This window comes from Panicum virgatum, chromosome 1K (assembly GCF_016808335.1).
Source record: "Panicum virgatum strain AP13 chromosome 1K, P.virgatum_v5, whole genome shotgun sequence".
NCBI classification, from domain to species: domain Eukaryota; kingdom Viridiplantae; phylum Streptophyta; class Magnoliopsida; order Poales; family Poaceae; genus Panicum; species Panicum virgatum.
In genome coordinates, this window is record NC_053136.1 from 46,788,990 (window position 1) to 46,926,939 (window position 137,950).

At 48.8% G+C, this 137,950-nt stretch overlaps 13 protein-coding genes and 2 long non-coding RNA genes across 33 annotated transcripts; 8 read left to right on the top strand and 7 right to left on the bottom strand.

Moving 5' to 3' along the window:
* Nucleotides 1–7,702: 7,702 nt before the first annotated feature.
* LOC120713113 (protein NRT1/ PTR FAMILY 7.2-like) lies at nucleotides 7,703–11,283 on the bottom strand. Of its 2 annotated transcripts, XM_039999114.1 has the most exons (5): nucleotides 11,111–11,283; nucleotides 10,747–10,936; nucleotides 9,696–9,913; nucleotides 8,782–9,435; nucleotides 7,703–8,688 (listed from the first exon to the last, which is right to left on the bottom strand). In XM_039999114.1, exons 1-5 carry the CDS (start codon nucleotides 11,111–11,113, stop codon nucleotides 7,987–7,989), a joined length of 1,767 nt encoding a protein of 588 aa, XP_039855048.1. In that variant the 5' UTR covers nucleotides 11,114–11,283; the 3' UTR covers nucleotides 7,703–7,986. The 2 variants fall into 2 exon arrangements, with proteins under 2 accessions (XP_039855048.1, XP_039855040.1); XM_039999106.1 differs by having other exon boundaries at nucleotides 7,703–9,435.
* Nucleotides 11,284–28,322: 17,039 nt separating this feature from the next.
* On the top strand, nucleotides 28,323–30,350 carry LOC120713133. The gene is made up of 2 exons (XR_005691201.1): nucleotides 28,323–28,980; nucleotides 29,868–30,350. It is a non-coding gene; the product is annotated as an uncharacterized LOC120713133 (long non-coding RNA).
* A 1,465-nt stretch (nucleotides 30,351–31,815) lies between these two features.
* LOC120713137 lies at nucleotides 31,816–39,532 on the top strand. 2 transcript variants are annotated; one of them, XR_005691203.1, is made up of 3 exons: nucleotides 31,816–31,950; nucleotides 39,041–39,139; nucleotides 39,302–39,532. It is a non-coding gene; the product is annotated as an uncharacterized LOC120713137 (long non-coding RNA). The 2 variants fall into 2 exon arrangements; XR_005691202.1 differs by having other exon boundaries at nucleotides 39,041–39,532.
* A 3,262-nt stretch (nucleotides 39,533–42,794) lies between these two features.
* Nucleotides 42,795–47,329, top strand: LOC120713126 (probable protein phosphatase 2C 26). Its single transcript, XM_039999124.1, has 4 exons — nucleotides 42,795–44,492; nucleotides 44,913–45,026; nucleotides 45,111–45,375; nucleotides 46,590–47,329. Exons 1-4 carry the CDS (start codon nucleotides 43,191–43,193, stop codon nucleotides 46,712–46,714), a joined length of 1,806 nt encoding a protein of 601 aa, XP_039855058.1. The 5' UTR covers nucleotides 42,795–43,190; the 3' UTR covers nucleotides 46,715–47,329.
* Nucleotides 47,330–49,934: 2,605 nt separating this feature from the next.
* On the bottom strand, nucleotides 49,935–53,752 carry LOC120713146 (wiskott-Aldrich syndrome protein homolog 1-like). 12 transcript variants are annotated; one of them, XM_039999190.1, is made up of 5 exons: nucleotides 53,142–53,752; nucleotides 52,231–52,289; nucleotides 51,419–51,600; nucleotides 51,081–51,142; nucleotides 49,935–50,444 (listed from the first exon to the last, which is right to left on the bottom strand). In XM_039999190.1, the coding sequence occupies exons 1-5, from the start codon at nucleotides 53,697–53,699 to the stop codon at nucleotides 50,424–50,426; spliced, it is 882 nt and encodes a 293-aa protein (XP_039855124.1). In that variant the 5' UTR covers nucleotides 53,700–53,752; the 3' UTR covers nucleotides 49,935–50,423. The 12 variants fall into 12 exon arrangements, 9 of the variants coding, with proteins under 9 accessions (XP_039855124.1, XP_039855120.1, XP_039855102.1 ...); XM_039999186.1 differs by having other exon boundaries at nucleotides 49,935–50,969; XM_039999168.1 differs by having other exon boundaries at nucleotides 51,419–51,613.
* Nucleotides 53,753–55,779: 2,027 nt separating this feature from the next.
* LOC120657570 (E3 ubiquitin-protein ligase PUB22-like) lies at nucleotides 55,780–57,187 on the top strand. The gene has a single exon (XM_039935919.1). The coding sequence runs from the start codon at nucleotides 55,819–55,821 to the stop codon at nucleotides 57,097–57,099; it is 1,281 nt and encodes a 426-aa protein (XP_039791853.1). The 5' UTR covers nucleotides 55,780–55,818; the 3' UTR covers nucleotides 57,100–57,187.
* A 778-nt stretch (nucleotides 57,188–57,965) lies between these two features.
* On the top strand, nucleotides 57,966–62,768 carry LOC120713212 (AP-2 complex subunit mu-like). Of its 2 annotated transcripts, XM_039999217.1 has the most exons (14): nucleotides 57,995–58,119; nucleotides 58,179–58,271; nucleotides 59,132–59,309; nucleotides 59,951–60,041; nucleotides 60,125–60,219; nucleotides 60,342–60,431; nucleotides 60,669–60,717; nucleotides 60,812–60,950; nucleotides 61,090–61,206; nucleotides 61,309–61,399; nucleotides 61,468–61,610; nucleotides 61,736–61,850; nucleotides 62,178–62,222; nucleotides 62,298–62,746. In XM_039999217.1, exons 2-14 carry the CDS (start codon nucleotides 58,189–58,191, stop codon nucleotides 62,376–62,378), a joined length of 1,317 nt encoding a protein of 438 aa, XP_039855151.1. In that variant the 5' UTR covers nucleotides 57,995–58,119; nucleotides 58,179–58,188; the 3' UTR covers nucleotides 62,379–62,746. The 2 variants fall into 2 exon arrangements, with proteins under 2 accessions (XP_039855156.1, XP_039855151.1); XM_039999222.1 differs by having other exon boundaries at nucleotides 57,966–58,271; nucleotides 62,298–62,768.
* A 2,179-nt stretch (nucleotides 62,769–64,947) lies between these two features.
* On the top strand, nucleotides 64,948–69,025 carry LOC120713227 (acetylornithine deacetylase-like). The gene is made up of 10 exons (XM_039999226.1): nucleotides 64,948–65,599; nucleotides 66,387–66,640; nucleotides 66,719–66,827; nucleotides 67,354–67,492; nucleotides 67,580–67,637; nucleotides 68,006–68,023; nucleotides 68,111–68,236; nucleotides 68,338–68,494; nucleotides 68,579–68,612; nucleotides 68,790–69,025. Exons 1-10 carry the CDS (start codon nucleotides 65,270–65,272, stop codon nucleotides 68,897–68,899), a joined length of 1,335 nt encoding a protein of 444 aa, XP_039855160.1. The 5' UTR covers nucleotides 64,948–65,269; the 3' UTR covers nucleotides 68,900–69,025.
* A 6,575-nt stretch (nucleotides 69,026–75,600) lies between these two features.
* On the top strand, nucleotides 75,601–79,731 carry LOC120713238 (transcription factor bHLH94-like). Its single transcript, XM_039999235.1, has 3 exons — nucleotides 75,601–76,107; nucleotides 76,547–77,104; nucleotides 79,182–79,731. The coding sequence occupies exons 1-3, from the start codon at nucleotides 75,718–75,720 to the stop codon at nucleotides 79,305–79,307; spliced, it is 1,074 nt and encodes a 357-aa protein (XP_039855169.1). The 5' UTR covers nucleotides 75,601–75,717; the 3' UTR covers nucleotides 79,308–79,731.
* A 2,208-nt stretch (nucleotides 79,732–81,939) lies between these two features.
* LOC120713247 (E3 ubiquitin-protein ligase Os04g0590900-like) lies at nucleotides 81,940–88,472 on the bottom strand. Of its 3 annotated transcripts, XM_039999249.1 has the most exons (4): nucleotides 88,110–88,472; nucleotides 86,406–86,505; nucleotides 85,931–86,315; nucleotides 81,940–84,736 (listed from the first exon to the last, which is right to left on the bottom strand). In XM_039999249.1, exon 4 carries the CDS (start codon nucleotides 83,288–83,290, stop codon nucleotides 82,106–82,108), a length of 1,185 nt encoding a protein of 394 aa, XP_039855183.1. In that variant the 5' UTR covers nucleotides 83,291–84,736; nucleotides 85,931–86,315; nucleotides 86,406–86,505; nucleotides 88,110–88,472; the 3' UTR covers nucleotides 81,940–82,105. The 3 variants fall into 3 exon arrangements, with proteins under 3 accessions (XP_039855183.1, XP_039855176.1, XP_039855188.1); XM_039999242.1 differs by having other exon boundaries at nucleotides 85,931–86,505; XM_039999254.1 differs by having other exon boundaries at nucleotides 81,940–84,758; nucleotides 85,931–86,505.
* A 2,959-nt stretch (nucleotides 88,473–91,431) lies between these two features.
* On the bottom strand, nucleotides 91,432–94,582 carry LOC120713268. 2 transcript variants are annotated; one of them, XM_039999268.1, is made up of 5 exons: nucleotides 93,917–94,582; nucleotides 93,763–93,841; nucleotides 93,583–93,654; nucleotides 93,399–93,470; nucleotides 91,432–93,051 (listed from the first exon to the last, which is right to left on the bottom strand). In XM_039999268.1, exon 5 carries the CDS (start codon nucleotides 92,694–92,696, stop codon nucleotides 91,953–91,955), a length of 744 nt encoding a protein of 247 aa, XP_039855202.1. In that variant the 5' UTR covers nucleotides 92,697–93,051; nucleotides 93,399–93,470; nucleotides 93,583–93,654; nucleotides 93,763–93,841; nucleotides 93,917–94,582; the 3' UTR covers nucleotides 91,432–91,952. The 2 variants fall into 2 exon arrangements, with proteins under 2 accessions (XP_039855202.1, XP_039855196.1); XM_039999262.1 differs by having other exon boundaries at nucleotides 93,545–93,654.
* An 18,960-nt stretch (nucleotides 94,583–113,542) lies between these two features.
* LOC120713317 (protein RGF1 INDUCIBLE TRANSCRIPTION FACTOR 1-like) lies at nucleotides 113,543–115,348 on the bottom strand. The gene is made up of 4 exons (XM_039999304.1): nucleotides 115,148–115,348; nucleotides 114,836–115,039; nucleotides 114,288–114,503; nucleotides 113,543–114,188 (listed from the first exon to the last, which is right to left on the bottom strand). Exons 1-4 carry the CDS (start codon nucleotides 115,196–115,198, stop codon nucleotides 113,901–113,903), a joined length of 759 nt encoding a protein of 252 aa, XP_039855238.1. The 5' UTR covers nucleotides 115,199–115,348; the 3' UTR covers nucleotides 113,543–113,900.
* An 8,462-nt stretch (nucleotides 115,349–123,810) lies between these two features.
* On the top strand, nucleotides 123,811–124,926 carry LOC120713324. The gene has a single exon (XM_039999311.1). It carries the CDS (start codon nucleotides 123,957–123,959, stop codon nucleotides 124,563–124,565), a length of 609 nt encoding a protein of 202 aa, XP_039855245.1. The 5' UTR covers nucleotides 123,811–123,956; the 3' UTR covers nucleotides 124,566–124,926.
* A 4,776-nt stretch (nucleotides 124,927–129,702) lies between these two features.
* Nucleotides 129,703–132,765, bottom strand: LOC120713342 (chaperone protein DnaJ-like). Its single transcript, XM_039999325.1, has 6 exons — nucleotides 132,483–132,765; nucleotides 130,646–130,723; nucleotides 130,468–130,543; nucleotides 130,241–130,314; nucleotides 130,076–130,146; nucleotides 129,703–129,953 (listed from the first exon to the last, which is right to left on the bottom strand). The coding sequence occupies exons 1-6, from the start codon at nucleotides 132,513–132,515 to the stop codon at nucleotides 129,920–129,922; spliced, it is 366 nt and encodes a 121-aa protein (XP_039855259.1). The 5' UTR covers nucleotides 132,516–132,765; the 3' UTR covers nucleotides 129,703–129,919.
* Nucleotides 132,766–135,024: 2,259 nt separating this feature from the next.
* On the bottom strand, nucleotides 135,025–137,799 carry LOC120713334 (UDP-N-acetylglucosamine transferase subunit ALG14 homolog). 2 transcript variants are annotated; one of them, XM_039999324.1, is made up of 5 exons: nucleotides 137,263–137,799; nucleotides 135,929–136,065; nucleotides 135,700–135,807; nucleotides 135,563–135,622; nucleotides 135,025–135,360 (listed from the first exon to the last, which is right to left on the bottom strand). In XM_039999324.1, the coding sequence occupies exons 1-5, from the start codon at nucleotides 137,420–137,422 to the stop codon at nucleotides 135,184–135,186; spliced, it is 642 nt and encodes a 213-aa protein (XP_039855258.1). In that variant the 5' UTR covers nucleotides 137,423–137,799; the 3' UTR covers nucleotides 135,025–135,183. The 2 variants fall into 2 exon arrangements, with proteins under 2 accessions (XP_039855258.1, XP_039855252.1); XM_039999318.1 differs by having other exon boundaries at nucleotides 135,700–135,849; nucleotides 137,263–137,790.
* Nucleotides 137,800–137,950: the final 151 nt, after the last annotated feature.

The window sequence follows — 137,950 nt, forward strand, 5'->3', positions numbered from 1 at the left end:
CCTAGTCTATTATTTTAATACAACAGTGTTAAAAGAAGCAACCACATTCGCTGAGAGGGTCTAGAAATTCTCACGTTAATCCTAAAATAAAAAGAATATGTACCGTTGGATTTTATGAAGATCTAAAGGTCTAGATTTAATCTAAAGAGTCCAAGTTCATATCACATAAAAATGTATTTCCTATTGGACTTGGGCTCAAAAAAGGAAGAAATTAATAGGGGCAAACTCGGTTTCCACACGCGTGTGCATGTGAATGCATGCCTGCATAAGCTAGCTAGGGCCACTAAACATGTTTGGTATCCTCCACGAAGCGGAAAAAAAATTCGGTGCAGGCGGGCTGCAAACTGCATTCGCTGCAGCCCTGCCCTCGATGCCGTACACGTGGAAGCTCCGGATATCGAACGACGGAGGGCTTAACGCGGGGGGCTATTCATCGCGCGCGCGGCTGCCAGCCGATGCGTCGCAGAAGAATAGCCCCGCCCTTTTCATCTTCCTCCCCGAACCAGGGGAGGGTGAAGTGGCCGGCGAGCCAGATGAGAGGGAGGGGTGGGGGAGGGGGTGGCCGGCGAGGGGTGGGAGGTGGGCGGGGCGGCCGCCGGCGAGGTCGTCGGCGGCCGGGGTGGCGGCGGGAGGCGGCGGAGCTTATTATTCCGGGTTGCCGGAGGGCTCCATGGCCTCCGGATCTAGAGGAGGGCCCGGCGGCGGCGGCAGCCCGGCGGTGGAGGCGGCTCGGCCGGCGGAGGGCGCAGCGGCGCGGGAGCGCCGCCGGCCGGGCGGGGCCGGACCTCCGGTGGGCGGTGCCGGCGGCGGGGGCGAAGAGAAGATGACGAGGCGGTGGCTAGACGGCGCGGCGGCGGGCTCGGTTAGCGTGGCGGCGATGGAGGGCGGCAGCGGAGGCGGCGGAGGCCGCCAGAGCCGGGGGCGGCGGCGGCGGCGGGGGCGCAGCTCGCTTCTGCGATTGGACGAGTTCCAATAGCAGAAAGCGATAAATAGACGCCCCCGCTTAACGGCTCCCAGCGCACCCCGCGATGGACGCGCTGCTCGGCTCCCGGCTCCTAGGCTCCTAGGCTCTCGGCTCGCGCGTGCTGTTTTCATCGCGCGATCGATTCCATCGGTTCCTAGCTAGGCTGCCATCGCAGGGGGAGGATTCTGGGAGGACAACACCGTAGCTGGGCACGATGTAGCGGCCATGGCAGGAAGAGTTTCTCAAAGTATTGTGTCCTGTGTAACAAACATCAATCATGTCTAAATTAAAGGTACAAGCAGTATTTGGTCGAAAATTAGAAACAAGTTCATCTCTGAGTCTCAAATACTTGACCGCAGGGCAGTGGGTGCTGAACCTCAAATACTACTAGCAATACATGTAGGATCATGAAAACCTGAATATGTTGGCTCTTGCTCTGTTTTTTTTTAACTGGCTCTTGCTCTGAACTTTGAATAGCAACTAAGCTCTGAATTCGGAACTGCCCCTCCTATTTCCATTTGCTGTCCATCCTATCTGATGGAACAAACTGCTCCTTTGGACGGGACACTGACTCTTCAGCAATCTGCGCTGATCAATCAACGACCGGCTATTAGAATGATCGATTACTCATGGCAACGAACAACCAGTGGGCGTTGGAGATGTTGAGGCGATGCTGGCCCAAGGTCTGGGGGGAGAGGCAACAGGTAGCGGCGGCGATTCTGGACGTGAGACCCCATGGTGGCGGGCCAACCGTGTTGGGGAGGAAAGAGGAAAGAGGCGCTGCACCACGCAGATCGGACGAGGAAGACGCCACTGGAGCCGAGCGAGCCGAGCTCTGCATCGCGTCTGAAGCCGATCGGCGCGAGATCATGTTGGCAAGCTGTGGAGCGCCTCGCACGTTCGATCTCCTGCGACGTCCACGTGTTGGCAATCGGATTGGGGCTGCAGAGGACGTGGTTTGCAGCCCGCCTACAACAACAATAACAACAACATAGTCTTTTTTTTCAAGCAAGTTGGGGTAGATTAGAGATGAAACCCGAAAAAAATAAGTTCAAGGTTCAGGCACACTGATAGCTAGTCTCCAAGCGCTCCTATCCAAAGCTATCTCTTTAGAGATATTCCAATCCTTAAGGTCTCTCTTAACCAACTCATCCCACGTCAGTTTTAGGTCTACTTCTACCCCTCTTTACATTATCGATCCGCTCAAGAACCCCATTACGCACCGGCGCCTCAGGAGGCCTTCGTTGGACATGTCCAAACCATCTCAGCTGATGCTGAGTAAGTTTCTCCTCAATTGCAGCCCGCCTGCATTGAATTTTTTTCCCATGAAGCATTCCTCACAATTTAAAAAAGGCAGCGATGCAGAGGACGGACACAGCATCGCAAGGAGGCAGAGCTTGGATAGCTACGGCAACGCGGCTGTGGGGCACAAAGACGTGCGATCCAGAAGCTGAGAAAGGATGCGTGATGCGAATGGGAACATAAATGCCGGACTTTGCGGCTGTGTGAGACTTTGCAGGAGTGCGGAGCGGTAAACACACACACATATATATATATATAACATAAATACATTTGGTATAATTAATTTTCTCTTGCTCAGATTTTTCTAGCTGAAAGGATTTCTCCATCTTCTTCCGGCTAGATTGCTCAAAAAACTTTGGCTAGGGAATTGTTAACTGAATCAGAAGTATTTGGAGAGTTCTCTTACTCAAACAACTTGGCCCGGGACTAAATTTGGAGATCTCAATCAATTAACACATAAAAAATAAGAATATACAATTATTAGATTTTATAAAGATCTAACAATCTAAACTAGCCTAAAGAGTCCAAATCATATGACTAATAAATAAATATGTATAATTAAAAAGATAAAATTATCAACATGGAGAATTTCCTGTAACAAGATATATACCACTTTATAATTTAATTTCTTTCCATATGAACGTGTAGACAAAAAATCGACATGTAACAAGAGGTATAACTCTAGGATCTATTTTCTGTTAATGACAACAAGACTATTTCTTTTTCTTCACTAAGACATGATAGGAATTGAAAGTTTCGATGGCGCCAAACAAAGCTTGACAAAAGAATTCATCGAGACACTTAGGGGCAGAGCTACGTTGTGAGTTCTGGGTATGGCCGCATCTAGAAAAGAAATGCATAATCGCTTATCACCTCAAAATTTTCATCATATTTTCTTCAATATCATTCATATACTATGAAGTGTTACCCCTCTATTCTTCTCTAACTCTGCCCTTGGAGACACCCACCGTATCGATAAAAATACAGAGTATTAGTGACCGAAATAAAAGCCCCCTACTGACTGATTCTTACTCGCTCAAATTGAGTTACCATGGAATTGGCACACACATTGCAAAAGAAATCAAAGACTCAGAGTCTCAGAAAAGTACAAACCAAAATGTGGCATTGGACTTTACATCGATAGATGGAGATTCAAGCATGGCAGGAGAAAAAATTGAAACTCCGATGCACTGGGCTGGTTGCTTGCTGACATAATCTATGTGGAGCTCTGTCAATTGACCCAATCCATCCATACCCACAAAAATCGACAATCAAGTGCAGATCAAAGCACTGATTTTTTTATGACCAGCTCTGTAGTGTATGCATCAAAAGCGAGTTGCCACACGCCTAAAATTGCAACGAGCACAAGATGCCACGGTACTCTGCCCACATGGCCACATCTACGTTGGTGCCGAGACATGCAACTGCTGAGTATGTGGAGTTATGTATCATGTTGGTCGTTATTGATGTGAGGTTAGTGTAAGTCGGGCATGATGCAATCTGTATCCAGTTCATCATTGATGCGAGGCCGACCAACATGAGTCGCCAAGCAACATGAAGGGCCATGAAGTCTAAGAATAAATTTTTGCAGAACATTCTATATATTCTCTTCTTATTGATGACACCAAGCTTTTCAAAGTTAACCATATTTGCCCAGTTGTCCGACCACATACCAAGAAGAGTGGTCGTCATCAATGTATAGATCATTAGCTCACATCATACCTAGAGTGCAGTGACAGCTTGAAGATGTGTGTATATTGCATCTTGCAGCAATGAGGTCAGGTCAATTGTTTCGGTAGATGCTTAGGTGTTGACAATAGTGACCAATGCTCATCAACACAATCTTGAGTGTGCAATAGATAGCTCCGCACAATTTTGGAGTTATGTATTATGACAATTCAAAACACCTACAATTCAAGATTGTCAAATTTCATAGGTAGAGAGGAGGGGGCATGACATGGCTAGCACAATGGTTATAGAGCTGCTAGCCTATCAATTGACTATTAATTTGATCAAACATATATCTAACCCACACAATGTGTTTTATTGAACACTAAGCAGCAACAAATTGGTTTTCTGTCTGCTTCCTATCATCTTTATGTGTAAACTCCGTCGTTTTATATAGAGTTATTGAAGGCGTGTGTCAGCCACATTAGTGAGCGATCAATGCATAAACTAATAGAGTTCCAAACAAATTCAACATATCTTCTGACTTCTTTTATTATAGATAAATCTATGTCCACGGCGACAAGATGGACGGTAGTGGTGTTCACTGGCATGGTGAGCAATAAATCTTAGAAGGCATGACTTGGCGTTGAGATGACATCTTGATCTGGGCACTCAAATGATGGTTGGCAATTGGCGTGGCCAGTTCCCGTGCAGCGTGGGCGCTATAGGCTGGGTTGATGCTGAGGCAACATGCTAAGGCAGCCAAAACTCAAATTGAGATGATATCTGATATAAACGTCTGTCTATAGCAAGCTACATGTAGTTCTTGGTGAGATAAGATAACACATACCGTCGAAGATGCATTCTCGATGACCGTCGTGTAGCGGGCATAGCTTCTTGGAACTAGAAGTTCGGAGCAGTACAGATGGGCACAAAATAGAAGCTATAACTTGCTTGCATAATATCGAATTTATTAACCCTTAAGAAAAGATATAGCAGCCATCAGATAATAGGCGCATGCATGAAAAATGAAGCAATTGGAGATTGTAGAGGAAAAAAAGGAAAGGAGATTTGGGTTCAAAACTAAAGGGCACGCAACCACTACCCACTAAGATTTGGATTCAAACTTCAAAGCTTAATTCCAATAATCTATGGTTGAACACATTAAGTCACTCACTTGGATTTTCTTCAAAAAAAATCCAAGGATATATATTTGTCAAAACAAAAACCATTAAAAAATTTTAAAGTTGAATATATTTACTCATCATGTGAAAAGTTTGAATTTTTATATTATTTTTAATAAATAATAAAAATATGTTTATATATAAAATAATATTTTTTTCTCATGAATTTATATTTTACATGCATACGTTATAAAATATAATATGATGGATAAAATATGAACGTTGGTCGGACATATTAGGATAAAAATTACAACTACACTACTCAACAAACTTTTTGCATAATTTTATTCTGAAGTAAAAAAATATTAATATAGAAAATCTAGCTCCCCGCGCTATTTGCGCGGGCCATCCTGCTAGTACTTTTCACAATAAAGATGAGAGAAGGTATGAGTTGTGTAGGTAAACCATACTTCCAAGACTATGTGCACTTGCATGGGACCATTCTGATACTTTTCTGCTCATGATTAAATGGTACGACTTAAACAGCTCAACCACATCATGTACGTTTTCACTTAGATTAATTTGCAAGGTCCTTTCATCATACTACACCCAATTCTATTAGGGAAATTTGTGTACAGGACACTCTGAAAGACTGGTTTTGTGTGAAGCACACCGTAAAAGCTGAATTTATCTCCAACACATCGTAAAATTGCAATTTTGTCTCCAACACACCATGCTGAGTATAATAATCAATTTTAACTTAGAGATGGTGTAAAAAGACCATTTTGCCCCTGGGCCCACTTGTCATCTTCTTCCCCTTCTCTTATTCTCTCTTTCCCCTCCGTCTCACCCCTGCCGCGCCCATCGCGGCCTCCGCGGCCGCCCCACCTCGCGTCCTACGGCGGCGGCCCACGCCTCGCCGTGGCCACTCGACGCCGGTCCGCGCCACCTCTGGCCCGCGCCGCCGTGGACTCTCGACGCCAATCCACACCTTGTCGCCGGTCCGCACCGCTGCTGGGCCGCGACTCGCTGCCGGTCCGCGCCGCCTCGGCCCCTCGACGCCGGTCCGCGCCTCGCCATCTCCTCGCCGCCCATCCTGCTGCCGGTCCCGGCGAGCGCTCCCCCCGTGGGCGTGGAGCGAGGCCGTGTAGCGGGAGGCAGAGCTCAAGAGGAGGGAGACGGTTGCCACGACGACGAGCGTGAAGCCGAGGGAGAGCAGGAGCGCGCTTCCTCGGCGCTGGAGCTGCGCGGCCTCCCTTGGCGGCGGCGGGGGCGCGCGCGGGCGGCGCGTGGCCGCGGCCTTCCCTCCCTCCCCCTCTCTCTCCACGCCACTGCGCCCCTTGTCCGGTCGGCCCCGAGACGAGTAGCAGCAGCCGGCCGCGGAGTGGCCATGGCCGCGCTCGCACCAGCCGCGTGGCGTGCAACGGCTGGGCTCGGCGCGACGGAGGCTCGGCGCGGCGGAGGCGAGGCCGCGAGGCGGCGTGTGGCGAGGCGGGCCGTGGCGGAGCGAGGCCCCTCCTTCCTCCCCTGCAGCAGCGGCGGGCCACGGAGGCAAGGCGCGCGCGCGGCGGTGAGGCGGAAGCGCGCGCGGCGGTGAGGCGAGGCGCGCCCTTCCTGCTCCCGGCGGCGCCCCTCCCTCGTCCCTGCGCCGTCCGCCGGCCGTGCTGCGCGGGCATAGCCGCCGGCGCCATGGGGTGCGTGCACGCGGCCTTGACGTCGTGGTTCTGGCCGGCGGCCATGGCGGTGGAGGCCTCGGCTTCCCGACGGCGGCAGCAGCAACAGTCGAGGTGGGCCCGCGCCGGTGAGGGAAGGACATGTGGGCTTGAGACGGCGTCCTCTCTGTCCTCCATGTCGATTGGCTCGCGGCGGTCGGCGGTGGCGGAAGGGAGCTCAGGCAGCAGCAGCTCAGTGGGGAAGAAAATGAGACAGAGGACGGCAGAGGCGAAGGAGAGGAAGATGATAGGTGGGGCCGAGGGCAAATAAGACTTTTTGCCTCTTCTCCCAGCCAAAAATGATTAGTTTATCTGTAGTGGTGTGTTGCAGACCAAAGAACTCTTTTGCAATGTGCTGCACACAAATTCAACTTTGACCATGTGCTGCGTACAAAATCCAACTTTCGCAATGTCCCACGGACAAATTTCCCATTCTATTATGATCTAGAATTTCAAGTACAACTACCATCACGAACAAATAGACGACACAATGTCAAGATATTTGGCCACGCCCTTGAAGGTTTTCCTTTTCTCCTCTCCACGCACTACAACATGGCCCCGATTGTCTCCTCGAGTGGACTCTGGAAATGACAAGGTGTTCGGGTTAGGGTTAGAGTCAAGGGGGTTAAGGTTCCAGCTCAGCACTAGAGGTGATTGATGATGGGTAAGGCGTCCCGGGTGCTCCTGCCCGGCAAAGAGTGGTGAAGGACGCCCAATCAGTAGAGGCAGGTCATCAAAATGAGGCTGAGCCGCTGAAGTGTTTGGCAGTGTCGTAGTGGTCGGGTTGTACTGTCAAATATGTGCAGAATCAATTGGATAGATTCATTATTAATTTATTATATTTTCAGTCAGTCATTCTTTTCAGTAAGTAGGTAAGAGGCGGCGTGCCAGTCGACTAAGTCAACTTGCATATTGCGCGGTAGATGAAGCAATGGTGGAAATAACAGAACTGGTCAGTAACAGTCGTGGTTTCTTGTTACATTAACAAAAAAAAAATGCGAACAACAATGAAGGCATACGTTATACACGACGACACAACAATGCATGCATGTATCTAAACTGCTGCTGGTTCTTATTCTTTAGTCATATCAGCACCCCTTCCCCATGCTTGTCCTATCATCAATGAAAGACTCGTCTTGCTTAAACCAGTCCCCCCTCAAGAGTTGCGGTCTCCATCTCAAGAACGACGCGCGACACGCGCCCAACAAGGCAGTCATCATGTCATGCGTTCGCCGCCGGGGGATGCCACCTGACCAGCCGTTCCCTCCTCCTCGTCGTCGTCGCTGCTGCTCCTCCCGGCGTCCACCTTGCCGCTCCCGTAGCGGCTCGCGCACAGGAGGTACACCGCAAAGTCCGCGACGGCCAGCACGGCGAGCAGGAAGTAGAACCTGTCGAGGTGCCCCTGGTTGAGGTCGTCGGGGATCCACCCTGGCCGCCCGCGGGTCGTGGTGACCCTGGTCACCGCGCTCACGATGACGTCGCTGAAGTAGTTGCCGAGCGACATGGACATCATGCAGAGCGCGCTGCCGAAGCTCTTGAGCCCGTCGGGCATCTGGCCGTTGAAGAACTCGAGCTGGCCGACGTACATCATCACCTCCGACACGCCGATCAGCGCGTACTGCGGCACCTGCCACATGATGTGCAGGTCGCTGCTCATCGCCGCGGTGGCGCCGGCCTTCCTGAAGTGCTCGACCGTCCCGGCCGTGGCCATGGCCAGGGCGCCGACGACCAGGCCGAGGCCCATCCTCTGCAGCTCGGTGGGGCCGGCCGGGCGCTCGGTGAGCCTCGCCAGGAACGGGCAGATGGCGCGGCGGTACAGGAAGATGGTGGTGGCGACGGCGAGGATGTCGAAGGCCGACATGCTGGAGGGCGGGACGGAGAAACCGGCGAACGGGGTGGTGCGGCGCATCGCGGCGCCCTGCACGACAAAGAGCGAGGCCATCTGGGTGAAGACGACGGAGTAGAGGATGGTGCAGAGCCAGATGGGGAGGAGCCGCAGGATGCTCTTGACCTCCTCCACCTGCGTCACCGTGCACAGCTTCCAGGGGTCGCGCGCGCCGAGTTTGGTGTCCGCGTCCACGTGCGCCGCGCGGTCCAAAAAACTGAAGCCCTGCGTGTGCAGGAGCTTCCTGCCACCGGCGTCCGCCTTGTCGTCGTCCTCGTACAGGGTGACCACCCCGGCCGACGACGCGCCGGCGGCCTTCCAGTTCCTGCAGGCGGCGAAGGCGACCTGGCAGACCCTGCCGATGGGGTTCCCGCCGGGCTGGATGTAGCGGTAGCGGAGCGTCCCGCTGAGGAAGAGCAGCAGCGCGGTGGCGGCGGCCGCGGCGGACGCCCAGAACCCCAGCGCCCACCGGCCCTCGTCCTCGAGGTAGCTGAGGAAGGTGTTGGAGAAGAGCGAGCCGAGGTTGAGGGCGAGGTAGAAGTAGCTGAAGAAGGAGACCTTGGAGTGCGCCTCGGCGGGGTCCTCCTCGTCGAACTGGTCGGCGCCGAAGGTGGCGATGTTGGGCTGGTACCCGCCGTTGCCGAAGGCGATCATGTACAACGCGATGTAGAAGATCCCTAGCTCCTTGCCGGAGTGCGCGCCGCACGGCGCCTGCTCCATCCCGCACCCCTCCGGCCTGATCAGGTAGAGGCGCGACGACACCGACAGCAGCGCCAGGCCCTGCAGCAGCAGCGTGGACAGCCACGGGTCAGCCCTGTAATCTTGGATCGATCCACGTACGTACTCAGTACAACATGACGGCGATCGATCCACTTCGATCGGATCGAGTAGCTTTCCATGGGGACGAAATCGATACTGTGCTACGAGCGTCATCACGTACAAAGAGCATGTGTTTGCTTGCACGTACACATCAGCAACTAACTGTTCACTCCTCTACAAAAATTTCAGACTCGATCCGACACGGTGCGCGATCGACTTACGAGCACGAAGATGGCCTGGAAGATGGCGCAGGTCTTGTACCGCCCCCAGAAGGAGTCGCTGAGGAAGGCGCCGATGAGGGAGAACATGTACACGGTGCCCGTCCACTTGCTGACGTTGTTGGCGGCGTCGCCGTTGCTCTGCCCCAGCACCCGCGTCAGGAACAGCACCAGGTTCACGTTCACGCCGAAGAAGGCCAGCGTCGCCAGGCCCTGGTTCACTGCAGCCACAAACACGCACACGCACCACGTCAGCAACCGCCGATCGAAGATTCGACCGATCCCCACTAACCAAAGCTTAGCCTCTCTCGACCGCCGCCCCCGGCGTACGACGTGCCAATTAGGTCCGCTGGCCAATCGACAGACGTCGACGTACGCACACACACACAAACACAGTACAGTCAAAAAGGTGCTCGACAAGCACGCAAACAGTATGGGGAGACTCGGCTTTCGTGGGGCTCCGACCGATCGAAAGCAATGCGGAACCGGCCGAACAGCGAGCCAGCCGGAGAGCGCATCGCCTTTGGCCGTTCCGGCGGCCGGCCATGGGCCTGCGGGCTGCGGCAGCCACACATCACGACAGGGCACGCAGATCGGCTGTCAGCTGGTGGATCATGGACCCTCCGTCCCCTAATGGGATCCTGATGTGGCATGAGTAATGCGTGCAAGCAGCCTCCCCGTGACCGGGAACCCCCCGGTTCCGACCCGGAGCGCTTGCTCCTGCATGGCCGATGTCACCTCACTACCTCAGCATGCAGGCAGGATCTCAGATAGAAAAGACCTGGCGCCCCACCGCCACTTCGAGGAGCGGCACTCCAGAGCAACTCGACCGATCGATCGTGCATTCATGTGTGTTGCAAGAGTTAACCGGCCGAAAGGCCACAGCGCAAAAAGTTTTCTCCTTTTGTTTCCCTTTTGCTAGAAATGAATTTGTCGCATGCTGCTAACTGGTAGGAGATTAACTGCAGATTTTTTTCTCTCTCTCTCCAAATTTTTAGTAAGAAATAAAGCAGGAAGGGCAGGAATGGTTGGGCGGCAGAATTATCATACGTACCGAGGATGAGGCCGCCGGCGAGCCATCCTCCCGATTTCCCCTTCACGGCGGGGCGGCCCTTGATGTCGACGGAGCCGTCGAGGGTGTACTCGCAGCACTTGGACGGCGTCGGCGTCGGCGAGGCCGTCGTTGTCTCCTCGTCTTCCACGAGGATCACCCTCATCTTCATGTCCCCGTCGTTAATGGCAGACTGAAAGAATCGAGCTAGATACTGTTAGTTGCTAGCGTCTCACTCTAAAGCTCTTACACACACATGTCCATCACCTATTCAGAGAACTTCAGGGGGGAAAAAAGAAAGCTGAAAATTAAGCAGCATGCATGATGGCCGCATCACGAACGATCAAGGGAGTGTATTCGCACTAACCATTATTTCTCCCCTCCTCTCACTCACGAGCAAGCTAGTCGATCGCCTCTACCGATGTGCGCTGCGCGAGAAGCCGAGGCAGCTTAGCTTGTGTGAGGAGGCCGGCCGGGCGAGAGGGAAGGGGATGGCGATAGATAGATGGACCTGATGGCTGATGGAGGTAGAGCGAGGGAGAGGGGGTTGGTGCGATTTATAGAGCTCGGAAAGGGGGGCCGCCGGGCAGCGTGGCTTACAGCTTAATGTGCAGAAAACAAAAAAGAAATAAAAAGGGCTGGCTGCGTCGAGTGTAAGTCTTACTCACGTGATGTCACTCGTGCAGGTATCTTAGGTAGATGCACCACAAGGTGGCGTCGCGATCAGCGGTGACTGTCGCCGCCCCCTTGCTACCCTTTTCTATTTCTCCCTTTCCATCTTTTTGGGGAATTGGTGGGGGTTTTTTTTGCCTGTCCGCGCAGAGCCCCCTTCTGTCACGCAAGGAACTCGGCCCGTTCTTGGTAAATCCCGGCACGCTTTACTCAACCTCGGGTTGAATTTGGGTTGGTGCCGCGGACAAACATGTTCTGTTTCAGTAACTCGTAGTAGTGGCCGTGGCTTGTCACTTGCCGGTTTCCGGTAGTATTGACCGAATAAACCTTTTTTTTTTAGTAGCGCTAGCTATCGGTCTGCGTTTAGCCGAGCGACAGCCGTGATTCCTTCTTAGAATCGCTTCTGCCGCGAAACGTGGCAAGAAGCGCGCGTCAAAGACGTGCTTGCTGCTCGCTCTGCTGGCAGCCTTAAGCAGGACTGCAGGAATTTACGTTGCCCGCGTGTCACCGTGTGAACCGGATGTATTTTGGTCCGCGGTATAGTGATGACAGATGGGCCAAGCTCCTGCACAAAGAATCGGCTCCAATGCGCGAGATTCTGCAACGAGAATAAAATCACCTTCACTTATCCATGTTACGTTATCCCTTTTATGTCATAATACGATGTGGATAATCTTTTGAGAAAATTTAAAATTGGTGCGATTGAAAAAGTATTAAAAAAGGTAACAAAAGGATATTTTTTATTTTAAGAAATTGGATAACTATATAGGAAAAAACTACTTATTAGATCTAACTAACCTAATTTGGCCTAATTATCTATCACCTATTAAATCGAACTGAACTAACATGACCTGATCATCTGATTTGTCAGGTGTGCGACTAGTCATATGAAAAACATTATATGTGTGACAAACTTGCAAAAACAAAAAAAAGATATATGTAACTCTATTGCCTGGATATGCTCGTCATATATAACTTTCAAAACATGACAAGTGTACGTGATGTTTCATAACACAATTTAGTGATATATAATAATACCTGAAATGTCGAAGGGTTATACATTTTATTAATAGTGCCCTAAAATGACATATAATGGAAAAGATGTAACTAATAGTTGGAAATGAGTTGGTTATACATATGTAGAATATATTTCATGACACGTGATAGGTCAGTTTGTTTTTGGGGAAGTGACAAATACAAATAAGCGATATACACAACTTATCAAGACAAATCGTGATAATGCACATATGGTTGTAAGAGATGAAATAAAGTTGTAAGAGATAAAATAAAGTAGTGTCGTGGATAAGGAGTAGCTTGGATGCGACATTAAGTTCTTAAAAACATTATAAACCACATATAATTAAGTTAAGTTTTGGGCCTATTGACATTGACTCAACTCATTCCACAATTATCTTGCTAGTCATTTGGAATTGCGCTAGGATAGTATGCAATGTGAGGCAGGCTGCAGTTTTGTGACATAAAAAACTTTGGAAGAGCCTATTACAATTTCATTAACACTGATATTGAACTACTAAACTTTAAGAGCAGAATATAATATGAGATAGGCAGCCTGCATTTCGGTGCCCACACTAGTTGAAATAATAGACTTTAGAAATATAGTGTACACCGATGTACGCTGATAATATTTAGTACTAATTGAAATAATAGATTTTTAAAGTACTGTACAAAATGGTGTGAGCCCATGAATGGACACCTTACTACATTTATTTACTGGTAATTTAAATAAGAGTCAATTCCTTCAGTGCCACAAAAAATGTTAACTCTCCCCTCAATGCCACAAAAATTTTACAAATTCTTTCAGTGCCATAGACAATTTGATTTATCCCTTCAATGCCATTTCTGTCACAATTCTGTCAAAAGGGTGTTAACTGAGCTAGGAAAAAACCATTTTGCCCTTGGCCCCACTTGTCAGTGGCCACCTCTTCCTCTGCTCGTCTTCTCCCCTCTCCTCGCCGTCAGCACAAGCTCCTGCGCTGCGCGGGCTGAGCTCGGCCACCGCTGCAGCGTCCCCATGGTCGCCGGCGCCACGTGCTGCCTGGACTTGGTGCTGTCCTCGTGCTGCCCGCACCCGCGCCGTGTTCGCCCGGCGCCGCCACCACGTACCCCACTCCGGCTCCCTCGGGATGGGGCGGAGCTCGGCCGCCGCCGCCGCGCGTGCTTGAGCTCGTCCGCAGCCGCCGCCGCGGGCGTGCCGGAGCTGGGCCGCCGCCGTCGCAGGCGTGCCGGAGCTGGGCCACCGCAGGCGTGATGGAGCTCGGCTGCCGCAGCTGCGGGCGTGCCGGAGCTCGGCCGCCTCCGCAGGCACTGCGTGGGCCGGAGCTCAACAGCCTCCGCGGCCGTGCTGCAGCTCGCCCGCCGCTGTGGGCCAAGCGACCTCCGCCGCGGGCGCGCCGTGAGGCGGAGCTCGGCCTCCTGCTGATGGCGAGAAGATGAGGAGAAGATGAGGAGGAGGTGGTCACTGACAAGTGTGGCTAGGAGCAAAATTGTCTTTTTCTAGCTCAGTTAACATCCTTTTGACAGAATTGTGACGGAAATGACATTGAAGGGATAAATCAAATTGTCTATGGCACTGAAGGAATTTGTAAAATTTTTGTGGCACTGAAGGGAGAGGCAACAATTTTGGTGACACTGAAGGAATTGGCTCTTTAAATAATTAGCCTATCAACCCGCGCAGAAGCACTAATTGTATTAATATAAAATAAGATTTATAGCTCATAAGTATAATTATATATATTGTGTCCTCTTTTATCAATTAAATATTTATCGGGTACCATAATTAGAGGCACCCTGATTAGGAACCAAAACCCCCCGCCATGTAACGCAAACACAATAAAACACTTGGCCCAAGTCCTCTTCAGGTACGGGAAGCCCAAGTCACATTCGGCCCACGGCCCAACACCACGGTACGGCCCTTTCGAAGCCTCGCCAGCCGTGGAGCAAGTTCCGCCTCGCTCGAGGGTTCCCCGCTGAGGCACCACGAAGCACAGGCAAGCCCCGCCTCGCTCGAGACCCCCTTAGCCGAGCCCTCCGTTGGGCCTCAGCGCGGGGGGGGACTCCGCCTCGCTCGAGACCACCCTCGGCAGACTGTGGCAGCGGCCCAATCACCCGACGGGATGGGGCGCGTTTATTTGCCAACCACTCCATGGCATGGGGCGGGAGTCAGGCGGCGTCAGCCGGCGTCGGCCACCACGCCGCACAGCGGACGTGACCGGCGTCCCGTCCGCCTGTTTCGGCCCCTGTGCCGCTATTCCCGGCGCGATGCAGGTCTACGTCCCCCTGTGTGGGCTAGCCTGACACCGCCTCGCCACTATATCCCCTACACATTGTACTTTCCTCCCCTGCAGGACCCTCGGCAGGCATGGGCGACGACCCTCGGACGCGGTACGACCCTTGACCGGGGCAAGACCGATGTCTGCAACACCCTCGACGCCCTACCTCAACCGACGCAGGGCACTGCACAGTTAGCAGCCATCGCCACGCCGTCAACTGACGCCACAGGACACGGACGCGCCCTGGGCACAGTCGGAGGATTCGTAAGGACGACAACCACGCCCGACGCCATGCTCCACAGCACTCGGCGACAGGAACGACCAACAGTACTCTCTCGATCGGGGAGAAGTGGATAGCGCCGTAGATATCACACATATGCAACCTCCCTTCTTGGGTCTATAAAAGGAGGGAGGAGCACACGTACTAGGGACAAGAGGGGAAAAAAGAACGCCCAGTCGCACACACGCACTCTTACAACTTCCGATATTGGCACTCGCCTCAACCAGCTCTAGCGCACCCGGGGACTTGGGAGCTTCTCTCCCTCTCCCGCGCAAGCTTGTACCCCCTACTACAAGCACCCTGGTGTAGGAAAATACAGTACCACCCCCTCTGCTGGACGTATGGCTTGTTGGCCGGAACCAGGATAAACCCAGTGTCTCTGTGTTTCTTCTTGCATCAATCATCTAGGGACAAGGACACGCAACATTATTACTAGTTGGTGCTAGACCGTGAGATCCGAACACCGACAATATTCTAATGCATACTTTAACAGATATTTATCATTATCTAGTTATAATAGATTTCATTTTGCATCACACCTCCATGTGTGTTTGATATATATTTATTATTTAATTGAACCATATGTTTGTGAATTGGTTCTTATCTATTCTATCATATATGAATACATGGTGACACATATTGTGGGTAGTATTTTTTATTTAAATAATATATTAATAATAATAAAAACAGTAATTTAGAATTTTATATTGGTGTACTCTAATATTTTATTATAATTATATAATTTAGATTTAGGGATTACTTTAACTTTTAATAATGATATAATTGGATAATTTATATACAAATTTAGAGGTTTATTTGCAATATTTTTACAATGGTATAGGTGGGCAATTTACACGGATATTAGAGGGTTACGTTAGATTTGTTATAATGACAGAGTTGGGTAACTTAAATATATATTTACGGGTTACTTTAGTCTATTTTTATAACAACAAAGGTGGATAATTTATTAGAAAAGATATCAGATCTAATGACTATTATTATTGTTATTAGAGTTGTCGGATTGATTGCCGGATATTTTTAATTTTTGTGAAATTTTCTAGAATTTCTCTATTTTAGAGTGTCCACCTATGATCCTAAGTTGCTTCACATGGAGGTTTAAAAGAAGCCTCCAATTAGTAATAGTAACATAAACTTTTGAAATACAATACACTATTAGGTCAGCCTACAATATTTAGTATTAGTTGAAATGACACGCATTGGAATCATGACTTATGTACGTTATATTTTTTAGACGAACATGACATTTCTTTTGAAAGTTGTAGGCGGAATGTTTGCTAAGATGCACGTGATATGTGTTCTAAAAGATGTACGTGAAACTATGTATGTGACATTATGGTCGTCAAAGATGTACAAAATCAGGAGGTTGTGGCAAAGGTTAGGCAAAAGTGTGACAGCAACAAATTGTATGACAAACAAATCATGCGCCACACTACGGCCAAGTTTGACAAGAAAACGACTCTATGCAATGTGAAGCATGCAGATACAGCTAACAAAGTTTGGCAAGCCGTGGGTGTTTCTTGGGAATGTATTTGGTGAACAGATGTAGGTATTTTTCTTGTATAGACGCTGGTAAAACCAAGATACCCAGTTATTTTTTACATCTAGTTATTAATTGTTTTATCTCTTCTAAACTTAAGGGTTCAGATTTATTTGTTATCGTCCCTCAATTATTCAGTGGCAGCAACGCTGACACAGCGACCAATGTTACTGAATTATTGAAACATATTTCCTTCAGAAAACAATGATTCACGCACCGGCCTGATATTGATCTCGGAATGGTGGTGGCCTCATGCTTTGGATATACATACATCTGAATCTATTCAGGTGGCGCAGGATCAGTCAGAATCGGAGATTATCCTTATCCAAGTACATGGCGTGACAGGCGCAGGCTAAGCATCGCTCGTAGGGGATCGATGATTTGATTCGGGACTGTAGATCAACTGGGAGTTCCGCATTTACCGCCACCCACAGGTAAAGACCGAAGTTTCTGTGGACGAGGGCGCTGGCGCGCCGCTCGGCCGCTCGCTGTCGGAGGTTGCGTCGACACCGGTGGACCGGCGGCAGCGGCTGCCGATGCGCCACCGGGTTTTACCACCGGTCCCATGAGCCCGCGCACCCGTCGCTCTCGCCGCGAGCGCGGGGCGGCAGCGAATTCGCCGGTGGCGCTCCGGCCTGCCGGCCCTGCCGATCTCATCTCAGTGTCAGTGAGCAGTGCGGGACTGGCCGCGGGCTCTGTGGCTCACAGCGCCCGCGTGTTTTACAGCTCACCATTGGCCGCTGTTGTTGGCTGCGATCAGGCTGGCACCCCTGCAGTGCACACGCGCGCGCGGGCAGCGGGGGTCCGTCAGCTTTGATGTGGCGCCTATATGATGATCTGATGAGTGTTAGTCGCCGCGCGCTGTCAAATCCCCGTCCTGTCTTCTCGCGGTGTTCCATGTTCACTTGAGGCGCTCAAGGGAGGTCAGCTGTTATCAGCAATCAGCGAAGCCAAAGCATAGCCGAACTGATCGCGACTGATGATGATTCCCCTCCTCCTTGGCTGTGTTTAGTTGCAAAATCTTTCTCTCCAAATTTCACTATTCACCTATCACATCAAACATTTTGTCTTATGCATGGAGTACTAAATGTAGGTAAATAAAAAAACTAATTGCATAGTTTTGATGTACGTTGCGAGACGAATTTTTTGAGCCTAGTTAGTCTATGATAGAACAATATTTACCACAAACAAACAAAAAATGCTACAGTATGCTACAATATCTGATGCGATTTTTTTACCACTTTTTGCAGATCTAAACACAGCCCTTGTTGATTGTACCAGCAGTAGCTGCGCGAACTACTAGTACCATGTTGATTCAGGCCAGGGCGTACGATCTGCCCAAGCCCAGCCTTAACTTAGCCTTGGGCGGAGCCGGATTTGCTTGTTAATTAGTGCCTCACTCCTTATTGTGCTAATGGCACAACTGCACAAGACCATCCTTCGTGTCGTCAGTGCAGGTTGCTACTTTGCGCTGCAATGGCCGCTGGCGATTACAATCTGACAAAACCTCTCTATCCACCATTCTACCTTTTTATTTTACACATCAAGCAAGTAGCGTAGCTGATTTCCCAAAAGTAACCGGCGGGGAGCAGACAGGGCTATAGCTAGTGAACCCGCAACAGAAAAGAGCAACTAGGAGCACGCTTTTGCCACAGCCCAATGGCGTCGAACGACGCCTGCTTTCTGCGGGCCGCCCTCTGACGAACTGCACGTTCTGAGCTTCTCACCCGGACATGCGATACGACTGCAGCACGTTGGCATTTGGCAATTACTAACCCCGACGACCATTTGGAGTCCTAAAGGCCACCATGAAAGTTCACATCAGTTTCTTCAAAAAAAAGAAGAAGAAGAAGAAGAAGTAGAAAGCTCACATCAAGCGGCAAAGCATGACACTAGTCCAATCCTCTGCCACCTTTAACGCAATTTTAAAACCAAATATGCAGATCATCCAATGCAAAAACGTACTGAACTGCTGGTGATCGAACCCCAACTAAGCCGGCCGAGCACTATATTTCTGCCTTTCCTGTTAGGCGAAAAGCAGCAGCAGACTGATCCCGAATCCCGTCGTCGTCGTGTGCTCCATCTTCGGACGCCGATCGAGTTCGCCATGGGCGTACAGGAGCACCGCGTGGCGACTGGCGAGCGCCGGGCGGCGGCGGCCCACGTCGGCACCCGAACCGTATCGCCCCCGCGATCTGCCGATCTCTCTCCCCGGCCGGAACGGGCGTGGAGCGTCCTCCGTTCTGCTCCCTCTTTTCGCGCGCGCGCGCGCGTATAAGTGGAGAGGAATATCAGGGCGTACGCGCGCGCCCTGTGGTTGGCTTATCGCTCGCACGCGTGCCCGCCATGCCGCCCCGTCACGACCCACTTCTCCGCTCGCGATCGCCAGGGGCGGCCCCCATCGACCGCGACCCGTTCCGACGACGACATCGGCGTCGACCACCCGATCGGCGCCTCGGCCGGTCATGCGTGCGCCCGTACGTCCCCCAGCACTCCGCCGGGGCCCGGGAGATTGCCAGACGCACGCTGCCTGCAAGCGCACAGCCACAGCCGCTGGATATGCAGCTGGCGACCCGTGTGCCGTGCGCGCAACCGCGACGAGCTGGCCGCCCGGCTAAAGCCGCCGCTGTTGTGCCCCGACACGGAGGCGTTGGGCGAACTATTTCAGGTTCCGGTCGTCAGATCACCCGTCCGGTTGTGGCGGAATCGCGGGCGGACGCACAGGCCGACACGACACACCAGCGAGCAGCGACGACCCGCAACAGCGAGCGCGCACGAGCCCGCGAAGCTGCGTTGCAGGCAACTTGCCCGCGCGGGCGTCTTTTTGTTCGACATGTGCAGCTTTCGCTGGAGCCTTTTTTTCTTCCTTCCTCCTCGCACACTGCTGGAGCTGGACTGGACGGCCCTGCTCCGGTAGACGCTCGCATAGTCGGAGGGATCCTGACCTACCGTTCCCCTGCGGCGCGAGTCCTTTTTACCTCCTCAGCAGGGCCGCAGGGGTCGGGCTAGCGCGTGACAGCAATGTGTGTGCGTGCGTGCTCCTTGTCACTCATTCGTTCCTACGAGCCCCCTTTCAGTGTGGGGGCGTAGCGTTGAATGCGCCCAAATCTTCTTGTCGGCAAGTCAGGTATGAATATGATGGCAGGGAATATGCATATAGCCCGCATAGCAGCATTGTCAGATCTTTGGTTTGCATTGTGTGCCAGCGGCACCGCTTTTGTCTGCACTACTGTGGGTCTGTGGCATATAGTAGCTAGGCGTGTAGCATGTGGTGCGTGCATGTACGATGTATCACGGATTAAAATGAACCATCCAGTTTTTTTAGAAAAACTATTCAGATATAGTATATTTGATGAGTAAGGTTCTCAAAAGAACACACACACACACACACACACACACACACACACACACACACACACACACACACACACACACACACACACACACACACACACACACACAGAGCATTTGATAAATTATAAACTGGTAAAGTAAGTAATTGCATTGTGCTTTTCCAGTGCATAAAGATCGATTTCATAAAGCGGCCGGGGTTGAATTAGGTAATCCGTGTCGTTACCATCCGCTTTTCCCTTTTCTCCCGTGCTATTGATTTGCCACATTTACCCGGACACGGCATCTGGCTTCCTGAGCTACGTCCGCATTTTTACAGGAACAACTTCCAGGCTAAACAAATATTCCAGCCTGTTTTAGTGCGTTCAGATGAGTAAAGAGCGATGAGTAGGTTTAATTGAACACGACAGCGATTTCAAATCTATTTAACTAGTAGCATGGATTAGGACTTCCAATCATTGCTTTCATATTCATAGCTCCTCTCCGAGATCTGCACGCCATACATATCTGGTGCTATTATTCTAGCACCAAGACATGTATGACACGCATGCAGCTGCGGGCGTTTTCAGGTCGCCAAGGAGCAGCTGGCTAAGTGCATTCTAGCAGATCGTCTGACGGGGGGCTGATGGCTCACTTTTCAGTCCGGGAGAGCAACTAAATAATCCTAACCTTTCCTCTTTACTCCTAAACAATAATCCTCGCAGTCGTCATGGATCAAACAACACTTCCACAAAATCTTACAGACCTCACCAATCTGTCGCGTCACAGGCTCACAGCAGCTCGATCGCCACTGAAAACGCCGGCCGGCCCGGTGGGCCGGCCTGCTCGCTGCTAGCTAGCTCTCCCAATCTGTTACGGCTAGGCATACCAGTTTCTTGATGTAAACCGCGAGACATGACACTAGCGGGAGCGTGTGTGACATACCTAATTCGATCGCCACACTAGCCACGCCCAGGCACTTTAGGTGGTGGTTACTGGCTGCATACGAAAACTCGACCGACCTGCCGCTCACCTGAACCCAAGCGCGTGACGTTGCTGTCGTGGCGTTCGCGCAGCGAACGGCGCCGGCTCCTCCCTTTAGCCCGGCCGTCGCCCTCCGATGGCGCCCCACCACCACCCCCGATCCCTGTCCGCCGCTCGCGCGCGCGGACGGGCGGCGAAGTGGACGGGTGCGCCGGATGTATAGTAGCTGTAGCCACGGCAACTGCTGCATGACAGCTCGAGCCGTCACTCGCGTCGCTTCCGAGATGGAGAGAGGTGCGGTCAGGACGTCGACGACGAGGCGAGGGCGGAAGCCGGAAGCGGAAGAGCACCGGTCCGGCGACATGATCCGTCGAGGTTTCGCCTAGCACTGCGGTGGCTGTGAGCCTGTGATTGCTCCCGTGGTTCGTGGTTGGTAGCTGTTGGGAATCGTCGTGCGGCGCCTGCAGGTGTCCGTGGTATAGATGGCGTGCACCTCCTGGATTCTGATGGTACAGACAACTAAAACTCCAACGCGCGCTCACGGCCATGCACCAGCACCACCATGGCCGTGATTTTTGGAGGCCTTTCAGTGTCTTACATCCGTTGATCAGAGAATGAGATAAGCTCCTGCAGCGCCGCAGCGGCAGATAAGTGAGGGCGATCTATGTATCTGTGATAGGGTAGCTAGGTTAGGTCTATACTTTAATACTTTTTACTTTTTTTCCCCTAGTGGTTGCAGATGGCTTTCATCCTATGCGCCGACAATGACATGCGTGCTTGTGTTGTTTCAGTGTCATCACAGTGTGGCTGGGCATGCTGTGAGCAACCAGCCCAAATTGATCCTGTTTAATCAAGTTATCGTCCATTGATCAACTAGATTAAAAAGGGCCAACTCCGATAGTCCTTGGAATGTCTCATGAGCACCGCTCAGAATTTAAACACACTCAACTCGCATAACATATGGACATCATCACACAAGCACAACCGTACATAGAGTTTAAATTACATAAAAGAGGTTCAAGTACAAGGACATCATGTTTCAGAGTTTTGCAGCGGAAAGTTCTACATCGCATCCACTCCATACATAGCACAAAATAGAAGATTAACACTATATGCCGATAGTGCCCTTCTCATAGCCACCGGCCATCTACTCCTCACCCGCACCTCCGTCGCAGGGTAGAAGTACCCAAAGACGGTCTCCGACTGTGGATCACCTGCAACAACTTTAACGATAGCACCATGAGTACAAAAGGGTACTCGTAGGGCTTATTCATTATGGGTATATACTAGCCCGACCTCAAGGAGAATGCATTTGATTAGTAGCAAGGATAGAGTAAGGTATTTAACTTTTGCATAAAAGCATCTAACTGTGATCAAGTTGTTATAAGCAAAAGACATAGCTTCTATGATCTCTAAAGCATGCATCAAACAATTGCATAAGTAAAGTGCTCATAAATCATAAGCTCAATCTTTCATGAACTCTTTCACGAACTTTACATTGGGGCGAACCTCAAAGAGCGTGCTCATGACCGAGAGCGCGGCTATTGCAATAGATTATTAACCCTGCAGGGGTGTACAAACTTTCCCACACGAGAACAAGACCAACGACCATACCCATGGGCAAGGATAAGTGTTGATTCATGTCTCAACCTTTCACACAAACACAACCGACTATGAGCGAACGGTTGGGAAGGACAAGTGCACCGGATCCGCCGATCACACTCCATCACAACTCGCACCGAATCCGATCAAGGCAAGGTGTGACTCATGCTAGTTGGCTTACCATCCCATTATGAAACATGTGGTTTGTACGAAAAAGTGCTCAAGAGACCGGCGACCAAAGAGACAGTCCTTAACTAACTCAAGCAAGCCTAACCATTTGAGCTCCATCTCAACATGGCCCTACCATACTTGCCCAAGTCCGAATCATTCTTCATAGTTGCTCAACTTTTGTCCATTTTTGACTAATCATGTAAATTAATCAAACATCCTATAGCTCGCGAGTGGTGGTGACCTTGCCACCTCTCGTCTTGTACCGTAGCTAAGCATGGCTAAGCATATAGTTCGTGACACCTATTCAAACATACTCATCTAAGATGATATCCTAATCAAGGTTGATAATGCATCAAATAGGTTCTAAACATTCAATGATATATATATATATATATATATATATATATATATATATATATATATATATATATATATATATATATATATATATAGTAACTCATGCGCAACAAGACACATATACTTCATTGATCCAAAGTAGGGTGTAAGAAATGCTTAGGGGCCTGCCTTGAGTCTCAACGGGAGTGTTGTCTCCAACGATTTCCGGTTCAAGCTCCTCTTGCTCCGGCGTCACGGTCTCTACACGAGTGCAATGATGCATGATAAATAAATATGCCATGAATGATTGACATGGTATGCAAATAGTATAAGAAGGTATGATTTAACATTGCAAAACTATAATAAAAGTGGCTAGACATGTAATACATATGTGGATTAATTATAGCTAAGTGTAAGGGTAAAGAACAGCTAAATGCGGACCGTCCGGCTTGGGAGAAGCGGACCTTCCGGCTCTAAACGGTGGACCATTTGGCGGACCATCTGCCGTCCAACCGCGGACCATTCTGGGTCAAAAACATGATTTCTGGGTGTTTCTGTGTAAGACTGAAAAATGACCTGCGGACCGTCCGCCCCTAGGGGGGAGACCGTCCGCCTCACAAATTTTGGGAGGCCGAAAACGTTCCAAAGACTCTGCTTGTTGGGTTGGGACTTGCGGATTGTCCACCCATAAGGGACGGACCGTCCGCGACACGGCCGAGGCTCACCGGCAAGTTCGCCGCCGGCGATTCCGGCCACGGTTTGGGATGAGATTTGTTCCTAAAGGTTCCTGGGAGTGTAGGGAGTTCATTTTGGTAGCTAAACCACACATGCATTAAGACCTCAAAGCTCTAGGTCAACAATGGTGAAAGTGCTCTAGGGGGCTTCATGGCTTGCAACTTAGGGCAATGGGAATGGATCGGAGAGGGAATGAGCTTACCAACGATGGTTGGAACACCGGCAAGGGCTTCAAGATGAGGTAGAGGGCTTGGTGAAGCTCGAGCTCGTTCTCCTTGCTTGAATCTTGAGGAAGAGGAAGGAGATGGAGGGAGAAGCTCCTAGTCCAAGGAAGAAGATGAAGTCGATGTGGTGTAGCTCATCGGCGTCGATCTCCGGCGATGCTCCGGCGAGGCTCCGATGAGGAGGAGAGGCTTCAATGGTGGAGGAGAGGGTGAAGCTCCTCCATGGCTTGGGGTTAGAGAGAGAGAATAGTTTGAGTGAATGGGATGAGGGAGAGAGAGCACGGGGTGCTCTGGTGGAAGAGGAGGCGTAGCTGACGCGTGGGGTCCGCGAGGGGTACATGGCGCTAAGTTTCTGCGTGTTGGACACGCACGGATGTGCACTGGCGGACCGTCCGCGGGTGGGGCGCGGATTGTCCGCGGGTGCTGACGTGGCAAGACTTGATTTAGTCGTTGTTGACTAGACTGGCTGTGCTGTGGAGCTGAGGACGGTCCGCCCTATAGGGGGAGACCGTCCGCCCTTATAATTTTGAAAGGGCTTAGCCCTAAAGTTTTATCACTCCTAAGTGCAAACTAATTATGGTTAATGCTTGATAATGCATATGATGACACGTTTAATCTTTAACTAATTTAGGGATGTTACACATACGATGATACGAAGGATGGTGACGGCTAAAATTTGTCCATGCATTGTGCAGGTAGCCAAGTGCAGGATATAGGTGTAGCATATACCAGCACAATAGCTCCAAATTTCCCCTTCACTTGCTTCATGTGTCACTGTGTACCCTGTAAAAACAGCTGAACCTGGCCGAAGATAAGTCAAAAAAGCTGACTTTCTTTTTTGCAGCAAATTCTTTTGTCTGAAATCTCTAGGAAAACGAATCCGGTATTTGACAGCAATAGCCAATACTACTAGGTAAGGTAGGTCTGCTCCGTGCTTTTCTTTCTTATAGACTTTTTCTATTATCAAAATTTGATAGAGGAGCATGCATTTGCAGCCCAAGGACGCCAGACCAGCTGGTTAAAGGGTTCGAACTTATGTATGGTGAATTTTCACCTATAGGTAAAAAAATTCCCTCGCTGACGCGACTAGAGTTCCGGGGGATTTCTCGACTGGGAAGCCGATTGCTTCCTCTTAATAAAATACGATTGTGACCGTCATACCCCACAATAAAGTTTTTTTTAGGAGCATGCATCTGCATGCAAATTTCGGACAAAATACAAAGAAGAAACGTTAGAATCTGTCACTTCGAATCAATTCCCAATGATTAAATGTCATGATTGCTTTTGACAAAGCGCATGCCAAAACATAAAAAGGTGCTTTCAAATTTGTGTGTTGTGGGACTCGACAAACAGTACATCCTAAGATTTTCAAACCTGTTTGGTTCCCAACAGTCTCTGAGCTAATTGTAGTCCCTGGGCTAAAATAAAAAGTCCCTCCCTGTTTAGTTGAGGGACTAAAAGGGGCTAAAGATCATTAATTGCAGTGATAAAATGATTCAAATACTCCTTGCATGCATGCACCTGCATGGCCCGCATGCGCCTAGCTGCATGCGCCTCGCGGTGGGTGGGGTGAGGGTCGCGTTGGAATGTGTATGTGGACCAAGGGGCATGGTGGAATAAGTGGCATGGTGGAATAAGTCTTGAGGGACTTCTCAAGTTTAGCCCCCAACATACTTTTAGCACCCAAAAGTCCCCCTATTTGGTTGTTTAGCCCCAAAAGTCTTAGGAACTTATGCAAAAGTCCCTCAAACCAAACAGGTTCCTGTGGGACATAAACTCCTCCACTAAACCCTTTTCTACAGGCACATATGACCTGAAAGCCATATAGTTTTTCTCGTGCACAAAACGTGCCCTGAAGGCAAGCTGTCAACATGACCCGGACCAGCATGCTTCCACAGTGTCGGCTGTTGCCAATAGCTCCGAGTCCAAAAACAAAGTCCTGCTAATAGTTCTAGGCCATCCGATTTGGGGGCCATATCCGAAACATCGTTTCGTTCCACATCACCGTGGATCCAGGTTACTGATAGGGATAAGGTAGAACAGTTTCAGGAATAAGACTCTGGCCCTGATGAAATGCGGTTGAACACAACTACCGTTTGGACAATACTGTACCATACAGTCACAAACAGAAACCTTTAATAAACAAACTACAATAGGAAATAGCCAAGAACGCTTACAATGGTGGAAGTGGAACTGGAAAATTGAAACCAATGTACATGTGTTTTTTACACAAAAGAAGATCAATGCTATTTTGGTACACATATATAGATATACTTTATATATACTCCCTCCGTTTCAAGATATAAGGCACACACGTAATTTAAGATTCAAACTTTAAAAACTTTGACCTACAATTAATCTTGCATAATAAAAAATTTATCTTATAATAATCATATCATTGAATTCATATTTAAAAGTAGTTTTATACAACTGTAATTTTGTTGCAATAAGCATTATATTATATAAGATATTAAGAGTAAAATATTATTATTAAAGACCGTGTCAAGTTTGACCGCGCCTTATATCCTAGGACAGAGGGAGTAGTTGTGAAGTATTTTGATGGGCTCGTTTTTCATATTTGAAAATGAAGTTGGTGTTATGAACTCTTATAAGGAAGAACATATAACTACATATAAGTATATGCAACAACTATATATTAATATACAAAATATTTTTCTTACATAAATATAAATTTTCCACATATTATAAACTAATCATATCAATCCACAATGTTCTATTATGCCTTACCAAAACAAGAAAAAAAACTTTCCTCCTCTCAGTATTGACAATTATTTTGTAGTCTTATATGATCAGTCCACGTCGTCACACCCTAACCACATACCAAATTGTCTATGTATCAATGTGAACGTTGTAGCAAATTTTGTTCCTCATATGAACATGGGAAATATAAATGCCTAATGCGGAGTGGTGTCTTGAGTTACACGGTTTCATTTCTAGGAACAGAAAGGAGTTGTTTGGACTTTGGATGATTCTCCTTTAAAAGCGCACTGAACACTGACCATGAAAGCTCCCCTAAGAGACAAAACCTACATATTCTATCTTTCTAATACAAAAATAGACCTCAGGTTGGCAACCATCTCCCACTCAGACAGTCTTGATTGAATTCTTGATAAGGATATATATCGGGCCGGACAGCCAATTTAAGGCACGGGCCTTCTTGGATCAAATTCTTTTTTAAAAAAATTTATGCAGAGACAAATGAGATGATAGCCTGTTATTGGTTTTTTTTTTTGAGGGAAGATAGCCTGTTATTGTTGGATAGCCTGGTCCAGCAGCTCATTCTAGGCCCAGTTCGGAACAATGCCTAAGCAAACGGACACACGGGCCGCGTGTGATGACCAATCTTTCCGCTTGCGTGCACGGCAACCTTCCAACACTGACGCCGCTAAAATGGGCCTAGTGAAGTCCGTAAACAGTCTAAGTTATTGTATAAACCGTTTTTAGAATTGATCTGTGGATGAGTCAGCTTGGCTTATTGCCAAACTTATTAAACTTGCTCTTAGTGCGTGCGATCCACCACCCACAAGCTTATCACCAACCTTATTAAACTTGCTCGCATGCGATCCTAAACCCGTGGACCGTGCGATCCCAAGAGACGACGTTGCCACCCATCCCTGCCCGCCGAGGCAGCGACAGCGAGAGGATCAACTTCTTTTAATCCGCAGTCGTAGGAGGACCTGGTAAGAGCATATTTTACCTTTTCTCATTCATATTCTGTATATTTATCTCTCCATCATTGATTATATCTTTTAAATTTTAATAGCTTATTCAAAGGATAGAATGGAAGGAGAGATTCTCCACATTTGAGCGGAGAGAGACGTGTTTTGACGATCATAAAAATGTTTTGATATCGGTGATGGAATGGTTACCTGCCGCCAAAAGTATATTTTAACATTGGGAAGAAGAATAAGTAATTTGCTTGCTCATGTAGATGCAGGTGCTCCTCGCAGCTAATTTCGAACTCGTTTCGTCCATCTAGCGCCCATAAAATACGCCAATCAGCGCAGAAGATCCGCGCCGCTATGTCAAACTCGTGGAAAAAGTTACGACACGCTTCTCTACTGGTGGGACCCCTCTCCTCACATTGCGCCCGCGGCCGTCCCGGCCCAAATGCCCAATTGATTGTCCAAACGCCAAATCCTCTCCGCCGACGCCGTTGCCTTCCCCTTCCCATCCCTTCCCCCTGCCACGGAACGGAACGGAACACGCGCGCGCTTCCATTCCCAGCCCCCGCCGAAGCGGAGCGCACGCCACCGGCCACCGCCCGAGCAGGCTAGCGCCCGTCCTTGCCGTCCTCCCCCTCCTCTGCTCCAGGGGACCGCCGCGCAGCGGGGATCCGCCCCGGCACAGCCCGACTTCTCCGCTCGCTGGTAAGGAATCCCTGTCCCGCTTCCTTGCACGGGTTGTTCGGAGAGCGAGCGAGTTCCGTTGCGCGCGGGGTACGTGGGGCAGGGTATTTTCTCTGCTGCTAGCCTGCTACGACTCCGAGCCCGAGCGATCGGATCCGGATCTCGCTTGCTGGGATGGATGCCCCGATCCCGCCCATCCAGCCTGCCGCGGAGTGATTCCGCGCCAGCGGCGGGAGGGCGTGCCGATTGATGATGGGATTTAACTGGCTGCGAAACTCGCGTTATCTTCATCTTTGACTCGCCGTAGAAATCCGTCTATTCTTAGCCTCTGCGGCTGGTCCAAATTAAGGTCAACGGATGGCGGGGTAGGCAGGCTGGCCGGAGCTCTGTCATGTCAGTGGTTTGGTGGTTGTGGAGACACAGATCGTACCTAACTTAAACTAATTGAGTGGATTATAGAATGAGTAGATGGTATTAATAAGCTAAGGGGGAATCTCCCTTGCTTGAAAGTTGCGGGGGAGGAGAACCAACCGCTGTCTCGTTAGAGATCAATTAGTTCGTCGAGGGACTAAACTCTAACGAGGCTCGAGGTTGGTTCTCGGGCCAGACGGAGATTGTTCATACGATCCGTTGCTGTTTCTATTTTTTCTAGCATAGCTGCTACAATAATTTCAACTTGTTCTGGGTAAGTTGTTCTGCAAATTTTTAGCCTTGTTATATGTTGTTACATTTCATGGATCTAATAAAATGGACGGTTGGTTCCGAATTTCTAGTTTGGCTAGGGATTTTTTTTTGTAGCATGAATATCAGTATATCAGCAGGCTAGCCGGATTTATTTGATTAGATCAAATTGGGAAAATCTGTCCTTGGCCTCCCCCCTTTCCAGTCATACGAGGTGAAAATATATGATGCCATAGGACGTTCTGCAAATTCCTTGGTGCAGTACAACATAGAAACTTGTTTTTTCTTCTTTTGTCCATGTGAGCTATTGAAAGTTTGATATATTGGTTTGCCTTGAGATCAGAAGAAAGAATAGGACAAATGCATACCTCTGATTTATCTCAATTGATAAAATGAATAATAACCAGTTAACCCTAAAGCATCACATATATGATATGCAATCAAGAGTGAAACACTGGCTCGTTTATGCTTCACCCGCTGAAATGCTCACACAATATGATGCTTTGAGTCTGTGATCTCCTGTCTTGGTAATGCATAAAGTAAGCACAGTGATACATTTTCATTTTCCTTTGGAAGTACTTAGTAGAGGGTAGAGAAACAATTCAGCTGGTTTATTTCTTTATGACAATCAGTTAGTTAGTTGCAGCATAAATCTAGTCCATTGCTTTCAGCAACCAATTTAGTAGCCCAATGATGATTTCTCCCCTCTAAATTGTTTTCCCCCTAGCCTTCAGGGGCTTCCTTACTGCAGAAATAGTAGTGTGTTTTTTTTGTTCTGTTCCTTGGTTATCTTGCTACTTTTACTATGCCATATATGCATTATGTGCTCTTCCCACTTCATTGCATCACAAGTCTCCAGAGTTCTGATGGCCTTCAACACTCAAAATGCAGCCTTCAATTGATGGCCTCACCTTCAGCACCGACCGAGCTAAGTCGGGAAGCTGCTCGTCAGTCTCTGATCGCAATCTCCCAGTCTGTTCCGGAGACACCTTCACCCCGGACGGTGAAGACACCTACCTCCACTGCAGAGAACGGGAAGCTGGACGATGGGGCTGACAAGTACAGATCAAAACTGATGTCCATCACAGACCTGTCTTCTGACGCCCAACCTACGCTGTGCCCTCCCAAGGATGTTACCGCTTAACCGTGTGATGGTCGCTGATTGATGTGGATGTGCGGACATGATGCATCAGTGCTTATGCTGATGCTCTGAACATTTCACTGCCTTGCATTGAACTGAACTTATGTTACTAGTCGTTTTTCTTGGCAGTTGGTGCCCGTTTTATGATACATTAAGGGAAACAGGTGGAAATATACTGTACAGTTTCCTGACTGATGATAAGGAACAAGTTAAGCTGAACATTCTGTCATGCAGTCATGCTTGGATTCTTTTCAAGAACATTTTTGGAGAGGTAGGAATCTGGTCAAATCCTGTCGGATTGGCATGCCAGTCTCAAGTGGCTTGTCTAATCCCCGTGTTCCATTGCTAAATACGGAGTATGATGCAACCCGTGAGGATCTTTTCCCTTTTTTGCATTCCCAATCATGAATTCTCACAAAACGTTTTCCGCAAAAAGGAAAAGTTTCAGTAAACGCAGCAGATGGCTCATTAGCGAGTGAAGGCCCAATTCCCGCACAGGCCCTGACTTTTTGGTGGCCCGGTGCTGACTAAAAATGGAGGCCCCGTTCACCATAAAAATACAAAATACTCCTTTCATTTAGTTATGACAGCTATATTTCCGAAATTAAAAATTAAAAATTGATTGTTATATTAAGCCTTTGCCTCGAGAGTCTACAAGTAGTCCGTTCGGTATTCCCCGCACTAACTCCAGCGCTAACATGGGTGCTGAAGGAGAAAAACTGGATCTGTTGATTTTCCACATGGACTGTGATAGTTAATAATCGCTGAAAACGAGGAGTCTCGCCAAGAAAAAATTGTAGAAACGAGAAGACAATGGTTAATGTGATTAATGGATTGACAATGCTAATCCCAATGGAGGATTTCATGTTGATGTTTTCAAGGTAGCCACATACTCCCTCCATTCACTTTTGATAGCTATATTTTAAAAACTCAAATGTTCACAAATGATAGCTATATTTGCTAATGTCATGGGCTGTGGTAATAAATAGCACTAGTAACGAGGAGTTTCCAGTTAAAGCATTGGAGGACCAACAAAAAAATCCGTGTTGTATTTATTATATGATAAGTAAAGTTATTTTCCTTGGTCATTGTGTCAAGATGAAATATAGCTATCAAAAGTGAACGGAGGGAGTAAACAAGAAGATTATGAAACAATAGTTGAAACTACCTCTCCCAATACATAGTTTCATGTTGTATGTTGTGGTTTCCTAGGGTCTATATTGCATTTAATTTCAAGACTCATAGAGTATTAGTATTTGTGTAGAGAGAGTTTCATATAGATGAAACTGGTTTCTTCTATTTCTTCTTAAATTCTATGCCATGTCATCGTATAATTATACATGGCATGCTAATTAATGTGTATGAAACTCCCACTGGGAATGGTCTAAGCATACTTGGTACCATTGGTCAATGTGCCATGTGAAAATATAAATATCATAATTGAATGGAGTAATATTGAAAAACTCATTATCATTAGTGAATTAGGCTAACATTTATTGGTACTTGTAACTTGACGGACCTATTAGCTTAGCAATATTTGGAGCCTCCTAATTTTTCGAGGCCCGTTGCAGTCGCACCGGCTGCACTGCCCCAGGGCCGGCCCTGTTCCCGCACCGGGGCAAAGCCGCGAAGGCGCGTCTCTTGGCAATTTTTTGTAAAACGCGAGACCCGCCTTCCGGGTCCAAAGTCCAAACCGGCCGCAGGCCCGCAGCACGCGCGCGCACGGCACTTGAGCGGCAGGCGACTCGTCCTCACCGTCTCCGGAGGTGAAGGCGGGGCACCCGCATGCGGAGCTCAGGATCGCCTTCATCCACCCCCGACCTCCGGGCTTCGGTAACGGGTCTTCTCTCTCATGTCTCTACCCGCCTCGCTGTCGCGCATTTTCTCATTTGAGTTCGGCTCGATCTGACAGTTAGCGATCGCCGGGGGACCGGAGCCATCTATCTAGGTTTTAATTGCTTGGCATTTGAGAGGATCAGGCCGAGAGGACCGGAAATTAGGGCAGAGTGTTATTGCTAGACGCTAGTGTTTGATGAGGCAGAGCGATTGCAATTTGCACAGATGTAACGTTGCAACTCCCTATTTTTGAAGACATGGCAAACTGACAGACTGCGGTCTATCTATCAGTGTCTGAATTATAAGTACTAGTTAGAAATAACTACTATCAATCTTAACATGCTCAGGGTTCCAAGAGCTTTCATCTGGTAGGATCAATGCACATGTTCAAATTAGCATTGTTCTGTTTCTGATGGCTGCTCAACTCGTGAATTTTATCTGCTTGGATCTAAACTCAAGAAATAGTGGGATTTAACCACAACATAGTGCTTTGCTTTCCTAGGAATAACTAAGTCTCATTTTGTCTGGTTTGAGAATATAGTAGTTTACATATGTAACTTTTGTGCTGAGACAGAGATTGATGAATGATGAATGAGGATGTATAGTTCACCTCATGTGGGTGAGGGATTTACTGATCCTCTGACCAGTAAAATATGTTCCTTTACATTTTAAAATTTTAATGGCCCGCCTTGTAAGCAACTCCTGCTTTATTTCTTATATACACATCGCTCCTGTGTATTCTCGATTTTTTAAAGAAATTATACTGGCAATTATGGAGTAATTGCCATTGTGAATGTTTAAATTTTTTCATATTATCAACCAAACTTTGGAACTTTTGCAAGCATATGGTTTTAATGCTTTAATTTTAGAACATTTCCATGTTCAACACTTAATATTTTCACAGATTTTTGTTTGATGCGACTAATTCTTCAAGTAAAACTTGGTCCGATTAAAATAAGGCCATCTTCCCCTGCTCGCAGGTGGTGCAGAGATACTGATAGTGTCCATGTTTTGACATCGAACCATAGCAAAACTCGGTGCTTTAAGGATTCTGTCCTGTAAGGTTCTAAGCGTTAGCAAATGTGTATATTTTGATTACTCTTCTGAGGACATTATCTGCAGTCCATTCTGCTGTACCAAATGCCAACCCCTCTTCAAATAGATTCGCAAGAAGTAGCAACCTTTACCATTAAACTTATTTTAGTGGCTTAGATTAGTCTCTACATGCCATCAATATCTGTCTGGAGATCTCTGAATTATTCCACCTATACACTTTTGTCCTTCCAACTTCTAGTGACAATGGTCAATCAACCTTGATTTGTACACTGCAGAGCTTGATTCTTTATAGTTTATTATCCCATTTGTTAGTGGTTCTTACCAGATAAGTTCCCACTTTGCATTGCCTATACACTGCCCTGTTGATCTTTCTCTTGATGCACTCGTATGATCTGTTGTTAAGAAGCGTAATTTTCACATAATTTCTTTTACATTTCCATTTGTACATAAAAATCCGAATCCTCTGGCAGTCTATTTTGCAGATTGTTAGATAGTTTCAGGTAAACCGATGCATAAACATTACACAACTATGACTGCTATTACCATTTTTTTGTTATCTCTAATGAACCTACGAAGAAGTAATTCTTAAGCCTCTTGACTTTCTGTCTTCGCTAATAATTTTCCAGTTACTGTTTCAGGTGATCGCTTGCTTCACCATCTTTTTTTTTTTAAGTTTTAACCTTTGTCATGCTGTCTGTGTATATCTCCGATGCATAGTTGCGGTATGCATGCTACTTTGGTTTCCTTCATTTGACACCATATTAGTGGACCAGGATTCTGCAATGATTCCACTGCTTAAACTAAAGGCCTATCCCATTGTACTAACATATATTTTCAAGAAAAAATCCCCTTGATTTAAATTCAGGCACCAAATAGATATACCTCTGTGCATCTTTTCGAATTGTATATTATTTCCATTGACGTGTTGCTTGCAAAGCACACTTCTATTCTTCTGAAGTTATATCGCAAGCCCATTGATAAGATTGAAGCCACGTCTGATCTTGTCTTATGTCACTGTATTGCAATTCGTTTCATTCCTTGTTCATAATCTAGACTTTGTGACACATGCTAAAGGTGTCTGTTTTTGTTTTGAGATCAAGGTATGGCGGATTTAATTCTAGTAAACAGCAAGTTCACTGCATCTTCATTTGCTAGGAGCCTAGGACCTAGATGAGTGTGGAAATTCTCCACTATGATATTTGGTGATTCGAATATAGAAGTTGCATTGACAGCTTGATATGGAAGAGTTTTCCAGGCTAGACAATGTGTTCTAATGCTCTTCTTCTACTTTGGACCTCTTGATACTTATATAACTGTAACATAATGAACTTAACCTGGAACTTGGGCCCAGACCATGCCATCTTGTCTTGCTGCAACCTGCAAATCTGCATTAGCCTTTACATTTGTTGGTTCCTTATGTTTACATGTCCTTCGTAGTTCTTCAGGCTTCACATTTTACTTATTTTGCTGGCATGGCACATCTGGACATATGGATTTTCATGTGTTGAATTGCCTATTGGATTCCCTGTGCTGGCAATTGTTGCAACTTTTTTTTCCATTTACACAAATATCTGAGTAAAGGATAGCTAATGCTGTTATAAAAAACATCGTGGATATGTGCCAGACAATAGGCTTGATGGTGTATCAATATATTATGTTTAACGTGAGTGGTCCAAAGTTTTGGGTAGTCATTTTAACTAGAAATAATCGCGGCGTTGCCGCGTATGACCAGTGTGTGTGTTTTAGGGTTAGGGTGATTGGATGAGTATGTAGGTTAGCTATGCGTCGATGTAGCTGTCGCTATATATATCCATGCGTGTTTATATATTTGTATCTACGGCATATATTGCAAGTATGTTATGTTATTTGTGTATCTTCATTTCAAGTATTTATATGTGTGACATGATGTACTTGTATGTGCGAATGTATGGAATATCATGTACTATATATAGTGAAGTACTATGCTATTTATATGTATATACGTGATTATTTATGTTCAAGTATTTGTACTACAGGTTAGCATTAAATAAAAGAGTCAGGAAACAAAGAGTAAGAAAAAGGGTATGGATTTATAAGATTTGATTTTAGATTTTTTTTGTTAAGATGGAGGAGATATTTTTTTAGTTCATATGCGAAATAAAGTACACTAAATCATATGATATTTTAAGTTTAATGCATAGATCTAGTCATTAGAAACTCATCAAAATTGGTTTGGTATTTTTATGATTTTTTCTATGATTTTGTATGAATTTTGAAAGATCTCTAATTTAAAAAGGAAAAATAAAATTGTATTAAAGGAGAAGAGTCTCACGGGCCGTTTTTGGCCCATTCCAGGCAGGCAGGCCCAGCAAGACAAAAGATAAGCCCATAAGAAGGCACGGACTGCGGGTTGATTTTGGTAAAAGTTGAGGGTTTTTTTGAAAAATAAACCGAGAGATGAAGTAGAATTGCGGGTTGATTTCGCTTAAGTATGAGGGTTTTTTTTGCAAAAAGGCCGCGCTTCGCCTGATCTGGGCCGTCCACGCGCTCGATCCGACGACCGAGATCGGCCGACGATGTGGCCACGTAGTTGGCCATCTTTTGGTGCAAGAATCGTAAGAAAGAGATTTATACTGTCATACCCCCCCCCCCCCCCACCACCACCACACACACACACAACAGTATAAGGACCTATCTTTCCAAGAAGCTATTGAACAACAACTCTTCTTCTTATTTCTTTTGAATTTCAATATTATTTTTCCTTATAATCAGGTAGCAATATCCTGAAACTTCAGCTAATTTATCCATCTGTCATATGCTTTACCTTAACCGCCCAACTTCCTGTCGACTACAATTTTCATGCTTCATGATAGGCATTTCTCAGCTCTTTGAGTGGATCAAATTGCAAAGAGTTGGCTGATGAAATGGTAAAAATCAAGTGCAATATGCGATCGGTTTAGGTTGCATAGGTGCATAGGATTATGTATTACTTAAGGACAGCGGCCAGCTTTCATTCAGTAGGGTCTCCAAGCTATTCTTTTCTTGGCACCGCAGGACCAATGATTCCCAGAATAGTGGATTTGGTCTGCTGGGTCCTGCTTCCTGAAGCTAAGCAGCTTTGCTGCTGGTACCACAATAGATATGCTGGCTTTTGGCCGTCAAGAGGGGCATAAGTGTGAGAACCGCCCAATTTAATATTATTTTAAACGAACCGTCAGATATTGTCTTCCAAATGAGAGTTAACACGTGCCTACCAGAGAGCGTGCCACGTGTTACCTCACATCTAGAGACACGAATAACCGACATGTCATTCGCCTAAAATAATATTAAATCCGGTAGTCCCGGTATGTGTTCCAACATACGTCCAGAATCAGCATATACACATACCGTTTACAATCGAATACATCGCCAAAGAACCACAAAGAGCAGTTTTACATTACCTGAGTTCAAAACTTAACATTACCAGGTCAACATAGGAAGGTTCAAACTATTCACCATTACAAGCCTTGGCTCACGGAAGCCATATTATACAGAAACTTAAAAATTATTATATTTACATGCTCTCACGAAGCTCGATTACGATAAAACCTACTACGATGATGATGTCTTGCTCAAGGACACCATCCCAGCCTCAATGATCTACTCCTCCCCCGCACCTGAATCGGCGGGGTAGAAGTGGCCGAACACCACTTCCGGTTCACCTGCGACTAGGGTTAGAGGCACCCTGAGTACAAAGGTACTCGCAAGACTTACGCGATTAAATAAATAAGGATCATGTAAAAGCTCAAGTAAAAGCTTTAAGGTTAAGTAATTATTGCATAAGCATGAGCTCTCTAAACTAACACCTAGTACAATTAATTAATGTTGCCCGAACCCCATTAAATTTTAGTAGAACATATTAAGAATAACATAGTGATTCCCGAGTTACTAAAACCCACTTCAACATGACCGTAACTCTACGAGGAGTTCATGGGATAAAGAGCGTGCTCATAACCGAGAGCGCGGCAATTCGAATTGATTCAAATCTTGCAAGGGTGTACTACTTTACCCACACGACGCGAGGACCATGCGACTCACCCAACCGATCACGTCGGGCAAGGAGGTACTCACGTCGAGCAAGGGGGTACTCATGTCAACCGTTCCCAACAAGGCTCAACCGTTGATGGTACGCCCAGCTTGTGCGTGGAGACTTAGTTCCATCGAGGACATCTCTAAATTTTTCCTTTACATAGTTCCACTCGGGGACCCACTAAGCCTCCCTGCATAGTCCTTAGCCACGTATCTGGGACCGGGCCTCAATGATCAAGTCAAAAAAGGTAATTGGCTCATCCGTACCATTATATTGGATATGTGGTAGTACGGAAAGGTGCTCAAAACCAACATCATCCACTCGGTCCTTAATCAATCCAAGCGGACTATGCCCATGTGACTTCATTCTCTAGGCCCTACTATTCCACTCGAATCTCGATACTACCAAACTCTTACCACCAAGCCGAACTAGTGCAACAAGGATAACCGGTAAATATGATCCTCCAAATTATTCCTGTCTAGCGGGCAAAAGAAGTACTCTAAGCAGGGCTAAGCATCTAGTCAGGTTAAGTGATTAACTGACTAATTAGTGCCAAGAACGAGGATAACAAATCAAGGAAGTATAATGCACGCAAATAGGTACAAGAATGCAATACATACATAATATACATATAACCCCAACATAACCCGGTGAGATAACTATCTAATTTAGATTAAATAGGAGCAAGGAATCATGCTTAGTTGCTTGCCTCGGTTAGCTTCGGGCTCGACCGCGAACTGGACTCCGGGTTCAGGCTCGACAGACTCGGCGGGCTCCACGGGTTCGTTCTCTGACGATTCGGTCACTATAATGCATGAATGCGATGCATGAATTAGTACGATGCTATGCTTATGCATAAAATAAACTGCATGAAATGATATGCGCGAAATGATGTACATGAAACAACGTTTTGGATATGTAACTCTGACAAAACCGGAGATTCCGGTTTGACAAAACCGGAAGTTCCAATTTCAAAACCGGATGTTCCGGTTTTCAAAACTTGACAAGCCAAAATCGGAAGTTCCAGTTTCTAAAACCGGCAGTTCCGGTTTCAGCGGGTTACTTGCGGACTATTCGCTCCAAAGAGCCGGACCGTCCGCGACTCGACTTTCGACGCGGCGACCATGGCGCAGCGGCGGCACGGCCGTGTTCCGGCGGCAGAGCAGGGCCGGAGCGGGCCGAAGGAGGCGCGCACGGGGTGTTCTAGGGCGAGGCGAAGCTCACCCCACAAGTGGACGGCGAAGAGAGAACGCCGCGACTGCGACGGGCGGTGGCGGGCGAAGACGCTCGCCGGCGGCCCTGCACGGCGAATAAAGAGGCCGGGTAAGGAGGGGAATCGAGCGAGGAGAAGGAGAAGATGTTCCCCACGTGAGGAATCGAGCCACGGCTCACCGGAGACGGCGAGGGCGGAGCTTGGACGGCGATGGCAATGGGGAACGGGGAAAGAGCTAGGGTTTGGGTTTGAGGGGAAAGGGCCGGTCGAACCTTAAGGCGAGGAGAGGAGTGAGGGGGCGGCACGACAGCCGAGGATGGCCGGCGGCGGTGGCGACGAGCGGCGCGCCGCGATTCATGCTCTGCCCACGAAGCAGAGTAAAACCGGAAGTTCCGGTTTTTGAACCCGGAGGTTTCGGATTTTGAATTTTTCACCCCGAGACGTTACAATAAGGCTAGCTTGATGGTACATTTGTTTGATCTCTAGTCTCAAAACGAAAGGTCAATGGTCTGTGCTGTAAAAGGTGCACCGGGCTTTCTTTACTTCATTACCGATGTCCTAGTTCTCTTAAGGGCCCCTATCTCTACACATTTGTAATTGTTCAGTCCATCGTGCTCCAGTCCGGCCATAGCCCCGGGCTAGGCCCTAACCATTATTCTATCTGCCTGCCTTGAACTTGAGAAATTATATTAGGATTGCAGAACTTTTGGTTTTAGCCCCTATTCCCATGTTGCTCTATTATAAATTAATCTATGCTTATCGTAATCCAGGGACAGGGAGACTAACAGAAGTCCAAGATTCCTTTCTCCCGGATGGATGGTCCCAGTTGAGTTGGACGTTTTTGGTGGGAAGCGGACAAACCAAAGCAGGTTCCCCTTTGGCACCTATATTTTCCTAAACAAAATTAGTCCTTGCAGGATGTTTTCCAACAAAAACAATTACACCAAGACATAAATTTGCTACCTGGAACCTGCTAATCCATATATTCTCCCATCTGGATTGTGCACTTGTGCCCATACTTTAAAGCACAGGAAAGTCTATTCCTTGCCATGGGAGCAATCAAGAGGTTGCTTAGATCACTGGCTCACTGATGGTTGACTTGAGCGCTGTTCCGAATCATCAGTCGGTGGGTGATTCAATCTGTTTATAGTTTGTTATGATTATTTGAGAACTTTGTTATGTTGAAATGTAAAATCTTAATAGAACCAGTTCGCTGCTGGCAAAAGTGGACTTGAAGTACTTATAGAGGTTGTTCTATACTTCTGTTTGCTGTTTGGTTCCTCCAGCCATCCAATAGTATTTTTCTTTCACACAGTTCCAGCACCAGCCTCCAGCCACCAACCAGCCAATAATATTTTTTCTCACACCACTCCAGCACCAGCCACCAGCACCAGCACAGCGAACAGAGTGTTTATGATTTAAGGATGCCTTTTCCCTTTTGGTGGCCCGGTGGTTTACAAATCACTCAGCCCGGTCAACCAATCTGACCAGTGCTGCATCGTGGGTCCCAACTAAGTTAACCTACTAGGCTTCCACTCATCAAGAACTTTAACTACTGTCTTGTTACTTGCAAACAGTTTGTTTTTTCTTGGTCTGTGAGTGGTGTCGTACTCTTTAGACTTTTTGCTTGCATGTGATAGTGAGAGAGTGGTGCAATGGCAGAACTAGGCCCTGCTACCCCTGCCTCTATACCTTTTTTTTTCTTTTAAAAAAGCAAAGAAAAAACTGGGTCTGCTTTCATGCACCCTGCACCTCCCTGCTCAAACGGAAGCACCGGGCTAAATGAAGAACGAGAATAGGTAGGTGGGACTTGGCAATCGGTATCCTTCTTAATTAATAAGAATATACATAGTTGAATCCAAGCTAGTGATGCTTGAACTTGTGATGAGATATGTACAAGAGTACATCCATATCCTCCATGGATTGAGATATGCCTGTTCTTTGATCCTCCAGCTTTTAGTGAAGCTGCAAAGCTCTTATATATGAACTGGTAAGTACTTAGGTGTAGTTTCTTTGTTAGCTTTCTAAACGTTTGGCTACAGGCTTATTGTTCTCGAGGCAGATTGAATTACACAGTTTATCATTATTTTCTTTCCTCGAATCTTCTTCAATATAACTGAACTTTTTCTCTCTCTTGAACTTTCATAACCAGATTTAAGTTTATTCTTGGTAGAATTAAAATAGTCCATAATGTTTTCTAACTAAATCGTTCTCCTTGCCAATATGCTTCATTCTGAGATAAAAAAGGGCTTTAAAAAATGAATACATAATGCTACCATGCTCACATTAAAAAACTGAATGGGAAGGTGCAGACTGCTCACATTAAGGTCCTGCTCTGTTTTTCTTTAACGCATCTCTTTCTTTGCAGGGTGGTTTTATCCTATACTACAGCACTGTTCAAACTTGGAATGAGGCACCCACCCGTCTTTCAGGTTTTTCCAGATGTTAACATGCTGTGTCGTCAAAAGATTAGTTCGTTTGTCTGTCTTGGCACAGGTGGAGTCTCTGATTTTTTCCAATACTTTTCGATCTCGTACATTTGTCTGTTGCCCGCTGAGATTTCCAGAGTGGGACGGGGACAAGTACATGGCAGAAAACAGCGGGAACGCAGTTCGGCACACTGCATCTTTCGCAGTACTGTGAATTTTGACTTGCCAGGTACCCTCAAAATCCAATGCCCCCTTCCTCTCGCTAACTTTCGGCTCCCTTCTATCCTCACGTGAAACACCCTGCAGAACTGTTCTGTTCCTTCATTTGCCCATGTTTGTATCCTTCTGTTTGGTTGCGCGATTTTGAAAAGGAGAAATATGCTGTCCAAACCCCCTCAAACAGTGAAATCTGTTATTTTTTTTAAAAAAAACAGTGATATCTCCTTAACTTTCAATTCAAATAGCAGTTGAATTGATGATGCAAACGGCTTTATGAAAAACCATGTGTAATACTCGCAATATAAATTTACATGGTATACTTCCTCCTCGCCATTTTATTCTTTCTCCCATTCACCTCGTGCTCACAAACTGCTATAGCTTTTTTGAGCTTTACGAAACTTTATCTTTGTAAAACACCATGCTCCACTGTAGGGATGGCACCCGCGGGTGCGGGTGCGGGTTTAGCAAAAACCCATCCGTGGCCACACCCGCGGAGCAGGGGAAAACCCGCCCGCGGCAAGACCCGCGGGTGGATTTCTGGACCCGCACCCGCCGGGTTTCGGGCGGGTCTCGGGCACCCGCGGGTTTCATCGACTTCGCCATCGTGCCGCGCCTGTTGGCCACCGCCTTCGTCGTGCTCGAGGCCGCACCCGCCGCGACATGCCCGCAAATCGCTGCCTCCGCCGTGTTGGAGGCCGCCGCCACCGCGCCGTGCCCGCAGGCCCCACCGCGCCGTGTACGCGGTCGGCTGTGCTGGTGAGGGGACTGGGGAGATCCGGCCGGCAGCTTGCCCCGGCGGCCGGATCTCTCCACCACAGAGGAGAGGGAAGCCAAGGAGGAGGGCGACTGCCGCCGCAGCTCGACGCCGCCGACCAGCACCAGGCCAAGGAGGAGGAGGACACCAAGGGGGAAAGGATCAAAGGAAGAGGAAGGAGGAGAGGTTCGCGGTGGGCCCCGGCGCCTTCGCCGCCATGGTCCCCTGGGAGTCCGGCTGCGACATGAAGGAGCGAATGCGCCGGTACTCCCACACCGCGCACGCCTTCGCACTCGTGGCGGTCCTGGTGAAGGTGGAGAGATCCGGCCGCCGGGGCAAGCTGCCGGCCGCCGCGCGCCGTAGGTGCAAGCCGCCTGCTGCCGCGGGTCGCGCCTGAGGTGGGGAGATCCGACGTCGTAGGGGCAAGTGGCGCGCGCTGGCCACCGGGATGGGGAGGGGGTGGTGGAACTTGCCGGATGGGGAGAGGGCAGGCACTGCAGCTTGCAGGATGGGGAGGGGGCGAGCGCTGCGGGCTGCCTGCCTGTGTGTGGCGGCTGAGAGATGAGCTGCGGATGGGGAGGGATTGGAAATTGGGAGTTAGGGTTACCTCCGGCTATTTATATGATGAATAAATGGGCTGGACCAAAATGTTATTTGGGCCAAGGTTTATGTATGGTGCGGGTGCAGGTTTAGTCTACGGATGAAATTCTAAATCCGCACCCGCATGTTGCGGGTGCGGGTGCACCCGTGGGTTAAATTTGAGACCCGCACCCGCATCCACCGCATCTGAAATCCGTGTATACCCGTATCCACGGGCTCAATTGCCATCCCTACTCCACTGAGGCACTCACCAAGTCAGAGTCTACAGTATTTTTGTTCGGGACCGAGGATGAGCCCACTGGTCAGCCGGCCAGCCATCCAATTCGAGTTTCCTACGCCCTGGCTGGCCCGCCAAAGCCATCCAATTTGCCGCGCCATGCCGCGCGGATTTACGCATCTGCCCCTGGGTGGAGTCCCATCCCCCATAAATAAACCCGGGTGCGGCCGTGCGGGTGGCAAGCTCGAGGCGGAACGTTGACTCCTCTCCACTCCCCATCCCCTCCACGTCAACACCGCGCCGCCACGTCACCGCTCCCCCCTTCCCCTGCTCTGCGGCGTGAGGAGGGCGGGTGCGGACAAAACGGCCACCCACCATCCTAGCTCCACCTGGTACTCTACACTTCGACCCCTCAGTTCAGCATCCATTTGCATCTCGGTCCTCCGGGGCTCTGGCTTTCGCCTAGGCTTGTGTGTTCCCAAATTTGCAGGGAAGGCATCGAGGAAGAGTGATTTTCTTGAACGGACCCTTCGCGGCTACGGCGCGGCGTCTTGTAGTCATAGCGCCCGGCGCACTCGCGCACGCCGCCCTCGTCTCCTTCCTCGGCCAGTGCGGCGTACTGGTAAAAAAAAAAGGGCACTCGGAGTAGCTTGGCTAGTGCTCCACACCGCTCGCTTCCCCCCGCCGGAGCGTCGGATGCCATGGGCAGCGGCGCGTCGCGGCTGCTCACCGCGTGCGCGTGCTCGCGGCCGGCGCCGGCGCCCGCGGACGACGGGCCGTGCCTGGACGACGCGCTCGGCCACTCCTTCTGCTACGCCGCCAACTCCGCCGCCGCCGCGGGCCACTCGTCCTCCTTCCGCCACGCCATCTCCGGCGCCGCGCTCTCCGCCAACTCGTCCGTGCCCGTGCCGATCTACCACTCGTCGTCCGCCGGCGGCGGCATGCCGCCGCAGTACTCCTCCGCGTTCCACACATCCTCGTCCTTCTCCTCCGCGCCGCTGCAGCTCTCCAACCTCTCCTCGGGGCCGCTCTTCCTCTCCGGGCCCATCGACCGCGCCGGGCAGCTCTCCGGCCCGCTCGACCAGGCCGTGCCCTTCTCCGGCCCGCTCCCAGCGAAGCCCACCAAGCCCGCCCCCTCGTCGTCGTCGCGAGGCTTCTCGAGGCGGTTCCGGAAGCCGTCGTTCGGCAGCTTGCGGCGGAGCGTCTCGGAGAAGAACCGGCCCTGCGTCGTGCCGCTCCGTCGCGAGGACGGTGTGCAGTGGGCGCACGGCCGCGCCGGCGAGGACCGCGTCCACGTGGTGGTCTCCGAGGACCAGCGGTGGCTCTTCGTCGGCATCTACGACGGCTTCAACGGCCCCGAGGCCCCCGACTTCCTGGTCGCCAACCTCTACCGCTACCTTCTGCGCGAGCTCCGCGGGATCTTCTACGAAGAGGCCGACCCGGACTCGAAGCGTCTGTGGCAGTTCCTGGCGGATGGCGACGACGAGGGCAGCGAGCTCGACTTCTCGGGCTCCGGCCGGTTCGCGCTGTCGCTCGCCAGGCTAAAGGAGCAGCGGCATCCCATATGGGCCCACGCTGCTGCTGGTGGTGGTGACGACGGTCAAAGCGGCAGGGAGGGGGGAGTTAAGAGGTTGACGGCCGCGCCGGCGGTGAGGGACCACAGTGCGGTACTGACCGCGCTCACCCGGGCGCTAGCTTCTACAGAGTCGGCGTACCTGGACATGACCAACCAATCGATGGGAACCCACCCGGAGCTGGCGGTGACCGGCGCGTGCCTGCTTGTGGCCCTGTTGAGGGACGACGACGTGTATGTAATGAACCTTGGGGACAGCCGCGCAATCGTGGCGCAGCGACGGGATGATGATGATGATTGTGTGCTTGGAACCATGCGCGTGGAGGACATTGGTGTGGGATTGGAGACCGATGCAAGGATCCATGGGTATTCTGCCATTGGGCTTGAGGCATTGCAGCTGTCTACTGATCATAGCACAAGCATTGAAGAGGTAACCTTTTTGTAGACACAGATGATTCACTATATTTGTGTGTGCTGACTTGGCTGAAAAGATGAGGCTGCGTCCAATATAATTGTTCAGACCCAATTGCATTCTCTGAAGACATGTGCACTATGTGCATTGCCTCTTCAGCAGCATGGCTTTATAATCTGGTTCGTTTTATAGTAGTAAATAGGATTATTCAGGTGGCAGAGATACTAACGTCTCGGCACAATAACCATATAGAGCAATTTTTCTGGTTCACGCTGTACTTGTCAATACACCATCCCTCTTTCCCTTCATCATTGGCCTTTTACATTGGATCCATTAGCCAACTTTTTTTGTTTGAATGTGTTAATGGAAGGGAACATGGATGTTTTAGCCATGATTCTTTCTTCATATGAACTCATATTCTTTTATGTTTATGTTCAGGAAGTGCAGAGGATCAAACGTGAACATCCAGATGATGATCAGTGTATTGTAAATGACAGAGTTAAGGGCCGTCTAAAAGTTACCCGTGCATTTGGGGCTGGGTATCTCAAACAGGTAATAGTGACTGCAGGTTATTGATATGTAGGACCAATAATAAGATAAAACCAGTAAATTTTAAGTATGTGTATGTTTGTACAGGCAAAACTGAATGACGGATTGCTAGAGATGTTTCGCAATGAGTACATAGGTGACACACCATATATATCATGCACACCCTCTCTTTGCCACCACAAGCTCTCCACAAGGGATCAATTTCTGGTTCTTTCTTCTGATGGCTTATATCAGTATCTGAGCAACGAGGAGGTAGTTCTACATGTTGAGAATTTCATGGAGAGGTTTCCTGAGGGTGATCCTGCCCAGAGTTTAATTGAGGAGCTACTCTCCCGTGCGGCAAAGAAAGCAGGTAAGCTTACAGCATGACACTCTTCTTCTATTATCTAAATGCATTCATTTCTTGATCTATTGGCATTATCGTTATTCTTGCTACAAACCTTTATGTATTTGGGTGCTCGCACATGTTGATCTCAGATGGCAAACCACTCTTTGTAAAATAAACATATCTGTATGCATAAAAACTAGAAGTAATTCTACACAACAAAGTTAAAGATCAGTTGTCAACATCTCTTATGTCAGTTCACAACATGCGAGAATCCTTTGACGAAGTTTTTACTACCCATACGGCTTTTGACAACCTGTTTGATGCAATGATATGTACTGTTTTCCCTTCTAGCTTTTGACAGAGGATATTTTTGGGGGTCAAGATTCAACCTTTGATCGACATGCATGATAGTTTGTGTTTCAAATGGGATGTTGGTGATTTGAAAGTTTTCGTAGCGCACTTCACATTGGTAGTCTGTGGTTCTGTTTCTAGACAAGTTTGTGCTAGTTTTAATTGGGGTTTACTGGCCTACCACCTAAAGCCGTCATTTATGGGACAGTTCCTCGCTGCAATGTGGCCCTGAGTCTCTCACCTGTCAATGAGGAACACAGATCCTCTGCCATACTGCATATACGAACAGTAGTGCAGGTCTTGCTCTACAGTCTACAGTAGCTGGCAGTAGCACAGTAGAAGATAGGGATCCTCTGCAGTTGCTACAATTATTGTAGAGGTGGCATTAATGTCCATCAAAGAGTCATTGCTGTGGCATCAAATGCATGTATATGAGCTAAAGTTTCCAATGTTATTTTATCCTAGGGCCCTAGGATGCAAACTGGTTCAGAGTAGAGTTTCATGCAAACTTACAGTACAAGGATTTCAGTTCAAATCATAACTTCGTAAGCTTAATAAGTATTAGATTATTGGCGTAAAGAACACTAGGCTCCACTTGATCATTTCCACCCAACCATGAGAAAGTTTTAAATGATAGAAGCTATCATAATCATCCTTTAATTATGCTGCTAGCTATTACAATGGGCATGCATACATTTAAAACATAATTATACAGTACGGTAGGCAACTGTGTAGACTGGAGGGAACAGTGAGCACCTAGGTGCCAAGTTAGAACAGAGCATAATTGAAGATTTAGCTGTATTTTTCATACAACTATGGAGGTTGAAATATCTTTGAGGTCTTCTATGAGCAATTTGCCGATACTAACCTGGACTTTGTCTTCTTAGGTATGGACTTTTACGAGCTATTAGATATACCTCAAGGGGATCGCAGAAAATACCATGATGATGTCACCATCATGGTTATTTCTCTCGAAGGGAGAATCTGGAAATCCTCTGGAACATATGTGTGATGTTCAGCTGATACACCATCAGTGTCGGTATTTGTTCTGATGCAATGTTCAGCTGAAACCTCCTCAGCCGGTCAGCACCCCAGGCAATTACATACTATATGCTCGTCAAGAGAGAAAAGTCAGCATGGCATACCAATATATGCAGTCCTGATACACTTGTCAAAGCAGAATTCTCCAGATGGAGATCGCTGATCCTGATATGAGCTTCGGCACAGCTCATGCCCATGAATGGATTCCGAGATGCATTAAAGTTGCAGATATATGACAGCCCAGGTGGGGAGTAACTCCTTGGCAAAGCAGAGCCAATTTTGCTTTATTTGCCGCCACAGCTTTCGTCGGTCACGTACTCAACGCTGACAATTTTTTCCACCTCGTTGTGCTGTCATAGAGGTGGGTCAATTCATCTTTGGGGAAAGAAGACATTTAGGTACATGCAGTTTTTTTCTCATTCATGTGAGGAATGAGCCTGTATTATATCGAAAACTGGACCTGGTCAATGGTCAGGGCAGAGATTGATGGTTAGCAATACCGCGTTTTGTCCCGAAGGTGGCTCTCCATTGAGTGTTTGATTGGTCATATATATGAGGTTGAGGTGTTGGTGGCCATGAAAGGAAATTGTGTGTATCGCCTCTGGCAGCAAAAACCACTCATGCCTTCTCACTCTTGGCTGGTTCCTTGCCTCATAAAGGTTATTATGGGGAGTTGGGACTCTTGTCATAGCGTGCATGAATGAATTCATAATGATTTTTTTCATAATGTGCATGCTTTATTTGTTTGCTAACATGTTGCAAAGGAACGATTAGAGGCTTAGAGCATGTAATTTCTGCCCGTGTAGACGGAGTTTGCAAGCTGCAAACCTAACAGCAACGAGAACTGATTTTGTTTAGATCATATCTCTGCCAACTGGACACCTTGTCGAACAAGATTTACCAAGTGCAACATGTACCGTATCCAACAGCAGCTGTTTGGTTGGTCATGTGTCGATTAGTATATTCAAATTTCACTTGGCAGTATAAGAACAGCAACGAAGTATGAAATTGGATCGCCCCTCAGTTTCTTAGGCTGGCCAGGGTGGGCGTGCCAGTTTGTTCTCAAACCACAAACACCCGTGATTGTTGATTCGGTCAGGGACTTCGAACATTTGTCCAGCCAATTTCTGGCATTTGCTTTTGCAATTGGCGAAGTACGAGCTGGCTAATCGAAAGCTGTAGGTGCGCTCAGTGGGCAGTGGCGAAGCTGTGAAATGAGATTTTCCTAACACATTCTCTTTTTTTCCCATCTTAAACACTTTGCGTTAGCCTCTTCTACCATCTATTTCCCAAACAAGAAAAGTCTCTTCTACCATCTTAAACTGGAAGTACTTGTTCAACAGCTTCTTGTTCAGATGGACTCTGCTGCATTTTTCAGCTACCGAACTTCATAGCAACTTCGCAAGGCACTTGCTAGAGGGTGTGGCTATTTTACGGTCAACCGTACGGAGGAGCTCCGTGCGGTCGATTTTTGGACTGTTTTTTTAGTAAGTTTTTTGTCGTTTTCTAATTTCAAGAAATTTTATTAGAGAAAAAAAAGACAGAAAATTTTGACGAGAAAAAATTTAGAGAAAAAATTTTGAGAAAAAAATTTAAGATGGAAAATCAAAGAAAAAAATTGGAAAGCAGAAAATTTTTTGAAAAAAAATTAGGAAACAGGGAACCTTCAAGAGAAAAAAATCGAGAAAAATTTGTACGAACAAATTAAAAAAAATTCAACAGAAAAAAATTTCCATCAATTTTTTTTTAAAAAAAACAAAAAGGAAAAAAACCGACGGACTTCCCGTCTTCCCGGTCGCCCTATGCCACGGGCTTGCCGCACCTCCCCGCCGGCGCCGCACCTCCCCGCCGGCACCGCGCCGCCCCGCCGCCGGGGACTCGCCTCCCCGCCGCGCCGCCGCGCTGCCCTACCGCCGCGGCCGGGCCAGCTCCGGCCGCCGGGATCCGCCGCGCTGGATCTGAGAGGAAAGGGGAGAGGGAAGAGAGAAGGGGAAGAAAGGCGCCGGTGCCGGACCCGCCATTCATCGATGCCACTCCCCTGCAGCCGCCGCCCGCGCCGTGGCGGCGCTTGCGCTGCGCCGCAGCGCTCGCTGCCTTAACAGGCCGGTCTGGCCCAGCTACGCGGAGCAGGAGCCGCCCAAGCCGCCCAGCGGCCGCGGCCGTGGCAAGAGGAAAAGGAACGAGGAGAAGCAGGAGCAGGCGGCGGCGCAAGGTGCTAAGAGCCCGGGGAGGAAGGCCTTCAACGCTGAGCCTGGGGAGAGGAAGCCGTCGAGATCCGCCGCGCTGTATCTGAGAGGAAAGGGGAGAGGGAAGAGAGAAGGGGAAGAAAGGAAAAACGAAAGGTGGAGGGGGAGCCGGTGAGGAATCGACCGTGAGATTAAAAAATTACAGTTGACCGTATATTCAGCATTCGGCTTGCTAGGACTGGATCCCAGTAATCTGCGAAAGCATCCGAGCAGTAATATAATCCGGAAGATTGGGTGGTAGAACTGGATTCCAGGTGAGGATCAAAGTCGGGCGCGGAGGGATCAGGTGAAAAGTAAACCCTGCCGCAGGGGAATCCCGAGGCGAAAAATATGAAATCACCGGGATACGCTTGCTTATGATTGGGCCATTGCGTAATAATCAACCCGGAGAACAAATCACTTGTACGACCAGCACGATCTCGCGGCAGATTAGCCCCGAGTACTTATTCTAATGGCATGCGGCCGGCGATAATTCCCCGCCCGATTATTCTACACGGGCCGGTCAACTTTGTCGATGATTCCTTGTGATCATGAGACGCGTCTAAGTACTCTCTCTCTCTCTCTCTCTCTCTCTGAAGGCCCGGTGGAGCAGTGGAGTTCATCGACCTGTGCTGCGATGCAGCTTTGTCAAAATCGTAGATTGTGGTTTTCAAAAAGGAGATTCAAAAGAAGAGGTTAGGAAAGCTGTACAGTGACATGGATTGAAATTGCAGAGCCGCTGAGGCCGAAACTTGGAGCACGGAGTTGTCACGCATTTAAGGATGACTAGTAGGGTGCACGTGCGGCATCACGCGCGTCTAAAGTACAATGTTAAGAACCAAACAACTACATTAAATTTTAGTTACAACAAACATTTTTGAGAAACTATATATGGTGAAAACAAACAATGAGGTCTCAATTATGGTAAAATCAACAAAATATTTGAAACATAAAAAATATATATAATTATAAAAATAGGTAAATGCTATGTATAAGATAGGGTATAATGGTATGTATGAGTATATAATTATAAAAATATGTTTGAAATATGATACTGCTATGCACACGACTGCTTTTCGAATAATGCATTATGTTTTATTCGCTGCAAACTAACTGAATAACGCTCCAAATAGCTCTCGCCGAGTAGGAGGTGAAGTTGTGTTCTTCCCTAGGGCCTGGATAGGCGATGTCTAGCTTGCCGCATGCTTTCTCACCGTTTCGCTAGCCATGCCTCCCCCGTCCGCACGCTTCTCGCCTCATATACATGTCGTTGCATGGTTCCTGCATTGCTGAACGTTGTCACCATCGATGTATGTTGCTCAGTTGTCGTCATCAATAGTCATAAGCCACCGGCACCGGACCATCATGTGCAAAGATGCAAGTGTAATCAACCATGGCCATGTGCATATTTATATGCACACGACCAAACAAGGCCATCGTTCTTCTGCAAATCTGCTAGGCGCAATACCTCTGTACCTACGTACAAGCTCAATACTCGTTGACCTAAACAACATAATATCATATCAACATTACAAGAAAATAAAGGAATGATTTATCTAGCAAGTTACTAATGAAAATCTCATTAATAAATAACAAAGTTTCGTTCCAAGCACAGGGCACAAACATATATGTCTTTTGTATCAACAATAGAGCACTTGGGTTTCTTTTTCCTTCTAATCTCAGGCTTCTTGTCATTTTTTTTCATTTTTTGATGCTACATCTTCAGCAGTGTTATCAAAATGTATATGTTCTTTGGCTGTGTAACCAACACAATCAGCATGTTGCCAGGCATCACAAATGTCACATTTGACCCACAGACCCTTGCATGCAGAACTTTCACTCACAGCCCCACAAACGCACTCAACCCTTTCTACTTTCTACCTCTTTATTTGAGCCATTTCAGTTTTGTTCTGGGATATAGAAAGGCCAATTGAAGATGACCTACTATGGGGAAAAAAATGCAAGCTAAAAGCTCGACAGTTTTGCCCAAGCCCATTTCATCTATAATCAATCGAGCACACAAAAGGAATGTCAGCGGCAACTATTCACAGAAGTTAAAACCATGAAAGCAGTTTAATCATGAATTTATTATCACAGTTGTTACCAACACACCAGCCAAAATGCCCCCAGAAACATAAGGTTGAGAAGGCTCCTGTCGCAATGAAATATTTCCGCTGCAAAGTAACAGATACATGAAAGTCTGAGACATTCACAGAAACAACTAATTCTTAAATTTCCTCTTTAAAGTAACATATATGTGAAAATCTGAGGCATTCACAGGAACAAATAAATTTTGAAATCAAGACAGGAAACATTATGTGCTCGGAAAACAGGCTGCTCGAACAGTATGACAATATGAAAGAAACTTAAGTAATCTCTAATATAATTAATAGCGCAAGCTACAAACATATCAACCAGATATGATTAGTGGCTACGCACTTCAGACTTACTTGAAAGGAATGTAGAACATCCTGGAGTTCTCGTGAATAAAATCGATAGGAACACAATATGGTGTAGAATTAACATATTCATGATGGAGAATATTTCCCTTTTCACGTTGAACCATCCAATGTGCTGCACGGAGTTGATATGGCCTGAGCTGAGGAACCAAATTAGGAAGACCAACTTCCATCTGTTCCGCATTACCAATAACAGGAACAAAAAAAAAAGTATCATACAACAGCGAGAAAAAGTATGTTACATTATCATAACAAAGCAGGCACATATGGTATAACATAAAAATGGTAGCAAGTACTTACCTGAGTTTAAATGCTCCCCTACATTCATGTTAAAGCACATGATTATGAGCTTAGAGTAATAGTAAGATGCAAGATACTCACATCGAAGGCTTAACTGCCTCATAAAAAGCAGCAAGATCAAACTGTGAATCACTTTTCGGTGTGCAATCAGCATTACCACTATCATCCATCGGCACACCAAGGCCATCCATCCCATAAATTGCAGCTGATGTTGTGATGTTAGGACGCAGCCAAGCCATCATATTCATGAAGCTCTTCCTCCATGGATGGCTAGCCACCTACAGTAGCGATTCACAGGCGCCGAAAGCCCCCTCCATCACCTCCACTCTAACCCTGAATGATTCAACCTGCGCTTTGCCCACATCCCGAAACGCCCTAAGCAATTGAACGCGCAGGGTGACGAATCTCAAGCTCACCAAATGGGCGAGGCCGGATACACCTGTCTGTCCAACTCTTGCACCACTCACTAAAATGAAGAGGTATCTCTGATGTAAGCTCTTTACCTATTTGTCCAGTGCAAGCTTCCTCTCCTCTTCAACTCTACCTTGCCACCTGAATGTACCTGGACACATCAGGGAGGGGAACTTAGATTGTATGCCAGCACAATAATAAGAGAGAAGAGCAGAAATCACGAGACGAAACTGTAACTTCTGCCACGTACTTGTGCTAGTAATTGTACAGAGCAGTTAACCTCAAAGCAAAAGAAAAGGACATAAATGGAAAGCAGCAGCTTGAATTTGAGAACTTAAATTTATATAAACAAAGTATGGGAAAGCTAGCAATTGAATGATTAATTAGGTGTCACACACAGCAAAAAGAACTTACCTGGCACTATCAGTATAAAAATGGACATAGATATTTACACCACTACTACTGTTGCAACCTTCAATTTGGAAGAACAATTCAAAGCAAAAAAAAAAAGAACATTCAGATAATATTTACATACAATACCATAGATCGAACAATATTTCTTGAAGTAAAGTTGTGCATGATCTAATCATGCCGTCAATAGTAGATGGTTAGGTGTAGAGGACAATTATTCACTTGATAATCTAATCATACTACCAACGAATCCTAATGTAATTCTAGCAGGATTCTCAAGAAACAGAGTAAGGTGGTATTATGTCACATCTCAACATGAAAACACGAATACATTTGTATCGACAGAGGAAGGCAAAAGGAAAACAATTAAAATAGGTAGATTTTTTTTATCTTCTTTCAATTCAACAATTGTAATCCATCTTACATGCATCTAAGTTAATTATGTATACCTAATCGTTCCCCTTTCTCATTTGACGCGGATCCTGGCTATGGTGCTGCAGGCTGGAGCTAGAGCACAAAAGCTTGACAAGTATCTGACCCAATTTACCAGTAGAGAAAATTAAATTGAACAAGAAAGGGGAGGAGGGCTTACAGCGGGTGGTGCAGACTTGGCCGTGGGGGAGGAGTTGCGGCAGAATGTGCCTAGTCGGAGGAGCCCACCGAGCTCCTGGGCGTGCTCCCGACCTTCACCTTCGGTTTGGGCGGAGGAGAACGGGAAGGAGGCCGTCGATGTGCGAGGGGTTGGGACCGGCGGCGGGGCTTCTCCTTCGGCCGGGGAAGAGGGCAGCAGGGCCCGGGGATGCGCAGCGGAGGTGCGGGAGCGGGGCGGCAGCCCATCCGGGGCCCACTCGCCGCCGGCAAGCAACCGGGGCTGCCGCGCGCTCACCGCAGGGCTGCGCGCGCCCCTGCCCGGCTGTGCTGGTCGCGAGCCGCGGCCCCGCCTGGCTACGCAGGCCGCTCCGTCGTCGGAGGCGAGAGGGGGAAGGGGAGGAGGTGAGTGGGCGCGACCCGCAAGAGAGAGCGGAGGGGTGCGTGATCTCTGGTGGCCGAAAAAATGGATCGGGATGGAAGATAGCGTGATTGCCGGTGATGGTGCGGAGGGAGGGGAAGGGAATCCATCAGAGGCGGGCGCGGAGGGAGGGGATTCCATCTCCACCAAGATCAGGGGAATGACGAATGGGCGGGCGGGTACGGAAGGGTGGGTAAAGAACGCGGCGGTGAAAAAAACGACGGGGCGAGGGGCGCGCCCTCGCTATTGCACTGGCGGAAGCATCATTTTCAGTCTGCCAGGTTGCATGTCAAACATTCTGTGTGCTTACACGTAGATTTAAAGTAAATTTTGTGAGGTGGGTATGAGAACTAATTTTAATGATAAATATTTTAATTGTTATGAATTCTTATTTAAAGATGATTAGGTGGCAGACGGTTTCTCCGATCCTTCGTGCTACACAGCACTAATTGGAGAGCCCACCAGTTACTTTCTTCAACACATCCTTTACAACAACAGAAAGTAACAAAACAGATAAACTGACTCCGGCGATCTCCTTCATCTCCGGTGGGTTGTGGGCGGGGCGTCTGGCGGTCGCTGTCGGGGGGCGCGGGTGGTGGTAGAGGTCGGCGGGTTAAGGTTTGGGGGTTCGAGGTTGGGATAGCCGACGGCCTTAGAGGGATGGCTGTGGTCGGCGGGCGGCCCGGTGAAGGAGGCGGGTGCGGGCGACGAGGCTGGCGGCGATGGCGCAGCCGACCGGGTGGTAGTGGACAATCGGTGGGCAGGGTCGGCGGCGGGAGCGTTGAAGGCGAAGAAGGAGAGGCAAAGGGGGGAGAGGTTGGAGCGGCAGTCGACGCCGGCGAGGGGGAGGTCGGTGGCGGGGGCGGATGGATGTGGACGGCGGTGGGGCAAGAGATGCAGCTGGAGCGGTGAGGCAGCAGGGGCGAAGATGACGACTAGGGTCGGCTGCAGCGGCGGCGTGGCAGGGGTGGGGCGGGGGGGGCGACATCGGCGTAGCTGCCGAAGCCGGTCATGTGTGCGGGCGGCGGGAGCTTGCGACGGAACGAGATGCGCTGTTTTTTTATTTTGTTCATGTTTAATAATTCATGCATGTGTCTAAACATTCCATGTGACGTTTTTGGCCAAAAATATTTTGGATCTAAACAAGCTTCTCTGATCGAACTATTGCCCGCTTCTGCAGACGAAAACTTCTCCGGCCAGTTGTGTTTGATGTTTAGAGGCCGTGACCCCACATTCAGTTGTGAGTTGTGACAAGCTGCAGGTTTACATGTCATGTGTGTAATGCACGTTAGTCCTGGCTATCAGTTGTGCGTTACCTTAACTTTCAGTTGTGCACAGCACAAACAGAAGTACAGAACCAGTAAGCTCCCAATCTGAAACTTCTTCCCTTCAGATGTCCAGTCCGGCTTTGCAAGTTACTACCAGGCTACCAGCTGCTTGCAAACACAAGCCATTTGCAGTCCTGCAAAGACCAATCATATGTTACCACGAGCAAAGACCATCCTTACTCGAGAAGGAAAACGTTCAGCTTGCTCGTGAGTTTGAATGTTGGAACCTTCGGATTTGACCTGGCACAAGTGGATCCGATTTGTTTACTACAAAAAACAGAGAATGCATCTTACACTGGGCCACTGGGGGGCAGGAAGTAGGGGACGAAACGTCGAAACATCGCCGCCCAACCGCTCGCAACCAATGCACCGATATGACCAAGATGATTTCAGCGTTCGCAGCACCCAGCACAAGATCTCATCCCACGACGTCCCCCGATCCCCCAAATCTCTCTACCCTCTCCACTGAGCAACTCCTCTGAAGATGCACCTCACATTTCGAAAACGTCAAATAGAAGTTGCAATCTCACATCACGTAGAGCCTCGTTTCAACAAAAGCTTACATCAGTCAGTCTAATTTTGCGTAATTTTTGACGGGCTAACATCACTCAAAGCCTCATGATGAATGTGCCTGTTCATCAGTCTATGACAGTCTTCTGAATTTCTCATGGCTCCATAACCCCTCAGCAGTCACCACTAAGCCACTAATTGAGCTTTAGAAACGCATTTAATCTAGTTTATTGGCCAACCTTGCAGGGTACAAAGCATCTCTTACCATTCCGGCCTCGCTGACTATTGACTTGCACCAACGCCAGCCCATCATCGTGCCGCGTGCTAGTATAAAGGCCTCGTCCCATCACGGCCGTGCTTGGCCAGCGCAGAGCAGCGTGGTGGTGGTCTGCAACGGCATCGCGATCTGCCGTGAGCCAGCCATGGAGGAGGAGCCCCCTCACCTGTTCTTGTGCCCCATCTCCATGGAGCTCATGGGCGACCCCGTCACGGTCTCCACCGGCGTCACCTACGACCGCCGCAGCATCGAGCAGTGGATCTTCGGGTACGGCCGCGCGACGTGCCCGGCCACCATGCAGCCGCTCGCCAACCTTGACCTCACGCCCAACCACACCCTCAAGCGCGTCATCGGATCCTGGCTCGACCACGGCTCGCCGTCGACGTCGGCCTCCTCGTCGCCGTCGCCCTCGTCATTGTCGAGCCCGGCCCACGAGCTCGCCACGCCGCCGCTGTCGCGGATGGTGGAGGCGGAGCGGCTGCGGTCGGCGCTGGCCGACCTCGAGGAGACGCCCTTCAAGGTGACCGCGCTCAAGAACATGGGGGCCCGCATGGCCGGCGACGTGGCCGCGCAGTGCGAGTTCGTGTCCTCGGGCGGGATCCAGGCGGTCGCCCGGGTCATGGTGCAGGCGCTCGAGGAGAGCGCCACCGGCGGCGACTTCTCCGCCTTCAGGGCGTGCGAGGAGGCCGCCGCGGTGCTCGCCCTGCTCCCGCTCGCCGACGCGGCGTCGGTGGGCTTCGTCCTCTCGCCGGAGTGCATGAGGCCGGTGATGGCACTGCTCCAGCGCGGCAGCGCCGAGGCGAGGCTGCACGCCATGGACATCGTAACCAAGATCTCCAATGCCGGCGCCGGAGACTGGACCGCCGGCGTCGAGGTCGACGACGTGCTCAAGTCCCTCCTGGAGCTCCTGTCTGACGAGGTCTCCGCGAGGCTCAGCTCCCGCGCGCTCGACGTGCTCCTCGACGTCGTGGAGCGGGCCCGGAGCGGGCCGGCCAAGGCCGTGGAGGTCGGCGCTGTGCACGTCCTCGTCGAGCTCCTCGCCGACGCCGACGACCGCCACGACGCCGAGAGGATACTGCTGCTGCTCAAGCGGCTGTGCAAGTGCCCCGAGGGCCGGCTGGCCTTCGCGGAGAACGACCTATCGGTGGCGGCCGTGGCGAAGACGATGCTGCGGGTGTCGCAGCTGGCCACCCAGCTAGCCGTCAAGGTGCTGTGGCTCGTGTCCGTGGTGGCGCCCTCGGAGAAGGTCCTGGAGGACATGGTGGTGACCGGCGCGGTGGCGAAGCTGCTGGGCCTGCTGCACGTCGAGACCCCGCCGGACACGAAGCAGAAGACGGTGAGGATGGTGAGAATCAATGGGGTGTTCTGGCGGCAGTACGCGTGCTTCCCTACCGATCTCAGGGACTACCTGCGGCTGCTCGACTGATTCGTTCATTTCTTGGTTGATTAATTGGTTTGACCAATTGTATGTAATTAAGCAGAAAACTAAAGCTTCTAAAGAGAAGATTTGAAAACTTATTGTGGTCTTACGTACATCGAAATGTGAAAGGAATACGTACAGGAGAATGCTTTCACATTTTGCCCCAGAGAGTGAAAGCTAGAAGGAATCGCCTCATTCAATTCAATTGCCCTAGAGAATGCTTGAAGTCTATGAATTTTACAGGAATTTGGCAGCAGACGCTGTAACATGTTTTGAAACTCCTAGTATGAAATCGAACGAGAGTTTTCATATGACCAAGATCTAAACTAGTTCTTTTCTCTCCCAATTTCTTAAACTTTCAGAGGTTGGCAACCAATAGGATCAAGCACTTCATCAACTAGTCAAAGCAAATGGTATGTACTAATGATTTCCTCGCTAGGTCCAACAAAAAAAATTGCTATCCTTTAAAATCGAAACTAATGATCTAAAGGCATGCTTGGACAAACTTTAGTAGGAGCCTTCTCTCTTGTAGTTAATATTTGTGTTTTAGAAAGTTTGGCATCTTCGGCCAAAAGCACCTAAAACATTGTGTGTTTTGGTTCTTCTACCTCCTATACAACTAAGCAATTCTAATATTTCTGAAATTTCAACCTAAAATTCATTTCTTGAGTGGACCTTGAACTCATCTTTGTCTTTTCTTTATAATAATGCCCAAGTGACTTTTCTGTTGGGAGCGTTTCATTTTTGGAAGGGAAATATCCAGTGCTGGACCTCAGCGCCAGCTGAAATTGAAAGTTGATGCTTCGTGGGCCCAATTCCAGGTCACGTCCAAAGGCGACCAAGCAAATACGCCATCGAGAAAGGTCTATCCTGAAAAATTGAACACACCGAAAGCTCCCGGACGGGAAGACGACTTGGCGCTGGTGCTGCCGCGAGATCTAACCAAACCCAGCGCCCTCCTCACCGTCCGGCGAGCCCCGGGGGACCCCTGCAGATCACCGGCGCTCGAGTGACACCCAGAGGCGCGCGGTGGAACCAGCGCCGAGATAAGGGCGGTGCCAGACGCTCGGGCCGCGGGCGCGCGGGCGGGCGACGATGCCGGTGGCGGCGTCGGCCATCTACTTCCTCAACCTCCGCGGGGACGTCCTCATCAACCGCCTCTACCGCGACGATGTCGGGTATGTTGTGCCCTCGTAGGCATGGAGCTGTAGATCTAGTGGCTCCAGGAGGGATCGATTAGTTCCCTTCTAGCTCGCGGCTGCGTAGATCGCGAGAGGGCTAGTTGCGGTGGATTGTAGAATTCTATCCATTTTTCTTAGAGAGTGATGAAGGTTTAGCTCGACGGAGCTGAAATGGGAGGCGTGCCTTTGTGACTCGTGGCGAGCGCTAAAATCCGGTTGTCATCATCCAGATTAGTTGGAATTTGGAAATGATGTTATGTTTTTCTGGCTAGCAACTGTGGAGATACTTCCCTTCTGAAGTGGAGCAAAGAGCCTAATCACTGATTCCGGGAATTTGTTCTAAGTATTCACCTAGACTCCTAGAACTGTTCACCTATGACTGCGGTAAAGGAAGACGTGACTGTGTACTAGGCTACTAAGTTTTATCATTTCAATCTAGTGATTAATCCACAAATTTTATCACTGTGCAGTTCACTTGATCATTCTCAGTTAATTTTTACATTAGGCGAAACATTTGCAGTGAAACTTTATGAACTGCACATTATGACCTATTTTGAAATTTAGGATCTGCATAAGGTTTGCATTCGTTCCATAGGTAACATGTTATGTCATTTCCCCTATAGTGCATATGTTCAATACCATACACATTATTTTCTCAGTGATGCTGAAAGATGTAAATTACTAGGAGGGTATCAGGATCACCACAAATCGTACTGTCATCTATTATCTTGCTGTGTCTGTAACGATCAATTCTGAGGATGCATTTTACTCCTTTCATTTTCAATTCCATGTTTTGCTTACTTGGTCAACTCACACTTAGTGACTAAATCGCACTGTATTCATGTACTGTTATGCAGGGGAAATATGGTTGATGCGTTCAGGATGCATATTATGCAAACAAAAGAACTTGGCACATGCCCTGTTCGGCAAATAGGAGGCTGTTCCTTCCTTTACATGAGGATCAGTAATGTTTATATTGTGATTGTGGTTAGCAGCAATGCTAATGTTGCTTGTGCTTTCAAGTTTGTAGTCGAGGTATGCAATTTTTTTATACAGAAACTTCTAGAACAAAATTTGCATAGCCTACAAAATCATTTGTACAACCTTGATGGTTTGGGAATTTTAAATATACGTCTCAAATTGTTAGTACTGATAAATTTAACAGTATAAACAAATGATCACCCTGTTCTCCCACATTTTTGCATATTAATTTCATAATTTGTTTAGCAAAGAAGATATGACTTGGTCTTGTAAACCAACGGAAAGCAAAGAATGTGCCAGTACGAGGAAAGAGAAAATAAAGGGTAGAAGCATACATCAAGACTTGGGAGACTATGATTGAGTCCACAGACATATAGTTACAAAAGTGGTACTGATTGGTCACTTAATGAACAGGACAGTTTTAGGAGTTGTGTAGTAGGCACTCTTTCATGATAGAGGGAGTACAAATATATGGATTCATTAACTTGAATTATTATAATGTTAGGATTACATCACGAAGGTTGGCTTTATATTGCAAATAGAACTTGTTATTTGCTAAGGGTGAGGTATTGGATTTTAGCCCTTCGTAATTAAATCCAGAGATCTAGACATCATCCTGCAGCTTTCCAAAATATTTTGCAGTGCTCTATGTCATTTTTTTATTATCTGGGCTAAATATTGTTTGAAACTATCAGGCAGTGGCTCTCTTCAAGTCCTACTTTGGTGGAGCTTTTGATGAAGATGCCATCAGGAATAACTTTGTTTTAATATACGAACTTCTTGATGGTAATGCAGCATCTTGCTTTTAATTTCGCTCACTGCTACAGTGGATATTTCTGTGCCTTTATACAGTTTTTGATACTGTACAGAGATTATGGATTTTGGTTATCCTCAAAATCTGTCACCTGAAATCTTGAAGTTGTATATAACTCAAGAAGGCGTCCGGTCACCATTTTCCTCCAAGGTTAGAAAATGTGGATCTGAAATTGATATGATGGGCTAAAAGTTTACCAAAAGCTGCATGCTGATTCGTGTTCTTCTATGAAACCATCTAAGTACTATTTTCTTTAATTTCTGCACTGATAGGCCTCAGACAAGCCTGTTCCAAATGCGACCCTTCAAGTCACTGGTGCTGTTGGTTGGAGAAGAGAGGGTCTTATGTACAAGAAGAATGAGGTACTTGAACTTTCTTTATTAAACTTTAAGGTGTATTTGGGAGCAGGCACTAGCGATGCTATGTGTCCCAGTACATCATATGGCGCCACCCTAGTTCCTGTACATATTATGCATGGCTGTGTACTAATTATTGTTTGATAGTTTGCCTTTTTGAAAATCTGTTTCGTGTTATCTTATCGTGTCCCGATCTTTACCTCAGTTCATCACTGTTGGAGTAATATTATCTATTTTTTTCAGATTTTCTTGGACATAGTTGAGAGTGTAAACCTTCTAATGTCTTCGAAAGGTACTTTGGACCCATATCCTTCGAGTTACTCAATTGTCTTCCTTGTTGTATTAAATGATGTTCCTTGTGCACATTATATCTGCCATTCCTGCAGGGAGTGTTCTGCGATGTGATGTGACAGGAAAGATTCTTATGAAGTGCTTCCTTTCTGGAATGCCTGATCTGAAGCTGGGATTAAATGACAAGATTGGGCTTGAAAAGGAAGCCCAACTGAAGTCCAGGCCTACAAAGAGGTTACTTTCTTAGTTATTATAAAATCTCGAAGAAAGCTGTGGACTGTTTTGCTGCTTAACTATTGTTGATAGGTTGTAAACCTTTTATTTTGTTATTTCTGCTATATTTTTACTGGCATTCGTCTTCTATTTCTTACAGTGGAAAGACCATAGAACTTGATGATGTCACATTCCACCAGTGTGTCAACTTAACAAGATTTAACTCAGAAAAGACAGTCAGCTTTGTGCCACCAGATGGTGAATTTGAATTGATGAAGTAATCTTCTTAATTTCTTTTATGCTTTTGATTCCTTCCCTGGTAGACCAGATTTTATTAACTGCACTTTGGCCGGCTTTTGATGGATAAATTTTGTTACAGGTACCGAATCACAGAGGGTGTCAACCTTCCATTCCGTGTTCTTCCGACAATTAAGGAATTGGGTCGAACGCGGATGGAGATTAATGTGAAAGTAAGTGAGGCATATTTAGGTTGTTGGATTCATAATTGATTTTACTGACATGAACCTTAATGTCAAAGGTCAAGAGTGTTTTTGGTGCTAAGATGTTCGCACTAGGTGTCGTTGTCAAAGTACCAGTTCCAAAGCAGACAGCAAAGACTAGCTTCCAAACAACATCAGGCAAAGCAAAATACAATGCTTCGATTGATTCACTGGTGTGGAAGTATGTGCTGGTTACCTTCATCTAGCATACATCTGGAGTTGCTACGTTTTTGGAACTTTTTTCTACTCAGCCATATCACAACTAATAAGCGTATTTGAACTGATGACACGCTTCTAAAACTACAGGATCAGGAAATTCCCTGGACAGACTGAGGCAACTATGAGTGCAGAGGTTGAGTTGATCTCTACCATGGGTGAAAAGAAGTCATGGAACAGACCACCTATTCAGATGGAATTCCAGGTATTTTTTACAGTTTACAGCCACACCTTTTGGAAGATCCTTTGTGATCTGTACTTAATTTCATCTATCATCTGCAAGTTGGAACTGAAAATGCGAAGTAACGGATGGCTCAAATATATATACTTGTTTATGAACTGAGCTTGGGCCTACATGACAAATTGAATTGTAGTGTTTGGAACTTGCTTGTTCAGGCGTTGCCTTCTAGTGTCTTATGAAAAATATCTTCCCATGCTAGGTCATTCTGATAGAATATGATATCCAACTGTGAGTACTTCCTCAAGTCTCAACACTGTCCTCCATGCTCTATCTGATGCATCTTTCCTGTAGGTTCCAATGTTCACTGCTTCTGGTCTACGTGTTCGGTTCCTTAAGGTATGTAGAACAAGTGTTGATATGAAACCTTGCAACATCTGAGATGAAAATCCTCATGTGAGATACATTTTCCAGGTCTGGGAGAAGAGCGGTTACAACACTGTTGAGTGGGTTCGCTACATCACGAGAGCAGGATCTTACGAGATAAGGTGTTAGTGACAGATAAAATCTTTCAAGCTCAATTGAACAGTTATTTCAAGGATCCACAGAGGTCGTCATGCATGATTATAAAGCACGTATACTGTGACACAACTATCTTCAAACCTTGTACTTCAGCAGAGGGGGCAGGCCAGGGCAGACCAGACAGTTTTCCTTTATGTTCTTCTATTCACTGTAGTCTGGGATATCTATTCTCCCCCCTCGTGCCCTGTTTGTTTGGTAGGGAGTGTATTTTTTGTTTGTATATTTGGCGGTAGCGTTCCTTGTTGATCAATACACACCCCCTTATTAGTTTGTACTATTTTTCGTGTTAAATGGATGAGTGGTTTCACTTGGCACAACAGTGACAAACATTTCATGCATAAGATTTGGTATATTTGCAGATTAGCAGTGTTTTGGTGTGAAGATGCTACAGGCCGCATAATTGTGTCCCTACCTACCTAGTAAATATTTTCAGTTTTTTTTTTGTGTGTGTGTGTAAATTTCAGTGCGCAGCAACAACAGGCAAATGCAGAAGTGCACAGGCGGCAACTAAGGAACAGCAAAGCTCGTTGATTGATCGTCAGGTTGGCACTTTGCACGGAGCATGTGCCGGGCGGATTATAAAGCGAGATCTGGCCATGTAGGCTTCCACAACATGTTACACGCACACAGTTCCTAGAAATCTTCACATGCTACATTTCACGTCGTCACATTGTCACCACGGTACCCGATTCACCAGCACGGAGATTGCCTCTGCGAAGCCTCATAAGGTCACACCCACCCCTATAAGGTGTGGGCCACCAGTTGAGTTTTCCAAATTCACGGAAAGGTTCAGAATTCACATGTTTTTCAATCCAGAACAGCACTTGTTGCAAATTATGAACTAAACTACTTACCACGCTGCATAAAATCAGGCAACTGTACAATGCTTAGAAAAATATATGAAAGAGAGGTAAAAATGATAAAATATTGGAAAACCCCCAAAATTACTCATCCAAAGTGCCTAACTGTAAGTCTGTAGCATCCTTCCAAAAAAATGTAAACACATTCTTTAAGTAACTTAAATTTGTAGGTTGACAATGCATGAGGGGTACAAAGGTTACTAGCCACGCTGCATGCTAGAGCCCGTGTGCATGTTCATTCCATACTAACGACTGCCATTATTACATTATCATCAAGTCTTTAACATGTAATTGCAGCATTCAAACTCACAAGATACATATTTCCACTTGAGTGTAACAGCTTTCCCACATAGGTACACAACCTTCATCCGTCAAGTTATAACAATAACCTATCTTTGGTCCCAAGATTCCACCACATATTGGGGCGTCCCCGTTTTCCAGGACCTCGACGGTTCGTGACACCCCTCCAAGAAATCTTCACCTGCAGCTCAAATGGTTCTTTCCCGGCAAGATATTCATCAACTCCATGCCCTAGACTGAGCTGAAAACATTTACCTTTTTCATGTTCACAGTACTTAAAGAGACAGACTCGGAGTACCAACCTTTCGTCCACTGGGACAGCTACTAAACCACGAACAGATTCACCAGCACCAACAGCAGCCACTTTCTTGTACAGAACGATCTTGTTTTTCTCATTCCCAGTAGTCCAAGCAGTTACTTTATCCAGGTCAAAGAAGGCTATATTGAATCCACAAAAGCGGGTAGGAAGAGAAAAACCCAGCTTCTTGTATTCAGTGAGCTCTCGGCAGCGAGCCATGTGAAGGATCTTCACCACCTTCGCCTCCCACGTGAGGTTCGGCTGTAGAAGCTCTACATTCCGATCATCCGCATGCAAACCCAGCCCCATGACTTCTCCAGGATACCTAGATGCCCGCTTCCACAACCTGTGGCGGTTGTTAGGCCTCTCCAGTGGTTGAATCGACCTCTCGCCACCGTGTCCGTGATTGGATTTCAGAAACGTTTCTTTTTTTGCTTGCGCTGCTCACCATCACATCAGTGGGACCCAATCTAACTAAAAAATATCAAATGCAGAGAGGCATCGCTTGTATTTGATTCTTACGAGAGACACCGTTCACCTTTTTTATTACTCAGGATTCGACTCATAAAAGAGAGTCGATTCTTTCTCTCCTTTACGAATCGACTCCTTCCAGCGGTTATGATTCGATTCATGGAGACCACGTCGGATGATGCACCGGCCACTGGAGAAGCTAGGACCTCTCCAGTGGTTGAATCGACCTCTCGCCACCGTGTCCGTGATTGGATTTCAGAAACGTTTTTTTTGCTTGCGCTGCTCACCATCACATCGGTGGGACCCAATCTAACTAAAAAATATCATATGCAGAGAGGCATCGCTTGCATTTGATTCTCACGAGAGACACCGTTCACCTTTTTTTATTGCTCAGGATTCGACTCATAAAAGAGAGTCGATTCTTTCTCTCTCCTTTACGAATCGACTTCTTCCAGCGGTTATGATTCGATTCATGGAGACCACGTCGGATGATGCACCGGCCACTGGAGAAGCCCTTAGCTTTGCAACCTGAGGAAAAGCCCCTACCTCTACCTGGTTTTATGTGTCCCGCCGTTTTTTTTTTATAAGAAGTATCAGGTGTATTGGATGTGTTACCAGGGTCTGGCTGGCATGGTTCTTTCTCCTATATTCCAAAATTTATGGGAATATTTCCTTGCCAAAATTCCACAAGGATCGTCTCCATAAGAACTAGTAGTAAACTGTTGGGAAAAGTTGTGGCTTGTGATTTGGAAACGCCGGAGTTCGGAGGTGGCACGCATCTCCGTGCCAAACGATGGCAAACGGGACACATCACACATGTTCTCTTCATCGGATCGTCTCCTCCCCTCCTAGTTGCCCACGGCCCAACGAATAATTCACCTTTTCTCCCTAGATAGAGCTCCACTACCCCACGCCGCCGCCGCCGCCCGCCCGAGATGGCATCTCCGGCGCTCAAGGACGCCGTGGGCGGCCTCGACCGCGACGGCTTCGTCGCCCTCCTGTCCAAGCTCATCGGCGAGTCCGCGCGCCTGCAGAACGACCCGCCGGCCCACAGGCCGGAGGAGGACCTCGTGGCGCAGCACGTCGTCGACGCGCTCCGCCAGGTGTCCACCGAGACTGGGGGCGGCCCGCTCGTCGTGCGGAAGGTCAGCTACGCCGAGGGCAGGAGCAACGTCATCGTCGAGTACCCAGGCACCGTCCCCGGCCGGATCGTCTCCTTCGTCGGCATGCACATGGACGTCGTCCCGGCCAACCCCAGCGAGTGGGTAAGTTTGCGTGAATCCCTTCTGCCTGGTTTATATCGATTCGTTCTGTATACCGATTTTGTGATGCTCATCTGATTTTGCAAATCTTCTCCATTAGCTGGTACTTTCTAGTGTGTCTTACCTCTGACCTCTGAGAAGTGAGAAGATGCGTGTTTGCTTGATCTGATAGTTACTTAGTTGTACTTGTATCGTGTTGGCTTGATTCTGATAGCTACTTGGTTGTACTTTGTATCGTTTTTGCCTGATCTGATAGTTCCTCAGTTGTAAATGTCACTCTGTTTTATTGTCGTTTTTAGTAATGAATCGATGGCCTGCTCCCCCCCCCCCCCCCCCCCCCACAAAAAAAAAGTAATGAATCAGTGGCAATATGCCTGGTGCTATGTGATTGGGTCACGTGATGTAAAAATTGCACAAATTTCCAGCATTGCAATGACTAGGTGAACTTGTAGGAATTCTCCTTGTAAAACTGATTTGGATCTGTACCATTAAAAGATCCAAAAGTTAAATATATACCATCGTGACCCACATGTCATTGACTCATGTGAGCCCCACATGTCAGTGAGATAACGATGGTATATATCTAACTTTGGGATCTTTTAATGGTACAGATCCTATTTGTTTTTTATACTGGCATGCTTTCGTTCTGTAAAAATCATTTTGTTTCTGTAAAATGAATAAGGAAGTGTTTCATTAACAGCGGTAGTTTTATAACCATCCAAGCTCAATTGGCCATCATAATTGATTCTTGATTTTAATTGGTGAACTTTGGTCATCCAAATTTCCGCAGGACTTCGATCCTTTCTCACTAACCTTTGATAGCGAAGACAAGGATAAGCTTCGGGGACGTGGGACAACTGACTGTCTCGGCCATGTTGCGCTGGTGGCTCAGCTAATGCGGCGGCTTGGTGAGGTCAAGCCACCCTTGAAGCATTCTGTCATTGGCGTGTTCATTGCAAATGAGGAGAACTCATCTGTCACTGGCATTGGTGTCGATGGCCTTGTGAAGGATGGCTTGCTTGACAAGCTCAAGACTGGACCCTTGTAAGTAGTGCCCCATCAAAAACTGACATGTTGTTTCTGGGGATTATGTGTTGATTGGCTTTTGTTGGTGTTAAAAAGGTTCTGGATAGACACAGCTGATAAGCAACCATGCATTGGCACCGGTGGAATGATTCCATGGCACCTCAAAGCAACAGGGAAGCTGTTCCACAGTGGTCTTGCACATAAGGTATTTCCGTATTTGATTCAAACTTGTCAGATTGCTTCAGTTCGGTCATATGTTCTATGGCCCTTGCTGAATTGGCTGGACAGTTGGAGTTGCTTGGCTAATTTTGAAAAAAAAAATGTACTTATACAATTTTGGAGCTATTGGCAATGTAATTTTATCTGTTACAGGACTATCACATGTATATATGATTAATCTACACTGTTATAACCTAGCATCGCTGAAATGGACATTCTACTTCCTGGCCTTGAAATAGAGGTGCCTTTAGCGTCAACAATGGTTATTAGTAATTGTATAGGTAAAATTAGGCTGCAGCTTCATAACAATTGTAGCTATATGCTTCCCCTCCCTTTCATCATTACCTAAGAACCTTTTTATCTGTGAGAATTTCCAGCATATTTTTGTTTATTCTTGGCAGCTGTAAAACAACTGTCATCAGCTTTATGTTTTAATTATATTTTTTTGAGGTAGCACCATTATTGCTTTTGAAGTATGCTGACCTTGTTTTTATTTATTGCTTTCCATCCAGGCCATAAATTCGATGGAGATGAACATGGAAGCACTAAAAGAAATCCAAAAAAGGTTTTATACTGACTTCCCTCCACATGAACAAGAGAAAGTCTATAAGTTTGCTACTCCATCGACAATGAAGCCAACTAAATGGAGCTGTAAGGCCAGCTCACACATTTTTAGTGATTTATTCATGTTAATAAAATATGTGAGTAAATAATTGTGTATTGCCTGATGCTTTGCAGATCCTGGTGGAGGGCTTAATCAAATTCCCGGAGAATGTACAATTTCAGGAGATATAAGGTAAGTTTCTTGCCAATTTTTAACTTCAGATCATTTAATTGTGGTCAAAATCAAATGTTTTACTTGATGTAGGCCTTGTATGCTGGCATGGGACCTGTGGGGGCACAAATCCCCTACAGAGCCTAATGCAATTCCATAGAGAACTCTTTTTAGCTTTAAGGTTGTGGTTGCCTTTGCCTACAAGTGATCAGTTCTAAATCCCATTTGATGAAAAAGATTGGCCACACTCTTAAATCTGCCGATGGAAACCATTGCTTCTTGTACATTCAAGAAAGATTTCCCCCCTTTTCCTGTTCTTTTCATTTTATTCTTGAAGCATCTAATTTGGAGCCATTCCTGACCTTGCATTTATTTTCTGTGTATTACAGGTTGACTCCTTTCTATAGGTAAGCACATTTATATTGATATGCTCCTGCTGATTCTTCTATGACTGCAAATGATCTGTTGAAGTGACAGTTGCCATTATCATACAGCACTTCCCATGTCGTGGAGAAGTTGAAGGAATATGTAGAGGACATAAATGAGAGACTCGAGACAACTCTTGATACCCGTGGTCCCGTGTCCAAATATGTTCTTCCTGATGAAAATCTGCGAGGAAGGTGAACATTTGACATTTTTGACACTGTTATTCTTTAGACTTTTAGCTGTAACCATAAAGGTGGGAGGGACAACTAACATTAGCATTGGTTTGTTTTTATAGGCTTGAAATCAGTTTTGATGGAGATGTGATGAATGGGGTGGCCTGCAATCTGAAGTCTCGAGGCTTTAAAGCATTATGCAAAGCAACTGAGGAAATTGTTGGCCATGTTGAACCATATTCCATCACCGGGAGTCTACCTCTGATTAGGGAATTACAGGTGTGAAAAAGTTTAATGTACAGATTTACTTTCTTGGCCCTATCGCCGTGGACTAAAGCAAAAGCCATTCTGAAACTTCTGCAGGACGAAGGATTTGATGTTCAAACAGCTGGATACGGTGAGTGCTTAAGCAAACAAACAATGTTTAAAGACTTTTGTTGGTCCTGTGGCCAATGAAACCAATCAATCTCCAATATCAAACTGTGAATACCAGTAGTGATGAATATTTTCGTGCCACCCGCATCAAATTGGAATGTATATGCCCGTCTTATATGTTGCTACTATCTTCCTGCAGGCTTACTGAAGACGTATCACGCCAAGAACGAGTACTGCTTGTTTTCAGACATGGCCCAAGGCTTTCAGGTATTTGCGAGCATCATTTCGCAGCTGGAAGAAGAGGTCTGAGCCGTCTTGCGTGGATATAGAAGAGAGTGCCTTCAATTGGAATTACTCGTGTTGCTCAGTGAATCTTTGAGAACTCTCAAGTCCGTGACACGGACATCTAATAATAAGATGAGATTGTTGACAGCCCCTTATCTACCCGAGGTTTTCGAGGATGCCGCGACTCTACGGAGCGCTGAAGACCTTAAGTGCCATACTCCTACGTGCGCTCTGTGCCACGGTGGCACTGCCACCTCCCTCCTCCCGATGCCGGGCGGCTCGACGGACCTGGCGACTAGCATGCAAACTGGCCACTGGGACGCCTCAGGCTACAGCTTTTGTACCAAACTCAGCGCCCGGCCCCGCCCCCGCGCGCGCAGAAGACAGAGCGAGCCCGGAGCCCGCAGGCTCGCGGCCCGTCTCCGTGTGCAACCGGAACACACAGAGTCAGCCGCTCAGTGCAACGCAAGGACGGACGCACGCTGACGGGCCCAGCCCGATCATTGGTCTGGCTCGGCTCGCCGTCGCCCCGTCGCCGGCCGGTCGCCAGCTCGGCGCACGGCCGCATCAGCGCGCGTCGTACCGTGCATATGCATGCGTGCCTGCCTGCATCGGGGCCGCATGCCTGGATGCCCGAGCCTGGCCCGTTCCGGCGCGGCTGCTCCCCTCCCCTGCGTCGTCCTGGTCCTGCCGGCCGGCTGGCGCGCAGTGGCCTGTCACGCTTTGTTCCTTTGCTTGGACGACGCGGGCGCGTACGTAGGTGAGTGCATCTAATGATGCGATCGACGCAGACCAATCATGCTTATTTTGTCCAGCACCGCCGACTAGCTCAGAGACCCGCAGCGGGCGAGGGCGAGACGGCGCCAGCTTTTGCTTCTTGCCAGCCAGCCATGGCGCGCGCGCGGTGACCACAGACGAACGCGATGACCTGGCGAGCCAAGCACGCAGCATGTAGGGCTAGGGGTGCCCTCGAGCCGCGGGCGGTGTGCATTGGCGTCCGCGTACGGCGCATCATTCCGTGCGTGTCCTTGCACATGCAGCCGGCCGGCCGGCCGGCACGACGCAGCGGTCCGACCCACCCCGTCGGATCCCCCCCGATGCCCCCGATGGTATGGCGAGCTACCACTACCACTCGCGCGTGCGACGCGCGTCCACGGTTAGAGCAGGGGATGCCGCGCGCGGCGTGGTGGGGGGCAGCAGCGCAGCAGCATGGAGCTAGCCATGGACGTCGTCGACCGGCCGGCGCGCGCTCGTCCCGTGCCGGGCTGCCGGCGGATCTCTCGCGCATCGTGTGGCTAGTTCTGTGCGCACGTTGGGGAGTAGTAGTAGCTAGCTAGCTGCCTCGATCGATGCGGTAATCCTTCTGTTGATGATTGTCCTCTCGCTTCGTTTATCGTTGCAGGCGACACACTGTTGGCGATTTAATGCTAGCTTCAGCTCACAGGGTCGTCACTGTTAGAGGCTGCTGGCTGTAATAATGCTGTCGAACGGTGCTGTGGCTCATATGTTCTTGATGGAGGCGATGGCGACGACCTGTGCAGGCGGCCGCTGGGGACACACATCAGTGCCGCCGCCACGCCCCCCCCCCCCCCCCCTCCCCCCCAAGTTGTATGGCTTCATGAATAGCTCTAGTGCTAACCTGATGTGATGCACACTCGTTTTGGCTTGTATGAGAATCCTTCGCCTGGTTGATGATTTCCTACCTACTCGCGACTCCAGGTACTTCTTTATTTACAGAGAATTATGGAAGCCCCCTTCTTTTTTTTAAAAAAAATAAAGGAACTTCTTTATTTTAGCCTCTGCAAGAGTTATGCACTCAACTATCTACTTTGACGAGTCTTGTCTACTAGTATGTGCTAAGCAAAAGCTGAAACTGAAAGCAAATGGCGAAACGCATTCACAAAGCAGCGCAATTAGCAAGACATAGAAAGGGACTACTGTTCAGTCCACTGAAATGTACCATGGTCACGAGATAGAATGACACTTCCATCAGATGGCTATGCACTGCACCGACCTTGCCGAGATTAGATTGTAGTACAAGAATTTAGAAAAACTTTCAAAGCCAGAATAATGATTTGCAAGTTAAGGCTCGTCTCTTCAACGTATCGTCGACCAGCCGCGAATCCAGTATGAAGAGGAGCTGGTATCCCTTTTCTTGTTCGTCCTCCCCCTTCTTCTTCATTACTTTTTTTCGAAAATGAAGCTGGGATTTAGGAGATATCCATTGATCTTGGGAAGATAGAAGGGTTTGAACTCCCTGACCCACATTTAGATCCGCCACCACCGTCGACCATACACAGGGGCGGAGCCAACGGTGGGTCTGGAGGGGCTCCAGCCCTTCCTACCACTGTTGGACCCATGGAGCCCCTCCTAAGCTCCTCCTACAATTTATTTTTTGCCATGAATGCACTGCGAGGAGAGATTAAAATTGTCTACAGTTGAAAATAAAGTCCCTCATAACAATTATCCTGAATCTGCTACTGTCCATACATGTATAACGGTGTATACATCTTTTCATTCACTCGTTCACGCATGTGGATACAAAACGCCTTCTACGAATAAGGACATTGCCGTCATCCTAAACACTGGACCACCATGTGATGGAAGACGCAGCTTCCGACATGGGATCGAACGGGGCGTGACGCGTAGCACAGCGTCCACGGCTGGGTTCGCAACGCCTTCCCTTTCAACATCACCGGAACGGCACGTAGCAGCAGCAGCAGCAGCATGGAGGATCGATCGGAACGTCCAAAAATCGGAAGGATGTAGCATACGGAAAAGAAAGGGGCAGGACGGCGTCCGCGCCCATCATCCACTGGCAACGGTTGGCATGGTCCGGTCAAAGAGCGGCCGGGCGGCAACCATGGAGGGCAGCCGCGCCCGCGCATGGCACCAAGCGGCATTAACCGCCGCCGCAGCGCAGGCCCGGCATGGCCGCGGCCGGCGTCTCTCCCGCGCCCGCCTGCGGCCGGCGGTCGGGTCGGCCTCACCCTCACACACCCCCACGCCACGCGCCGCCGCAAGCGGCCACCCGCGTCGCACCAAAGCGCATTGATTCCGCGCCTCGTCGCGCAGCTAGAGCTAGTAGCCCCGCGCCCTCCCCGGCCTGCGGCGGTGGTGAGCCCTCCTCGCCCGCCCGCCTGCGCGGCGTCGGCAGCTAGCGTCCCGCGCGTCCCTCCAGAAGCGGCCGGCACGGCGCGCAGCGGCACATGCCGCCGTGCCCTGGCGCGGCCCTGCTGCTGGGCCGGCGCGTGAGCTCGCCAGGGAAGGCAACAGGGCCATCGCGTACGCATGTCTGCGCGGGCGCGCGGCCGGCCGGGGCAACCAAACCGCCCGTGAACGGATCGATCGGGAGCCGCCGAGGCCCGAGAGGTGCACGTCGCAGGCAGCCTGTAGGAGCACGACGCCGGGTACAAGTAAACAATCACATCCATGTAGCTACATCTACATTGCTGCAGCAATCCTGCAGGCTGCAGCTCAGAATTGGCCGGTCTTGGGACGCATCAGATTTCAGATACATGAATGTAACCGTGGTGAAACATGTACAGCACTGAACACCCGTGCTAGCTGCTGCTTCCGCCGTGGGCCGGGCCCTGTGGATTGTAGGCCATTCCAAATTCAGAGTCGTCCCCGCGTCTAGGTTAGGTTTCTTTTCTACTGGGAGTGCGTGTTCCGGCTCCATCCCAGCTGCTTGGCGCTTGCTGCTCTGCCGACTGCCGGTGCCGGACCACCGTCGCCATGGTCCAGGGCTCGGCTCCAAGCAAGTTGCTTGTCAGGCCAGCCCCCATGTGCTGACCGAGCAGCGAGCAACGATCGATCGATCTCCTCGAAAGCCGCGTCGCTGCATGGCTGGCAGCGATGGGTGCAAACTACAAATCTCGCTGGGCGCAGACAGGAACGAGAGTGTACGCTGTGGAAAGACTGCGAGTGTGCCATACGCGAGCAGACGCCTTTTCGGGATGGCTCCCAGAGTCTCTCCAAACTTTCTACTGCGAGGCGGTATTCTTTCTGAGGAGGAACGTTCCAAATAATCATACCGTATTGTTGCGCCAGCCCAGGACCATTCGCATGCAATTCGCCAAGATTTGTACAGGAGTTGGGAGTTCGAATTTCAAACGAGGCACGAGTAGTAGTTTTCTCTGCGCCTGTCTACGCAGATGTATACAATGGCTTCAGGACAAGTTAGGGTCCTTGTAGTCTCAGAAACACCGATTTCTACTCTAACGTATTTGATCGTGCACATCATTTAGGTCTGGTCCAAACATCTGTATTGTAGCAATCAACAAGCGTCCATGCTCACGCCTTCCATTTCCAACCATCGATGGACCTGCAACCGTTGACACCTTATTAGTGTCCTACTGCCACTGTTGGCCAGCTCTGTTTTGTACCATATGCCTGTATTGTGGACATATCCTTGACTTAGTAAGACAATGTAGTATTGAAAGTGTGTTTTCGTCTTCTCTAATAATGAAATTAAGCACCTTACTAGGGACGAAGGCGAGGGTTTGCATGCATCATCAGTGGGGGCATGCTTGATGATGTATATGTAACATTTTGTAAACAATTTTTCTACACCTAGAATAATAACAGTAAACTTTTAGTAGTACCTTTCTTATAGAGGAAAAAAAACTATTACTCTTTGATCCGCCCTCTCTCTGTTTTCTTCAAGCTTCGTCCACACCAAACATGAACTAAATTGTAGATTAAACTGAAAAGGTAAGGAATCTGGTCTTGACAAGCAATGCTATTCAGTTACAAGCAGCCGCCGGCCATTTTTCTCTAGATAGTCCATAGCACACTTGCACCTTCTGCGTAGCACTAGCTTAGCAAGTAGTTAGTTAATCGATCCTAAGACTTTATATGCCACGGCAAACTATTATATGCCAACCAGCTGATATACTAGAAGCATATAAACCTGCACACTGACTGGACAAAGGTTACTAACTTTTGATGGACTGTTTGCTGCGCCCTGCTAAGTTTAAGATACAAAATTACGCGAAAAGCTGCTCATATTCTCGCGGAGGATTATCCTAGGCTGTGTTTAGATGAGGGGAAAAGGGGAGAAAAAGTCACATCAGTCACTGTAGCACACTGTAGCACTTTTCGTTTGTTTGTGGTAAATATTATCCTACCATGACCTAACTAGACTCAAAAGATTCGTCTCGCAACGTACATCAAAACTATGCAATTAGTTTTTTATTTAACTACATTTAGTACTCCATGCATGGGTTATTTGCTATATTTAATGTTTCGATGTGATAGGAGATGTGATGGATGTTATGGAAAGTTTGGAAATTTTGTGGGAACTAAACACAACCCTAATCGGCTAATCTGATACCGTCACTTGGGGCTCTGCACCGCCCGTGTCCTCTAGCTGCTAGCCACGCCTTTTTGCCATGTGTGCTTGCATGTATCCCCAACCCGTTTACATGCATGCACAGCGGGCAGTACTAGTAAACAAAGGAGAGTCTCGCCGCCGTGACGAGCATCGCCTTCAGGAACTCTGCCGATACCGAAAAGGTAGCTCGACACTTCGCAGCGACGCCGTCCTTGGAGTAGTGGGATTCAACTCCTTGGAAGACCAGCTCTGCTCGCTGTGCGGCGGCTCCTGCAGCCTACTGTGCCCGGTGTCCCCCCGTAGCCTGGGCAGGGACGGACAGCGTCTCGCCGTCTCCGTAGGCACTATGGTAAAAATCGGGGCGGGCGGCGGGAAGTACGGCGTGAATCGGCGCCGACAACGACACGCAGGGCGTGTTGTCCCCTGAAGCTCAGCGGAGCCCTGAATTCGTGGCCTCCTGGTGGTGGGTCGATGATTGACGGCTCTAGCTCTGGGGGGGGGGGGGGGGGGGGGGTGCTTACGGCCATTGCTACGGCAAGTCCGGAATGAACCTCGACGGCGTAGCGCAGAAGTGGCGCAAGCCCACGTTGCTCATGTGACCCGCTTGTCCCGTTGCCGCTCCCCGCACTGTGAATCCATGTGGCCTTGGTGGTACTTACCATTGTCTCCATTCTCCAGCTCCATCTCCCGGGTGATTGATCGATCGGTCCTCGTCACGGCCTCACGGGGGCATCATCCCTGGTGGTCTGGCTAGCTCTTGAAAGCGTTTGGAAAAGCAACAAGCAGCTCTAGTACCTGCTAGCACCTCATTAGTTCAGGTGCTAATTGTCGTGGTCGCCATTAATCTCAGCTTCAGAGTGTTGCTCTCCATACATTCGGATGCTCCACTCCTACCTTCTCTGACTTTTTCTTGGTCGCATCTCCTCCTCAGCTCGGCTCTGAGCTGAGCTGCGCCCCGCCCGGGCTACTCTCACGTCTCACCCAACTCGGCGTACATAAAAAGAAGGAAGCGTTTGGACATTTGGTGGCTAGCTACTCTACTGGGAGTCTGGGACTGGGAGCAAAGCTGGCCGGTGCGCCTGCCTCACTGTGCCGCAGCCGTCGCCACGGCCAGCTCCACCCTCTCTACCTGCAGCACCAACCACTGTTCCTCGGCTACTACTCCTACTCGGCGCGAAACCTTATCCTTTCCCCGTATGCTCAGCCCGCCACTAGGGAGCAAGAAACACAACACGCGTGCCACCAACGCAGCGAGCTCAGAGCCCTCAGATACGCATCAGTTGGCAGGCTGGGCCGCAGCGGCAAAGCTGCGGAGGGGGAGAGTGATAAGTAGTAGAGTGGGGCGGGGGCGGGGTGTTGGTACACGCGCAGCCCGCGAGTAGACGACACATACCGCGGGTTGCTTGCCACACCGGGGGAAGCGGCCGCGAGCGCACGCGCGGGGCGAGCGGGCGAAGCTAGCTAGCTATCTAGTGCCCGTCGGCCGGCCGCGAGCCCGCCCGCCATGTCGGCGCTAGTGGACGCGCTGTGCGCGCCGCCAGGCGACGCCGCGGCGCTCATCTACGACACCTTCAACGCCGCCAGCTTCCTCTTCGACGGGCCCGCGGCGGCGGCGGCGCTGTACGACGGCGCCGGCATTGTCGAGTGCCCACCGCCGCCGCCCGCGCAGCAGCAGCAGGCGGCCGAGGCCGCGGGGGAGACGACGCAGGCGGCGACGTCGTCGGCGCCGGCCAGGGTCAGGAAGCGGCGCCGGTGGGCGCGGAGCTGCAAGTCCAGGGAGGAGACCGAGACCCAGCGGATGATGCACATCGCCGTGGAGCGCAACCGCCGCCGCCAGATGAACGAGTACCTCGCCGTGCTCCGCTCCCTCATGCCGGAGCCCTACGTCCAGAGGGTACGACGCGCAGCCTCCTCCTCCCACTCTGGCAAACAGACATCACTTCGTGTCAAGCGTGTTCCCTCCCGCTCTATCCTCTACCCCTTCTTCTCCTGTTCGTCAAACCACGAAAGCGACGGCGGAGCAACCATGGTGGAAGAATAATGTTCTTCTGCCGAAAGAGACCCGTCGGCCGCCGCCATTGCTGTTCAAAGTATCAGGCGAGCAGTTCGTGCAATGCAAGGCATTCCTTCCCCTTTTCTTGGTCAAACGCGACTATACAGATACACCTGCCACAAACAAACAATGCATTAATGTGTCCCCCTTCTCTCATTTACTCCTCTCTTGCTCTTCTTGCAGAGTTAATTCAATGCTCCACGGCTAGTACTACTCGCGGTCCAAATCCTGACAAAATTAATGCTCTCTCTATTTCTGGTTCGGAATCTCTTGCTCGCAGGGCGACCAAGCTTCCATTGTCGGAGGGGCCATCGAGTTCGTGAAGGAGCTCGAGCAGCAGCTGCAGTGCCTCGAGGCGCAGAAGCGAACGCTGCTGGTTCATCAGCACAAGGCGGCCAAGCCCGACGCGACGCCGATGCATCACTCCACCACCACCACCAGCAGCACCAAGGCCGCAGCCGGCACCACGGCCTGCGTGGAGCCCGCGGCGGCGGCGACGACGACGAGCAACTGCAGCAGCAGCGTGACCGAGGACGCGGCCGACCACGCGCCGCCGCCCCCGTTCGCTCAGTTCTTCTCGTACCCGCAGTACGTGTGGTGCCACTCGCCGCGCGACCCCGCGTCGTCGTCGGCGGCGGAGGACGGCGGCGGGCGGCCGGGGGTGGCCGACATCGAGGTGACCCTGGTGGAGACGCACGCCAGCCTCCGCGTGATGACGCCGCGGCGGCCCGGGCAGCTGCTCGGCCTCGTCGCCGGGCTGCAGGCGCTCCGCCTCGGCGTGCTCCACCTAAGCGTCACCGCGCTCGAGTCCCTGGTCCTCTACTCCATCAGCGTCAAGGTAACCACGCGGCGCGCCCGCACTCGCGCGGCTAGCTGCTCTCCGATCGCTTTCTCCCTGCTAAAAGTTCCACTTCCTTCCATCAGTCCCGCGTTTTGATGCTGCTAGGACGACAAAGATTCGCAGCCAACACACGTAGCGCAAGTGAATAGTAACAAACTTTGACCAATGGTGTCAAATAAAGTCAGTTTACAAAACTAACTTCAAAACCTCCGCGTTAGTGACTCTGAAGAATCTAATGAGGCTTTTGACCGCGCGATTAGAAGAAGGTACTGTAGCTAATTATCGATTAATTACCGTTATTAGATTCGTCGTGAAAAGTTACACTCATCCCTAAAAAATTTTTGCAAATTGACTTCATTTAGTGCTTCATACATGTGATATTTTTTTTCGAAATGTGTACGTGCTAGTTTTCTAGCATACTCAAACAAGGCCACAGCCCAATGCGCTCGAAAACTACAGGGATCTTGCAGGTTTAGGCTCACGGATCGAGCGATTCCTGCAGGAAAGTTTTGCTCGTGTCCCGGCGCATCATTTAAGAATCATGACCTCACTCTGCTCGAACTAAGAAAAACCAATACAAAACCCATTAGCAAACCAAGCGCGCGCCGTTGATTCGGCGTGCGTGGCATCTAGCTTAAGTACTAGTAGCTCTGAAACAAAAGCGTGTCAGATATTCTCCTGCCGTTGGAGGGGTAGACCAAACATCCGGCGGTCAGGAGGTCATCAGCGATCGGCATCGCTGCTGCAGTCCGGCAGGAGAGGTCCCTTCGTGCACCAAGCTAGCTCGAACCAGTGCATTGTTGGTCTTGTTGGAGGCGAATCGCATTTTTTTTTAATCTCCGCTCCAAGTCCTGGACACGAGAGAATCCGATGGACCTGACACGAACACAGGGCACCTGGGTCTTTTCTTGCTCCCTGCCGGTACGAGCGCATGCTACAGAAGCGGTGCTGGTGCTTGCTTTTGACCGGGGAGTTCAGCGCGGCGCCGGGGCCCTGCCTGCTAGCCTGCCATAGCGAGCTGAGCGAGCATCGCATGCATGCAGATGCAGCTCCACTCCTGCCTTGTCAGTGGAGTTGTCACGTCGGGGTCCACGGGGACCATGGCCCTGTTTGATTCTTACTAGTACTAGTAGCACACAATTCCCGAAAAAAGAATCTTGCATGCATGGAGTACTAAATGAAGTTTATTTGCAAAACCTTTTCACGGATGGGTGTAACTTTTCACGACGAATCTAATGATAGTAATTAATCGATGATTGGCTACAGTGATGCTACAGTAACCATCCTCTAATCATGCGGTCAAAGGCCTCATTAGGTTCGTCTCGCGAAGTAGAGCAGCGCTGTGGAGTTAGTTTTGTAAATTACCTTTATTTAGTACCCTTAATTATTGGTCAAAATTTTTGTGCTACTAGTACTACTGAGAACCAAACAGGGCGCATGGACGGGGTGTGCGCGGGCTGTGCCGAGCTAGACACTGTGGCAACTGGCAAGCGAGCCCAAGCCAGGGTTCACCAAACCGGTGGGAGGTCAAACCGGTTTGGACCGGTACCGGTCCAAATTCAAAATTCAAATTTAAATTCAAAAAAATGAAAAATTCTCAAAATTTTTTAAAAAATACTTCAAGGTGCGACGAATCTCATGGTGTCAAATTTTCTCAAAAATTCGTTCATTTAGTATAGTTTGCGGGGATTTGAAGTTAAACAAAAAAACGTGCATACAAAAGTATACAAATACAATGTAAAAGTAGTACAAAAGAGGATTGAATGGTTCATTTAGGCTAAAACATGTTATACAAATATTTATTTAGTATACTTTGCGGGCATTTGAATTTAAAACAAAAAAGAAAAAATTTGAATTTAGCCGGTTACCAGTCAAACCGACCGATAAACCGATCAAACATGCCGGATACCGGTACGAACCGTTTGCACAGAAGATTTTAAATTCAAATTTGACTTCGATTAATTTGGGCTGGTTTCCGGCCAAACCGGTCCGGTATATCGGTACCGGATCCCGCCGGTTTGGCTAGACCGGTCGGTAACGTAAACCCTGATCGTGGCTTGCTATTGCTGTGCAGGTGGAGGAAGGGTGCGGCCTGGCGACGGTGGAGGACATCGCCGCCGCCGCGCACCACGTGCTCTGCCTCATCGACGCCGCCGAGCCCGCCGAGCAGCAGGTGCTCGCCGCCTCGGACCCGCGATAGGGCCGCCTCCCCGCGAGGGGAGCCGGCCGACGACGACGTCCCCGGCGATCGAGGAGACAGGAGATCGAGAGCCATTTGATGCAGGTGCCGTGGCTCCGGTCACGCACACGGCCGGGTCCTTTCGGCCGAGGCGGCCAAGCGGGCTTGTGAGCGAGCGATGCCGAGCGCGCCTCGTGTGTTTGCCGTGCGTGCGTGTCCCCCCGTTTTTGCTGTGGACGGAACTCCCGTTCTGCAGGGTTCGGTGGAACGCCTCGAGGTAACTGTGTAGTTTGTTTTTTTTTGTTTTCTTTCTTCACTTTTTTTTGTTTTTCAAGTAGATGTCCAAGCGTGTTGTTAGTGTCGTCGCATTGTTTCGCCTCTCATTTTTTATGTGTAAGGTTAGCTTCTCCAGCTCCGTATTGCTCACAAGAATCCACATTCCACAGCTCTTCGAACAGTCACTTTTTTTTTTTGAGAGGACTTCGAGCAATCACTTTGTTACTTCGGCCGAAATGATTGCCCATTTACCTGTCCATCGGCCTACGGCCAATATCTGGCCCGCCGCCCGCGTGCAACCTCGAACCAGGCTACTGGGCCAAAACTGTATGTTGGACCCAGCATGCAGTTTATTCAAAAAAAAAAGACCCATCATGCAGCAAAAAAAAATTCTCAAGCCCACTCGTATTCCGGGCTTCCGGCTAACACCACGCTCACAGCCCATTGCAACATTACAGAACTGACAGCAGGTCGTCATGAGTCTACTACCTACTAAGGTCATTTCTCATGCAAGCACAACGAAATCCTTAATTTCCCAGAAATTCTACTGTCGGTTTCTTGAAGAAGTTCTCTTTCAAAAAAAAAAAAACTGGCCGACAGATTTTGTGCCCGGTGAAGAAGGCCACTCCTGAACGCCTAAACAGAGGAGCTCCCGAACGCGAAAACACCAGAGGAGCTCCTGAACGCCTTGGCAAGATCTGGTCCGGGCGTCAAATCCGACCAACCATCGGCTCAGTTCAGCCTCAGCCCCACAGCAACATAAAATACCACCTCGTCTGCGAGGGCACGCCTCTGGTGAGATCGACGGCGAGCACGACCTGTTCTCTGCCTCCGGACGCCATGTGCAGCCCCGACTTTGCTGACCGGCTGGCCCATCATCTCCATGCTTCGGAGTCACTCATGTCGCGCGTGTTCCCAATCCAAATCCCTCCTCGACGGCATCGTGAAATGAAACCACAGCGCAGAGGACGCCTAGAGCTGCCTTTTCTAATCACTTCCCTCCCTGTGCAGAATCAGCGGTCATCTAGAGAGCTAAAGAGCACTCCTTTTGTCGTTCCACAAGGCTCCAAACCGTGCGATAACAAAGTGCATGATGCGAGGGAAAGGTCGCACTAAGCAGGCCATGATTTGCTATGCAAATGCAATCCCGCACCTACCGCCTTTCAATGGCGAGGAACCACATCCATCCACGGCACCGACGGCGTGTCCTCGACCCAAAAAAGCAGAGGCCGAGACGTTGCGTGAATTCCACATCAGTTCACTGAAAACTCCAGCTCCAGGCATGGGTACTTGATGTCCAGCTCCGAGTTTCTGCCCCAGCTTTGCAAGCATCAGTACTGACTACTACTGACAGTTGGCTTAACAAAATGCTAGTACTGCTAGATGTCATCCAAGGACAGAGGAAAACAAAATATGTTTGTTACCAGGAATCACTGCAAATTTTTTTGGTGGTTCCTGGCTTATTGAATTGAGTGCAAGATTCATCCTGATATAGTGATATTTAAGAAGTTGAGGATCAGGGGAGTTGAGAAAATGCTTGTTAATGGCCTAACCACAGGATGGCCACCCAAATTGTTGCGCTAAGTAACAGAATCTTGAATGAGCATTATGAGCAGCAAGGCACTGGTCACCTAACGAGACCAAACAGCTCCAGAGCATAACCAAATCGCACTATAATTCAGGCAAGCACGGGCATGAACCACGCTGAACGGGTCACACTTCCGACTTTCCATTTCCAAGTTCAACACACACATCAGCAAATGATTGTTCTAAATTGACAACTAGTAGAATGGTAATGGCCAGTGCTGAAACTGACTCACTTCTCACCTGGAGAAAAACCTTTGGCTAAGTCCTAAAACTCACTAATGCAGGGGGGAATTATCTGTAGTAGAACCCAATGTTGTGGAGAGAGGAGCGGCAAGATGGAAGAAAGAGGGGAAAGAAAAAATGGTTTTCAAGCCCTATACATTTTTCCAGTAGAAACACCAAGCAGGTGCAGAAGATCTCACCACTCACCAAGCGCAGCCTGGTGCCTGGAGCACCACAATTCCCAAGAACTGATTTGAACAGGATGAAATCTGCAGACTTTGGAACTATTTGGAGACCGTTTAGTTACCAAAAATTTTCACCCAAAATTTTTACCTCCCCTTTGAACACATGCATGTAGTATTAAATATAGTTAAAAAATAAAACTAATTGCACAGTTTAAATGTACACGACGAGACGAATCTTTTGAGCATAATTATTCATAAGTGCTACAGTAACCCCACATGCGCTAATGATGCGGTCAAAAGGCCTCAAAAGATTCGTCTCACGGTTTCCAGGTGAGTTCTGAAATTAATTTTTTAATTAGTGTCCGAAAAACCCTCCCGACATCTGGTCAAACAGTCGATTTGGCATCAAAAAATTTTCATTTTGGGAACTAAAAAAGAGTACACGAGCAATTGGCACCTTATCTTCACCGGAAGCACACGCACACACACAAAAAGAGTATCGATGTCATGTATCCTAGTCAGAAGAAGAACCACCCAGAATCAATGGCCTCACATCGGAAGAACCGAATCCTTTCCCCTGCCGCTCCTGCTACTGAAGCACGACCTTCCCACCGACGGCAGTCTCTTGGCTGCATCCGGCAATGCGCGGCCGCTGCGGCCGCCGCCGCCGTCCTTGTTGCTGTGCTCCCCGTGGAGCCGTCTTGACGACCCCGTCCCCGAGGAGCCTGCCAGGAGGCCGCTCTCCCGGGCCATCATCAGTTCGTCCTCCAGGCTGGCCTGCAGCACGTCGGCGATGGACATGCGGCCCTCGCGGTGCGTGTCCGACAGCGACGACGACGCCCTCACTGGCGGCGCGCCGTCCTCCCTGATCTCGACAATGCCGCTGGCCTCCTCCGATCTCCCTGGACAATCTTTCGGCGCCTCCTGGCCGCTGCCGTTGCCGCTCGCCGCATTCTGATCCTGGGGCTCGTCGCGCGCCTGCTCCGAGTAGTCGTCTATGGTCAGGACCAGCTCGAGGCTGTCTGCCCGGTCCTCCCGCGCGCCGCGGCGTTCCGGCTCCGGCGGTGGCGACACCACGCCGACGGCGACGAACGCGATGTTGCAGCGGCAGAGCGGGCAGTTGGAGTGCGACTTGAGCCACGTGTCGATGCACGGCAGGTGGAAGGCGTGGCTGCACTTGGGGAGCAGCCGGAGGCTCTCGCCGTCCCGGAACTCGCCGAGGCAGACGGAGCAGTCGGTGCTGTCCACGAACCCGTCGCCGCGCTTGTACTTGCACACCGTGATCTTGTTGATCAGCGTCTCGTCCAGCCCGTCCGACGGCACGGCGCTCCACGGCTCCTGACTCCGCGAGCCGCCGCCGCCGCCACCACCACCGCCACCGTCGGCGCCATGGCCACGGCCCCTGCCGGAGCCGAACAGCCTGTTCCACAGGGAGCTCAAGGTGCCGCAGTACTTGGAGATGATGGTGTAGTAGCTGACGAGGAGGAAGGCGCTGGCGAGCACGCCGATGATGGCGATGACGAGGGGCGAGAAGGTGGGGCCGGAGGAGTCGTCGCTGCCGGGGCCACCGAGGTCGAAGGCCGGCGGCGGGGGCGGGAAGATGAAGTAGCACCACTGCGGGCAGTACATGCTGCAGAGGCCCTGGGAGCAGTCTCGGGTTGGCTCATAGGGCACCCACGTCGGCTGCGGCCCAACAATTGTTGCTGGAGGAGAAGACGACGCCACCGCCGCCATGGAAGACAGAAACACAGTAACAACTAACAAGAGGCAACCAACACTGGCGGGCTGAACTGCTGAAGGGGAAGAGGATTGAGCCCCAACCCTGGGCAAATCTCAGCAACTTCTATCTCAGACAGTCCTCCTGAGATTGCCAAGTTCTAGCAGCAGACTGGAGCAGGGGATCTACATGAGAGTTTCTGGTCTAGAATCCAGATAATTGTGCCCAGATGTTGGAAGCAGCCAGCAAGAGAGGTAGGTGCCTCTGCTTGTGCTCCTACCTCGGTACTCCAGGTGTTGGGAAATGTGAGGGGAGAGGGGAGAGACAGATCACAAGATGCTGCCAGTGTGAGGCGTGCTTTGAGCCTCCGAGGAACAGCTGCTGCAGAGCACGGACCAGTGAGAGGAGTGAGGGAGAGCCAAAGCAAACCAGAATGTTCTTGCTTGGAAAGCAAAAACCATCACTCCACTGATTCGCGAGTGGGAGAGGCTGACAGGGGAAGGGGAGGAGATGGATGGTGGTGGTTGGGGGCAGGGGCCTACGCTGCCGCTCTGCTTTCATTTTCTTTTCCTTGATGTGCTGCTGCCGTTCATGGCCTCCCCTTTACCCAGTTTGTCTCCTTTGGCAGACAAGAGATAGGGGGCAATCGGATGATAAGATGATAGAAGTAGGGTCTAGTAGTGAATTGGGATGCTTACTTCCCCTGTACCAATGCAATAGGTTTCTGATGCGTGTTGCCTACTCACGTAGTCACATGGAGCAAAGATAGTCATTCAAATTTTTGTCACTTGGCAGAGATGACCGAAACCAACCATGGCACCCTTCGAGTTGGTACTTGGCAGCTAGTCAAAATGGTATAGCCAATTTGGTGCCCGATGACTAAGGTTGTACTAGAGCAAACATCTTAATCAATTGCACAAAAGGCATTTTTTTCTTAGTTTTGAGACTGCGACTTTTGGCAGTCAAAGTCACTACGAAAATGACGAGTTTTGTCATCATGTGATTGCATCCACAGCATTCCTTCAAGAAAACAAAGATCGTAGCATGAAAAAATATTTTACTGGCTCAGGACAAACTTACATGAAAACCAAAGCTGACGAAGACTCCATGTCTATAAAAGCATCCGCAGGTATAGCGACCCAGGATCTTGAAATCGCTCTCACATCAATCTAATTTCCTTCTCGCTTCAAGTAAACAAAGACAAGGGCGGCCAGCCCGCCACGCCGACTGACTTTCTTCAAATTTACTTCTCCCGAGTCTCGATTCCGACACCTTTCCTTACTTTTGTCAAGTCACTAGTCACTCTGTATTGGTGCAACCACATAAGAGCCTGCTCACCTAACCCAACCTCATTTGAGGTCCAAGTTTAACCTTGTCCAATTCAGGTCTGGACGCAAGCATACACTTTACTGCATGTACATTCCGTCAGGTTGCATCCTAATGGTCACGCCTGAATGAAGCAACTGATGGCAGGAGCCAAATTATCTTCAGCAGGCAGGACAAAAAAAAAAAAAACTGATGACTATATAGAACTAGGCAACAAGCCCACAAAGAAAGATTATTTAATGTGATTGACCAGATCGTCAAGGCCGAACTGATTTAATAGGCATTGTATTCATTTTTTTTGGATGGCATGAACGAATCATTGTCACTCAGTGGGGTCAGCAGTGTGATAGCAACAGGAAGTGAAGAATTGAAGATGATGACAGAAAAAAGACATGCGGACCAAGGAAGAATTTTGGGTTCTTTTCATTTTGGAAGGTGATGAGCAAAAGAGTGTCAAATGCCGCTCAATGTTTTGACATACTTTGTAACCATGGAAAATGCAAATAAGCACCAGAATGGATTGCATTTAAGATTCCGGTGAACAATGACATACAAGGTGCAAATAGAGTGGAAAAAAAGAATGCTATCAGAATGGTACTACAATGCTTGCTGAAGAAGACATAACAAAGACAAGAACTGATTGCAGGAAAAAACTAACAAGAAATGCAGTTGTACTCTGGTAATATCTAATGCATCCAACTGGGTTATATCAAATGCATCATGTGATTACATGCAGACATCTTTTCTAATCCATCGCCTATTTCTCTTAATTCCATCCATACCATTTTGCCCTTTTGTTCTTTTCCCCGCATATAGATCTTATCCAGATGCACAACTCTGGGCTAGATTATATTTCACAAAACAAATAAAGGTGTGCCTAAGTCAAATGCTGAAAATTATAGTTTTCAGAGTTCAGACAAAAAAATAGAAGTGGTTAGCTGTAATTTCGTGCTCCGACACAGATAGAATGGAAATTAGGAGCTCCTTAACAGATGACCATTATTCCCTTTATTTTATTCTGCCATATCATATCATGTGGACTTATTTTGCTGTGCCACATCATGTGGACACATGTATCAAATAAGTTAATGGAATATTAGTTGGAGAAGACATCACATAATTTTTTTTTTGGGTGGAGGGGGGGGGGGGGGGGACATCAAGAACATGAGGCAAAGGATCAGCATACTGACTTATTGTTCGGAGAAAAAAAGCATACCGACTTCTTTTTCCAAAAGCATGAGTCCCATTAATAAGGATCAGATCATTCACGATTTTGTGCTTTCAGGTTAAGAACAAAGCAAACTATCCTTGACATCAACAATGTAACTAACCTTATTGGTAAATCTTCGTAATGTAGATTTCATGCTTGTGTCGCATCAATCTAACCCATTCTTGCTTTAAAGTCTGGCAAAGCAACCATTCTGCTCCTCGATTCCTCATTACAGCTGCACCATTCAAAACATTATGGTTAGATTGAATACATGCATGCGAGAAATAGCCGTTTTATTCATAACATTACTTTACATAAATGCAATTTTCCCTTATTTTTTTCTTGACACATCACAGTATTGCAGATTTCATAAATTAAATGTATTTTACAGAAATCCATTTGGTCCCAACATGAGAAATGGACACTTCAGATCAAGAGTATCTGTGCATAAGCTTCCTGTTCTGCGTCCGAAATTTTGTTAAAATGAGGTAATCCTTAGATAGTACCTGCCCAAATCACAAATGCATGACTTTAGTCTGAATCGAAAAGAATATGAAGATTGACTGAGAATTTTACGAGTTCTAAAAAGAACAAACACGGAAGTTGTGACAAATCTCTTATCTGCTCCATTTGGAATCAACATAACTGGCCAGCTCTAACTAAACCTTGGAGGTGTAGCATATACTCCAAGATACCCTATAAGATCACAAGAATCTAGTCAAATTTGAATATGTCATGAATTATGTCTTACAAATGTCAGCGAATTAATTTCTTGTATCATAAATGTGGAACAATCTTGATAGTTTATATAGGGCGAAGGGGATAAATCAATAGCATCAAAGTACCGTATGGATGAAAAGTACTGAAGTAGTGATTAGATCCATGGGGAGTATTGAATAGTTAAATCATTGCTTCGCTGGAAAAGCAAGGACAATGGCTACCAAGTTCAATCTTTCCTCAGCTTTGATGCAATGAGGTGGAAAAGGGCAGATCCCACTTGCTGCACCCCACTTTACACAATAAAATAAAGTTGGGCACTAGGGAAAAAGAGAATGTGGAGCTATGCAGTAGCAGCACATGCCAAACCGATTGTGCGACAGCAATGACAATTCGACTATTCTAACCGTTTCGAGCAAAACAAGATAATGCAGATGATGCGAGTAGTTGTAAGTCAGTCAGTGACAACTGGGCTAGAGGGTGTGGTTCTCAGAATAGCATGTATAATTGCAGCAGAAAACAACATGGCACTATGGCAGTATGTTAGAAGCAAAGGTACAATAATTACAGCAAGTTGGCGGTAACAAGTTCAAAATGGGCACTACAATTGGATTTGATCTAAAGGTAAAGCTGCAAACCACACACTTGGACTTGGCTTTCCTACATATGAGGAGCTGGCAGCCTTTCTTAGGCTTACTGATCAAGCCACTAATTCTTAAATCAATCAGGCAGCATTGTTGGCATCTTGCAAAAAACAACATTCCTCTACACAAAGCAGATTTTTCCTTCTATATTTGATATTACAACGAGAGTCGCTGTTCTCACAACCATATAAATGCATAAATTGTTGATGAGCTAATAACAGAAGAATCCACCCTTCAGCTATCCAACATTATCAAGCCACGTTAAAAAATAGCTTCAGTAAAGCAGAGGAAGTTGTCACCTCAGCTACCATAAGCTTAAAGTAGCTAGGAACAAAAGCTGGATAGAATCAATTCTTCAGCTCTATCAAGCATAATCAAGCCACATGGAAGTTCTGCTTCCATTAAAGCCGAGAATATGCGCCTATGCGCCTTCCATTTGTCTAGCTTTCCACCATCCTTCCTAGTTTTTGGATTCAAGTTTGCTAAGTGGTGGTGTGGATGCATTTCCTTTGGTACTACTTTTAGTGTGTGTGTGTGTGTGTGCGTGCTCAATTGCAGACTTTGCGCAGCATTAATTTCTTTTGTCAGTTGTGAACCTCCAGCTAGCAGTCTAATTGCCTGCACATGTGTTAGTCAAACTGGTATTGTAAAATTTGAAGTCCTGACGATCAGGATAACTGATATGACTGAATGCTGTCATCCAATGATCTTTTAAAGGACAGTAAACCACCACCAATGGACGTTGTACACTGTTACTACATTCAGTTTAAGGCAGTAAATCTCAGATTCTCAGGACGTTTCCTCATCAATATGAGACGCTCCAATCCTAGGACGAGCAATTGAGCAATGCCACACAGCCACCCAATTCCCGGAGGCCGCTACACGTTCAACCAAATGCACACTGAATTATCTGGACAGGGTAAGGGTTTGGCCCCTCACCTCGATTGGCTCTGGACGGCATGCCGCGGTGTCAGGCAAGAGGCGATGGATCTCAGAGCGGAAAAGCGATTTCTCCGCGCCGTTAATCCGCGCCTCCTCCTCCCCGCTCGCAGCGGCATTCGTCGGACCTGATTCAGCGGCAGGAGGCACGCGACATTGCGAGAGCCGAGAGAGCCGCCGCCGCGAGCGCCGACGTTTGAAATAGCCTCAGCAGGCGGCCTCCTACGTCGTCCCACCCGCTCCGAATAAACGAATCGATTGGGTACAAGGAGCAACGACGAGGCCGACGCCGCGTCACGGCCCGTCACCGGAGTTGAACGGGAAACCACGGGGGGAGAAGGCGTGTGGCTGCGGAGGGGCTATTATGAAAAATGATCATGCAGTTTAGGGGATTTTGTAAAAACTATTTGGATCGCGATCTCTCTCTCTTGTGTAATCCTACCCCATCCTCTTGGCCCGTAAAAAGATAGGAGGGATACCGGATACCGAACTTTAAAATCTCTTTTTTTTTAGGGCCCGAACTTTAAAATATCTCGTATGAACACTATCCAACACTTACCCAACACAGACTTGGAGCACTCGCACACTCTGGACGGTTTGTAACCTCTACTATAAAAAGGCCCTAGCTAACGTACGGCCGGCCGTACGGCCTTTCCTTTTTTAGCAATTAGAATATCAAGTTTTCCCCTTTTAGCAAAAAAAATACCTGTTTCACTTTTTTTGAATAAGGATCAAAAGATGACATCAGCACATGCAAAAACAATCATAAATTTAAAAAAGCTGTAATTTTACGATTGCAAAGCAAAACTAAAATCTGATTGCACCATTGAATTGCCTCCAACAAAAACTTCAAAACAAAATCTCATTTCAATATGTTTCGATGATATTTTTTCTCACACAGTTCCAAAAAGCACATTGAAAGCATATTACAATAAACTCCAAAGCAAATTAGAGTAAATATTCAGGCAATAAAGACTTCACAAATAATATTATTTCATCACGTAACCACTAGATACACCCTGCTTATACTTGACTTTTGCATCGTTGCACATAACCTACAAAATATAATGTAGTAAATTAATATAATCTGATAACACAATATATGTGCTAAAATGCATGTCAAAAAAATTCTGGAGGTAGCATAAAAAGCACATGTACTAGCAAATAAACTGTGCTCGCTTCAGAAGTGCCTTATTCCCTAAACTAGAAGCACATTATTGTCACAAATGACCATGGTATTGCCTAATGCAGATCATGTTGCTGACTAATGTAGTACCAACAAGATTCTATTGCCTAATGCAGATCATGTTGCTGACTAATGTAGTACCAACAAGATTCAACAGAAAAACAAAGAAAACATAAAACTTGTCTACTGAATGTAACTAAGTTATCTGATTTAGCATCTAATGATGATGTTGTAGCTGTGGCACAACCACAACAATTTCTGCTAATGCAGCTGCTCCTACATATGCATCAACTATCCATACTGCAATATTTTATGCTACAACACTTGTCACATGATGATTCATTAGTTTTTGTAGCTCAGCATGCAAAAAGCCGCATGTCACCTCTCTGTAGAAAAAATACCTATGTAACCCATATTATTGCCTATCAAGAACTATATTATTGTCCAATTCCTACCAATATTATTGCCTAGTTCTGAAAATGCTTCTATTATTTCATTCATTAGCCTATTGGGAAGTACTGAAATGTTTCTCGTATTTGATGTATTTGCATACTTGAAAGTAATGAAAATGCTTCTAGTAATTGATATAATTCTCTATATGAAAGTATTGAAAGTGCTTCTACTATTTGACAAAAATGCATATTGCAAAGTATTGGAATGCTTATGATGATATGATAAAGAACGAGATAACAAATAACTGATTATATGTGCCTCCAGTTTTCTAACCTAAAAAAATATGTCAGAAACCAGTAAGTACTACGTTACAGGTGGGCAACATGCATCATAGAATAAATGAGTCACAAACATACCGTATGCTTGAAGCATCATATTTAAACAAAAATAATAGGCAAATCAAATATTTTTAAATTGTTTAGACTGCTAATCGACAAGCTAATGTTGAGGGCCCTATAACTATTTGTCAAATCTGGTGTGACTAGTATGCAGCTGCATAATAGTAGGCCACAAAATCCATGAGCAAAGCTGCATATTAGTTGCTAGTATGATATAAGGTGTACTGCCCCTCGATACTAGTATGATAAAAAGAAAAAAATTGTTTTGCATGCGAATGATGACAGCGGTGCCCCTAGTAACATTTCTGGTGTGTTGGCTAGACCTGGTGCAATGACAGTAGATGTAGGCAACCCACCAAGGTCAAAAGTTGAAAGGACACAAGAAGGAAAAAAGACTTAAAGAGAAGGATGAATGCGGGACCTGCAAGTTGACTGGTCATAATGCGACAAGGAGCCCCTGATAAATTAGGCAGAGAAGATGAACAATCGCGATTTGTAGCTGCTAGGTGAAAACAATACTTGTGGGGAAAGACCAAGGGAGAGGGGTGGAGGTGCTACATATAGCTAGAATATCAAATGTATCACATAGCTTATAGATTTATCAATACAGAGTCTTGTGATGTGTTTTTGCTGGTTGTGGCACATAAGCGAAGGAAAATGTTTCCTAGTTTTTTTAATAGTAAATGTTTCCTAGTTTTTGATATAACTGCATATTGGAAAAGTTCTGAAAATACTTCTAGTATTTGATATATTTACCTTCTGGAAAGTATTGAAATTAATTAATATAATTGCCTATAGGATAAGTACTAAAAATGCTTCTGCTATTCGACAAAAATGCCAATTGCAAAGTACTAAAATTCTTATGACAGTGTGAAGAAAGAAATCATACCTAAGATCCTACCCCTCCTAGGGATAACAAGCTCTTATGTATCAACGACTCAGCGTGGAAACACTCAACCATGAACCAATTTGTAAGCTCCGCTGGGATTATGGTGCACGCAATCTTGAGCAGCCCTTCAAAATGTACCTCTCATACCATCTTTCACTAGGCTTCCGACATGCCTCCATATAACTTCATAAGCCTAGCAGGGGAAGCCCTATTTCTTCAAACCTTCACATTAGAGAATGAAAACAATTCAGTACCTTATGCTCAACAAAAAAGAGAAATGTATTATTTGCCTACCTAAACAACAAAAAGAGGGACTGCAAAGAGGGGGGAGGGGGGACAGATGTTGATATACCGCATTAGACGAAGTCACGAGAACATGCTATTAGTTCCATCCACTTGTCATTATGATCAATATTGGTTTGGGGAATAACACACAGAAGCTGCACGTTGCTAAAAAAGACCCCACTTGTCAGTGCTAAGGTTGTGTGGCTAAAAAAGGTATGCTTATTTGAAATGCATTTGATAGATTCTCAGATGGGTTTTATAAAAAAAATATATGCTAAAGGTAGTAGCAACTATGTGGTTATCCATAGGCAAAAATATCCTAAAAATCGAGCGACTACTAGCTCTGTTTTCAATTCAGTGTAGTAGCAGTCAAGTCCCTGCGGTTCGAACCCCCCTGTCCCTACTATCCGTGGCTGAGACTAAAATGGAGAAAACTGATGCACGTGTCAGGGCCAGCTCCTAATCTTTGTTGTCTATTCTCTACTGTATTTTACAACCAAATCACAGTGATAGGGCTTTCGACTGCGCTGGATAAACTGGATCACGCAAGCTCCAGGACTAACGCAAAGAAGAAACATCAAGAATATGAGACTTACTGATCTCATAGTTCTCTCAAACTCGGATACCAATGCAAGCATTTTCAAAGGGAAAGAATATGAGAAAAGAGAAATAGATGTGTAGAACTTAAACTGTTAGACCAACTGGGACTCCGTCAGATCGGCATCACGGCAGGCGAGGGCGAGGAACTTGTCGGTGTAGTCGTTCACGGTCCCGTCCCGGCGAAGTATCATGATCTCGCCAATGGGGCTATCCGTCATGGGCGGCCCGAAGCGTTGCTGCACGAGTTGTGCGAACCGGCGCCACGACGGAGTACCCGACGTCAACTCTAGCCGAGAAAACCAGAGTTGGGCTGACCCCGTGAGATGGAGGGACGCGTATGGAACGCGCCGGCGTTCCGGTGTGTTCTGGCACCGGAAGGTCTCACAGCGATTCAACCACGGCAGGGGGTCCTCCTTTCCATCGAAGGTCGGGAACTCGATGCGTGCGCGCGGGTGGAAGCGTGGGTCGCCGTCGTCGTCCTCGGCGTCCCGGTGAGGAAGGTGCGGTGTCTCACGGAACGGGAGGGGCCCCGACGCTGACGCGTCTCCCCCCGCGATGTCGTCCGTGGGGTGACCGTGGTCACCGCGCTGCGCCTTCTCCAAGCGCGTCACGGCGAGGCTGAGGGCGGCGATTTGATTTGCGCCTTCGAACGCCGCTGCCTGGAGGGTGGTGACCTTGTCCGGCAGGCCGTCAAGCTGTTTGGCGAGCGGGAGCAAGGGTTTGAGGGCGGCGGTTTGCGTAGCGAGCTCGGAAACCCTGGCGGCGAGGTCGGTGAGGGTGGTGAGCATGTCGTCGACGGTCGCTTCCAGGGCGTTTTTCTCGTCGTCAGCCGCCATGGACACGGAACCAAGGCTATCTGATACCAAGGTGTTATGGGCAGTGGTAGGATTGTAGTTGGTGGAAGGAAGATGACGCAAATTGTATTGAAAGGAAGTAGTAGGCCGTGGCCCTGGACCTCGACGTCGCGCCGGAGCAATGGCTGAAGCTCCACGGCGCGACAGGAAGGCAGGGACAAAACCAATCTAAGATACAATAAGCATAGAACCTAAACTACCACAGGTCTTGACTTATATAATGCCAAGCCTGGTAACAAACCGGGAAACAAACTAACAACTAATCCTAACAGATCACGCCTCCTTGACTCCTGATTTGTTACGCCTCTTGAACTGAAGTCCGACCATGACATAAACACTGATGGAAAATTATAAACTATATATGTCAATCAGGGGCATACAATTTGATATACCAAATAAAAACAGTCATAATTTGCGTGGATAGGATAACACTACAGCATAAGCATATGTACAGCTAATTAGTTCATTAAAAAATGAGTGAACAGCCTTGTTTTGTCAGTGTTCATAATTTAGGATTGTGTATATCTTATTTTAGCAAGAGATTATAGTCATTTCTCAAGATATTGCAACATTTAATAGTAATGCAAATATGCCGCAGAGACAACTTTTGGTCAAGTCACAGATCACTTGCCGCTAAGAAAAGTGAAGAATAAATAAAAAGCACATATACATTGGATTGCTTACTTCCGTCACATCCTCTTCTTCGTGTAGCCGTTGTTATTCGATGACGATACTGTCTCTACCTTTTCAGTATCCCTAGACACATGTGAGGAAAAATTAGAATATCAACATAAATTTGCTGAGCCAGCTCACAAACTCCGAGCTCATACTCTGTTGTTCATCTTATAGTATCTGCTAAGAGTGCTACCACATTGGATGATGGGAACGAGGCAACAGGCTTGTCCAGGGGATAGGCTGCAATGACCACGGAAGGAAAAAGCTGCCAACAAAAATCATGCGTGAGAGAGGGGGGGGGGGGGGTAGAATTTCCATGCGACTGTCACATGAAAGCAGCTGGGCACCCATAGAATCTCTATGCGAGCCTTACAAAAATTATGCTGGAATCGAGACTCGCCTACAATCGCGGGCCTCTTCCTCCTCCTTCCTCGATTAGGCTTTGCCCTCTACTAAAAATCAAGAGAATAGCACCAAATCAAATCGATTCCCTAGCGCAAAAACTAGATCACCACGGGGAAAAATACCTAAAAAAATCTGTTCGTTTCACATGAGAACAACGGAAGAACATCAACAAATCCATGGAAGTAATGGGCACTGATTCACCTCTGTGTGTGCTCCTCGCCTCTCCAACTTCGATCTATGCATTCCACCGCATGAAATCGCCAGATTTTGGGCGACGGAGACGAATCACATGAAATGGGAAGTAGAGTGGAGAGAGAGGGAGAATGAGGGACGAGAGAGAGAGAGAGAGGGTGAAATGAACGGGGGAGCCCCTAGAAACTGATTGGTGGGCTCGGGAAGCAGATTCGCTCACGTGGTGAGTGGAAAGCTCAACTGCCTGTTGGCTGCTCCGCGGTGGATCAAGTAGGCCGGCGCGGCTCGACGCAGCTCCGGCGCGGGCCCCTTCTCCTCCTGCGGCGTGCGAACCGAGGGAGGGTGGCGACCCCCTCCTGCTCGCGGATCCAGGGAAGGCGGCGGTGAGATCCTCCCGCGAGCAGGGCAGGCGCCCGAGCAGCTCCTTCCTTCTCTGGAAGCGCCCGCGCCCCGCCGCCTGGTCCTCCTGTGCGCCGCCGCTGGATCCCCGGGTGAAATGCGAGAGGGAGAGTGTAGAGAGAGAAGAACCTTAGAGAGAGAGGAGGGAGACAAAATGAAACACCGAGTGAGGACCAGAGGAGGAGCAGTGGAAAATAAAACGCCGCTGGTTGGTTCTAAACGGTGCGGAAGGAGGTGCGCGCTCGGATTGACGATGGACAATTCATCGAGCCGGCCGTATCGTCTAACCAAATTACGGCTGGCCGTAACAAAATCATTACCCTATAAAAAGGTGCAAGTTACACGAACGGTACGAACTGAATGTGTGACATCCCGTCAAGAACCAATATACTCCTTCCGCTCTGAAATATAAGACATTTTATTTTGTCCTAAGTCAAAATAATTTAAATTGATCAAATTTATAAAAAAATATTAGCATATAATACATCACATAAGTAAATTATGAAAATATATTTCATAATGAATCTAGTTATTATTATTTGACATTCAAAATATTATTATTTTTTCTATAAACTTGATCAAATTTAAAACAGTTGACGTAAAAAAAATTAAAATATCTTACATTTCAAGATAGAGGGAATACATCCTTATGTCTACTTTGCACACCATCCGAGCCAAATGCGCAATTACAAATTCATTTGTCGGGCGGTTCGAAACGACATTATCCTTTGAAGCGTCCCCTCATAAGAGAAGACTTAAATGTGATACAAAACATCAGTCCCAGGAGGCTGATGCCACATTTATTACATCAGATGGTTCAAAACCTTACAAACCTTGGCGGACACTCGATACAGATGATAATAATAATTAACCAGGTTACGACATAACACCAGACCGCGAACCACATAGGGTCTACTACGGGCTCAGAGTACTGCGACAGCGGAGGCATCTCAACAGGGCCGGTTCCACAGGTAAAGTTGGGTGTAGAACGATAACCCTACTCGGCGTCGTCTGGTACGAAGTCCGGGTCTTCTTCTGTAAAAAAAGTAAGAGTGGGGTGAGTACAAACGTACTCAGCAAGTCCAACCACACCCACGGAGGGGGTTATAACAGAATAATATGCATAGGTAAATCAAGGATGAGGTTACGGTTTAATTTGCCGAAAAGCGATACTTTATGCAGGGGTTTATTTTATAGAAAACCATTTAGAAATCAGTTTTTGGCATTAACACAGAGTTCAGGTTTTAAAACTGCTACCGGACTCCCCGTCTGACGTAGCACACGGCACAACTGCCGGGACCAATTCCAAAACAACTCACACCAGCCCATCCCAGAGAAACACTAGTTATGTGACCACACCGTAACTCGCCCAATACCGTGGGCACGGACTATTCGAATAGATTCTTAACTCTGCAGAGGTGTGCAACTTTACCCACAAGTAGGATACCACAACTCGAACACCGTCGTGTCGGTGTAGATCCCAACATAGCCATTACCCACCATAGCTAAGCCTGACTAGCCATCACGGGATGCACCAAGGGGTCATTGACCGTTCACTTAGGTATAACCGGGCATAAGTCACTCGGGGCTTATCCCTTCTCCTTAGTCACCCGTTGCTCTCAGCTCTCCTGATGGCTATCACACCAACTAGTGGGATTTATGCTACGCCGTTGTCCATACAACGGTCGAGTGGTTTGCACGATAGTGGAGTCAGGTGAGATGACACACCAACTCGGTCCTTAGACACGACAAGATGGATATCTCCCTTCTTTGCCCAGCCACACAGGCATAAGCACACCAATCGGCAAATCACACAGAAATGCCGTCCATCTCGCCCATACTCATCTTTCGAAAATCCACATTTTATCCCTTCCCACACGCACACATTTTCTTTATCAAAGAGAGAGGGAGCTGCGGTGAGATGATCCCCTGCCTCACCTCGGCCGGAGATGGCGTGTGGCGGTCCGGCCACGGCGGCCAGCGGCGGCGGTGCTACAAGGCAGGCGGCGGCGGTGCTAGGGGAGCAAAGGAGAAGCTAGGGCGGCGGCGGTGGCTCTGGGTGGTGGTTGCGATACTTGGGGATGCTCCGCGGCCCCTTTTATAGGCGGCCAAGGCGGTGGAGGGGTAAGAGCGGGGCGACGGCCGGCGAGGCGGCTCTGAGCGGCGTCAATGGGGTGGGGACGGCGAAGCTCTGTGCGGGTGTCAACGGGGGTTGAGGCGGGATGCGTGCTGGTGAAGTGATGGTTCGAGGGGTGGCGCTGTGCTTCGTCAATGGCACCAGTGGACGGCGAAGTGACGCGAGGCGGCGACCGCCGCAGGCGGCACTGTGCCGTGGTCGCCGGCGCTGTGCGCCGGGGCGACGGCGTGCGCGTGCGGGTCGGAGCTTCGGCCGTCGACGGGACGCGTCGTGGGCAGGGCGAGCGGGGCTGGACAGTGGGGCGCTGCGCGCGTAGGAGCGGCCAGGCGGCCGTGGCGTGCGGAGCAGGGCGTGGGCGGCGCTGGAGCGGCGTGCAGGCAGGGTCGGGCTGAGCGCAGCGGCGCGCGCGAGAGCGGGGTCCCGGGGGCGTGCACGCGCACAGGCGCTCGCGTGGGCACAGCCCGGGGGCGGTGTTCGCGGCGAGCAGCGGGCGGCCGGGGCGCGGGTCGGGTCAGGCGGGCGCGCGTGGGTGCGTGCAGCGGCCGGGAGCGGGGCGAAGGCGAGCTGCGCGGGGCGCGGCCGGTGCGCGCCGAGCCGCTGCAGGGCGGCGCGTGCGCTGCGTGGCCGGAGCGGGGTCCAGGGGCGGCGTGCCCGGGGGGAAAGGCGTGCTCAGCTGGGGCGCGGTCGGGCGAGCAGGGGGCGAGGGGGAGGGCGCGGGCCAGGCGCGCGCGGCAGAGAAGAAAGGAAGGGGAGAGAGAGAGGAGGGAAGAAGAGAGAAGAAAAAGAAAAGAAAAAGAAAATGGGAAAAGAAAAGAAAAGAAAAAGGAGGGGAAAGAGAAGGGAAAAAGAGAGGGGGGGCGAGCGCGTCGGCGCTGATCGCGGCCGCGGTCGGCCACGCGTGTGTCGGCCGCGTGCGACGCGCAGGCCGAGGGCCAAACAGGGATGGGACAGCGGAAGATTTGGGTGCCGGCTCGGTTCCTCGGGGTATCGGGAAGTCAGGCGCAAAAAGAAACAAGAAGGGATCGAGCTCAACGACAAAACAAGGATTAGCGCGTGATTTAGTTTTGTTAGATTTTTGGGATGTTACATCCTTCTACAACCGTTATACTTGATCATGGGGCGTCTGACCAGATGAGCCTGAACCGACCGCCTAAAAAAGACGAACCGATCCATCAACATTAGAGCTGGTGATTTGGACTGTGCTATTTTTGTGCGGGCTACGACACAATCTTTTAGCATGACCTAAGCATGGCACACCTTATAAAGTTTTGGACCGTGCCTGCACGACACAAACACGAGGGTCATGTCGTGCCTAGGATCCGAGCATGATGGTCTGTATGGCACGACCCGCATTTTGGACCTTATTTGGACCAGCACGACATGAAAATAGCCCATCAACTTGCGCGTTGTTTGTTGTCCTATTATGACAGTTAGTATTGCTTTCTAATTAACAACCAAGTCGAAGGAGTAGATATTACCTTTATAATAGTATATTGTATTCTTATCCTCGCTAGATAGCTTTATTGTATCTCCATACATAACACAAAGGCGTGCCATGGGTCGTGTTTCAACTTGGTAAAAGACTTATCGCCAACACGGCATGGAACCATCTACGGAGTGTTTGGAAGTTTAGATCCGACACGGCGCACGATAGATCGGCCGGCACGGTCGAGTCCCACCTCTAGCCAGCATGGTCGGGTATGGGTATGGGTATGGGTATGGCGTCTAATCGCATTATCATGCGATGAATAGACAGTCCTTCTTCTATATACAGCGACGAGTCACGCGGCGTCGGGCAGCGCGGATCCGTCCACCTGGCCGGAGCTGAACGGGAAGCCACGAGGAGAGAGGGCGCAGCTGCATAGTGGGCACTGGTCTTGGTTCCCATTTTAGAATCCTAGCATACGATTTCCGATAAGAGAATCTCGCATGCATGAAGTACTAAATAAAGTCTATTTGTAAAAAATTTTTAAAGATGGGTGTAATTTTTCACGATGAATCTAATGACGGTAATTAATTGATGATCTCATTAGATTCTTCAGGGTTCCTAATACAGAGATTCTGAAGTTGGTTTTGAAAACTGTCTTAATTTAATACCTCTAATTAGTGGTTAAAGTTGATACAATTTCTAGCATAGCACAAACCAAATAGGACCATTATAAAAAATGATGATCCAATATAGGAGGTAAAGGTAAATATTCGGATCATGATTATTAATTGTGATCTAATTTAGGGGGTAAGTGTAAATATTGTGACCGTGGTTAAACACGATCCAATTTAGAGGGGTTTATATGAATACATATGGGATTGTGTGAATAGCTAAGGACTTTCTCGGAAATTATGGGCTAAAAGCTGCATTGCCGGCGGCCCGGCCGCCACAGCCCACGGCCGCTCTCCGAACCCGCCTCGCCGCCTCGGTGGTCGATGTTTAGAGCAATTTCAGTGGAGTGATTAAATTTGAGTGACTAAAATTTATTTTGGTCACCCACTTTTCAAGTTTAGTCATCTAGAATGTAGTCTCTACTCCAGCAGCACCGACTAAATAGACTAAAAAATGGTGGGCCTTACTTTTAGTAGTCTAAGTAGAGAGTGACCAAATTGAGGGGGTAACTATTTGGTCACCCAAATAGAGACCCTGCTAGAGATGAAAATTTGAGCAAAATGACTAAAATTGTGATGTCACAAGGATCGCGTTGTTGCTTTGCCTCTGTGACATCACAAATTCACTATTATCGGTTGAAACCGGGGGTACTCCTCAGTTGTTTCAGAAACAAATGCAGAAGTACCCTCAACTAGTATAATAATAACCCTGCCTGCTGATGGTGTTGCAATCCTGCAAGGCTGCAACCTGCAGATTTTTTTTATTTTTATTTTTTTTTCGATTTATCAAAAGTATATATCAAAAAAAAATTTCTTCAAAATTGTCACCCTGCCGCCGGTTCGTTTGGCAGTAATGAGATACCGCCGGATGAACCGGCGGTAAGGACTCTGGCCCACGGCCCATGAAGCATATCGCCGGTTCATCCGGTAGCCACCTACCGCCGGATGAACTGGCGGTAGGTGCTACCGCCGGGTTACAGTGCGGCTATAGCCGGACTGTAGACGGCTTGTGTCCTATTGCCGTTTGAAACGGCGGTACGTACTGCCACATTTTTTTAATTATTTTATATGCTCTCAGTGCTGTAATTAATTGTTTAATTATTTTATAGGCTGTCTGTAATGTAATTATTTTCTTTACGTTTAGAGATATTTAAGAAAATAATAGAGATAGCGGAGGTTAGGGAAATATTTTTTTAAAAATTAATACAAATTAGATTTAACTCTAATAGAATGTGAAAATATATTTTTATGAGATATTCATGAGTTTCAATTACGATTTCGATGTTCTGTCATCTTGCATCAGATTCTTCTGCGCCCCACTATAATTAAAAATGTGGGAGGACCTACCGCCGTTTGAATCGGCGATAGACATGCGTGAACCATGCCTATAGACCAAATAACTCCATCTATAAATAGGACATCGTCCTATCTCATACGAAGTCACTAGCCATCGCTGCACCATGTCTTTCTCTAGTTCTACCTACATTCCATGGAACAAGATTAGAGAACCTGTGCCTCAAGGAGTGCAGGTTCCAATGTGCTTCTGCGGTTCGTTGTGCAAGCTTATGGAGTCCAAAGTTTTGGGCGATGACTTCGGCAGGAGGTTCTTCATGTGTGAGAACTACGAGTACGATCCGCCAAAGCGCTACGGCAAGGACAAAGCGAAGGTATCACCTCGCACTATCTAGTTTGCGCCTTTGGAGTTCAGTAAGTTAATTCTAACTCGGCTTGGAAATAGAATCCACCACCTCTTTGTGATTTCATACAGTGGCTGGATACGGAGCAATCGACCGAAGCTAAGGAACACGTTGAGCGCGAAGCAAGGTGGGCTGCGGAAAGGTGGCAGCGAATGCTGCAAGAGGAAAAAATGGAGGAGAAGCGCAAGAAAGATAAAGAAGAGATCCAGAAGAGGTTCGCAGATGTAGAACGTCGGCAGGCGGAGGAGCGTGAAGCTGATAGGGAGAGTAAGCGAGAGAGGGACCGCCGTGCGAAGGAGGCGGGGCCCGAGGCTATTAGGAAGGGGAAGTATCCTCGGTGCACTCAGTAGATGACTATCATGTAATGTTCGAATTTCATATTCCCTAAGGCATGTTAGGTCTAGATGGAACACGACGTTAGCGTGTTCCATGTACATGCCAGTGCAATTGTTTTTGTAATTTTAATGTCAAATTAATCTGCATTGTGTACTTTGTACTAGCTAAAACTAGATTTTTTAGAAGCATTGCTCTAAAAATAAGCTTTTCAGACCGACGCGATGACAACTCCATGGGCATATATCAGCCAGTACACACACAAAAAACAATCAAAACAATCACCGTTCATACATTGAACACAAATTAAATAGTGGTCCACACAATTCAACGCACAGAACACATGACATGACATATCAGGGCCTGTTGCAAGCTACGGTAACGAGGTCCAAGACTAAACCTAACATGCCTTAGGTAATTCGAACAAACGTTACATTATTTATTCAGACGGAGCAGTACAACATCAATCATTCACGTGCAGTACCCTTATCACGTCCCGCGATGTCTGCTTTTGCACGCTCGCATTTGCGTAAATCTTCATTAACCTTCTTCAACCACTCCATATATTGCTGATCACGATGAGTGATCCACGTGTCAATCCACTCATAGAAATGACACCAATGAGTATGCGTGTCATCACCAGCGTACTTTTGCAAATAAGAAACGATTCAAAATTAATAAAAATAACAAAAGCATATTTACAAATTAATATATACTTGTGATGTTGCACCTCTTTTTTGAACTTCCTCGATATTCTTGCAACACCAATACCTCTGGCCAAAAGTTTCGTAATCACGAGATATGTTCGGAACACAACGCTTTTGGCAATAGCAATCGGGTGGCTCTACACCTTTCGGCCATACCTTGCAATCTGTAATACATCTATTGGGATCGTTAGGAGAGGGTGCTAAATTAGCCTCCATTTCCCGACGGAAAGCTGCCCGGGAGAATGAGGAGCTCATAGCTGTTTGTTTGGGCTAATTAAAAAAAGTGGAACCTGAATTGCAAGTCTGTGCTCTCGGCAACCACAAGGTGCTCTTTTATACACGCAGGGCTCCACAGCGCGCACTCATTACACTTTAACAACAACAGGACCTCTCACTGCTCGTACCATCAGTACTCGCACGCTCCACAGCGTTCACTGCTACCACTTTAAACACGGACACGACCTCTCGTTCCTGACTTCTACCCTCGCACGCTCAACACCGCTCACTCATCCCACTTTAAACAACGACACGACGTCTCACTGCTCTTGACCTCAGCACTTCCACGCTCCACAGCGCTCACTAGTATCCCTTCGAGCGTACTATCGCACTAACCTAATCGTCGTACTGTCACTGCATCGATCTACTCGTGATTATTGCACTGCCCTGACACATCCCATCGCCCGGAACACTACACGGCACCGGCGTAATCGTCACAATGTAAACCATAGGAATTACATCATAATACAACGTTAATGAAACACATAGCAGACATGCAGTGGCATGGCAGAACCCGTTGCAACTACGGTAAACAGATTCTGATCTAAGCTAACATGCCTTAGTTAATTTTAAAAAACACAACAAATACAACGATGCAGTATGTCACTAGCACTAGGTAGTCCTAATAGCTGTACCCCCACGTAGCAAACTGCGTTGAGCCTTCTCCGCAGTATCCACCCATTGCAGGTGGTGCAGGCGGTGGTGCCGGAGGGGCAGGGCCCTTCTTGTGACAAGGGCAGTTGCAGTAAGGGGTGTATCGGCATCGTCGACATGGGCCCTTTAGTGACGGTGTATCGGCATCGTCTACATGGGGACACGAGCCCGAAACGTCCCTAAGCTTATGCCACGGACCGCAGACATGTACGACCGGTGGCGCTTGTCGACGAGAACATCGAGCAACTCAGGGGTGGCTCCTTCCTCGTGCGCCATACCTGTATAATAAGATTTATTAGCAAAAATTTCAGAATATAAATAACAATATTAAGCATAATAATATTAAGTAATACAACAAATGCTTAATAAAATACTAAATAAAGCATAACGTAATAAACTAATAAATGATGCACAACAAATTACATATCATATAACTTCAATTTCCAATTACAGCAACAAAGTTAAACATACGTTTGCGCCACACATTACAACAAATATTCGTACGCCAAGACGAAATCGGTTTACGACATATTAGTTCTTAATATTACATAATTTAACATCGAACATTATTCAATAGCGAATGACACAGATGACAATCGTCATCGATCACATAAGGCCATCGTTGTTCGGACGGCGGGCACGACGACGACCCGTAGCCGTATTTGGAGTAGCTTCTGATGGGCCCGCTCCATCTGTGCGGTCACCATAACTCAATGCCGTACAATCCTTGTACGTATGACCCGTCTCATGGCACTTCGAGCAGAGGCGGACGTCTCGACCAGCCTCAGATCGATCCATGTTATTTCTAATGCGTTTCTTCTTGCGTCGGCCCACACCTTGAAATATTTCTGGATCTGGATCCGGAATGTAAGTTGCATTGTGTCCAGGATTACTTATGAAGTCTCCCAGGAAGCGGAACCCATAAATCTCGTGCCTACAAGTCATCCAAATAGTTTTCTTCATGAAGTAATTTGAGACATACATACGAAGTGCCATGACAGAGATCTCATGTTCATCTCGACTAAGGCCGAAAGCTTTATATAGCCAATTGGATATTGAAATCCAAGTCATCTCTCTAGCTCGGGGTACTTTTTTTGTGATCGAGCTAAACTCTGACAAATCTACCCCTTCAGGACCATATCTAACTTCTCCTGACCCATAGAACACTTGAAAATACAAATCATCTGACATGCCTGCCAATATTTACAACAATAATTACTCGTCCTTAGAATTTAATCAACGCTAATAAATAATTCTGCTATTTTTACATCTATCTTAATTGTTTCTCTACAATTTCAATTACTGACATATATTCATAGGTTTTTCTATGTAATATAATATTAATTAATAATATTTTTATGAGACTAATATGTCTGTTTGGACTCATTAATATTTATATATGAAATTATATTCGTCTGTAAACTAATATTTTCAATTTCATGTTCTACGATTTCATATTAAAAACAATTATACGTAAATCACTAATATTTATTAAAACTATTTCTACATCTAAAACTATATCTAAATCACTAATATTTCTAATACTAATCTACAAATTATTGTTAGTAAAACTAAATTTTAAAATATACCTGACACACTAGTGGGCGCGCGAACCAAAGGGCGAGCGCGCGGCCGGGGGAGCGCCGGCCGGCGGAGCGGACGGGCCGCGGGGCTTGGCGGGCGGCGGCGCGCGAGAGCGATCGGCGGCGCGGGGAGTGAGCGGGCGCCGGCGGGCGGGCGGGATTAAGAGGGGGGCCTTAATGCCGGTTGGTCCGGCGGTAGGTTCTTACCGCCGGCTCATCTGGCGGTAAGCGACAGCTACCGCCGTTTCAACCGGCGGTAAGTTACCGGCCCACGAAGGCCCATTGGCCTGGCCTCTTACCGCCGGATGAATCGGCGATATGTTGTCAGGCGGTGGGCCAGAACCCTTACCGCCGGTTCATCCGGCGGTATCTACTTACCGCCAAACGAACCGGCGGCAGTGTGACAATTTTGCAAAAAAAAATTTGATATATATTTTTGATAAATCGAAAAAAATAATATAAAAATAAAAAAAAACTCCAATCTGCAACCAGAACCAGCGCCTGAAGCCCTGTAAACTGCTCTGAAGTCTGAACTTGTTGGGTCGGGCCGAAGAGAATGTTTCGCTTAATACACAGCTGTGCTCAGGCCCGCTTGGATCTGGCCGTGAGTATATAAATCGCTGGAATCAGTCCACCTATCTAATCTGACGCATGTGTCGTTTTTATACCTTACCAGTTACCAGGCTTATGCGCCTTACCAATAAGTTTATGCCGGATGATTAAAGATAATGTTTTGTTGGCATATGAAATCACTCATCACTTAAACTCAAGAAGGAGAGGATCGGAGGGTCTGGCTGCCATAAAGCTTGATATGAGTAAGACGTATGACCGGGTTGAATGGCCGTTCCTGGAAAAAATGATGAGGAAGCTGGGTTTTCAGGAAAGATGGATTAATCTGATTATGCAATGTGTCACAACAGTGTGTTATCGAATAAAGGTGAATGGTGAGTACACTGATAGTTTTTTTCCTCAAAGGGGTTTGCGTCAGGGTGACCCACTATCACCTTACCTTTTTATTCTATGTGCAGAAGGTTTTTCAGCTCTACTGCAACATGCTGAATCTGTAGGCAATATTGAAGGCATTAAAGTATGTCCAGGTGCTCCAGTGGTAAATCATTTATTTTTTGCTGATGATTCTCTTATTTTAATGAAAGCTAGGGAGGCTGATGCTCTTTTTCTCAAGCAGATGCTTAGAACATATGAGTTGGCCTCAGGTCAAGTCATTAATAAAGACAAATCATCAGTTTTATTTAGCCCAAATACCAGTAACTACACAAGACAGCAAATGAGAGCAATCCTTTCAATTAATCAAGAAGCAAAGAGCGAGAAATATCTTGGGCTACCAGTGACTGTGGGCAGATCTAGGAAAAAAACTTTTGAATATATCAAGCAAAGGATCTGGGTGCGTATTCAAGGATGGCAGGAGAAGCTACTCTCAAAGGCGGGAAAGGAAATTTTAGTGAAAGCAGTGGCACAAGCTATCCCGACATATGCGATGTCCTGCTTTGACTTGACAAAAGGTTTATGTGATGAGCTGAATTCCATTATTGGCCGATATTGGTGGAGTCAGCAAGACAAAGTGAACAAGATTCATTGGCTTGCCTGGGAGCTGTTAACTAGATCAAAGAAAAAAGGAGGTTTGGGCTTTCGTGATTTGCACCTTTTTAATCTAGCAATGCTTGCTCGTCAGGCTTGGCGGTTGTTAATGGACACAAATAATCTTTGTGCTCAAGTTCTGAAAGCGAAGTATTTTCCAAATTCTAGTATATTGCAATGTAAAGCGCGAGGGGGAATTTCCTACTCTTGGAGGAGCATTTTGAAGGGTGTCCAGCTACTCAAGAAAGGAATAATTTGGCGTATTGGAAGTGGTACTGATACATATATTTGGAAAGATCCATGGATTCCCCGAGGATATACAAGAAGACCTATTACGCCCAAAGGTTCATCATTGCTAATCAGAGTTTCAGAACTAATTGATCCTGCCACTGGAACATGGGATGAACTGCTGATAAGGGATACTTTCTGGCCGGAGGATGCGGAAGTGATATTGACAATCCCTACAAATGAGGACTTTAAGGATATGCCAGCTTGGCATTTTGATTCCAAAGGAATCTTTTCAGTGAAGTCAGCATACAAGCTTGCGGTGCAAATCCGAGATCAAGAATTAGGCCAAGATGCCTCCCCTTCATCAGTATGTCCTGATGCTATTTTCAAATGGCAAAAAATATGGCAACTGAAGCTTCCTCATAAGATTAATATGTTTATTTGGCGAATGGCTCATAACAGTTTGCCTGTCAAACGGAATATTGTTAGAAGAGGAATAAAGATTGATACGCTTTGTCCTGTGTGCAAACGGTTTGATGAAGATTGTGGCCATTTGTTTTTCAAGTGCAAAAAAACGAAGGAGTGTTGGCAGGCTATGAATCTAGAGCATGTAAGGGCTGAGCTGGAGCTTTGTAGTTCTGGTGAAGAAACAATCATGAAAATTCTGAACCTCCAACAGAGTGTGCAAAATAGAGTTTTTATTTGGCTCTGGAGATGGTGGTCTGCAAGAAATAAAGCTAATGCTGGTGAGAAGATGGCCACAATAGCTGAAATCAATAGCTCTGTATCCTTCCACCTCATGGAAATAGAGAAGCTGGTCACTACATGCATGAACAATTCAAAAAATCCCTCTGTTAAATGGAAGCCTCCACCATCAGAGTTTTACAAGATCAATGTTGATGCCTCTTTTTATGAAAATTCAAACCAGGGTGGATGGGGCTTCGTGGTGCGGGATTGCGATGGAACGTTTCTGGAAGGTGGAGCAGGAAGAATCTTTCGGGCCGCTAGTGCCTTGCAAGCTGAAGCCTTGGGGATTTTGAAGAGCCTTGTGCGTGTTGCTGATCTGGGAATGACTAGGATTATTCTTGAGACAGATTCAACTATTGCCGGGAAGGCTATCACATCTAATGATTTCGACAGAAGTATAAATGGATTTCTGTTTATGCAGATTAGGGAGTTCATGGCATCTAACTTTGTTCATTGTATTGTTAATGTATGCCCTAGATCATGTAATGCTGTAGCGGACAGTTTGGCTGGCTTCGGTTGTATTTTAGAGGGAGATTCATGCATATATATGAGTCACCCTCCAGACTTTGTATCTGTACTGGTTTCCGGTGAACAACCTGAAACCAGGGTTTAATGAATCATGTTATTACCTGGTCAAAAAAAAAAAAGTTACCAGGCTTGCCCCGTTTCTAGATTGCTTAAATTCAGTGCTAGGCAAACAAGAACCGTTCGTGTCTATTTATACGTCCCCGTCGGGACAAAAGCGCCTGCTGATCAAACTGAAACTGGCAAGCTGCCCCCACAAGCCAACGGTATTTGGGTCCCGCTCTCAAACATGGAAAAACATTACACCATCTCCAACAGATTACTTATAGTCTTATACCCTACACCCAAAATATACTCTATCTGCATTACCAATAACTATTTTATGTTTTGGTACTGCTTGCTGCATCACACTACCAAAATTCAATCACCAAAAATAGAGTAGAGGGAAAATTCTCTTAACTTAGGTAAGACGGATGTGTGTTTTGGTGATTATCAAAAATTTATATATAATGGGTATTGGTAATATGCTAGAGCACTCTATCACCAAAATATCAAATTTTGGTATTGGAAATAGGGATATGTAATCTGTTGGAGATATTCTACATAACCGCTACTAGCTATATACGGTGGTAATGGATGATGATTCTAATACTTTCTTTTTAGATTCGATTTTTAGATTATTTAGTCTAAAATTTTACCTCCCCGAGTTATAGCATGCTGCGTCATCATTCGTATCATTACCCAGCTCCAGTTTTAGCGGTTCCGAACCATGATCCTCTGTCATACTTGTGACGGAGCCACCAAATTAAAACTCTAAATTAAGCGTAATGGCCGTCATTTGAACACATCGGGCGCATTAGCTTAATGGTTTAATTTGACAATCCTTTCTCAGCCCACGTCCCGATCGAAACAACACCGATAGTCTCACACGAAGGTGAGCGCAGATGGTACAAGCACGACACATATTTGAAAATACAGCAATATACACAAGATTCTACTATAAATTTTTCAAACCAAGTTTGAATAAATACATAATTTACAAACTTTACATTACTGAAATTCGGGTTCGAACAGAGGAAAAAGACCTACAACTACCACAAGTGTACCCTAGGGAGGTCCCTAACTAAGCGTTTGGGTCCACAACCTCCCATTCCTCTGCGTCCCGGCGGATGAACTTAACGCAGCAGGGACAGAAGTTACTCCTGTGTGCCCTGAAATAATGTTTCAACAAAAGCCCTGAGCAACTAATACTCAGCAAGACTTACCCGACTATTGGGTATACGTAGCCCACCTATCTAGACATGCAAGACTTTTGCCTGGTGGTTTATTTTGCAGAAAAACGTCTAAAAGTGGATCCTTAATTTCAATATTTTTTCTCCAGATTCTATATGGATTAATCATAATCTAATATTTGCATGGCCATCTAGAACAAACATGGTAGAACATTAATTACAATTCAAAATAGAACCAACATATATAATAGACTCCATGTTCCAACTCATATTGCTACGATGTGACTCGGTGATCAAGGTGCCCATGTCCGAGAGCGACTGACGGCGAATCGATTCGATTTAACCTTGCAAGGTGGACCTAACCAACACGGCACGCAAAAGCCCCGTCGGACCCCACGCACTAACATTTCCCCTCCCCGCCTCGAACTACAGGACCGCCCCACCATCATATGGTCAGCCGAGCTCAACGTGAGACCACCAAAAGTAAATATATGCATCCTCATTTCTCCGTGACTACTCGACTACCCCAAGTGTGAGATGGAGTCCTGTACTTTCAAGGTGAGGCAGTACTCGGCTTACCGGTTTCGACTACCTCCTACTCCTGGCATGCGGTTAGTACATTTCAAACATGATCAGCAGGGCCGACAACGGTACGGTCCTTAACCGACACAGGCGGAACTACACCTCTCCCGCCCGGTCTCAGATTCTATTCTTTCTTTCATTCTAAGACTTTCATCCCAAGATGAGTAACTCATATATGGAATCATAAACTATCCTATATCTCGCGAGTAACCAAAAGTTACTCGACTTCTACCGAACCCTATCTAGCATAGCATCTCTATCGTCCTATACATACTAGTATAACTCAAGGAAACCTAGGGTTCATGCAACTAGAGTTTCAAACAACTCCTAAACGTAGTGCACAAGTAATAAATACATATATAGGTGCCATAATTTAAATTAATAGGACGTGCACCGGGGCTTGCCTTCGGGCTGCTGCTCAAAGCTGGGGTCAGACGGGCCTTGGGCCGGGTTCTCACGCCTCTCCTCCTGGGCTTGCTCCGGCTGCTCCTGCGGTGCCGCAATCACCTCAAATATGGCGTCCTCAGCTGCGGATGCTACACGAATGCATATGAAATGATTGAGTGCAACCCAAACTACACAATCACTATACCCAAAATAAAATATCCTGCGGACTGTCCGCCACCGAAGGGCGGACCGTCCGCAGTTCAACTTCGCAGACCCACCAGAACCTTCATCGTCTCTGGAGAATTTCTAGACTGACTGGCGGACTGTCCGCGCCTCAGTAGCGGACTGTCCGCAACACACTTCTGCAATCCCACCAGAACCGACTACTTCTCTGGTCAAATTTCAAATCTATACTGCGGACTGTCCGCTCACCCTTAGCGGACTGTCCGCAACACACCTACGCCAATCCACCGGAGACAACGATGTCTCTGGACGAATTTCTAATCCTAACGGCAGACCGTCCGGCCCCCCTTGGCGGACCGTCTGCAGTTCACTCTGCCAAACCACCAGAGACGACAACATCTCTGGACAAAATTCTAGACTCTACGGCGGACTGTCCGCTCTCCAATAGCGGACCGTCCGCAGTTCAACCCTGCGAAACCCTCCAGAGACAACATCGTCTCTGGACAACTTCTACTTGACCAGCGGACTGTCCGGCCCTCCTAGGCGGATCGTCCGCAGTTCACATCTTTTGACACCACACGACAGGCGGCAGCAGGCACGGCGGCGGCGGCCGTTCACCGGCGCTGGTGGCGAACAACGGGAGGGGGAAAGAGGCCAGGGGGGCACAAGTGACTCACCACGATTCCATTCCCGCGGTCGGTTCGAGCGGAGGATGACCGGAGAAGCGGATCGACGGTGGAGCAAAGCTTCAAGCGGCTCCAATGGTGACCGGCGGTGGCGGGGCGATTCCGGCCGGGGAGAAGCCGGGCTGGGGGTTGGGGAAGGTGGAGGAGGTGCTTGGGAAGTTGCTCGCGCGAGGAATCGAAGTATGGTGGCCGGAGGAGAGAGATCGACGGAAGGGGGCGACAGCGGCGTGAGAGCACGAGCGGAGCTCGTCTCTGGTCAACGGGAGGAGGAGGAAAGAAGATATGACAGACGGGTCCCACAAGGAGGTAATATATCTGGATGTTAACTGGGCGGACCGTCCGCTGTTTTCCTGGGTGTTACAATACTAAGACAAGGGTCCTATTTAGAGAAGTAGCATAGACTTATTTTGAGTGGTAAAGTTTAGCTCATGTAAATAGCTCTCCAATAAAATAGTCCTTGAGCTGTTTGAATCTAAGAGCAATTTGGTCGTTAATGCACTTTCCCGATCATTTGAGCCCCCTCATCTCTCTTGCTCCAGTAGGCTCCACCCAAATAGCATCCATTGGAAGGGATAGTATTTTGAGGTGGGCTATTTACAAATAGCCCTAAATATAGCTCATATGTTTGGCTTTTCTTGAGATATTTTTAGAGCTAAATGGGAGAGGGCTAAAAAATAACCAGGTCTAAAGACTAGATAAAGAGAGGAAATCCAGATCCTCGACGTTTGGGTTCTACTCGTATTTCTATTTCTATGGCATGCAGCAGCCTGCAGCCCTACATCGAATCTTTAAGACCAGACACAGAATTTCTCAAGTCAATGTGCGGTCTAGGCGTGCCGCGGGGGCCGGATATTTTGGGTCGTGTCACTCGTTTGTTACGCAGCCATGATCTGCATCTCCTGTGGGGCCTACTGGCGGCCTGATTATCTTGGAGCCTGAAGAAGGCCCACAAATTTTGGATATCTGCGGGTCGCAATCCTGGGGCCTAGGCTGGCTTCCTGTACCGCGGTCTTCCCTCGTAGTCTCGTATCATAAGGGAACAGAGATCAAAGATTGGATGAACTAGTCATGGTAGGTCTCGCAACGTTTCCACACTAGACAACAAAGCAAGCCCGTTTTCCTTGCGGTAGTATTCTTCCATCGCGATACTCATTTCGATGACCCTGAAGAAGCAGGAGGCAGAGAAGGAGCAAAGAAAAGGCTCCATTCCTGTGTGTCAGAGAGCTAGCTCACTCGATATCTTCTCTGAACTGCTACTTCCATGCTCAAACTACCATCCCGGAGCGGAGATAGCTTCGAATCTGTCCCCAACGAACATTTCAGAGCATGTTCTCGTCGTTTCCAAATGTTCCTGTACTGCTGATCAAACAGGCAATGAGGCAACTTATCCCACAAGCCAACGGGGACACACACAGACGAGCATCATCAGCGTATTCGTGTCTTGTCTACATGATGTGATCTCAGCCGTTCCAATCCGTGATCCTCCTCAGCTTAAGACAATATAGCAGCGAAAAGGACTCGCATGACGACCCACCATTAACCCCGCCCCCTCCCATTCCCTCGCAACGGGCCGCCGGCCGGGGCTGTGCGAGTACAAGTACAATGCATTGCCGTCGCTTTCCTTATCCAAAGCGAGCGATCCGTCCACGACGGGCGCGATCCGAACCAAGCAGGGGCAGCGAGTGACCGGCGGCCCGATGCGATGCAGAGTCACACCACACTCTGGGGCTGGGCACGAAGGAGTGGTTAATGGAGAGGAAAGGCAAAACCTGCCGTCCAATCAACCCAAGGCCGGCCGGCCGGGCCGGCCGCGCGATGTGAAGCCACGACCCGCGCCCGCGTGCACGACGCGCCACGATCGACCCCGACGCCGCGACTAGTGGTCCGCCCTCCTCGTCCTGGCAGGCCCGCCCGCGCGGTGGGGGCGGGTGCTGGGACACGGGCGCGCGGTACGGCGAGGTCGGTCTACCCGGCGTCTGCGTCACGGCGGCGACCGATGGGCCAGCCAGACCTTGGCGGGGCCGGCGGATGACGTCACCGCTCACGCTGGCCGGTGGCGGCATACAGGCGGCGGGGCGCGGGGCGTTGGGTGGTGGGTGGCAACGTCAACATGGCATGGCATGGCGATGGCGTACTGGTGGAGGTAGGGTGGTAATGGGTCATGGCTCTAGTGACCTCTTCACAGTCCAATAAAATTTTTAAAATTTTTAGTTCAAAATTACATAAGATTAGAGACCGACTTTTTTTAGAGCCCGGCCCATAGATTTTTTAGTTCAAAATGTTGGGCCCTTTGCCACCTGTAGGTGGAGCGGTTCCCGGGCTTCAATCGAGCCGGGGCATGCATGATTGTGCCTGCGAGTGCGCACGAAATCCTGTCGATGGTGGCAGAGGCTCTGCCCCCGGCGCATGCACGTTGGCGAACATGGCGCTGCCGTCGGAGACAGGCGCCGTGAACGGACAGTAGCGGCACGGACGGGCGCCGCGCATTTGCTCCGGCCACCGGAGGCCGGCAGGCCCGGACGGAGGTTCCTGCACCTGCACTCCAAGCAGCAGCAGCAGCGAGCGCATGGCGCCTTGTCCCACCTGCCAGCAGCGGGACCCGTCCCAGCGTACCTGGTGGAGAGCGGAGCCGTGCGGACACGGCCTTGCCGCGCCGATAAATGCGCGACGTCGACCCCGGGCACGGCCGCTTCTGGACGCACGGGGACGGGTGCGCGTGGAAAAGGAAAATTTAAGGCGGTCGACGCCGGGGGCGCGGCGTCCACGTCGGCCCCCGCCGCTTTCGGGGACAAATGGCGGGTCAAGCAAGTTAGGCGGCGTCGCACGGCACGGCACGGCACGGCGCGGCTCGGCGCGGCGTCCATCCAGGCTCCCCCAGTCTCCAGCGCCCAGTCCACGCCGGACGGAACCCCGCCGCCCTGCGCCGCGTGACTCGTCGCTGCATCCAGAAGATACCGACCCCGCCGCGCGGCGTCACCGCATCCCCGCGCCGGGCGTGTCCACAGACTCCACACACGTGCCCCCCGTGGCGCTGGCGCGCGGCGCGGCCGCAGCAGGGCGGGGGCGCAGAGGCTCCAGACGCGCCGCGCCGGCATGACGCATCTCCCGGCGGGAACCGCTTTGGACGTGCGGTTGAGGTGTCGTTCGTCCCACGGGTTGGTCGCGCCCCGTACCTGCGGCCGCGCCGGGGCAAATGCCGCAGCGGCATCTGGATCGATAGGGGGTTCGCCACAGAATGTCAGGTGCTGCTGGGTGACGACACGGGCGCTGCTCGGCGGCTCTGAATGATGTGCCACTCTATGTCTCTATCGGGCCAATCTTTCCCGCGCAGCAGTCTGCTAACATCAGACTAGAGCAGTCCTGCTCCAGCAGCGGCGGCATTGGCGGTAGCATAGCAACGAACTGGGCCTGCCCATCCCGGCATGATTCAGAGGAGCAGCATTTCTTTCTTTTTTTTACAGTGTGCTCATGATGAACACAGAACACACGACCACCTCGCCTCACTGCATCGTACACCAGACTGTTGATAGCACATGAATATATACATCTAAGCATTTGGGGAGTAAAGTACCGGTATATTACAATGTACAAGGCTGCAAAACTTAGTACGTTGCTGTAAGCAGCAGCTACCTTACTGCCTAGTGACTAGCAACTGTAACTGTAAACTACTTAAACCTGATGAAGGAAGCAAACTATAGTAGAGCAGCTAGGCATGTTCTTACCGCTCTCGCCCTTCGCCGGCGTTTGCACAGCCGGCCGCCCCCGCCGGCCTCCACGTCCAGAGGCGCACGGTTATTCCTTCTGGGCTGAGCTATGTCGTGTACGGTAGAGGGTACATTGTCAAGGTGATGATGTCGAGTAATTAGAACTCGACGATGAGGCTGCCGAAGGGCGACCGGTGCGGGACGCCCTTGCGGCGCTTGTTCCAGGGCCGGCAGCTGGCGGCGGTCGGCGGCGGGGTGGACGGCGAGAAGCTCTGCACGACGCTGCTCTTGTCGCTGCTGCCGCCGCTGCTGCCGGTGCACGAGTCCTCCGAGTCGCACCGCACGTCCTTGAGCGCCGCCCTCTTCCTGTTCTTGTTGCCGCCGCCGCCGCCGCCGGCGGCGGCGTGCTTCTTCCTGGGGCGGTATCCGCGCGACGTGCCGACAATCTGCGCCGTAGAAATCCAAGGGTGGTGCCAGGGTTAGGCGCGAGCCGCCTAGGAAGTAGGAACGCGCAATGCGCGAGAGTCTGGGAGCGCGACACGGACCTTGCATCCGAGGGAGCAGAAGCGGAAGCAGTCGAGGAGGCTGCGCTCGCAGACCTCGCAGGTGTTGGTGACGCCCTTCCCGGGGCGGGGCTGCGGCCGCTCGTTGAGGAACACCACGCGCGCGCTGTTGATGATGTACGTCTGCACGCCGGCGATGTCCAGCACCTTCTGTATCTCCGACACCCGGATCACGTCGTGGTACGACGACCTCCGAATCTGCACCCCAGAAACAAAAACACAGAGCATGCGTCGCCGTCAGCAGGAAGCCGCAGATGGAACGGGCGCATTTGCTACCGGTTCAACAGAGCAAGCTACTCTCTCATCTTTGGATTTTTTTTTCCCCCAGACGATTCAATTTTGGATGGGATGAAACTAACAACAACAATCCTAAGCGGAGGGAGGAGAGACCGAGACAGCCATTGGGTGGAAGCAGGCAGGGGCGCCGGAGCTGCCGCTTCATTCGAATCCGGAGAGGAAGGGCCCGGCGCTGGCCGCTCCAATCTCGACGACGACGACGACAAGAAATGCATTCAGAGCGGTCAGCTCACCTGGATGGCGTGGTGGTCGCGGTGGTGCGCGAGGCAGAGGGAGCAGAGCGCGCCGTTCATGCAGTCGAGGCAGTACATGTTGCACTCGCTCTTGTGCGCGTCCGCGTGGATCCTGCATTGGACGAAGAAGCTCGTGGACAGCAGCGGCTTCAACCACGGCGGCCACCGCTGGTTCTCCGCGCCGTCGTCGCACTCGCCGCCGCCCTGCGGTCGCACGCCACGAGCACGCATTCAATCCAACATCGCCATTGAAACCAATCAAGAACCAGGAAACAGAGCAGCTGAACAACCACCACCAAGTCAATTACTTACCATGGCGCCTCTGCTCTTCAGCCCGAGAGGGGTCGCGTGATCGATGGCCATCTCGCCGCCGGCGAACCGAATGCGGGCGGAAGGGAGAGGGAGGAGCAGCCTTCGCGGCGAAGCACCCTGCCGGGGCCGCGAGTGTGGAGTCTTTGTAGGCAGGGACGGGGGAAAAGACGAAAGGTTTTGGAACACAGGCGGCAAGTAAACTAATATAGCAGGCGGGGTGACTCGCGAGCGCTTGACGGAGGGCGGCTCCGGGCCGTTCTTATCGCCTCGTCGCGGGTCCGGGCTGCCCCCGAACCCGGCAACGTGTGTTGCATATGGCCGGGTTAAAAATCCCGTGCAGCAACAGTGGAGGAGGTCCAGCACAGTTCGAGTCGTCTCGTACCGCCTTGTCTTTGTCGTGTACGTCTACACGCCGGCAGCCGGTTGGTTTCAACTGGGATGTGATGCGCTTGTGCTCATCCCATTGACAGCAACGTAATTGTTTTTTCTCGGATCCTAAACTTGAGCCGGGCACCGGATCCGAAACCAATACAGATGGGAAACAAAATATCGCCTCTCTCTTTTTATTACAGACGAATACAAGATACCATCATAGTTTATTTCCTAGTCACACTCTTTTCCACTTTATTTTCGTCTCGCACACATCCCACTCTGCCCATCTATTCTATCCATAGTGCTCCACGTTGAATTCGCCATCCCACGCCACACCATTTCCTCCTCTAGGAGATTCCATCCCGTCGCACGCATACGTCCCAGCACCACCACACACAAAAAAAACGGTGAGAGAACAGTAACCCCACGTTTCTCCCCACACAAAAGTGAAAAAAAAAGGCCAAGCACAAAACAAAGCCCCCAAGAAAAAGTTGGCACTAACACGGCATTACCGCGGTAATGTGCGTCCCCTTTAAATCGGCGTCCATTAGCACCCCCCCCCCCCCCCCCTCCTCCCTCCACCAGCTAGCGGATCAAAAGGAGGATCGGATGCATCCTTAGCCGCGCGTGCGTCCGGTCCGTCCACGCCCCGCCTTGCCACGTAAACTAGGGCACCTTTTTCTGGTACGAGATGCCACACGTTCTGGAATCGTGCTCGTGCGTGCGTGCGTGCGTGCGCGGCTCGTGATCCGGACCTGTCGTGCCGAGCGAGCCCCCGCTGCTTTGCCGTTTAAGCACTGCGATCCCGCACCTCACCCGATCAGGCAAGTGACGGGACAGGGTTTTTTTTCCTGGCCGTCGTACGCTGTCTCGTGGCGGTTCGGTCACCCACTCCTGTAATGTAATGGCGATTCCATGGTCGGTGCGTCCGCGGATCCGGCGAGGTGTACCGTCGGGGCAAAGGCTCCCCGTGCACACGTCTGTGGAGGCGCATTTTCCATGAGCGTATGCAGTCGTTTCGTTTGGGCCTCGACGGCTCGATGCGCATCCGTGTAGACTGCTGTCTGCTGTGACTGACGGAACCATGGATGACAGGTTATTACACCAAAAAGTCAGAGCGCCGTATCGGCTAGTCGCCCAGCGGTTATACGTCGCGTCATCGCGCTAGAATAGAAGTTAACCAGCCGGCCGTTCGTCCTGGGCGACAGCGACGAACCAGAATTTCGCATTCACCGGCCAATTAGCGGACGGGATCAGTAGTCTCGCCCGTCTGTGCACAAGCACACGCTGACATGCTGATGAGACAATCTTTCAAAAAAAAACATGCTGATGAGACGGGAGGGTCCCGCCCGGCTGCGGAAACGAGCGGGCAAGCGTTGACGTGAAGCCATGTTTGAGTTTCGCCCTCTTTTGTGGCCCCGGCCGAGCGTAGTATAAACTTTAGCAGTCAAGATGCCGGCGTTGCTTGCGGTATCACGGCGCATCTTCTGTAATCAGCGTGCCTTGTTAACTTGGCATCAAGAAATCGCGCGGCGATCAGGCTTACGGCTCCGATAATCTGGGTCCGGGTCTTGACGAAGCGGTTCGAGATCTAATGATGATACGGCTGCTGAATACTCCTCCTTAAAAGCCCAGCTTGTCTTGTAGCGACGCCCACTGAACGTCTGAACCTGTGCGTGCAGGCAGGATCACTGGATCTGGGCGGGCTTCCACTGCCGCGATCTGATTCCGGGGTGTGGGTGTGTGTGTGTGTGCCGCATTGGCATGGCATCTCCGGTTCTGGAGACACCTCGCGGCATCTGCTGGCCGAACATATGCACACTTGTGGCTTGCGGCTGCAGCTCCCGATTCCTCCGGCGCTAATTCATTCCGCAATCATCTAGAGACGAGAAAGGTGCGGTATCCCCATCCGTCCTGCATCGATCTACCCATTCTCTGGAGGCGCCCAATCCCTGGAGGATGATCCATGGGCTCTCGGGGCTCTTCTGGGGTCTCTGACACGCCGAGGCGCGACAGTTTGCGTTATCGTGTTGGGAGGGACGCCGCCATTGCAACCAGCAGGTCCCGCCCTCTCCTTCGTCAGGGTAAAAGAAACATGGCATGGCGAGCCTTGCCGTTTTCACACAGCGCAGCGCCATCAGTTCGGTTAGCTCTCTTCTGCAATACAATATTGGAAGCTAAGATTTTGGCGTTGCGTGCAGCTGCTTTCCCTGGCGGCTGCCGGGGAACGCGGAACCGGTCGCGCACGGGCGACAAAAAAAGAGAGAGGGAGAGAGATCGCGGCGTTGTTTAAAGCATCTCAGATTGTTCGCGTCCTGCAACTTGGTCAGCAGCACTGTATTTTAGTAGCACCGCGCGGTCACATTGCGTGAGCTACGAACGCGATAGCCTTGAGAAAGATCGATCCTGGAGCCCTTGGGGCAAATTCTTTAGTGCCGCATGGCTGCTGTGGGCGGCTGGGACTAACGCGAAGATAAGCTGAAGGCGGCCGCCGAGGTGACGGCAGGCGCGAGCATGATTGATCGGGGAATGCCCATTCTGAATCATTGGTTCTGCTTCTGCCGGCGCTTGACACGTTCGCGGCTGGGTTTGGTGCTGATGCTGCCTTTGGCCTTTGGCCTTTGGGTGGGTACGTTACCTGTACCTCGCGACCCTTTTCCAGCCAGCTACTAGCCCCTTTTGGGTTTCGTAAAGTAGGTTGTGGTCTTGTGGAACGTGTGCGTGGCGGACTCCGGCGACGGCGGAGCTAGAGACGGAGCTTTGCTTCTCTTGGTGGTACTACTTCCTTCCTTGGGCGCTACAGAATCGTTTACTCCTACTCAACAGTCGACGCCCAGCACGGCGTCTAAGCTAAGCTTCTCTGTTCATCGCGTGTCGCTGTGCCCGCATAGCATCACTTCCTTGCAAGTGCAAGCGTCCCTGGCAGCTTCCCCTGATCACCCCATTCGGCGAGCGGAGTGGCGAACGCACATGCGGCTGCGGCCTTGGGATCCGACGAGTCCCCAATCCCGATGCCACCCGCCGCGCCTGTGTCTGCGCTCGCAAGGTCAGATATGCGATAGAACAGGCCATGTCATGTTAGTCGCGGAACCAGTAGAGTTCAGCTGCCGTACGGAAAGTTGATCGCGGCGAGATCGTGAGGGGACAGGCCCGCGCGTGGATCAGGCACGCCCCTCGTTCCAAGCATGGTGTCGATGAGGTTTAGCTGCACTAGTAAAAGGAAAATCATGCTGGTAACATGGTGTGCCGATGACGTTTAGCTGCACTAGTAGACCGCAAGAACAGCCATCGCTGTGAAAACAACCTTTGTGGAAGCGTTGAACCCCTTGTTAGGGGCCGCACCTTTGTTTATAGGAGCAGGGAAGAGCCCCCTGCGTGGCTTACAAGCAATGTATGATCTTATCTTGATATGGCCAACAACTAATCCTAGATTGTTCCCTTAAAAAAACTAATCCTAGATTGATACAACAAATCCTATCCGACTGATACAGGAGATCTCAACAACATGGTAACAAACTATCCTGGCCATATCATGGAAGATCACACGGACGCTTACATTATAGGAAAGCTAGATTCTATCGTAACAATCGCCACTAAACAAGTTCACAAAAGCCTCAAAAGCCTCGTGTACTCCGATCATTACAGTAAAAAAAGGAAAATCATGCTGGCAACTGCCATACTTTGTTTTGTTGTTTTTTCCCACTATCACTGATTGCTCTTAATCATCAGGCTATTCATGTTCAGTTACACTACTGCCCTGAATACGCATTGAGCACACTGATCATATGAAGGGTATAGAAAGGTAGGAAGAGGCAATCCCTAGCTCAGCAGTAGGAGGAAGCAAGTTTCCTGCATGGTTAGATATCCACGGTATAAATAGCAAGTTTGGTTGCTTGATCATCATCGAGTCCGCCACACCTTAGTTTTTATCCATCCTCCGCCACTGCCTGTATGCCTCGAGGCATAAAGGAAGCAATATTTTTAAAATGACATGTAGAAGGCAATTGTAGATGTCAAATACATATAAAGAATTCTCATTAAAGTTCCGTTTTAATCCACTCAGCTAATACATTAGCTGGCTAGCTCCGATTTAGTTTGGTAGAGAGTTACTACCCATCTAGTTACAACATTTTACCTGCACATTATCTGATCCGTGTTGGATCCAACCTACCTTTTCAAAAAAAAATGTTGGATCCAACCACTGAAAAAAGCTGCTTGTTGTTCCGTCTAATAGGCTATCTTTTGTTGTTGCAGAGCTGTGCGCAGCAGCAGCAGCAGCAGGCTATCCGCATAATCCGCTATCGTGGTGGCATCGGTGAGTACATGGTCCCTGGCCCAAAAGGCTTGGTGTGGAAGCGCACATCCTTCTGGGCCGGTGAGTTAGTCCATGGCCGAAAGGCAGCCCTGCTCCAAACAGCAGATTTTCGCATATCATTTATTCTGGTCCCCGTTTTTTATAAAAAAAATAAAATAAAAAATGGTCACCTGATTGAAAAAAAATCCTGCTCCAAACAGCGACCGAATTTTTTCCCTATTGATCCAGGGCATATTTTCCTACGCGTCCACGACTAGTCGCCTACCGCACCTACGGAGTACTATTTTTTGACAAGCTGGATTCGACGAACTGTTCCATCGTGCACCTATCGCGAAACGCAGAGGCACGGCGCTACTGTGCCACTGTTACGGGTACATCCATCCATCATCCAGCGTCCAAGCTGTTCGATCTGGATGCGGGCGAGACAGTCTTCCGTATCCAGGGTCGTCCAGGACGAAACGATTTCAAACTGAAACTGCGGGTTTCTTTGTCCGGATCTGCTTGCCTCGACTCGAGCTGAGCTGCCCCTGTTTGGTTAACGCTACACTTCTTAGCGCACATAAGTTGAGAAAAGAATCTCGCATGTATGGAGTACTAAATAAAGTCTATTTGTAAAATTTTTTAGGGATAAATATAATTTTTCACGACGAATCTAATGGCGGTAATTAATTGATACTTGGCTACAGTAATACTACAGAAACTATTCTCTAATCACACGGTTAAAAATTTTGTTAGATTTTTCAGGATTACTAGTGCAGAGGTTGTGGAGTTGATTTTGTAAACTGGCTTTATTTAACATCGTAATTAGCAGTCAAGTTCACTCTCTAGCGCGAGAAACCAAACAGAAACAGGGCCCTGTGTTCCGCTCGCGTGCTTGGCACAGTCATCCGGACTCTCGAGCCAGTTCACGTAACAGGCGCGGGCGGTTTTGGAGCCGGCATGTTCAGCTGCGACCCTGCAACCGATCACTGTTCAAGAGGTTGCGGTAATTAACTTTCTTCCCTGACGGAGACCGCGGAGGACGACAGGTTGTGTCAGTGACGGGCCACCAACTAAAGCATTATTCTAGGTTGTTCCTCGCCAGGTGATCATAAATTTAGGGACCGAGTTTCTGTGCGGTCGCTACTTCGACTGCAACTTAAGCAGTCGAGTGAGCGGAGAGGAACATTGTGCGGTACTGTTCATCACTGTTTTTTGCCACTGTAGCATCAGATCTGGTCCGTTCGTGGGGGAAATGGATGGCTCAGATCGCGTGCAGTCCTTAAGTTGGAGTCGCTCATTTGATCTGCGTTGTAATTTTAGGGTGTCCGTGCTTTTGTGCTTCATAATATACTGATCATAATTTTAGGGTGCCTTTTTCAAAAAAATAATTTTAGGGTGACCGTGCTTTTGTGCTTCGTAGCTAGCAAGACTGTAATCCATGCCAGTATGCCACGCTTAGCTCCGGAAAGGCGATAAGCTGACACCGGCGAGGTACCGAGAAGGTCCACATGATCTAGCCACCTTAAACAATGTCGCATACAAGAAACTACTCCAGCTAATTGTCCGTTGGAGTCGGTTAGCTAAGCGGGTAGCCTACCTAGTCCGTCCACGCGAGCTCGATGGCGCAACGTGACGGGGGAGACAAGGACCTCCGCTAATGTATTAGCCGTGGAGCGGGAGCCGGGATTAGACTAGACTAGACTAAAGGCGTGTTTGGGACCGCGATTTCTGCGGCGGCGACGGTAAGCGAAGAATCCCGCCGAACACCTTGCGACAGACGTGCTTATTTTCACCGTAGTCGCGGACCGCAGCTCATTTTTGAACTGCAACGCCGCTTACGCGGAAAGCGAGAGAATCTGAGCTTATCTCCATCGCGATTTTGCTTGTCGCGCGGCCTGGGGCCACGGAAACAAACAGGGCTTAATTGATCCCCGTCGCCGTCCGCGGGGATACTCCCCGCTCGACGCCGACCGCCAGCGCGCGCGGCGCGCCCTTGGCGTTGCGGTTGCGCCATCTCGCGATTCAATCCCATGTGCCGCGCGGCGGGGGCGGCACCTACCGGGACGTGGACGGCGGGCCCCGTACCGTACGCGCCCCGTGTGTGCCGCCGCGCACCAGCTTCTGGACACCCCCGACGGGAGGCGGCGTACGTGTTGAATGGCCTCCGCCGCCGGCCACTGCTTTGGTTTGGGAACTGGTTACTGCGCACGCGCCGCGGAATCTGCTAGGCTGTCTGATTTGGCACTTGCCTGCGTCGTTTAGGGCTCCAGATGATCGTTTAGCGTGCCGTTTGTCCGGACACACGGCGCAAAAAATATCCTGCGAAAAATGCAATTACGTGTACTCGTCGTTACGGACGCGCACGGCTTTGCACACGGGACGCGCGGGGACCGGGGCACGCTTGCGGGCCGCCCGCTGCCGCCGAGAGAAGCACTGGTGCTGTCATAGCTTGACGCCATCAGAGAACTGGGGCTGGAAGTACCACTCCTGAACGCCGGGCTACGGGTAGATGTCGATTTACTGGAATTCAAACGAAAATTTCCTCGTACAACAATTTAGACGCAAGGACCAGCAACTCCAACATATTACTCGTGCTCCATTCCCAAAACATACTCTCTTTTCATATTAATAATTACTTTTTAGTAATAGTTGCCGTAACAAATTATTAAAATCCAATCACCAAGAATAAGGTAGAGGGAAAATTCTCTTTCATTTTAGTGAGACAAAGGTGTATTTTGGTGATTACCTGACACCTCCAATCACTAAAACATCAATATTTTGACAATAGGGAGGGAGATGAGTAATTTATCGAAAATGTTCTAAGTTCCGACAAAATGGAGAAAAGAAAACATGGCAATTTCATTAAGGCCCTGTTTAGTTCACACCCCGTAAACACAAAAATACAAAATTTTACGAAGAAATCTTGCTAATTTGAAGTACTAAATTAAGTCTATTTACAAAACTTTTTGTATAGATGAACTGTAAATCGCGAGACGAATCTAATGAGCCCACTTAATCCATAATTTGTAACAGTGATGCTACAGTAACCATCCGCTAATTATTAATTAATCATAGATTAATTAACATCATTAGATTCGTCTCGCGATTTACAACACATCTGTGAAAAAGTTTTGTAAATAAACTTCATTTAGTACTTCAAATTAATAATATTCCGTCGAAAAAAAATTGCGTTTACATCTCACGGGAACTAAACACGGCCTAAAAATATAGAAACATGACAAATGAGACGGACATCGCACGGCTCGCGCCGGCCAGGAATTGTCAAGCACACGTGCGGTACACACGCTGTCCCGTTGACATGGCGTCGCACCGCGCGGCTCAAGTACAAACGTGCGTGTGGAAGCAGGCACAGCACGATACCTACGAGGAAACCAGCCAGCAGCAGCTCCACGTCTGCCACTCGCAGTGCACACGGGCAGCTGATAAGCATAATACTTTTTTTTTGAAAAAAAAGAATAAGCACGATACTTAAAAGAGAGAAATGCAGAAAAGGCAACCGGGCTGGCGTCTCGGTCACGGCGTCCAAGACCGACATGCGGGACCCATGTTGCTGACCCCCACACGGCTCGTTCCCGCCCCGCACGTGCGGCGGCAGCCTTATCTTTCAACCCCGCGCCGGGATCCTCTGCGGACTTTCACCACCGTGGCGCTCCCAGCTAGGAGAAAAATTGACCATGGCTGTTTAGCTGCTGTGTGCAGTGCTCAGTTTTTTGGTTTTTGCACACGTAAGGAAAATAGGTACAGTAAAATTAGTCAAAATAACTGTTTAGAGCGAACAAAATTTCGAACAATTCGAGGACGGTTTATGCAGTTGCGGCTCAGCCGCAGAAGATCCCCGGGCAACCACTCGTCAAGTCGCCAGCTCCGCGAAATGGCACTCTCGTAAATACCTTCAAAGTCCATGCCCGTTGCACGCGCCACGAAACCACACGCCGTTAGCCTCTTATTATAGACTCCCTGCCGTTCGCTTCGCTCTTTTTCAACAGCGACGCCACGAGCTCGTAACGCCCGTACCCTCGCACGCGCGCAGAGAGAGAGAGAGCAAGTGAGCAGAGAAGAAGAGGAAGGAGCGCGAAGCCTGGGAAGGGAGAGCGAGCGCAAGTGCGCAACCGAATCGATATGAAGGCGGAGAAGGCAGCGGTGGCCGTGGCAGCCGGCGGCGGCGGCGACGACTGGCGGTGCCGGAAGCACCCGGCCGCGCCGAGATCCGGCGGTGGGGTGTGCCCGTACTGCCTCCGCGACCGGCTCCTCCGCCTGTGCCCCAACTGCGCACGCGTGCGGCCCTGCCCCTGCGCCGCGTCGTGCGCCTCCCCGTCCTCCTCCTCCTCGGCGTCCGGCGACGCGGTGGGCCGCGTGCACAGCCTCATCGAGCGGGAGCACCGGATCGCGCGCTCGCGGTCCGTGGCCGCGGGCTCCTCCGCCGCGTTCGTCGCCGCCGTGGGTGCCCCCTCCGCGGCGGGGCCCACCTCCGGGGGCGGCAGGCGGAAGGCGCGCGTCTGGGGGTGGCCGCCGTTCTGGAAGCCCGCGTCGCGGGACGGGGACGCAGGGATGGGGGAGGACGAGCAGGAGGGGCTGGGCCTGCCGCGCTCGAGCTCCGTGTCCGCGACGGCCGTGGAGGCCAAGACCGCGGCGGCGGCGGCGCGCGCGAGGTGGGGGTGGCACTTCCCGAGCCCGCTGAAGGCGTTCCGGCACCGGAGGTCGTCGGCGAGCGTGGCCGGGCGGGCGTGAGCGCCTAGGGACACCGCCCCCTTCTGGAGATGGCCGGAAAAGCGATTCGCGGGTGGGGGTCATGTGGCCGGGGATGGTTAATTATTAATTTTAACTGTATAAGGCGGTGGATTAGAGGAGGAGCGTTGGATCTCCTTTTTCTCCTTTTGTTGTGGCGTGCCGCTAATTCCATGATTAAGTTAGACGGGGATGCGAAAGCCTGCGATCTGGGCGGGATGTGTGCATAGGCTAGTGGGTGATCTCATGGCTTCCCTTCACCTTTTGTAGTGTGCTTGTACCCGACTCTGTAACACACCAAATTGGATATTTTAAGCTCTCCAATTTGTTCTGGCTTTTTTCTGTACTGCCACATTCGCCCTCATGAACTAGTCTCCTGCCCACATCGGCCGCTGGCAATTAGTTTCAGGTCCTGTTTAGTTCCACGGGTATAAAGGCAAATTTTTTTTGACGGAATCTTGTCAATTTGAAATATTAAATGAACTATTTACAAAAATTTTTGTACAGATGGGTTGTAAATCACGAGACGAATCTAATGATGCTAATTAATTCATGTAAATCGCGAGACGAATCTAATGATGCTAATTAATTCATGATTAATTAATAACTAACGTATGATTACTGTAGCATTACTGTTGCAAACATGGATTAAGTAATCTCATTAGATTTGTATCGCGATTTACAGCCCATATATGCAAAAAAAGTTTTGTAAATAGACTTTACTTAGTACTTCAAATTAGCAAAAATTTTTGGCAAAATTTTGCGTTTTTGCGTTTACAGGGCGGGAACAAGCAATGCGGTAGCAATTACAGAAGCCTACTGCTAAAAAAAGTTACAGAAGCGCACGGGTATGCAGTGGAATTAGGGAAGCGCACGCTCGGCTGACAGATCAACCATGCGTGCCTTGTCATTTGGCGGCATATGCATCGTAGTGTACATTTAACATTTCGGAGTTCGCATTAGCTTCAAAACGTGGGAGAAACATCGAAGCGTTCAAGCTAGGCGTGCGTGCTCGTCCTGATCTATGCTAGCGCCCTGAATGGATCACAGTTCACAGCAGAGTATACAACGCTCTTCGGCCACCAACAGGCTCGGCCCACGCCCAGGCGTATACAATGCAGCCTCGCCTAGCCGGGAGCCCTGGACGCTGCGAGGCAGCGTGCAGGGCCTCTGCGCCGGTGCCCGCTCCGTAGGCCTCTAGCGCTCCGCCTGCGCGCCCTGTCACTCGCCGGCCGCCGCTGCGGCTGCCTCCTCAGGCTCAGCAGGCGCGCTGGCGTGAGGCCACAGAACATGAACAGTCACTACGGATCAGGTTCATTTCTTGACGCGAATCCCTGTTGGAAATTCCTTTTTCGCTTTGCTGCGTGGCTGGTACTAATTTGTTATGAGAAAAAAATACTGCTGGCTGGTGCTGGTTTGGTGTGAGAAAAAAATATTGTTGGCTGAATGTAGTAAACAGAGTGTTCAAGATCACTGTCACTGTTCGCCCCGGTGCCGTAATCATTTTACCCTCGTCTCGTCGAATCCTCCGCGAGACACGGACAGGAGCTCGCTGCCGCGGCGCCAGCGGGCATCAACGATAGGGATGGCAACGGGTACTCGAAATCCGATGAGGTTTTGCTCCATTAGGATGTGGGCATAGACTAAATTTTATACCCGCGGGTTTTTTAATGGGATAAACTTTGTACCCGTCGGATTTGCGGGTGCAGGTTTGTTCTTCAAGTACCCAAACCCGCAAACCCGTGGGTACAATAAACCCGACAACATATAACCTAAAATATTAATGTCACAAGGTCTTGTATCAAAATAAGATCCAATCACATGTTAAGAGAGATTTAGGCTCATATACTTTCATTCTCATCGATGATTACCTATTCATAGACTCATTTGGCTATAATACATTGTGTATTTGTTTATGTTTTCTATTAAATTTTGTTGCTTCTTCTATCGGGTACGGGAAACCCGCGGGTAAAAAAACCCGCACAGGTATGGGTATGGGCATGAAATCATATCCGCGACGGGTATGAATTTTTTAACGGGTACAATTTTATCCTGACAGGTGCGGGTTTAGATTAGTGATACCCGACGGATTTGTATCCGTTGCCATCCCTAACCAACAATCAAGCGGTAACTTGCGACTCAAGCATGCCGCTGCGGAAACGAAACGCAGACGCACATCGCACAGTGAAGCTGGGGAAGAGAACGTGCTACTACCACACACGATGACACGAGCCCGAGAAGCTGGGGTCTCGTCGGGTCGTCCGGTGCGGGGGGCCGCTGCGCCTGCGCGGTAGGCGCCCCGTCCCCGTCCCCGTCCCCGTCCCATCGTCTCCGACCGAGGAGCGGATCCGCGACGGGACGGGAGCACGCCGCCGACGCGCCGTGCCCCGAGACGAATATCGTGACTGACGTGCCGCGTCGGGTCGGCACGGCACCGCACCGAGCTGGGATCCTCACGCGAGCGAAGCGCCAGGGGCAGGCCGGCGGCGGCCATCACCCTCACCCCCAACAGCTTCTTTTCTCGTGCCCGAGCGGGGACAGGTGTACGCCTGCACGGAACGTCCGGCGGTCCGGCCGCTTGCCATTCCGGCCATCTCAGCTCAGGGGGAGAGGGGTCGTTTAGTTCACAAACCAAAAAATTTTAGTTGTTAAATTAACGATTTTGTCGAACACTATTTAAAAAACTAATTTCAGAATTCATCTGAAAACCGCGAGACGAATCTTTTGAGGCCTTTGACTACATTATTAGTACATGTGGGTTACTATAGCACTTATGACTACTCATGCACTAATTAAACTCAAAAGATTCATCTTGTCGTGTACATTCAAACCGTGCAATTAGTTTTATTGTTTAACTATATTTAGTGCTCCATTCACGTGTCCAAAAAGAGAAGCACAGATTTCGAGGTGAAAATTTTTTAGAACTAAACTGTGAAAAACGGGGCCGATGCTTGATGCTTCACTTCAATGATGAACAACAGTACGGCGACGCTATCGCCTATCGTCTCTCGCCTCGTCTCCAACATGTGGTCCTGTTTGGTTCACGCTACATTCCTAATGCACACAATTCAAGAAAAGAATCTCGTATGCATGGAATGCTAATGAAGTCTATTTGCAAAATTTTTTTAGAGATGAGTATAATTTTTCGTGACGAATCTAATGACGGTAATTAATTGATGATTGGCTACAGTGATGATACAATAACTATCATCTAATCACGCAGCCAAAACTTTCATTAGATTCTTCAGGGTTCTAGCACAGAATTATAAAGTTAGTTTTATAAATTAATTTTATTTAACACTATAATTAGCTGTTAAAATTTTATAGTACTCTCTAGGACGAAAACCAAACGGGGCCATAAAGCATGAACCTGATCCATCAGCAGCGGAGCGCAACGATGGGACGCCGAGAAAGGAGCACGCCACCCGCTGGCCCAAGTAGTAGGGGTTTGTCAGCGCCGCCGCGGTAGAGCCAGCCGGGCGCATGGAGTGGCCGCTGACCGAAGCCTGACAGCCGCCTGACTGGTCCGGGCTCTGTTTGATATGGTCCGTAGCATAGTTAGTATAAGGGAACTTTGATTAATAATTAAAAATATTAAATAAAAATAGTTTGCAAAACTAACTCCATAACCTTGCGCTACTTCGCGAAACGAATCTAACGAGATCTTTGACCGCATGATTAGAAGATAGTTACTGTAGTATTACTGTAGTCAATCACGAATTCTTTTGGCGCATTAGATTCGTTGCGCAAAGTTGCACTCATCTCTGAAAATTTTTTACAAATAGACTTCGTTTAAACCTATATGCATAAAAAAATTCTGTGAGGTACTGTTCATAGCATAGATCAACCAAACGGTGCCCTGGATGGCCGAGGGCGGAGTGGACCGGCGCAGCTTTTGTTCGCCCCGCGAGCGGCCGGGAGAACATTTGAACTTTGAAGAATGAACATTCACCCGAGCGGCTGGGTGGGGACGGCGTGGTGACCGGGTGGGAGGGGACGGCCCCCGTCTGACACCAGCATGATGTTGCCTTGCTCATCAAGCCTGTCGTACGGGGCGAGCCCACGGCGCCGTCCGATCCCCATCGGCCGTCCGCCTCCACTCCATTCCGAGAGGCGAAAACCATGGGCCGTGGACGCGGGTACGGTTGCTTGCCAACTTGAGATCTGGAATCAAATCCGTGGCACAGGGCTAGTCTACATGGAACAGTGAGGCTATGCTGCTGCGGATTGATTATCACACCTGACAAAAGCTGAGGTGGCACAAGCAGCTTCCACTCGCTTTACAGGTCAATTTGAGATTTGCAGTGAATTGCGCAGCAGTACAGTCCCTACGGAAGGAATTACGGCACCGGAAAGAAAATAAGGAATGGATTTTCAGTAACAGTCCCTGTTGCCCATTACGAGTACCTCAAAATGACAGGATCAGACCCCAGGAGGAAGTTTCAGGCTTTCAGCGATTGAACGCTGGTGTTCGGTTCCTGTTTCCGCTTTGGTCCTCACTCGTGACTGACCTACCGGGTGCCAAACGACACACTAACCATTTGCCCTACATGAAACAGTAAGGCTATTAATTCATGATTCGTTGCTATTTGAAGGTCACGCCTGGCGGCGATCATCATTGAGACGAAAGCTGACATGGCATAACTAGCTTCGACGCACTTCACAGCTCAAGTGCCGGCACTTGGGGATTAGAGTGCATTGATTCAGAAGCGAGCCACTTGCTGATTTTATATCACACAGAGGTAACAAAAAAGGACGTGCTGATCTGAAAAGAGACGAGTGGTTTCCAGTAATGATGCATATCTTGTCCAACCAAGACCGCCGGTAGCGATGTCGGTTCAGAAGTCAGGAGGTTCCGGGATGCAAGCTGGTTTTAACTTTTACCATCTTAACTTCCATTTGGGTTAAAAATAATGCACCTTCCTAGAAGCTACCTACAACAAACTCGATGCAGGGTAGAAAAGCGTACTACCGAGCAATTCGCCCTTCTTGTGTCACTCTTTTAACATCAAAATCCACGATTTTGTCTCGGTTTAAAGAAGAGAACAATGTACCTTTGCAAACACGAAGTGTTTTTTTTCTTTTTGGCGAGAATCGCAGACACGAAGTGTTGTGAAGGTCAAAGTAGTCCATTCCAGTATTTAGCTTCTTTTGGACTGCGCTTATATTGAGAAAGGAGCTAATTTTGTATTCACGACCAGTCAGTCACCAATAAGAGAACTGGAAATAGTGTATACATGGATCTCTTTTGGCAGAAAGGGGCAAAGTGCCATTGTATGTGACACTTCACAGCGTATTTAACAAAGTACAGTAGTAAATCTGATGAGCATCAGTGATAGTACATCTGTACCTGTTGATCAATGGGGCTTCAATTCCCTCAAATGTCGAGCCCTGAAAATGATAGGTATTTAACATCATCATACAGCTTTATAGAGAATTTCCAAACGTGTGGTTGCAAAGATAATCAAGAGTAGAAACCTAACATCATATCAAAAGAAACTGGTTGTCTTTACCATTTTGAGTTGTGATCTATGCCAAGGCCATTGCAGGTAAGTATCATGCCCTTAAATCTTGTTAGGTACTCCTGAAATACAAGAGAGGACAGAGACTATAAGCCGAAGTGCAAAAATGATAATGTGAAGTGACTGCTGTGTGGCTAAAGAACAAGAAAATCTTACACGCAAAGTATATTGATTGATCTCATAACAGCCGGAAAGGTCATATTCTAATCGCTTAGCTGGATCACTTAAAACTGAAAAAACAAGAGCATCAAAAGATATAAATCAGTGAAGTTTGTGAAAGATTCACAATTCGTGTATAGCAGTGAGGTCATCCATTCTTATTTATGGGGACTAAGAAGGATTGTAAAGGCTAAGTTTCTAAGTACTATGGACAGGAAGAATACCCTTGTATGCTTCATTAATCTCCTGAAATTTAGCTGTGACATCATTATCCCCCTTATGCTTATCTGGATGCCACATCTGCAGAGAAAGTATGGGTTGCAATGAGTTAATCTATAAACCGTCTTTGCACAGATGACACTTGATATTTGCTTGAAGAACAGAGGTCGTGCAGCATCATACCAAAGCTAATCTTCTATAACTCAATTTGATCGTGTCATCAGATGCATCATAGTCAACCTCCAGAACTTTGTAGTAGTCCTGCAATCACAATGAAATTCATGATATATATTTAGTGGATAAGACAGACTGTCTTCTTCAGAAAAAAAGATAAGACAGAATGAATAAACAGATGAATTACTATAACCGTGTGAGAACCATGTAAGTCACATTGCAATGGACATTGTTCAGAATATGAATGGCATTAGGTACACTGTACAGGTGAAATTGCAGTAGCAGGATATGTAAATCATGTTATAAAATATGTAAAAAAAAGGCTAACAAACACATAATAAAACAAATCAGCTAACCTAGCATTGTAGTACCAACAAAAATAGTGAATGACTGACCATATAATGGTGCAAAATGAGCCTTTAATACATAGATCAAAGGTAACTAGCACGGGTTTAGAATGAGATAGCTCTTGAGTACTTCACACGATAAAGTCAGAAAGCTACAATCGCATGGCAAGTTCTTTCTTGACTTCCACAGCATATTGAGAACCAGCAAATCATTAAAACATATATCAACATGAGTTAAATTGGCCTAGTAGATAGCATTTGCTAGAAAAAGAATTACGTCAAAGTGTCACACTTTACAAGGAACAACTAAATACGAACTATAGAAGTATCTGCTCGCTTTCTGAAAGCAACAACTCACAAGTCGCAACACATGACTGGAGCTAGGAGGTCGTATGGCAGTCAAATTGATTTGCGCAAAGTAAATATCAAGTAGGAATTTATGTCAAGAACCCATTTAGAAGATGATGAGCTCAACTTCTGTACCAAATTTAGCTCTTCAGAGAACCAAAGCAAACAACTCATGCAGAGTCCTACCACAGAATGAAATCATGCAGTTTAAAAGCCTGAGCAATGGTTCGCAAAGGTGAACACTGTGCCAGGAGCCAAACGGTAGTATTACTTCAACAAGGGAGCATTACTGAACAGGACATGTTCCATCAAAGCATGGAAGCTTGAGTTTGTGCAAGGCCGAGGATTTTCTTGCTATGTATGATCCGAATGTGCCTTACAGAAAGAACCAAATGGGCTCTCCTCCACTATGAAGTATTTTCTTACCTGCTAGAAAGGCTAGGAAAGGGAACCACACGAACACAGAATGACAGGTCGAGCATAGGAACTATACACAATTCAGAAATAAAACAACATTCAGTTCATATAGCAGATACAAGGCCGGACCAGCATCCTAACAGAGTCCTTACGATAGTCAATACTGTGAGTCTATGACAGCCATTGTCTGGTTCACGAGTCATGACCAAACTACCTCTGAATAGGGATCATTATGGCTGTTGCATCTCTGATCAGCACTAAATTTAAAGCAACTGCAGATATTGTGAAGAAAGTTGAAATGGAAGTACTTGCGCGGCAGACGCAAACCGGAATGCGACCTACCATTCAGCAGGATAAACAAGCCACTCGCTACGGTTGAGCTGACTAAGCCTAATTCTGTCCACTTCGAAAGGAATCATACAGCCCTGCCCCTGCGCACTACACTAGAGAGACCGCGGCAAAGCAATACTACAGACTACAGTGCGTCCAAAACTATTTGAGTTGTGACACTCACGCACACGCTAAAAGCACCTCGAAAATAAACCAATCAAAAAATTTGCGCAGACTCCACCGGCCTTTTCAGGCCAAAGTAGGAAGCAGCTCTCAACCCAAAACTTCCAAATCAGGTGCCGAAGTGAAGCTGAACGTCCACGAATCGAAGCTGAATGGCTTAGGGCACCCGATCTCTGGAAACAACCGGGGGATTGAAGGGGGAATCGCGTGTGGCGGGTTACCTTGTGGAGAGGCTCCTTGCTTGCTCCGTCCATAAACCGTAACAATTCATCACCTCGAGCTCGCCTCGCGCCGCGGGGTTCCCTTCATCCGATATGGGATAGCAGGGAAAGGTGATGACGTGGTAGCCCGGGCTCGTCTCCGCAGATTCGGGAGTAACCGGAGTCGATCGATCGACGGGTAGCTGGGATCGGAGCTCTTGACGACTTCCCCCACCTTTTCCGTTTTCTTCCGTTTATTCTAATTTGCGTGATGGATATGGGATAGCAGGGAAAGGTGATGACGTGGATCCGACCCGCACACCTGTCCTTTCGTGTCCCCGAGGGCTCCGCGCCGCCCCGTGAAGCCGTGACCGCTTGCTTACTGGGCCGGCTGAGAGAGAATTTTTTTTTGCAAAAACTACCCTTCCTTGTTGGGCCGAGACACAAGCTTCACTTTTTTTTTCCGTTGCTTCTCACCTGGTTTGGAACGGAATTCCTGTTGTATTGCAATGGAACACATCAAAGAATGCTGAATTCATGTTGTATATTATATTAGAATCGTCAAACGGGGCAGGCACAATTGAGACACAGGATGGAACTATGGAAGAGGTAACTTCTATGAGCCTACTTTGATTCACTTTCATCCACAAACATTATCTTAAGAGTAAAATGCACTGTGGGTCCTTAAACTAGTGAGGGTGTGTCAAGTAGGTCCACGAACTCCGAAAATACAGATTCAGCCCCCTAATCTATTTAAGTGTGTCACTGGAGGTCCAAAACCCCTTTGACCGGGTCTGACCGCCTACGTGGCCTGCCACGTCGGTCCTACCTGGACCAGTTGGCGAGGGCGAAGCTCGGCCCGGCGGCTGCCTCTCTCTCCCTCTTGCTCCCACCTCTCCCCTCCCGGCCACGACGGCGCCGGCGGCCGGACCTGCGCAGGTCCGGCGGCGCCGGCGGCGCTCCGAGCTCGGGCCCGTGGCCATGGTGCCCGTGCGCGCCCCGCGGGGCTCCCTCCCCCTCCCTTGCCGGCAGGGCGCGGGGCCATGGCGGCGGCGCTCCGAGCTCGAGCTCGGGGCCATGGCGCTCGCGCTCGCCCCGCGGAGCTCCCTCCCCCTCCCTCACCCGAGGTGCATGGCTGCGCGTAGGAAGGTGCATGGCCGCCGGACCAAAGAGAGAGAGGGGCGGATTTCGGCGGGCCCCGTCGGCACCGGAGCTCGGAGCGTCGCCGCCGTCACCGTCGCGTCCAGTAGGCCACCCTGCCGCGCATGCCGACCCGCCCCACCTCCGTCGCGTCCAGCAGGCCACCCTGCCGCGCCGGCCGGCCCCGCCGAGCAGTCCGCCGCACCGCGCAGGCCGGACCCGCCGAGGAGGGAGGAGGCAAGCCGGAGCTACTGCCGGGCCTCCCGCGCGCCGCCGTCGTGGAGCGCCATCGCCAGTCTCCGCCATGGCCGCCGCCGAGGAGGTAGGAGCGCTGGATCGCGCCGGGTCCCGTCCGTGCCGCCGGCCTCGTCGCACCTCCCTCCCCTGTGCTGGGCCAAGAGCGGCGGCCGGATTATGAAGATTATGAAGAGCAATCCAACAGACATTCCAAATTCACTTCTATTCCTCTCCCTCGTCTCCATCCTCCTGTGCCCCTTTCCTTCCTTCGCACCCTCCTCCAAATCCTGGGCAGCCATGGCGCCTCCACCGTCCACGGCCATCGGCGACGGAAGCTTCTGGCGGGAGGGGGGTGGCAACACGCGGATCCACACCCGGCAGCCGTCGGACCAGCAGGTGGCGAGCGCAGCGGCTGCCTTCGGCCGCGGACGCAGGGGTGCGTCGAGCTCGCCTCGCGCGCCTTCCTCAACCCGGCCACCGGCGATGACGTGGGCATGGTCTTCGGCTCAGGCCACCTGCGCCCCCTTCCTCCCTCTGCTCGCTTCTCAAGTAGCAAGTTGCGAGCTGGAGCGGGAGCGAAGTGGATCCACCGGCGGGGCGCAGAGCAAGCGGTGGGGCGGCGCGGAGCTCTTAGCGGGAGCTGGGGTGGTGCGCGGGACAGGGCGGGGGCGGCGCTCGCTGGCGGCCCAAGACAGCACGGGCGGTGCTCGGGGGGCGGCCAGGGACGGCGGTGGCGGGGGTGGGGGCGGTGCTCGACGGCGGCTCGGGACGGCGAGGGTGGGGGCCGCGCTCGCCGGCAGCTTGGGACAGCGACGACGGCGCTCGGGGCGGCCCTGGACGGCGGTGGCAGGGGCAATGCTTGACGGCGCCCTCGGCGCCTCCCCGCGCCGTCCATCCTCCTCCCCGGCGGCGATCCCCACACGCGACGGAGCAGGGGCGGAGGAGGCGAGCAGGGGCCGCCCTCGCCAACTGTTGTGTCTAGGTAGGACCGACATGGCAGGCCACGTAGGCGGTCGGACCCGGTCAAAGGGGTTTTGGACCTCAGTGACACACTTAAATAGATTAGGGGACCGAATCTGCATTTTCGGAATTCGTGAACCTACTTGACACACCCTCACTAGTTTAAGGACCCCCAGTGCATTTTACTCTTATCTTAAACTAACATGCCCCATGGTCTCGGAAAAAAAAAAGTAACATGCCCCATGTATGAAGTATGAATGTCTGTAAAGGATTTCTTTTCTAAGTCAACCACGATTCTGTGTGTCAAACTGATTGTCAGCATCATCAGACTTTCAAGTTGAAAAAAACGCAGCATCCAATTGTCTGATATGGATGAGTCTCACTCTCACATCAAACGGCCTGCGTAGCATGCTCGAGGGTACTTTTGCCGCAGCTGGGGCCACTGCACGAAAAACTGGTCAGCTATCCGTAGCTTGTACAACAGTAAACCGCTCAACGAAAGCTTCTTCACTCTTGCAATACTTTCAATGTAGAAAATAGAGGACCATCCCAAACCAAGCACCTACAGAAAAACAGTGATTGAAAACTAGTTAGATGCTGGAAAGTACAGCATCTGACTTGAAATCTGGGATGACGAAATTAGCAATTGTCATCAGATCGATGGCAATATGAACCTCCAAGGTAATTCTCTATAAGGCTAAGAAAAATAAAGGCAGAAGTAATAAACGAGCTGCGAGTATATACAACTAGGGTGTGAATAGTACCTTCAAAAGGAAAGCCGAGACACATAGAGGAAAGCATGTCCCTGGACCATTGCAAAATATCTGCAGCAGTATTACAAAAGTTACGTATTCTGAGTTCATGTTGCAAATAGTTGCCATAATTTGAACAGGGTACACACCACTTGTGGTCTGATTCTTATTACTAGCCACATAGCATGCAATGTGGCTAGCAATGTCGTCGCGATGGAGGTGATATAAGATTGGCCTACTTCACGACTACGATATATCTGCATGAAATGGGCATTCTCGACAGTCTTATTTCCACCACTCTGAAAAGGAAATAACTATAATCATATTCCAGATAACAGTTACAAGCATACATTTGGTTCAAGGCAACATAACCTCCACCTCAATCAGCGATTCTTCATAGACCTGTGCCTTCTGAAGGCTCATGTTGTCAGTAAGTGCAGCTACATAGAATCTTGGTGTGAACCTATCCTTCTGAAGCGTTGTTACAATATTCATCATTTCTGCTGTATGCCCTCCTAAAACCCAAACCCCAAAAAAAAACAAACAAACATGTCATGCATATATCTCTTACAACTTCACTTGATTACTCAAAGAAGCTACAAGTTGTTCTTTTTTGACGAAAATCTACCAAATGTTCTTGCAAGAATATGCACAAGAATCCAGCCAAATAGTAATAATGCTAGTGATTTGCTATTTGATAATCACCCAATGTGTCAAAACTGAACAATTTCCATATGAAAAAAGGAGCTAAGAAAGATTAGCATAAATACTAGGTGATATAAGACTGCTTTGTAATTGGAAATCAGAAAATGATTGCTGGCAGTTTTAGCACTGCTATTAAACAAGCCAATACATGCTAAATAAGGCGAGAATGCATATGTACTAGGAAAAGACATATACTAGCAAATTGGCAACTATGATTTCATTTGTACCTAAACAGAAAAACTGATGGAAGCCAACCAAAGTGCAAATAGATTAAAAAAAAATGCGGCCTGCTTAGAATTTGCTGGAGCTTAAAAATGTTCAGCAGAGGCTACAAAAGGGGGACTCCTAAGTCCAGGGTCATCAAAGTTGCACAAGGAGCATGATGATTCCTAGAGTTGTAATAAACATCATATATAATATAAGCTATCTTAGTTGACAATGAGTATGAACTTTGCACATAGATCATTCTCTCATATGCAAAGATAGACAGACTCCTATGTGTTTGAGTAAAAAAAAACTTTGCACATAGCAACAGATAATAGAACCTGAGGTTAATCCTAAACCAAGTTTGTATAAATTATGCTCTGGTACTTCTACAAAGTAATAAATGTTGTTTTATTGACCATTTTTCCAGTAAGAATTCCACTGCCAGGACAGATGTCCACACTAAGCTCGCTGTGACAATGCACTCTAGAATGAAGAACTGCCGCAGCACCAATGGCACGATTGACTGGGAGATATAGCATTTCAATAATGTCCTATGATGAAGATCGTGAGATTCGATCATGATTAAGTCAGTGAAAAAGACATTCCCATATACTGAAGCCAGGAGTTGTGCTTTCATTGTCTTAAAGAAAAGCAGTTCGCGTATGAACTTGCAGCTACTAACAAATTATTCAGAATTGTCGTCTCTTGGAACTCCTGCATATGCTCTTCCACCTGTAAGTGTTGTTTCATATACCAGATAACCGTATCTAACAGATGCTTGACGGGCAACAGGTACTCACCGGAGCCGAGGACGATGAGACAACGCAATCCGCCGGCGCGCGGCTTCGACGATGGTTGGCCGCTGCGCCATAGCACGTAGAATAAGCGGATGGTGAGCAAAGAGACGAGTACCGGAAGGGCGTAGCAGGCGGCCGGCAGGGCGTCGACACCCATGCGCATCTAGCAGCAGAGCGTGGGAACAAGAGATCCGCGCTGCCGTCTGTTTCAAAATCGATAAGGGGGTAGATCCGTGCGCAGCGGGGCGGTGGAGATGGGCCGCAGCTTGCAGGTGCAGGCGGCGAGCCGCCTGAGAGAGAGCCAGGGAAGGCTTAGGGCGTCGGGTTGGTTCGGCCGGCGGCGGGGGGCGGCTGCGGCTGGAGAAAAAGAACGCCCGGCGGGTGCCACGAAGGCGATGTGGAGAAGGCGCCGGCACGGCACGGTGGACGGAGGCGGAGGAGAGGGCGGCCGGTAGCGTCTGCGGCGCCCTGTTCTTGGCGACCAAGAGAGGATTCTCGCGAGAGACAGAGCGAGCGAGGTAGATGCACGGAAGAAGGTGAATGGATCCAATCGGTCGAAAAGGATAGGGCGAGGGGCAAATGTCATCTTTTCAGGGAGCTTTAAGATGAGAATGAAAAATAGGTAAATAGAAAAAGATGATGAAATTCTTCAACTCAAAAGAATTCGTGCGCAAAAGGTTACATTTTAAAA

Excerpts from the sequence above, each read along its gene's own strand:
- LOC120713113 (XM_039999106.1), bottom strand. Across the intron at positions 9,914-10,746 it reads CGCCGGCGGCCTCATCCTCG|TGAACCAGGGCCTGGCGACG; the intron begins GTACGTATGATA and ends TTGTGGCTGCAG. Across the intron at positions 9,436-9,695 it reads TCCAGGCCATCTTCGTGCTC|GGCCTGGCGCTGCTGTCGGT; the intron begins GTAAGTCGATCG and ends CTGCTGCTGCAG.
- LOC120713126 (XM_039999124.1), top strand. The coding sequence starts at position 43,191 with ATGGGCAGCGGCGCGTCGCGGCTGCTCACCGCGTGCGCGTGCTCGCGG. Across the intron at positions 44,493-44,912 it reads ATAGCACAAGCATTGAAGAG|GAAGTGCAGAGGATCAAACG; the intron begins GTAACCTTTTTG and ends GTTTATGTTCAG. Across the intron at positions 45,027-45,110 it reads GGGCTGGGTATCTCAAACAG|GCAAAACTGAATGACGGATT; the intron begins GTAATAGTGACT and ends ATGTTTGTACAG.
- LOC120713146 (XM_039999162.1), bottom strand. The coding sequence starts at position 53,699 with ATGGAATCCCCTCCCTCCGCGCCCGCCTCTGATGGATTCCCTTCCCCT. Across the intron at positions 51,614-52,230 it reads AGCTTGCACTGGACAAATAG|TAATGCGGAACAGATGGAAG; the intron begins GTAAAGAGCTTA and ends TCCTGTTATTGG. Across the intron at positions 51,143-51,418 it reads ATGTTCTACATTCCTTTCAA|CGGAAATATTTCATTGCGAC; the intron begins GTAAGTCTGAAG and ends GTTACTTTGCAG.
- LOC120657570 (XM_039935919.1), top strand. The coding sequence starts at position 55,819 with ATGGAGGAGGAGCCCCCTCACCTGTTCTTGTGCCCCATCTCCATGGAG.
- LOC120713212 (XM_039999222.1), top strand. The coding sequence starts at position 58,189 with ATGCCGGTGGCGGCGTCGGCCATCTACTTCCTCAACCTCCGCGGGGAC. Across the intron at positions 60,042-60,124 it reads AATATACGAACTTCTTGATG|AGATTATGGATTTTGGTTAT; the intron begins GTAATGCAGCAT and ends GATACTGTACAG. Across the intron at positions 61,851-62,177 it reads CTATTCAGATGGAATTCCAG|GTTCCAATGTTCACTGCTTC; the intron begins GTATTTTTTACA and ends TCTTTCCTGTAG.
- LOC120713227 (XM_039999226.1), top strand. The coding sequence starts at position 65,270 with ATGGCATCTCCGGCGCTCAAGGACGCCGTGGGCGGCCTCGACCGCGAC. Across the intron at positions 65,600-66,386 it reads CGGCCAACCCCAGCGAGTGG|GACTTCGATCCTTTCTCACT; the intron begins GTAAGTTTGCGT and ends AAATTTCCGCAG. Across the intron at positions 68,613-68,789 it reads TGTTCAAACAGCTGGATACG|GCTTACTGAAGACGTATCAC; the intron begins GTGAGTGCTTAA and ends ATCTTCCTGCAG.
- LOC120713238 (XM_039999235.1), top strand. The coding sequence starts at position 75,718 with ATGTCGGCGCTAGTGGACGCGCTGTGCGCGCCGCCAGGCGACGCCGCG. Across the intron at positions 76,108-76,546 it reads CGGAGCCCTACGTCCAGAGG|GGCGACCAAGCTTCCATTGT; the intron begins GTACGACGCGCA and ends TCTTGCTCGCAG. Across the intron at positions 77,105-79,181 it reads TCTACTCCATCAGCGTCAAG|GTGGAGGAAGGGTGCGGCCT; the intron begins GTAACCACGCGG and ends ATTGCTGTGCAG.
- LOC120713247 (XM_039999249.1), bottom strand. The coding sequence starts at position 83,290 with ATGGCGGCGGTGGCGTCGTCTTCTCCTCCAGCAACAATTGTTGGGCCG.
- LOC120713268 (XM_039999268.1), bottom strand. The coding sequence starts at position 92,696 with ATGGCGGCTGACGACGAGAAAAACGCCCTGGAAGCGACCGTCGACGAC.
- LOC120713317 (XM_039999304.1), bottom strand. The coding sequence starts at position 115,198 with ATGGCCATCGATCACGCGACCCCTCTCGGGCTGAAGAGCAGAGGCGCC. Across the intron at positions 115,040-115,147 it reads TGAAGAGCAGAGGCGCCATG|GGCGGCGGCGAGTGCGACGA; the intron begins GTAAGTAATTGA and ends GTGCGACCGCAG. Across the intron at positions 114,189-114,287 it reads TCTGCTCCCTCGGATGCAAG|ATTGTCGGCACGTCGCGCGG; the intron begins GTCCGTGTCGCG and ends TCTACGGCGCAG.
- LOC120713324 (XM_039999311.1), top strand. The coding sequence starts at position 123,957 with ATGAAGGCGGAGAAGGCAGCGGTGGCCGTGGCAGCCGGCGGCGGCGGC.
- LOC120713342 (XM_039999325.1), bottom strand. The coding sequence starts at position 132,515 with ATGGACGGAGCAAGCAAGGAGCCTCTCCACAAG. Across the intron at positions 130,544-130,645 it reads GTTATAGAAGATTAGCTTTG|ATGTGGCATCCAGATAAGCA; the intron begins GTATGATGCTGC and ends CTTTCTCTGCAG. Across the intron at positions 130,315-130,467 it reads GATTAATGAAGCATACAAGG|TTTTAAGTGATCCAGCTAAG; the intron begins GTATTCTTCCTG and ends TTGTTTTTTCAG.
- LOC120713334 (XM_039999318.1), bottom strand. The coding sequence starts at position 137,422 with ATGCGCATGGGTGTCGACGCCCTGCCGGCCGCCTGCTACGCCCTTCCG. Across the intron at positions 136,066-137,262 it reads TCTCATCGTCCTCGGCTCCG|GAGGGCATACAGCAGAAATG; the intron begins GTGAGTACCTGT and ends TTTGGGTTTTAG. Across the intron at positions 135,623-135,699 it reads TAAGAATCAGACCACAAGTG|ATATTTTGCAATGGTCCAGG; the intron begins GTGTGTACCCTG and ends ATACTGCTGCAG.